A 109,805-nucleotide genomic window follows, 5' to 3' on the forward strand; every position below is an offset into this window, starting at 1 on the left:
AATTCACCTGTGAAGCTATTTGGTCCTGAACTTTTGCTTGTTGGAAGATTTTTAATCACAGTTGCAATTTCATTACTTGTGATCGGTCTGTTCATGTTTTCTATTTCTTCCTGGTTCAGTCCTGGAAGATTATACCTTTCTAAGAATTTGTCCATTTCTTCATGGTTGCCCATTTTATTGGCATATAGTTTTTTTGTAGTAGTCTCTTATAATCCTTTGTATTTCTGCAGTGTCTGTTGTGATTTCTCCTTTTTCATTTCTAATTTTATTGATTTGCGTCCTCTCCCTTTTTTTCTTGATGGGTCTGGCTAATGGTTTATCAGTTTTTTTTTTATCTTCTCAAAGAACCAGCTTTTAGTTTTACTGATCTTTGCTATTGTTTTCTTTGTTTCTATTTCATTTATTTCTGCTCTGATCTTTATGATTTCTTTCCTTCTACTAACTTCGGGTTTTTTTTTTTGTTGTTGTTCTTCTTTCTCTAGTTCTTATAGCTGTTTAAAGATGTGGTTACACTATATATTGGCATCCGTGGATTGTGTTGTATTGAGGGGTATGTTGTTAATATTATTTTCACTTCTTTGAAGACAACTTGCCTTTTCCATCCTCTGGCTGCTTTTAGGTTTTTCCCTTTATCCTTGATTCAGAGGTTGGACTATGATGTGCCTAGGTATGGTTTTGTTGTGTTTAAACTGCTTGGGGTTCACTGAGATTCTTGGATCTATGAGTTGATGCCTGTAATAATTTTGGGGAAATTATCAGACATTACCTTTTCAAATATTCTTTTTCTGCTTCATTCTCTTGCTCTTCTCCTTCTGGGATTCTACTTACATATATATTAAACTGACCAATAATCTCCCACATATTTATTATGCTTTTTTCTCTTCTTTCCATTATGTTTTCTTTATGCTTCAGTTTGGGTTGTTTCTATTGAACTGTTTTTAAGTTCACTATTCCTCTCATCTGCTATGTTCAGTCTGCTAGTACAGGGGTCCCCAACCCTCGGGCCATGGACTGGTACCAGTATGCAGCCTGTTAGGAACCGGGCTTCACAACAGGAGGTGAGTGGCAGGCTAGTGAGTGACACTTCATCTGCCACTCCCAATTGCTCCCCATTGCTCGCATTACCACCTGAACCATTGCTTGCCTTACCGCCTGAACCCTCACCCCCATCACTCGCATTACTGCCTGAACCATCCCCTCCCCAGGCCGTGGAAAAATTGTCTTCCACGAAACCAATCCCTGGTGCCAAAAAGGTTGGAGACTGCTGTGCTAGTAAACCCATTCAAGGAATTGTTTTAATTGACAGGATATACACAAACATAAAATTAGTAATTTTAAGGTGTATAGTTTAGTGGCATTTAGTACACTAACAATGTTGAAACTACTAACTTTAGTTTCAAAACTTTTTCATCACCCCCAAATAAAACCCCATGAATTAGTGTCTCTCCATTCCCCCCTCCTCCTAGACCCTAGCAACCACCAATATGCCTTCTGTCTCTATGTATTATCTATTCTGGGTACTTCACATACGTATAATCAAACACTATGTGACCTTTTGTGTCAGGCTTCTTTCACTGAGCATAATGTTTTGAGGCACAACCATGTTGTAGTATGTATGAGTGTATCCAACATGTGGATTACCAGTGGGTCTACTTCTATTGACTGTTCTTCCTCTTGATATGGGTCACATTTTCCTGTTTCTTCGTATGCCTCATAATTTTTTGTATGGTCAACATTGTGCCTAAAGTGACCATAGAGTCTGATGCCAATGTTTTTTTCCTCCCAGAGAGGGTAAGTTCTTTTCTTTGTCAGGAAAATGAGTAAGGAGCTAATCATCTCAAACCAGTTAGGAACTGAGCTAGGTTGGCATTGAGTTGTGGCTATAATACTGCTTAGTTCTAACTACAAGTCTCAAGGGCAAAATTTGAAAATAGAGCCTTCCCTTTTGGTAGAGGACATTTTTTCTACCTAGACTTTTCTACCTCTCTTCATTTTCCTCCATTCTTTCTGTATCTCAGACTATATATTTTCAACCATTATGTTTTGTTTTGTTTTGTTTTGTTTTGTTTTGCTGCATTGGGTCTTTGTTGCTGCACATGGGCTCTCTCTAGTTGTGGTGAGTTGGGGCTACTCTTTGTTGTGGTGCATGGGCTTCTCATTGCAGTGTCTCCTCTTGTTGCAGAACATGGGCTCTAGGCACGTAGACTTCAGTAGTTGCAGCACATGGGCTCAGTAATTGTGGCATACGGGCCTAGGGTGCACAGTCTTTAGTAGTTGTGGCACGTGGGCTTAGTAGTTGTGGCACACAGGCACTAGGGTGTGTGGGCTTCAGTAGTTGTGGTGTGTGGGCCCACCAGTTGTGACTCATGGGCTCTAGAGTGCAGGCTCAGTAGTTGTGGCACATGGGCTTAGTTGCTCCGTGGTATGTGAGATCTTCCCAGACCAGGGATTGAACCCATGTACCCTGCACTGGCAGGTGATTTCTTAACCACTATACCACCATGGAAGTCCCTCAACCATTATGCCTTAAAGATTACTGATTCTTTCTTCTGCCTGCTCATATGTGTTGTTGAACCCCTTTAGTGATTGTACTTTTCAGCTCCAGAATTTGTTTGGTTTCTCTTTATAATTTCTCTTTATTGATATTCTCTATTTGGTGAGACATTTTTCTACTTGTTTCCTTTGTTTCTTTGTGCATGGTTTTTCTTAGCTTTTTGAGCATATTTAAGACTGGTATTTTAAAGGCTTTGACTAGTAAGTCCAATTTCTGGGCTTCCTCAGGGGAAGTTTGCATTATTTTTTTCCTGTGGACCACACTTTCTTGTTTCTTTGCATATTTCATAATTTTTGTGGAAAACTGGATAATTTGAAAAGTATAACATTACAGCCCTGAAGAACAAATTCTCCTCCCTCCCCATAGTTTGTTGTTGTCATTTGTTGTGTGTTAGTTGTTTACTTAGTGATTTTCTAAGCTATTTTTATAATGACTGTGTTCTTTGTTGTGTGTGGTCACTGAAGTCTCTGTTCTGTTAGCTTAGTGATTTCCTTAAATATCTGAAACAAAACAAAGCAAAACAAAGCAAATAAAAATAGTGTCTTTGTCTTTGTAGATTTACTCTAAGTTGAGGCACTCCTTCAATGCTTAGCCAGGGCATTTACAACTCTGCCTTAGTTTTTATTTCCCCTTTGCACAGAGGCTAAAGATCGGCCAAAGGTGACAAATTAGGGTCTCTGTAGTATTTTCTGAGCATGTGTTTATTCCTGAGCATGCATGGTCTTCTAGATCCCTCAATATATGTAGGAGCTTTCAAAGTTCTTATGCCCCCCCAACTCCTACCTTCTTCCCAACCTTGCCTCAAGCAGCTGCAGCTGCTATATGCTTTTAAATGTTTTTTAAAATTGCTACTCAAAATAAAAACCACAATGAGATGCCACCTTACACCAGTTGACAAATATTTTTTAAAAGAAAAAAAAAGTTTTGGCAAGGAAGTGGAGAAACTGGAACACTAGTACCCTGTTGATGGCAATGTAAAATGGTACAGCCACTGTGGAAAACGGTTTATTGGTTCCTCAAAAAGTTAGAAATGAATTACCATATGATTTAGCAATTCTTCTTCTGGGAATATAACCCCCAAATTTAAAGCTGTGCCTTGAAGAGGTATTTGTACACTCATGTTCATAGCAGCCTTATTCACAATAGCTAAAAGGTGGAAGTGATGCAAATGTCCATTGATGGAAGAATGCATAAGCATTATGTGGTATACACATACAGTGGAATATTATTCAGCCTTAAAAAAGGAAGGGAATTCTGATGTATGTCAGAACATGGACGAAGCTTGAGGACATTATGCTAAATGGAATAAGCCAGTCACAAAAAGGCAAATACTGTGTTATTCCACTTATATGAAGTACTTAGTCATCAAATTCATAGAAATATAAAATAGAATGGTGGGTGCCAGGGGTTGGTTGGAGGGAGGAATGGGGAATTATCATTTATAGAGCTTCAGTTTTGCAAGATGAAAAGTGTTCTGGAGATGGATGGTGATGGTCTCAAAAATATGAATGTGCTTAATACCACTGAACTGTACACTTAAAAATGGTTAAGATGGCATATCTTATGTTATGTATGTTTTACTATAATTTTTTTTTAATTGGGGAAAAAATTGCTGCCCAAGTGGAGACTCCAGTCCTGAGAGTTTGGAGACAGGGGATGGCAAAACAAAGGCAAGTCCCTTAGCTGATCCCTTAGTGAGCAATCAGGCAGGTCAAAACACAAACCCACAACTCTTTGAGAACAAGTTCTGCATTTCCCACTTTGGTACCAGTAAGCTGGCCATTCCTTGGTTGTCACTGAGTTGTTGATTGGAGGATGGTAATCAGGTAGGTAAAAGTGTCATAACACTATCTTACTAAAACTCTTTGTTCATCAAGCACCACCCTGGTAGTTCAAAGTTTTTATTAGATTTTAGAGTTCAAAAAAGTTGATTTTGACAGTTTTTGCCAGCTTAATCATTGCATTAGTGGAAAGATAGACCCCTGGCTTTCCCGGCTCCTCCATTTCCAGTGACATCACTCACAAGAGTTTAATTTTCTTCCTAACTAATGTGAAATGTTATTAAAGGGTTTTAAGCCAATTAGTTACAGGATAAAATTTATATTTTAAAAGATTCCTCTCTTTGGTCTTTGGAGACTGAATTGTAAAGAGGCAACAGTGGAAGAAAGGACACCAGTTAGGAGGCTTATGTCATAATCTATCCAATTATGAATTGGACTAGGGTGAATTGGATTAGTAGTAAAGTTGGAGAAAAATGGGTGATTCTTGGTATGTTTTTGAAATTAACTTTTGGAAGTAATCTCCAGGATTACTTATGGATATATGTGGAAAGTGAGAGGAAGGGAGGAATGAAGAATGTACTTAGAATTCGGCTGGCAATCCCATTTACTAATGAGGGAAAGACTAGAAAAATGATGGGTTGGGAGAAATAAATATTCAAGACTTTTATTTTGGACACGTTACATTTGAGATAGCTTTGGACATTCAAGTGGCCTTGTCAGGGAGTCAGTTGGATTATAAGAATCTGGAGTTCAATAGAAAGGTCTAAGCTGGAAATAAACAGTAGATTTGTGAGTCATAAGCCTATAGATAGCAATATAAGTCATGAAACTAGTTGAAAACTTTCAGGGAGAAAAAAAACTCAGAAAAGAACAGGCTAGGGAAGGAGACCTGGGGCAGTATAACACTTAGAGAAGCATAGAAGAAGCCATAAAGGAGACTGAGAATTTATAAAGGAAGTAGGAAGTAAAGCAGGATTGTGGTGTTATAGAAGTCAAGAGAATAGAATGTTTCAGAGGTGAGAGTTCAAGATCATGTCATAGAAAGATTCTGAACTCACCTCATCTCATGGACACAACAAATCTACAACTTCATATAGAATAATTCCTCCATAAAGGGACCTGAAAACTGGGTTAACAGAGCCTTCACAACAAAGGATAAAAGGACAGCATTGAGATGGGTAGAAGAGACAAAGATATGTTCTTGCCAAGGAAAAAAGCACACCCCAGCCATAGTGATCCACAATTAGGAGTGATCACAAAAGTACAGATTGTTTCCCTAGGGAGTGAGGGAATTGAGCTCCACATCAGGCACCCCAACCCCTAGATCCTGCCCAAGACAGATGAGCCCCCCAAACACCTGGTTTTGAAAACCAATGAGGAATATGTCCAGGAAAAACATAAAACTACAGGGAATGGAAAACCCTGTCTTAAAGGGTCCATGCACATACAGAGTGAAGTAAGTCAGAAAGAGAAAAACAAATACCATATGCTAACACATATACATGGAATCTAAAAAAAAAAGGGTTCTGGAGAACCTAGGGGCAGACAGGAATAAAGACACAGAAGTAGAGAATGGACTTGAGGACACAGGGAGGGGGAAGGGTAAGCTGGGACAAAGTGAGAGAGTGGCATGGACATACATACACTACCAAATGTAAAATAGACAGCTAGTGGGAAGCAGCTGCATAGCACAGGGAGATCAGCTCAGTGCTTTGTGTCCACCTAGAGGGGTGGAATAGGGAGGGTGGGAGGAAGATGCAAGAGGGAGGAGATATGGGGATATATGTATGTGTATAGCTGATTCACTTTGTTATACAGCAGAAACTAACACACCATTGTAAAGCAATTATACTCCAATAAAGATGATTTTTTTAAAAAAAGGGCCCATACACAGGCTCACTCAACCAAAACCAGCACCCACCCCCAAAACCAACCCCTCCAAAAAAAAAAACAGATTTAAGAAGTGCATGGATCATAAGTGAAGGGGACCCACTTACAAATACTGAAGCATCTGCCAGAGAGACATAAATCAGTTGGGATGCTACATGGGAAATGGGACATTGGCAGAAGCAATTGATGTGATCTCAGGCTACCTTGCTAATGCTAGTGCTGGTGGGCACCATTTTGAAATTCTCCTTCTACACTGTGAGCACCAGTGGGCACATCCAATTAAAGGCTCCACCCACCCCTGCATCTTAGGCCTCACAGCCAGCCAAGTCACAGCCATGTCAACCAGTGCATGCACTAGCCACAGCTGAGTCCTGTAGCCAATCTGGGGGCAACCATGGCCACCAGTGTACTGTAGCAGCTGCAACCAGGCTTCACAGTAAGTCCAGGGGCCAGCCCCACCCACCAACAGACTGCAACAGTAGCTGCAGCCTTGCCACAAAAGGAGAGTATATTCAGCCCACATAGGAGACACTACTTCAGTGCCTGGCTCTGGATTGTGCCTCTAAGCCCTATAGGACATCCTCTAAATAAGGCCAGTCCTTCAAGACTGGAAAAGATAGCTGATTTACATAATACATAGAAACAAATAAAGAGAATTAGGCCAAATAAGGAGACAGAGGAATATATTTCAATAGAAAGAGCAAGATGAATCTCAGAAAAATAGTTAAATTAAATGGAGAAAAGCCATCTACCTGAGAGAATTCAAAGTAATGGTCATAAAGATGCTCACCAAACTTGGGAGAAGAATGGATAAACAGAGTAAGAACTTCAACAAAGAGATAGAAAATACAAGAAAGTACCAAACAGAAATTATAACTGAAATGAAAAATACACTAGAGGGGTTCAATAGCAGATTGGATGAGGCAGAAGAACAAATCAGTGAGCTGGAAGACAAAACAATGGAACTCACCCAGACAGAGAAGCAAAATGAAAAAAGAATTTTAAAAAGTAAAGATACCTAAAGGGACCTTAGGGTCAACATCAAGAATAACATTCACATTGTAGAAGTCCCAGAAGGAGAAAAGAGAGATAAAGGGACAAAAAAACTATTTGAAGAAACAGTGGCTGATAAATTCCCAAATCTGGGGAGGGAAACAGACAACCAGATCCAGGAAGCCCAGAGAACTCAAAATAAGATGAACCTAAAGAAACATACCAAGATACACTGGTAAAAGTTAAGGATAAAGAAGGAATCGTAAAATTAGTAAGAGAAAAATAACTTGTCATGTATAAGGGAAACCCCATAAGGCTATCTGCAGGTTTTTCAGCAGAAACTTTACATGCTAGAAGGGACTGGCATGACATATTCAAAGTGCTGAAAGGAAAAAAACTTCCAACCAAGAATTCTCTACCTGGAAGAATTATCATTCAGAACTGAAGAAGAGATCAAGAGTTCCCCAAATAAGCAAAAGTTAAAGGAGTTCATCACCGCTAAACCAGCCCTTCATGAAATGTTAAAGGGACTTCTTTAAGCTGAAAAAGAAATGGCACTAATTAATAAGGAAACATATGAATGTAAAAATCTCACTGGAAATGGTAAATATATAATAAAGGTAGTGGATCAATCATTTATAAAGCAAGCATAAAGGTTAAAAGACAAAAGCAGTAAAATTAACTAAAATTACAATAATTACTTAAGGTATGCATAAAATAAAATATGCAAAACGTGTCATTGAAAGTATAAAATGTGGTGGGGGAAGAAAAAAAGATAAAGCCTTGGAATGTATTTCAAATTTAAGTTGCTCCCAGCTTAAAACAGGCTACTATTTACATAGGATGATATATGTGAACCTCACAGTGACAACAAGGACAAAAACCTTATAGTAAATACACAAGAAAAAATGAGAAAGGAATCTAAATGTAACACTAGAGAAAATGACCAAATCACAAGGGAAGAAAGAACGAGAAAAAGAAAGAAACAGGAACTACAAAAACAACCAGAAAACAGTTAACTAAATGGCAATAAGTATACACCTATCAATAATTACTTTAAATGTATGTCGACTAAATTTTCCAATCAAAAGACATAAAGTGGCTGAATGGATTAAAAAAAAAAAAAAACAAGTCCAGTGGTCGAAGCGGCACTCAAGCTCCAGGTTCTCCGAGGCGACAGCATGTAGGACTGAACACTGCACAGACTCGGGTATGAGTCCCAGCCAGCATGTACTGGCTGCGGCACTGACTTCACCTCCCACACCCGTGTCCTCATCCTTCAAGAAGACAGAAGTAGTTCGTAGTCAGGTTTGTTATGAGGATGAAATGAAACAATGCCGCTGCCTGAGCTGCTGGAGTGTCTAACAGGGCCTGGCTCACAGCCGACACTAAATGATGAGTTGGATGAACTCCGTGCTGAAATGGAAGAGATGAGAGACAGTTACTGAGAGGAAGATGTTTACCAGCTGCAGGAGCTTCGGCAGGAACTGGACCACGCCAATAAAAACTGCTGAATCCTGCAGTACTGCCTCAGGAAGGCTGAGCAGAAGAGCCTGAAGGTGGCAGAGACCAGGCAGGTGGACGGCGAGCTCATCTGAAGTCTAGAGCAGGACTTAAAGGTGGCCAAATATGTGTCGGTCAGGTTGCACCATGAACTTGAAACTGTGGAGGAAAAGAGCGCTAAAGCTGAAGATGAGAATGAGACTCTAGGACAGCAGATGACTGAAGTGGAAATATCCAAACAGGCCCGTCAAAACGAGCTGGAGAGACTGAAGGAGGTAAATCAGACATGGACGGGGATTTGCCCCTTGGGTTGAATTGTGAGGGACTTGGGACTCCAAGTGTCCTATTATTTCTTACCATGGTCTAAGGCAGGGGTCAGCCAGCAATGGTTTGTATGGCCTGGGAACTAAGAATGGTTTTTACATTTTTCATAGCATTGTTGGGGGGAAAAAAACACACAGAAAATAAACCTAAAAAAGCAAAGATGATGATGTGACAGAGGCTGTCTTGCTTGCAAAGCCTGAAATATTTGCTCTCTGGCCCTTTACGGAAAAGGCTTGTTGAACCCTGCTTTAAAGCTATTTTTTATAATTTCCATTCCGATGAGCTGGCCGTTAATTCCCTTTATGGGTCCAAGCGAGGTATATTATTACTAGAATACAAAATAAGGCGGTAGCATTTTTCTCGAGAACCTTCTCTTCCAGTGAGCTGGAGAATACATTACGCTTGTTCATTACCCTGTGTCAGCAGATGATGGGTGTGTGCCACCTGTGTCTCTTATTCAGCCAATATGATTTATTTATTTAACATCTTTGTTGGAGTACAATTGCTTTACAAAAAAAAAAAAACCCCAAAAACATAAAAAACAAAACAAGACCCATCTACACAAAAGACTCACTTCAGAAGAAAGGACACACAAAGACTGAAAGTGAAGGGATGGGAAAACATATTCTATGCAAATGGAAATAAAAAGAAAACTGGAATAGTTGTAGTTGTATCAGACAAAACAGACTTTAAAACAAAGGCTGTAACAAAAGACAAAGGAGGGTGTTATGTAATGTAAATGGGTCAGTCCAGCAAGAAGATATAACATTTATAAATGCACCCAACAGAGGAGCACCAAGATATATAAAGCAAATATTAACTGACTTAAAGGGAGAATTGAAGAGTAGGGGACTTTACCACCCTACTTACATCAATGGGTAGATCATCCAGACAGAAAATCAATAAGGAAACATCAGACTTAAATGACACATCAGAGCAAATGGTCATAATAGATATATAAAGAACATTCCATCCAAAAGCAGCAGAATACACATTCTTCTCAAGTACACATGAAACATTTTCCAGGGTAGATAACACGTTAGGTCACAAAACAAGTCTCAATATAGTCAAGAAGACTGAAATCATATCAAACATTTTTTCCAACCAGAATGGTATGAAACTAGAAATCAATCACAAGAAAAAAAACAGGAAAAATTACAAAAAATGTGGAGATTAAACAACATGCTACTGAACAACCAATGGGTAATTGAAGAAATCAAAGGGTACATTTAAAAAATATCTGGAGACAAATGAAAATGAAAATACAACATACCCAAATCTATGAGAATGCAGCAAAAGTAGGGCTAAGAGGGAAGTGATAGCAATGCAGGCCTACCTCAAGCAACAATAAAAATCCCAAATAGATAATGTAACTTTATAGCTAAAGGAACTAGAAGAGGAAGAACAAAAGAAGCCCAAAATTAGTAGAAGGAAGGAAATAATAAAGATCAGAATGGAAATAAATGAAATAGAGACTTAAAAAAATCAGAAAAGATCAATGAAACTAAGCACTGGTTCTTTGAAAAGATTAACAAAACCAGCAAACCTTTAGCTAGACTAACCAAGGAAAAAAAGAGAGGACTCTAATACAATCAGGAAAGAAAGAGAAGTTATAGTTGATACCACAGAAATACAAAACATCATAAGAGACTACTATGAACAATTATATGCCAACATATTGGATAGCCTAGAAAAAATGGATAAATTCCTAGAAAAATACAGTCTTTGAAGACTGAATCATGAAGAAATAGAAAATCCGAATAGACTGATTACTAGTAAGGAGATTGAAACAGTAATCAGAAAGCTTCCAACAAACAAAAACCCAGGACCAGATGGCTTCACTGATGACTTCTATAAAACATTCAAAGAATGTTTTCATTCATTTTTTCTCAAACTCTTCTAAAAGATTGAAGGGGAGAGAAACCTTCTAAACACATTTCACAAAGCCAGCACTACCCTGATACCAAAACCAGATAAGGACACCACAAAAAAAGAAAATTACAGGCTGACATCACTGATAAACATACATGCAAAAATCCTCAACAAAATATTAGCAAACCAAATCCAACAGTGCTTTAAAAGGATCATACACAACAATCATGTGGGATTTATTCCAGGGATGCAAGGATGGTTCAACATCTGTGAACCAATCAACACGATACATCACATTAACAAAATGAAGCATAAAAATCATATGATCATCTCAATAGATGTAGAAAAAGCATCTGACAAAATTAAACATCCATTTATGATAAAAACTCTCAACAAAGTGGTGGGTATAGATGGACTGTAACTCAACATAATAAACACCATATATAATGAACCCGCAGCTAATATCATACTCAATGGTGCAAAGCTGGAAGCTTTTCCTCTAAGGTCAGAAACAAGACAAGGATGCCCACTCTTACTACTTTTATTCAACATAGTATTGGAAGTTTTAGCCAGAGCAACTAGGTAATAAAAAGAAATAAAAGGCATCCAAATTGGGAAGGAAAAAATAAAGCTGTCACTATTTGCAGATGACATAATACTATATAGAGAGAATCCTAAAGACTCCACCAAAACACTGTTTGAACTAATCAGTGAATTCGGTAAAGTCACAGGATACAAAATCAATATACAAAAATTTGTGGCATTTCTATATACTAATAATGAACTATCAGAAAGAAAACAACCCTATTTACAATTGTTTCAAAAAGAATAAAATACCTAGGAAAAAACTAAACCAAGGAGGTGAAAGTCCTATACACTGAAAAGTATAAGACACTGATGAAAGAAGTTGAAGAAGTCACAAATAAAGGGAAAAGATATTCCATGATCACAAACTGAAAGACTTAATATTGTTAAAATGTCCAGACTACCCAAAGCAACCTACAGATTCAATGATATCACTTTCAAAATTCTAATGCCATGTTTCACAGAACTAGAACAAAAAAGTTCTAAAAATTTATATGGAATCACAAAATATCCCGAATAGCCAAAACAGTCTTGAGAAAGAAGAATGAAACTGGAGCTATCATGCTCCCTGATTTCAAACTAACCTACAAAACTACAGTAATCAACACAGTATAGTATTGGCACAAAAACGGAGACAAAGACCAATGGAACAGAAGTGAAAGGTCAGAAATGAACCCACAGATGTGTGGACAATTAATCTGCAACAAAGGATCAAGGAACATGCACTGGAGAAAGGATAGTCGCTTCCATAAATGGTGTTGGGAAAACAGGACAGTCACATGCAAAAGAATTAAACTGAACCACTATCTTACATCATACACAAAAATTAACTCAAAATGGATTAAAGACTTGAATGTAAGACCTGAAACCATAAAAATCCTAGAAGAAAACACAGGTGGTAACTCATTGACATTGGTCTTAGTAATGTTTTTGTGGATCTGACTCCAAAGACAAAGGAAACAAGCAAAAATAAACAAGGGACTACATCAAACTAAAAAGCTTCTGCACAGTGATGCAAACCATCATCGAAACGAAAATGCAACCTAATAAATGGGAGTAGATATTTGCAAATCACATATGCAATAAGGAGTTAATATCCAAAAAGAATTCATGTAACTCAACAACAACAAAACAAACAATCCAATTAAAATATGGGCAGATGATCTAAGCAGACATTTTTCCAAAGACATACAAATTGTCAACAGGCACATTAAAAGATGTTCAACATCACTAATTATTTGGGAAATCCAAATCAAAACCAAAATGTGATATCACCTCACACCTGTTAGAATGGCTATTATTGAAAAGACAAGAAATAACAAATGTTGGAGAGGATGTGGAGAAAAGGGAACCTTCATATACTGTTTGTGGGACTGTAAATTGGTGCAGCCACTATGGAAAACTGTATGGAGGATCCTCAAATACTTATGAATAGAAGTACCATATGACACAGCTATTCCACTTCTGAGTGTTTATCTGAAGAACATGAAAACAGTAATTCAAAAAGATAACTGCACTTCTATGTTCATTGAAGCATTATTTACAATAGCCAAGATATGGTAACAATCTAATTGTACATCAATGGATGAATGGATAAAGCAGATGTGGTATATACCTACAATGGAATATTAGCCAGCTACAAAAAAGAATGAAATCCTGCCACTTGTGACAACACAGGTGGATCTTGAAGGTCTTATGCCAAGTGAAGTAAGTCAGATGGAGAAACACAAATACTGTATGATTTCATTCATATGTGGAATCTAAAAAAAACACACACACAAATGAACAAACAAAATAAAACAAAAACAAACTCATAGATACAGAGATCAGATTAGTGGTTACCAGAGGGGAAAGGGGTTGGAGGGGTGAGTGAAACAGGTGAAGGAGGTCAACTGTATGGTGATGGATGATAATTACACTTGTGGTGGTGATCACTTTGTAGTATATACAGATATCAAATTATAATGCTGTACACCTGAAATACAGTTTTTAAAAAGAGAAGAGTGTTTCAAGAAAGAGGAAGTGGTAAACTGCATTGAATGCAGCTGAACGTTTGAGATGAGGACAGAGAAGTTACCATTGATTTTGCAAGATGGATGGGAGAGGTGTTACCAAAGACGTAGTAAAGAACAGCGTCTTATTGAAACAGATTTAGGAGAAAATGGAAGTGGAGACCATGACTATAGGGAACTTCAAGAAATTGTGCTGAGTGGAATAGAGAAATGGAGCTATAGTTTGGGAATGTGAAGTATTGTAAGTTTTTTTTTTAATAAATGGGACATACGATAACATATTTATATGCTGATGGGAATAATAGATTGGTGACACAGACAGTATAATTACTTGTGTTAAGCCTTGAGAAATCAGGGGACTGGAATCCAAAGTATAAATAAAGGGGATGGCCTTTGATAGGAGCAGGGGTACTTCACTGTAATGATAATCTTACATTTATTGAGCTCTTAGTATGTACCAGATACTATTCAAAACCTTACAGGTATTCATTTAATCCTCAAAACAACCCTATGTTGTTATATACTATTACTACCCTCATTAATTTTAAAAATGAAAAAACTAGGGCATAGCAAGTTTAAATAACTTAAAGTCACACAGCTAGTAAATTATAGTCAGTATTTGAACATGGCATTAGATCCCACACTCTTAACCACAATGGAAGAAGCTAGAATGTAGGCACAAATGTAAGTAGACAGTAGATTTGGTGATAAAAAGATGAAGTCCTCATGACATTGCTTTTATTATCTCAATGAAATGTGAAGCAGGGACTTCCCTGATGGTCCAGTGGTTAAGACTCCACACTCCCAATGCAGGGGGCCTGGGTTTGATCCCTGATCAGGGAACTAGATCCCGCATGCTGCAACTAAGAGCCCGCATGCCACAACTAAAGATCCCGTATGCCGCAACTAAGATCTGGCACAGCCAAATAAATAATTTTAAAAACTATATGAAGCAAAGGTCCATATCAATATGCATAGATCAGTCTCTTTCCTTTTAATGCCAACATGATATTTTATCATATGGTTGTGCTACAATTTGATTACTTAATAAGTCCCCTATTGAGGAACTTCTAAGTTGTTTCAAGGTTTTTCTTATTACAATACTGCAAACAATATTCTTGTGCATATATATATATATATATATATTTGAGCATATTTATAAGTATTTCTGTATAACGGACTTCTAGAAGTAGATTTTCTAGATCTTCATAATTCAATTTTTAAAAGATACTGACATATATTAATGTATGTATGTGGAACCTAGAATAATGGTACGGATGAACCGGTTTACAGGGCAGAAGTTGAGACACAGATGTAGAGAACAAGCGTATGGACACCAAGGGGGGAAAACCATGATGGGGTGGGGATGGTGGTGTGCTGAATTGGGCGATTGGGATTGACATGTATACACTGATGTGTATAAAATTGATGACTGATAAGAACCTGCAGTATAAAAAAACAAACAAAAAAACCCCCAACTAATACTAAACTGTCTTTGGGTTATTTGTATGGAAATATGTTAATATAAATGTTTCAGAAATTACATGAAATTCCTAAAAATCTTATATGTTCTGGTATAATGTTATAAGTCATAATTCTAGTTATTACTTTAAAATGTGTATCAGAAATAACTAAATTTCCTTGTCAATTGCATTATTATGAACTTTCATCAAATCTTTAACCGTGGTCATTTTTAAGTCTTTGGTCATTTACAGACAGTTCTGGGTGTACTTTGATGCTTTTGCAAAAATGTTCCTATAAAAGGGTTTCATCTTCAAGGAACTCATGGAAAAGACTCTGACAAGTACAGGTTTCTGGTAACTGACTATACTGCTGAACTGAATGAATAAGCATTTTCAGAACTCTAATGGAAAACTGATGAATTCATAAAAGGGCTAACAAAAGATCAAGATGAAAAAAATTAATTACATGGTACTGAGTGAACTGATGAGGATGATTATAATTTTTGTGACTTTCTGTTTGAATAAAAAAAAATCCCACAAGGATTCAGAGGCAAGAAATATACAAATCAATTTTCACTGCAAAGTAAAGGAGCTGTTACAGTGGAGGATTACTGGACTGAATGTCAATATTATGACATAGTATGAGTGTGTTTCGTGTTTGATTATTGCAATCATTGCTTTTGTTGTGGTCATCCATTTACAATGCTTGGTGTCAGTTTATTTATCTCTTGTAAAAATAAAATACAGTGTGTGTGTGTGTGTGAGAGAGAGAGAAAAAAAATCGGGGGTTGCCTACATTTAGTGCTAAAATCTTTCCTTTTTCCTGTATTCTGGTTGTTTTTTTTTTTTCTGGGTAGACAAACTATTCTTCATTTACACTAAAAGTTTCTTATGAAAGATTATTTCTTTGCTGAAATTGTTTAGTTTAGAGGCCATGTAGACTTATTTTGTTTATACATCCATGCTTTGTGAATAAATCTGCCATGTTTTAGTACCTAAAAAAAAAAAAAGATACTGCCAAATTGTCCTCCTATAAGGGTTATACTTATTTATACTCTCATCCAATGTGTATGAGAGTGTCTATTTTCCATACCCTTGGAAACATTTGATGTTATCAATCTTTGTAATATTAACCTTCGGACAGGTTATACAAACATGACATCTAGTGCCCAGATCTTGGTTTCTAAATACTGTTTTTTCCAATAAACAGAACTAGGGCACCATGTAGAAATGGTTGATTCTATCACTGGGGTAGGGAATACATAAGATGAGCCTGGAACATCTTGTAGTGCCAGAAAATAAGGAAGTAATCAAAAAATGGGGACATGTCAAAATGACATAGAAGCTCCCAATGGTCAAAGCTGGAACAATTTGAACAACAAAACAATGATAGTATTAGGTTATAAGTCACAGAATAAAATAAACATCCATTAGTCTATGCTGTTATAAGTCAATGTGTAAATAAATGGGAGAGAAGGGACATCTTCCTCAGAGAATTTCAATGAATACATATAGATAAAATGGAAGAAACAGAAAATCACCATTAGGTAAACACCACAGTAGTAATTGTCACCATAAGAACCACTAATGAATGCTAAATTTGGTGGGCAAAAGTATGATGAGAAACAGAATATTTGAATGGTCTCAATGTATCTTCCTACAAGATATTCATTAATTATAAAGAGGAAAATAGTAACTTTATAGTGAAGCATAGCAGACAGTATCTTAACCAAATGATCAAAGTTAACATCACCAGTATTAAGACATGTCAGCATCAGGTATCTCCTGATATGATGCACTAAAAAAGACAATACCATTTCGGTGGTATTCTCACCAACAATGCATAACCTCAATCTAATCCTGAGAAGATGTCAGACAAACCCCAGTTAGGGGCATTCTATAAAATAACTGACCAGTGAGAACTGTCACAATTAGGGACAGATTAAGGATATATGATAATAAAATGCAATGTGGAATCCTGGATCATAAAAGAACATTAGTGGGACAAACAGAAAAAATCAAATAAGGTCTGCACACTAGTTCATAGTACTGCATCAGTATTATTTTCTGGGACTTCCCTGGTGCTGCAGTGGTTAAGAATCCGCCTGCCAATGCAGGGGACACGGGTTCGAGCCCTGGTCCAGGAAGATCTCACATGCTACAGAGCAACTAAGTCCATGTGCCACAACTACTGAGCCTGCGTGCCACAACTACTGAGCCCATGTGCCACAACTACTGAAGCCTGTGCACCCTAGAGTCCGTGAGCCACAACTACTGAGCCCATGTGCCACAACTACTGAAGCCTGTGCGCTCTAGGGTCCACCTGCCACAACTACTGAGCCCGTGTGCTGCAACTACTGAAGCCCACACGCCTACAGCCTGTGCCCTGCAACAAGAGAAGCTACCATAATGAGAAGCCTGTGCACTGCGACGAAGAGTAGCCCCTGCTTGCTGCAACCAGAGAAAGCCCTTGTGCGGCAACGAAGACCCAACACAGCCAAAAAAAAAATTATTTTCCTAGTTTTGATAACTGTACTATAGTTATGTAAGATGTTAACATTGGGGAAGCTAGGTGAAGGATATATAGGAACTCTTTTACTATTTTTGTGACTGTTCTATAAATCTAAAAAAGTTTTTTAAAAAAGATGCAGCAAAAAAAGAGAGCTAATTTTCCTAATTTGTATTACTACTCTGAACATTTTTCTTAGTTTATCAGGCATTTATATTTCAGTTTCTCTATAAATTTTCATTTACCCACTTTTTAGTTGGATTCTTGACTTTTGTATATTAAGAAAACTATATGCATTCTATGTTAAGGAAATTAGCTCCTGTGTGTGGCAAATTATTTTCCAGTTTGTCTTTTGATTTTTTTTATGGTGGGTTAGTGTGTATATGTGTATATAGATTTTTTAAACTGATGATTTCTGCTGACCTGTGGACAGAAAATAAGGAATAGTAGCCAAGTGACTTTAAGTCTTCAATAGTGATCAAAAGACCACAGAATAGGAACAATACTTTATGGAAATGACTTTGAGAAACTTCTTTCTTCCATTATAAGTTACATTTATTTAAACATTTACATACAGTAAAATTCATCCTTTTTGGTGTACAATTCTAGTAGTTTTGACAAATGCATACACTCATGTAATTATAATCAAGATACAGATAATTTCCATTATAAAACAAATTCCTATGCTACCTTTTTGTAATCAGTCTCTCATTTTTAACCCGTCACCCACTGATTTGTTCTGTTCCCATAGTTTCATCCTTTCCAGAATGTTATATAAATGGAATCTATCAGTAAGTAGCCTTTTGAGTTTGGCCTCTTTTACTTAGCAAAATGCATTTGAGATTCATCCAAGTTGTTGCATGTATCATAGTTCATAATAGTTTTTATTGCTGAGTAGTATTCCATTGTATGGATATATATCACAGTTTATCTATGCACCAGTTGAGGGACATCCTCCATTTTTATTTTCCTCTATTGTTAATGGTCTGCAGGTCTAGTAAAGGGCAGAGGTGAGATTTTATACCCAACAGGAAGAAGTTTCTTCTGAAAAGTCCAGCTTAGAAGTATGCTCCTGGGTAACATGTGCAAGAGGTTATACCAGTATAACTTACTTCTTGTCCTTTAAACTATATTTAAAATTGGAGTTAATCCTAAGTGAGCAGTATATCAAAGGAATAGATGTTTGTCCTGAGTATAGTTAGATGATATCCTCAGAGCAGGCCTGACAAATATTCTGGAAGCCAAGTCACTGGTAGAATATTAAAATTTTCTTTATTTAAAAAAATACTGAAAAAAGTAAAAATCAGCCCAAATCACACTTGAAAAATTTTATAAAGCAAGTCCCCTTTCAGCCTATCCAATCCCACCTCTAAAAGGTTTACAGTTTGGTATGTGTATTTCCCAGCTTTTTCCTAAGTTTATTCAGAAATATCTATATATACATATACCATACATACACAAATGCTTTTGTTTATAAAAAAGTATTTTATATATATATATATATACATATATATATGTGTGTGTGTGTACATATATGTATACACACACACACACACACACATATATATATAACTTTTTAACTTATTACAAAATCCTGGACATCATACAGGTCAGAATGCATTAATAGATATATCCCATTATTTTAATGCCTGTATAGTATTCCACTAAACGGATGTGCCATAATTTATCCATTCTCATACTGATGGACATTTAGGTTATAACCAGTATTTGTATGTGTGTGTGACTTTATTAAAATATAATTCAGGTAAGATAAAATTCACCCATTTAAAGTCTACAATTCATGATTTGTAGTATATTCAGAGTTGTACAATCATCACCACAATTTTAGAACATTTTCATCAAGTTCTAAAGAAACTCCATACACTTCAGCTATTACCTGAAGCCCTAAGCAACCACTAATCTACTTTCTGTCACTGTATATTTAGAATCATATAATATATAGCCTTTTGGAGTGGCTTCTTTCATTTAGCATGTTTTCAGGGTTCTTCCACGTTGTGGCATATATCAGAAGTGTTCCCTCCTCTTCTACTTTTTGGAAGAGTTTGTGAAGAACTTGTATTAATTCTTCTTTAATGTTTGTGAGAATTAATCTAAGAATCCATTTGAGCCTATGCTTTTCTTTATGGGTATTTTAAAAAATTACTAATTAACCACTTTACTTGTTACAGGTTATCTTCAGATTTTCTTTGTCCCCCCCCACCAACAATTGGTTTCAGTAGTTCGTGTATTTTTAGGAATTTTTGTATTTCAAGTAAGTTACCTAATTTATTGGCATAAAATTGTTCATGGTGTTCCTTCCTAATTTTTGTTTTAAATTTTTATAAGGTTGGTAGCAATGTTCCCGCCTTCATTTCTGATCCTAGTAAGTTGAGTCTCCTTTATTTCCTGGTCAACCTACTGAAAGGTTTATCACTTTTGTTGGTCTTTATACAGAACCAACTTTTGGTTTTGTTGACTTTTTATTCTCTATATATTTATCTAATCTCTTATTTCCTTCCTTCTGCTTTTTCTAGTTAGTCTCTTTTTCCAGTGTCTTAAGGTGTAAAGTGAGGTTATTGATATGTTATCTTTCTTCTTTTAAATTATAGGCATTTGTACTTATACATTTCTCTCTAAGCACTGCTTTAGGTGTATCCCAAAAGTTTTGGCATTTTGTGTGTTCATTTTCACTCATCTCAAATTAATCTTGTAATTCCTTCCTTAACCCACTGGTCATTTAAAAGTGTGTCTAATTCATATTTGTGTTTCCCAACTTTCTGTTACTGATTTCTAACTTCATTCCATGTGGTCAGAGAACATACTTTGCATAGTTTTAATCCACTTTAATTTACTGCGGTTTGTTTTATGGTATGTGATATGGTCTATCCTGGAGATGTTTCATGTGCACTTGAGAAGAATGTGTATTCTGCTCGTTAGGTGAAGTGTTCCATAAGTCTCTTTAAGGTCTAGTTGATTCATAGCATTGTTCAAGTCTTTTATTCCCTTGTTCATCTTCTGTCTAGATCTTATTGAAAATGGGGTACTTAATTCCCCAACTCTTATTGTATACTTTTATATTTCTCCATTCATTTCAGGTTTTTTTTGTGTGTGTGTGGTACGCGGGCCCCTCACTGCTGTGGCCTCTCCCGTTTCGGAGCACAGGCTCTGGATGCGCAGGCTCAGCGGCCATGGTTCACGGGCCCAGCTGCTCCGTGGCATGTGGGATCCTTCTGGACCAGGGCACAAACCTGTGTCCCCTGCATCGGCAGGTGGACTCTCAACCACTGCGCCACCAGGGAAGCCACATTTCAGTTTTTGATTCATGTATTTTGGTACTCTGTTGTTAGGTTAATATGTGTTTCTAATTGTTATATCTTTCTGATGGATTGACTTTTATCAATATAAGATGTCACTCTTTATCTATAGTGACATTTTTTGTTTTAAAGTCCATTTTAAATAGACTTCAGATAATAGTATAGCCACTCTGGCTTTCTTATAGTTGCCATTTGCCTGATATTTCTCTCTATCCTTTAACCTTCAGTCTGTATCCTTGAATCTAAAGTGTGAATCCAATAAAAAGCACAGAGGTAAGTCTTTTTTTTTTCCAGTTTGATGATCGCTGCCTTTTGATTGGATTGTTTAATCCATTCATATTTATTATTAACATAGGTGGACTTAACGACTGCCATTTTATGGTTTCTTTTCTATATGTCTCAAGCTTTTGTTTCTCCATTCTTTTTTGTTTGTTTGTTTGTTTTTTGTGGTACGTGGGCCTCTCACTGTTGTGGCCTCTCCTGCTGCGGAGCACAGGCTCCGGACGCGCAGGCTCAGCAGCCATGGCTCATGGGCCCAGCTGCTCCGTGGCATGTGGGATCTTCCCAGACCGGAGCACGAACCCGTGTCCCCTGCATCGGCAGGCAGACTCTCAACCACTGCACCACCAGGGAAGCCCTCCATTCCTCTTTTTGCTTTCTTTTGCTTTGAATGTTTTCTAATAAAACATTTAAACGTCTTTAATATTTTCACTATATACTTTTAGTTATTTCTTTAGTGGTTGCTCTAGGGTTTACCATACACATCTTAACTTAATTGGCTTCAGCTATATACTAACTAAATTCCAATGAGATATAAAAACCTTATTGCTATATAAACCTACTCCTTTTCTCACTTTTTGTGGTATTATTGTTATTATTATTTCTATATTACAAACCCAACAATACATCATTATAATTATTACTTAATATAATTTTATGTCTTTTAAAGAAGCTGAGAGAAGAAAGAACAAGTATATATTTACAACTTTTTAATATTAACCTTATTTCCCATTTCTTATTTTCTTCATTTGTTCCTATGGATTTGAGTTACCATTTTAGAGTCATTTCTTTAATCCAATACAGCTTTGTTTCCACCCACTTCCTTTGTCTTGTTTTTGGTAAATATATTACAGTTTTATATGTTATAGATCCAACAATGCAACTATATACATATTGTCTTATAAAATAGCTTTTTAAATCAATTAAGGAAGGAAAAATGTATTTTGACTGTCTTTTATAATTACATAATTACCTTTACCCATGCTAATTTTTTGGATGTGTAGATTCAAATTACTGTCTGAGGTCACTTGCTTTCCACCTGAAGAACTTCCTTTAACATTTCCTGTAAGTCAGGCCTGACAGCAACATAGTCTCTCAGTTTTTGACTATGTGGGAATGTCTTTATTTCATCTTCATTTTTGAAAAACAGCTTTATTGAATATAGGATTCTATATTGACAGTCTTTTTCTTTCAGCACTTTGAATATGTTTTCCCACTGCCACCTCCATTGTTTCTGATGAGAAGTCATCTATTACTCTTATTGAGGTTCCCTTGTAAGTTGCTTCAGTTGTCTCATGTTGCTTTCAAAAGTTTCTCTTTGTCTTTGGGTTTTAGCATTCTTATTATGGTATGTTTGTTGATTTCTTCTTATTTATCCTAATTGGGGTTCATTGAGATTTCTCAGATGTGTAGATAATGTTTCTCATCAAATTTGGGATTTTACAGCCATTATTTTTTGGAATATTTTTTCTGCTCCTTTCTTTCTCTGATATTGCCATTACAAGTATGTTGGAGTGCTTAATGGTTCTTTACCCCATTAAATTTTCATTATTTTTTCTTTCTGATCTTCAACCTGGATACAATTATCCCATTAAACATCACAACCCAATGAGGTAAGTAGTATTATTATCGTCATTTTTATAGATGAGAAAACTGAGGCTCAGATTAAGTGACTTGCCAAGGTCACAGAGTGGTAAGTATGGCTGTGAAGTTCAAACAAGTCTGACTCCAAAGTTGGTACTACTTCCTCTATATCATATCATCTTTCTATTCTCCAGCAACTACAAACAAACAACTGAGGGATTTGGGGTAGGCTGCCTCTCTTCTAGAGAGCTCTTTATTTCTACCCCTCTTTAGTTATTCTTTGCTAGTATGTTCCTCTTCTAAAATTAATATATCTAATCTCTAACATGTAATAGACAATGATTCAATGTTTATTGCTTTTAATTCAATCATTACTCAATGGTAGCTAGCTTAAATGACTATGAGAACATTAATGTTTTGATCTAAATTCTTTCATTAGAAAAAATATAAAGCTATTTGAAGACAGTGATAACTTAATAGGGAAATGTCCATTAAATATGTTGACTAACTTATGAAAACTACCTACTGTTACTGCTGATAGGTCTCATTCAAGAGCATTTGCTGATGTTTAGGCCTGGAGTCTTGGTCATTTATTTACTAGGAAAATAAATTTAGGGACAAATGGGCTCTATAAATAAATATTTCAACACTTAATTCATTTTTTAGTTTTGTATATATAGGAGCCAGTCTTGAAAGAATGTTATCTCAAGGGACAAATATTTAAGACCTCATATAAATTATAATGATTAAAAAAAAACCCTTGGAAGTAATCTACTGTAATTTATCCTGAGAAAATGATACCCTTTATTCCCTATCCTCCATACTCATTATATTGTCTATCCCAGAGAGTGTTTGATTATAGAAAATGTTTTCTACCAATTCTTTCCAAAAGCTGAAAGGGATTTTAATTCAGTTTTCTCTCCCTCAGTTAGCTTCTCTTCTTCAATTCCAAATAAATTGCTATCTATATACAAATCCTAGATCTTAGATTCTGATGCAAGAAAGACCTCCTGGGACTCACAATCTTTATGTCTTCTAGCTGCCACTGATTTCTGTAGTATTATCTGTAGTAGATGATATTAGAGAAGCAGCCTGGAGATCTGACTGCTGCTTTTTGTTCTTTCCAAATTCTATCACCAATATTTTCCCACGTAGTTTATATCCATTTACTAGACGCAATGCTTGCCATGCTATTTCTGTATCTAAAAGAGAAAGAAAAAACATCAGTTTATATGTGGCTTAATCGATTTTATTCCAAGTCTAGTTTATGTTGTTTTGCCTTGGAGTTCAGTGTAGGCTATAAGGCCACGTAATTATTTGATTTTATTGGGTTTTCTACAATCTCAAATTTGTAATAACTCAGCAAGATTAAACTAATGGCTAAGAATAACAACAATAAAATCTTAAAATGGATGTTTGAGAGCTTCTCCTAATTCAATGATATAGGTAAAGAAACAAGGATACAGACAGTGTGTTAAAGAGGGTTAAGCTATAACTAATAATACACAAACCTCTATCTTAGATAACAGATTATAGGTACTGTAAGAATGAAATCATTTTCAAAATGGGGAAGACAAATAAAAGAAGTTATCATGGTATTGAGGACATTTTGCTACTTTTTCCTCTTGATCAGAGAGTGGTTGTAGGAGCCCTCATTAGGATAAGTAAGTTTAAGAATGCTTGCAGGCATATGGAAGCTTGAGGTGTAAGAGTATATAGCATATAGCAGGAGGATTTGATTTATGGGTCTCAGAGCCTGGATGTGGGAAATTAGGAAGGAATGGAATTACTGCCTAGAGTCTGTGAAATCATAAGTGGACAAGCAATGTTTTTAGATTGAACCAATTTATGTCTCATATATGTATGCACTACAAATTTTCAAATGCATGTATAATTACTAAAATGGTTATTTATTTAGAAGTACTTAGTGTATAAAGCCTTTTTATTACATATCTTTTCAATTAATAGATCATATTAGGTGGGGGTGCATGAAGTAATTTTATAAGTTTAAAAAGGGTTCTCACACTTGAAAAGACTAAAAATCACTAGCGTTGAGGATCCACAAACCTTCAATGAGATAGGAAAGATGGTACAATGCTGTATGAAAAGAATGCAGGGGAGTTTGGCACTGCTCATGTATAAAAGCACTTCCCTTTAAATAGATTACTAGGCTGTATATAAATGATGATACTTTAGGGATAATAAAAGGCACAGCTCCTACCCAGCCTCCACCAAAAAAAGAAAGTCTGGTCTGTCATCGGAACTGAAATTCCTATACAGGTATAACTTTTTAACTGCACTTTGCTTTATTATGCTTTGCAGATATTGCAGTTTTTTCCCTCAAATTTAAGGTTTCTAGCAACCTTGCACTGTCAGATGATAGCTAGCATTTTTTACCAAGAAAGTATTTTTAAGTTAAGGTATGTACATTGTTTTTTTAGACAAAATGCTACTGCACACTTAATAGACTACAGTATAGTACAAAAATAACTTTTACATATGCTAGGAAACCAAAATATTCATGTGACTTGCTTCACTGGGATATTCACTTTATTGCAGTGGTCTGGAACCGAATCTGTAATATCTCTGAGATATGCCTGTATTATTTCTCCCTTTGGCTTAGGATACTGAAATCATGTATTAAGATGCAAACAATAGTTAAAAGAATATATCACCTACTAGTTAATTATGAATTAGTAATGAATTAGCATAATATAGCATAATAGCATAATATCTTGCAGTCTCTCAGTCCTAAAGGAATAGGGCATAATGCAAGTACGAGTGTTCTGATCAGAATACGAATATATTAATAATTAACATAATTATAACTTGGACTAGAAATACTATTTTCAGCAAAGGGAAAGTAAATTTTGATGGCGTGAGTAGGAAGTGCCAAGACTGAGGAAAAGTGAGGACAAAGGTATAAAGTGGTCGTGCACTGTCAAAGGAGGAGAGGAAGCACAGAAGGGAAAGTAGAGAAAAATTAAAAACATGTTTTCCTTAGTTCTCTTCCCTTCCTCCCATGTGCTTGGCCAAGCACATACTTCTCATGTGCTGTAGAGAAATCAAAGTGCTATACCTAAACAAGAGAGGGGATAAGTAGTCACTAATGAACTTATGCTACAACTGAGTAATTATCCAGATGAAACTACTTACTGGGAAAAGTGATAAAAGCTTGCCCCCTCATTCGTCCAGTCATCAGTCGGAATTGAATTGGAGGTCCTTTCTTCTCCTGGAACCGAGCGAATAATGAGACAAGATCTCTTTCGGTCACCCGAGGGCTAAGGTTCTTCAGGTATAACACCTAATATAAACCAAGGATCACCAGAAATAACACATTAGGGAGGTAAGGCAACTATTTAATTGTGGTAGGAATTAGTTAGTTTCAGATAAAGATGGTGGATTGAACACATGCATCTAATTTCAATCCCTCCAGAAAACTCTCCAAAAACTATAGAGACTTTTTTTTTAATACAAACTGACAAGGTAAGGAAGAACAAGGAAAGGAAGCAATAGCAACAATATTCTGGAAGCTGGAAAATAACTGAACGAGTGTACTCAAGAAAGCTGAATCTTAAACCAGCAGTGGGGAAAGCCAGGAACTAACCCAATCTACACCTAAGAATCCTCAAACATTTTAGAAACTGATATATTCAGGTGTCTCTGGAAATGGATGTAAAGAGCTGGGGTTAAGATAAGGTGGGTAGGTTGAAAACTCTTTAAAAATAGATTAGATCTTTAAACACCTCCCCTATAATATGCTACTGGGTAAAGACCACTCCCAATCTTGGTGAATACTGGAGGTTCATTCTCTGAACACAGGGAGAGCTAGATACAGTTGAGGATGAGAATACTGTTCCTAAAAACTAGGAGATTAAGAGAAATAATGCATTCTGAATGATGAGGATACCCCAAACACTTCCTCCCATTAGGCTCCCACAATGCTGGTGGTACCCTCCCATGCAAGAGTTCTGAAGTCTTCTCTGGGGAATCTGATTACCCCAAGAAGAAAGATCTAAAAATGCTGATTTTGGATGTGGAATTTCTCCAAGAAATGGACAAGCCAGATGACTTTAAGTGAAGCTCAAAGTCAATAAGGATCACTCATTTGCTCAGAGCTTCCAATCTGTTTTTGGCCCCTACTCATAAATATGAGCACAGATTATCACGCATCTGAGAAAAGCCTCTAATGTGAAGGAGAACAGAGCAAACAAAGAAATGAAAGCAAATGGGAGAAAACAGAAACTATGCAAGGACGAAAAAAAAAAACACTTCAAAAAGCCATCACTAATACCCTCAGAGAAATAAGAGAAAATATTCCATCTATTATGAATGGGATGCTATTAAAAAAAGAAATATTCAAGACAACAAAAAAAGAGCTCTTAAGTGTGATTGAACTTAGTTCTTATCGGCTTAAAATAGATTGTTATAAGATGTTTTGGGTAAGTTCCATTGTAATTATAAAGAAAATACCTATAGAGGATACACAAAAGAAAATGAGAAAGGAAAAAAGCACTTCACTACCAAAAATTCACTGAAATACAAAGGAGGACCTCAAGAAAGAAAAAGAGCAACAAAAGAGCTACAATACAGAAAACAACTAATAAATGGCAATAGTAAGTCCTCCCTATCAATAATTACTTTACCTATAAATGGATTAAACTCCCTAATCAAAGACATAGAGTGGCTGAACAAAGAAAAACCAAGATCTGACTATGTGCTGTCTGCAAGAAACTCACTTTAGATTTAAGGCCATACATAGGCTGAAAATGAAAGGATAGAAAAATAAATTCCATGCAAGTTGTAACCAAAAAAGAGCAGGGTTGGCCATGCTTATATAAGATAAAATAGACTTTAAGTAAAAAACTTTCAAAGGAAACAAAAAAGGATATTATATAACGATAAAAAGGTCAATTTCACCAGGAAGATATAACTACTATAAATATATATACATCCAACATCAGAGCACCTAAATATATGAAGCAAACATTGAGAAAACTGAAGGAAGAAACAGAAAGCAACACAATATTACTAGGAGATCTCAATACCTCACTTTCAATAGCAGAAGAAAAACTAGAAAATTCACAAATTTGTGGAAACTAAACAAAAATACTCTAGAACAACTAATGGGTCAAAGAAGAAATCAAAAGGGAAATTAGAAAATACCTTGAGACAAATGAATATGAAACCATAATATACCAAAATTTATTGGACGCAGCAAGATCAATGCTAAGAGGGAATTTTATAGCATTAAGTGCCTAAATTAAAAGAGGAGAAACTCTCAAACAACTTAACTCTATACTTCAAGGAACTAGAAAAAACAGAATAAACTAAGCTCAAAGTTATCAGAGGGAAATAATAAAGATTAGAACAGAAATAAATGAAATAGAGATTAGAAAAATCATAGAAAAAAATCCACCAAACTAAGAGCTGTTTTTTAAAAAGATCAACAAAATTGACTACCTTTAGTTAGGCTAAGAAAAAAAAGAAGACTCAAATAAAATTAGCTGTGAAAGAGGAGTCACTACAATGGATGCCACAGAAATAAAAAAGAATTATGAGAGACTACTCTGATAATTATATGCCAACAAATTGGATAACCTAGAAAAAAGGATAAATTCCTAGAAACATAAAACCTACCAAGACAAAATCATGAAGAAATAGAAAATCTGAATAGATATATAACTAGCAATAAAATTGATTCAGTAATCAACAAAGAAAAGCTCAGGACCAGATGGCTTCACAGGTGAATTCTACCTAACATTTAAAGAAGAATTAATACCAATCCTCCTCAAACACTTTCAAAAAACTGAAGAGGAAGAAACACTCCCAAACTAATTTTATGAGGCTATCATTACCCTGACCAAAAGCAGAAAAAGACATTACAAGAAAAGAAAACTACAGGCCAATATCCCTGATGAATACAGATGCAAAAATCCTTAACAGAAAACTAGTAAACTGAATTCAAAAGCACATTTAAAGGATCACACATCATGACCAAATGGGATTTATCCCTGTGATGCAAGGATGGTTCAACATATGAAAATCAGTCAATAAGATACAACACATTAACAGAATGAAGGATAAAAATCACAAATCATCTCAAAAGACATCAATGGACAGATATTCCAGACAGAAAATCAATAAGGCAACAAAATGACACAACAGGACAGACTTAATTGATATTTTCAGGACATTGCATCCAAAAAAAACAAAAACAAAAACCACCAAATCAAACAAAACAACAACAACCAGAATACACATTCTTTTCAAGTGCACACTGGAACATTCTCTAGGACAGACCACATACTAGGACACAAAACAAGCCTCAACAAATTTAAGAGGCCAGGGATTATTTCAAGCATCTTTTCTGACCACAACAGCATGAAACTAGAAATCAACCACAGAAAGAGAAACGAGAAAAAAAATGATTACATGGAGATGAAACATGCTACTAAAAAAGCAATAGGTCAAAAACAATGAAATCGAAGAGGAAGTTAAAAAATACCTTGAGACAAAAGACAATGAAAACACAACCATACAAAATCTATGGAATGCAGCAAAAGCAGTCCAAAGAGGGAACTTCGTAGTGATAAATCCCTTCCTCAAAAACAAGAAAAATCTCAAATAAACAACCTAACCTACCACCTAAAAGAATTAGAAAAAGAAGAACAAACACAACCTAAAGTCAGCAGAAGGAAGGAAATAATAAAGATCAGGGAGGAAATAAATAAAATAGATATCAAAAAACAAGAGAAAAAATCAATAAGCCAAGAGCTGTTTTTTTTAAAAATGTAAACAAAACTGACAAACCTCTGGTCAGGCTCAATGAGAAAAGAGAGAGAACCCAAATAAATGAGGAGAAATCACAACTGATACTGCAGAAATACAAAAAAACCATAAGAGAATACTATAAACAATTATATGCCAACAGATTGGACAACCTAGAAGAAACGGACAAGTTTCTAGAAACTTGCCCACCAAACCTGAATCAAAAATAAATAGATAGTTTGAACAGACAAATCACTAGAAGTGAAATAGAATCTGTAATTTAAAAAAACTCCCTGCAAAAAAAAGTCCAGGACTGGTTGTCTTCACTGGGGAATTCTACCAAACATACAAAGAAGAACTTATATCAATCCTTCTCAAACTCTTCCAAAAGACTGAAGAGTAGGGAACACTACCAAAGTCATTCTATGAAGACACCATCATCCTGATACCAAATCCAGACAAAGACACTACCATAAAAGAAAATTACAGGCCAGTATCTTTGATGAACATAGATGCAAAAAATTCTCAACAAAATATTAGCAAACCAAATCCAACAACACATAAAAAGGATCATACACCATGATCAAGTTGGATTCATCTCAGGGTCACAAGGATGGTTCAACATATGCAAATTAATCAATGTGATACACCACATCAACAAAAGAAAAGACAAAAAACACACGATCATCTCAACAGATGCAGAAAAAGCATTTGATAAAATTCAACATCCATTCATGACAAAAACTCTTATCAAAGTGGGTACAGAGCGAACATATCTCAACATAAGAAAAGCTATTTATGACAAACCCACAGTCAACATAATACTTAACAGTGAAAAGCCTTCCTACTAAAATCTGGAACAAGACAATGATGACCACTTTCACCACTTCTATTCAACATAGGACTGGAAGTCCTAGCCACAGAAATCAGACAGTAAAAAGAAACAAAAGGTATCAAAATTGGAAGGGAAGAGGTAAAATTGTCATTATATGCAGATGACATTATACTATATATAGAAAACCCTACAGACTCCATACAAAAACTACTAGAACTGATAAGCAAATTCAGCAAGGTAGCAGGATACAAGATTAACATATAGAAATCTGTTGAATTTCTTTATACTAACAATGAAATATCAGAAAGGGAAAGTTTAAAAAAATCCCTTTAAAAATTACATCATCAACATCACTAATCATTAGAGAAATGCAAATCAAAACTACAATGACGTATCACCTCACACCAGTCAGAATGGCCATCATCAAAAAATCTACAAACAATAAATGCTGCATAGGGGGTGGAGAAAAGGGAACACTCTTGCACTGTTGGTGGGAATGTAAACTGATACAGCCACTAGGGAGAACAGTATGGAGGTTCCTTAAAAAAGTAAAAACAGAACTGCTGTATGACCCAGCAATCCCATTACTGAGCATATACCCTGAGAAAACCATAATTCAAAAAGAGTCATGTACTACAATGTTCACTGCAGCACTATTTACAATAGCCAGGACATGGAAGCAACCTAAGTGTCCATCAACAGATGAATGGATAAAGAAGATGTGGCACATATACACAATGGAATATTAGCCATAAAAAAGAAACTAAATTGAGCTATTTGTAGTGAGGTGGATGGACCTAGAGTCTGTCATACAGAGTGAAGTAAGTCAGAAAGAGAAAAACAAATACCGTATGCTAACACATATATATGGAATCTAAAAAAAAAAGGTTCTGATGAATCTAGGGGCAGGACAGGAATAAAGACACAGATGTAGAGAATGGACTTGAGGACACAGGGAGGGGGATGGGTAAGCTGGGATGAAGTGAAAGAGTGGCATGGACATAAATACACTACCAAATGTAAAACAGATAGCTAGTGGGAAGCAGCTGCATAGCACAGGGAGATCAGCTTGGTGCTTTGTGACCACCAGAGGGGTAGGATAGGGAGGGTGGGAGGGAGACGCAAGAGGGAGGGGATATGGGGATATATGTATACACATAGCTGATTCACTTTGTTATACAGCAGAAACTAACACAACATTGTAAAGCAATTATACTCCAATAAAGATGTTTTAAAGAAAAAAAAAGACGAGTCAGCAGTTTCTTCTTATGGATCTCATAAAGGGGACACAGTGGCCTTAACAACATCCTGACAGTGGTTATGACCATGAGACATAGAAAGTTAGTAGAATTACATGTTAGTTAATAAACAGTTCCTTTGTAAAAAAAAAAAAAAAGGATAAAGCTACAGATAAACAAGGTCCTACTGTATAGCAAATATCCTATCCCACTGTATTTGATATCCTGTGATAAACCATAATGGAAAAGAGTATGAAAAAGGATATGTGTGTGTATGTGTGTGTGTGTGTGTATATATATATATATATATATATATATATATATATATGTCACTTTGCTGTACAGCAGTATTTAACACAACATTGTAACTCACTTCAATAAAAAATAAATAAATAAAAATTGCATCAAAAAAATCAAATACTTAGGAATAAACCTGACCAAGGAGATGAAACACTTATATGCTGAGATCTATAAAACACTGATAAAGGAAACAGAAGATGATTTCAAGAAATGTAAAGATATACCACGCTCTTGGATTGGAAGAATTAATATTGTTAAAATGGCCATACTACCTCAAGCAATCTACAGATTTAATGTGATCCCTATCAAATTACCCATGCCATTTTCCACAGACTAGAACAAATAATTCTAAAATTTATAAGAAACTATAAAAGACCCAGAATTGACAAAGCAATCCTGAGGAAAAAGAACAAAGCAGGAGGCATAACCCTCCCGGACTTCAGACAATTACAAAGCTACAGTAATCAAAACTGCGTGGTACTGGCACAAAAACAGACATATAGATTAATGTAACAGAACAGAGAGCCCAGAAATAAACACACACATCTACAATCAATTAATCTTTGACAAAGGAGGCAAGAATATACCATGGAGAAAAGACAGTCTCTTCAGCAAGTGGTGTTGGGAAAGCTGGACAACTGCATGTAAATCAATAAAGTTAGAAAACTGCCTCATGCCATACACAAAAATAAACTCAAAATGGCTTAAAGACTTACATATAAGACAGGATACCATAAAACACCTAAAAGAGAACACAGGCAAAAGATTCTCTGACATAAATCATACCAATGTTTTCTTAGGTCAGTCTCCCAAGGCAATAGAAATAAAAGCAAAAATAAACAAATGGGACCTAATCAAACTTATCAGCTTTCACACAGCAAAGGAAACCATGAACAAAACTAAAAGACAACCTACGTACTGGGAGAAAATATTTGCAAATGATGCAATTGACAAGGGCTTCTTTTCAAAATATACACACAGCTCATAAAACTCAATAACAAAAAAACAAACAACCTAATCAAAAATAGGCAGAAGACCTAAATAGACATTTCACCAAAGAAGACATACAGATGACCAATAGGCACATGAAAAGATGCTCAACATCGCTAATTATTGGAGAAATGCAAATCAAAACTAAAATGATGTATCACTTCACACCAGTTGGGATGGCCATCATCAAAAAGTCTACAAATAATAAATGCTGGAGAGGGTGTGGAGAAAAGGAAACCCTCTTACTCTGTTGGTGGGAATGTATGTTGGTGTAACCACTATGGAGAACAGTATGGAGGTTCCTTAAAAAACTAAAAACAGAGTTGCCATATGATCCAGCAATCCCATTCCAGGGCATATATCTGGAGAAAACTCTAATTTAAAAAGATACACGCACCTCAGTGTTCATAACAGCACTATTTACAATAGCCAAGAAATGGAAGCAACCTAAATATACGTCAACAGATTAATGGAAAAAGATGTGGTATATATATACAATGGAATACTACCTAGCCACAAAACAGAATGAAATAATGACATTTGCTGCAACATGGACGGACCTAGAGATTGTCATACTAAGTGAAGAAAGTCAGACAAAGACAAATATCATATGACATCACTTATATGTGGAATCTAAAATATGATAAAAATGAATTTATTTACAGAACAGAAATAGACTCACAGACATAGAAAACAAACTTATGGTTACCAAAGAGGAAAGGCAGGGAGGAGGGATAAACTAGGAGTTTGGGATTAGCAGATAGAAGCTACTATATATAAAACAGATAAACAACAAGATCCTACTGTATAGCACAGGGAACTATATTCAGTAACTTGTAATAAACTATAATGAAAATAATCTGAAAAATTATATACAGTAAGTCCCCTACATATGAACGAGTTCCATTTCAAGAGTGTGTTCTAAGTCCAATTTGTTCATAAGTCTGACAAAGTTAGCCTAGGTACCCAACTAACACAATTGGCTATTTAGTACTGTACTGTAATAGGTTTCTAATACTTTTCACACAAATAATACATAAAAAACAAACACAAAAAATTAAGAAAACATTTTATACCTTACAGTACAGTACCTTGAAAAGTACAGTAGTACAGTACAACAGCTGGCATACAGAGGCTGGCATCCAGTGAACAGGCAAGAAGAGTTACTGACTGGAGGAGGGAGACGAGGTGGGAGATGGTAGAGCTGAAGGACCATCAGCAACAGGAGATGGAGGGCAAGCTGCAATTTCACTCACGCCTGACGTTGATGGCACAGGTTCTGGTTCCTTGCTGGACTCAATTCTATCTACCCTCTTAAAAAAAATGATCTAGTGATGTCTGGGTAGTAGCTCTTTTCTTCTCACCATAAGATGACACGGTAGCACTGGATTGCATTCTGAACGGCTGCAGCAACCTTTGTGTACCTTTCTACGTTTGGGTCCTATGCCTCAAAAACTAACAATGCCTCCTTAAATAAAGAAAATCCCCTTGCCATTTCCTGCATCGTGAATCTTTTCGGTTCTTCAGTTACTTCTTCCTCTTGTCTCTCTTCGTCCTTTCTCTGGGCCTCCAATTCCACCAGGTCTTCATTAGTAAGCTCCTCATGCTGCACAGCAAGGAGTTCAATGAAGTCGTCCTCTTGCAGATCTAGCTCCATCCAGCTGCTCGTTGAGGGTCACTACATTGCTGAAGGCCTCTTTGGACTCCTCATCCACCTTCTCAAATCCACGAAAACCGTGAACAAACTGTGGGCCAAGGTTCTTCCAAACCCCATTCATGGTGACGGCCATAACCTCACGCCAAGCAGAGTCAATGTTTTTTTATGGCCTTGTAGATGTCATAGTCCTTCCAAAATTGTCACCAAGTTGTTCCTGATTTGTCACTCACCTTTACTGCCTGATGAAAAGTGTGATGTAAATAATATTTCTTGTACGTTGCTATAACTCCCTGGTTCATAGGTTCGATGAGCGATGTAGTATTCAGTGGCATATGCACTACTGTACTTTGATGTTGGGATGAAAGTCGTCCATGAATGGGGGTTGGCTTGGAGCATTGTTGAGCAGCAAAAGAATGTTGAATGGAACATCCTCCTCCAAGCAATATTTCTCTACCTCCGGGATAAATTGGTGGAAAAACCAGTCCTGGAAAATGGCTGTGTAACCCAGGCTTTGGGGTTACTCTTCCACACAATAGGAAGAGAGCCCTTGGCTATGTTTTAAGGGCTCTTGGGTTCTCTGAATGATAAACTAAGCGAGGCTTCGGCTTCATATTGCTGGAAGCACTGCCACCAAACAACAGAGATAGCCTATCCTTTGCTGCTTTATAGCCTGGCATCAACTTTTCCTCCTTACTGATGTAACTTCGGTCTGGCTTCCTCTTCCAGTACAGTCCTGACTCATCCACATTAAAAACCTGCTCGGGTAAATACATACCTTTATCGATAATTTCTCGAAACATTTCAGGAAATTCCCGGGCAGCTACTGTTATCTGCACTCATTGCCTCGCCACTTACTTTTATGTTGTGAAGGTTGGCTCTAGCCTTGAACTGATGAAACCAGCCATGGCTGGCATTAAAAGATGCGCCCTTGGATTCTTCGCCGTGTTTCTTCTTCAAGTCTTCATAAAGGCTTTTAGCTTTCTCTTAAATCAGCATTAAGTTGAGTGGGACTCGACGCAGATGCTGATCCTGCATCCACACACTGAGAAGTTTCTCCATCTCCTCCATCACTTTTCCACACTTCTTTGATACTATTGTTGACATCATTGGCACAGGAGACTTCACATGTTACATGATCTTGTCCGTGTTCTCCAAAATCATGCTGATGGTTGAAAGATTCATGTTATAAGAACGAGTGACATCTACCATTGTTTTGCCTCACTCCACTCTCTCAGTTATTTTCACTTTTGTTTCCATTGTTATCACTTGGCACTTCTTAGCAGTACCAGCTACATCACCACTGCTTTTATGCTTGCTTCCGGACATCCTGGGCTTAAAATAAAGATACTGTACTACTGTATGTACTCTATACACTACTGTAAAGTACACAAAAGCATAATCACTTGTAGAGGATGCATGCATGTGACAATGTACGCCAGACATGTGAACTAACTTACATGACTGGACATGTGAACACACGTTTGCATCTCTGAAAGTTCACAACTTGAAGGTTTGTATGTAGGAGACTAACTGTATACGTGTGTGTGTGTGTGTGTGTGTGTGTGTATAAAAAACTGAATCACTTTGCTGTACACCAGAAACTAACACAACATTGTAAATTATACTTCAGTAAAAAAAAACAAACATTTAAAAAAAATTGAAAGACACAAATAAATGGAAAGACATTGCATATTCATGGATTAGAAATATTAATATTGTTGAAATGTACATACTATTCATAGTGATCTACAGATTCAATGCAATTGTTATCAAAATCCCAGTGACAGGGACTTCTCTGGTGGTGCAGTGGCTAAGAATCCGCCCGCCAATGCAAGGGACACGGGTTCGATCACTGGTCTGGGAAGATCCCACATGTTGTGGAGCGACAAGCCTGTGTGCCTCAACTACTGAGCCTGCACTCTAGAGCCCTTGCACCACAACTACTGAAGCCCGAGCACCTAGAGCCCATGCTCTGCAACAAGAGAAGCCACCACAATGAGAAGCCTGCACACCACAACAAAGAGTAGCCCCTGCTCGCCACGACTAGAGAAAGCCCGTGCGCAGCAGAGAAGACCCAACACAGCCAAAAAAAAAAAAAAAAAAAACAATTACAAATTTTATGGAAATAAAAGAAGTCCTAAAATTCATATGGAACCACAAGAGACCCCAAATCAACAGAGCAATCTTGAGGAAGAAGAACAAAGTAGGATGTGTCACATATCCTGATTTCAAACTACAGTAATCAAAACAGTAAGGTACTAGCATAAAAATAAACAGACATATTGACCAATGGAATAGAATAGAGGGCCTAGAAATAAACCACACATTTATCATAAACTGATCTTAGACAAGGAGGGCAAGAATACACAATGGGGAAAAGATAGCCTTTTTAATAAATGGTGTTTGGAAAACTGGATATCCAGTACAAAAGAATGAAATTAGATGCTTCTCTTATACCCTATACAAAACCCAACTCAAAAGGAAGTAAAGACTTAAAAATAAGACATGAAACTCTAAAACTCCTAGAAGAAAACAGAAAAATCTTGACCCTGGCCTTGGCAATAATTTCTTAGATATGCTGTGAAAAAGCACAAGCAACAAAAGCAAAAACAGACAAGTGTCATTACATCAATTCAAACCAATATGCACAGCAAAAGAAACAATCAGCAAAGTTAAAAAGCAACCTACAGAATGGGAGAAAGTATTTTCAAATCATATATCTAATGAAGGGTTAATATCTAAAATATATAAGGGATTCCTGAAACTCAAAAGCAAAAAAAAAAAAAAAAAAAAAAAAGATGTGTTGGTAAGGATGTGGAAAAATTTTAACCCTTGTACACTGTTGGTGGAAATGTAAATTTGTACAACCACAATGGAAAACAGTTGGAAGATCATCTAAAAATCAAAAATAGAACCCACATAATCCAGCAATCCCAATTCTGGCTATATATCTAAAAGAACTGGAATCAGAATCTGGAAGAAATATCTGCATTCCCATGTTCACTGCACCATTGTTCACAATAGCAAAGACATGGAAACAACCTAAATGTCTATTGACAGATGAATGGATAAAAAGAAAATGTGGTGTATAAATACAACAAGGTATTACCCAGCCTTAAAAACGAATAAAATCTTGTCATTTGCTACAACGTAGGTGAACTTGGAAGACATGCTAAATGAAATAAACCAGAAACAGAAGAACAAATACTACATGACCCACATATATCATGAATCTAAAATAGTCAAACTCATAGAAGCAGAGAATAGAATCGTGTTTACCAGGGGCTAGGAGGAAGGGTAATTGAGGAGGTGTTCATCAAAGGGTATATAGTTTCACTTACACAAGATGAGTAAGTCCTACAGATCTATTGTACAGCAGAGTATATATAGTTAACAATACTGTATTGGATACTTAAAAATTTGTTAAAAGGATAGATCTTATGTTAAATATTCTTATCAAAAGAAAAAATGGAGGGAGGAAATTCCTGGAGGTGATGGTTAAGTTTAGGGCATTGTACTGGTGATGGTTTCATGTTGTATATTTATCTTCAAACCCACCAAGATGCATACATTAAATATGTACAGCTTTTTTTGTATGTCAAACATACTTCAATTGAAGAAAAACTTAACCAAGGAAGTGAAGGACTTGTACATTGAAAATCACAAAACATTGCTCAAAGAAATTAAAGACAACACAAATAAACTCAAAGATGTCCCATGTTCATGTACTAGAAGACAGTATTATTAAAATATCCACACTATCCAAAGTGGTCTACAGATTTAATGCAATTCGTATCAAAATCCCAATGTTATTTTTTGTAGAAATAGAAAAACAATCCTAAAATTCATAAGGAACCAGAAGAGACCCCCAAATAGCCAGAGCAATCTTGAGAAGTAAGAACAAAACTGGGGAGGCCTCACACTTCTTAATTTCAAAATATATTACAAATCTACAATAATCAAAACAGTATGATACTGGCATAAAGACAGACATGTAGACTAATGGAACAGAATAGAGAGCCCAGAAATAAACCCACACATATACAGTCAACTGATTAATAAGCGGGGCAAGAATACACAATGGGGAAAGGATAGTCCCTTCAACCAATGGCGTTGGGAAAGTTGATATCCACATGCAAAAGTATAAAATTGGCCTCTTATTTATATCATACACGAAAATCAACTCAAAGTGGATTAAAGATTTAAACATAAGACCTGAAACTCTAAAACTTCCAGAAGACAATATAGGGGAAAATCCTCATGACACTGGCCTTGGCAATGATTTCTTAGGTATTACAGCAGAAACACAGGCAACAAAAGCAAAAATAAAGTGGGACTACATCACTAAAACACTTCTGCACAGCAAAGGAAACAGTCAGTAAAGTGAAAAGGCAACCTACGGAATGGGAGAAATATTTGGAAACCATATATCTGATTAGAGGTTAATATCTAAAATATATAAGGAATTACCACAACTCACAGCAAAAGACAACTTGAAAAAAATGGGCAAAAGACCTAAATAGGCATTTCTTCAAAGAACACATTCAGAAAATAAATGTTGAGAATGTGGATAAATTGGAACCCTTGTGCACTTTTGGTATGAATGGAAAATGGTGCAGTTCCTACAGAGAACAGTATGGAGGTTCCTCAAAAAATTAAAAATAGAACTACCATATGATCCAAGAATCCCAGTTCTGGTTACTTATCCAAATAATTAAAATCAGAATCTTGAAGAGATATCAGAACTCACATGTTTACTGCAGCACTATTCACAACAGCCAAGAGGTGGAAGCAACCTAAATGTCCACCACAGATGAATGAATAAAAAAGTGTGGTATATACATACAGTGGAATATGATTTAGCTAGAAAAAAGGAAGGAAATCTTGTCATATGCTACAACATGGATGAAATTCGAGGGCACTATGCTAAGTGAAATAAGCCAGTCACAGAAGAACAAATACTGCAAAATTTCACTTATATATGGTATCTACAGTAGTCAAAGTCATTGAAGCAGAAAGTAGAATGGTAGTTTCCAGGGCCTGGGAGGATCAGGAAATAGGGAGTTGCTGTTCAGTGGGTATAAATTTCATGCAAGATGAAAAGTTCTAGAGATCTGTACAACACTGTGCCTACAGTTTACAATACTGTAATGTACACTTGAAATTTTGTTAAAGGTAGATCTCAGGTTATGTGCATTTTATTGCACTGGAGGAGAAAAAAAGAGACACATTGGCTAGCATAAGTTATATGCTCTATAGCTTAAAAAAAACTTGAGAAAAATTCAGACAGGAGCAGCAAAAGCAAAGAGCTAGAAAACAGAGCCTGCTTAAATGACTTACCATTGAAACATATGAGTAAATATATTAAACATTGCAATAAGCAGTAGACTCTTTATGTCTCAAAGCCTTTGAAGCTGGATGTTCACATATTTAGCATTTAACCACACTCATATCTTAAAGGCAAGGGCATAGAATAACTGACTTGTGATTCACTTAAGTAATTTCAGGTGATGCAGAGTTTTGGCTCTGAAATACTCATTATGAAAGCATCACCAAATTAAATAACCAGAGAAAGGGAGAGGTATGTGAAACATACTGCAAGTTTCTCACCAAGTAGGAAAGATCCATACTAAGATTATTCCCTTTGATATGAACATTTTTTAAAAAATCAAGAGGACTTCTGGTCAAGGTGGCTCGGTCACTTCTTGCTTGGATGCATCTTCTCTGTTCCAAAAATATACACACATACATGCATACATACATACATACACATGGGTATGTATGTATGTATATGTCCACAACATATATATATATATATATATATATATATATATATATATATATATATATGTATATATTCATATATACAAAGATACACACAAAGATACAGCTAGGCCCAAAAACAAGATAAATATTTCTGTGAAAGAGAAAAACAGAAACTCCAAGTGATAACAGGAGATGAAGCTCTTCCTGGTATCCCTCTGCAACAGTGTTGTTTTGTATTTTTTGAACTTTATATATATGGTATTATACTGTATGCATTTTCTGCAGCTGTTTAAATTTTTAAAAAATACTTCATTTTTTAGAACAGTTTTAGAATTATAGAAAAACTGAGTAGTACAAAGAGTTCCCATACACCCCACACCCAATATCTCCTATAATTAACATCTTACATTACTATGGTACGTTTCTTTAAATAAATTAATATTGATACATTATTATTAACTAAATCCCATAGTTTATTTAGATTTCCTTAGTTTTTCCCTAATGTCCTTTTTCTGTTCCAGGATCCCATCCTGGATATCATAGTACATTTAGTTTTCATATGTCTTTAGTCTCCTCTTGGCTGTGGCAGTTTCTCAGGCTTTTCTTGTTTTTAAAGATCTTGACATTTTTGAGGAGTACTGGTTGGGTATTTTGTAGGATGCTCCACTACTAGAATTTTTTTTTAATTTATTTTTTGGCTATGCTGTGTCTTCATTGCTGCACGTGGGCTTTCTCTAGTTGTGGTGAGGGGGAGGCTATTCTTCGTTGTGGTGCATGGGCTTCTCATTGTGGCGGCTTCTCTCGTTGCAAAGCAGAGGCTCTAGGCATGCGGGCTTCAGTAGTTGCAGCACTTGGGCTCAGTAGTTGTGGCACGCAGGCCCTAGAGCATGCAGGCTTCAGTAGTTGCAGCACATGGGCTCAGTAGTTGTGGCACATGAGCTCTACAGAGCGCAGGCTTCAGTAGTTGTGGCATGTGGGCTCAGTGGTTGCAGCTTGCGGGCTCTAGAGCGCGGGCTCAGTAGTTGTGGTGCATGGGCTTAGTTGCTCCGCGGTACGTGGGATCTTCCTGGACCAGGGATCAAACCAGTGTTCCCTGTATTGGCAGGTGGATTCTTAACTGCTGGACCGACAGGGAAGTCCCCACTACTAGAATTTTTCTGACGTTTTCCTATGGTTATATTGTGGTTATGGATTACTAGGAGGAAGACTACAGAGAAAAAGTACAATTTTTATCACATCATATCAAACACACATACTATCAACATGATTTATGATTGATCTTCGCTTCAATCACCTGAGGCAGTGTTTGCTGGGTTTCTACACTGCAACATTACTTTTTTTTTTCTTCTGTATTTCCATACTGTACTCTTTGGAAAGAAGTCACTAAGAGTAGCTCAAAACTAAGAAGTCAGGAGTTATGCTTCCCTTCCTTGAGGTGGAGCATCTACATAAACTATTTAGAATTCTTCTTCATGGGATATTTGTCTCCTCTCCCCCATTTATTGATTCATTCAGTCATTTTATTATCAGTATTGACTCATAGATATTCTATACTTTGGGTTATAATCCAATATTAATTTAGTTTGTTGTACATTCCCTGTTTTTGTTTGTTTGATAAACTATTTTTCTTCCAATTTTAAATGATTGTTCTTCCTGGATACAGAATTCTAGGTGGGTGTTTTTCCTTTCATCACTTTAAATATTTTACTCTACTCTCTTCTTGCTTGCATGGTTTCTGATGAGAAATCCAGTATAATTATTATCTTTGTTCTTCTATAGGTAGAGAGTTTTTCTCTGGCCATTTTCAAGATTTTCTCTTGGTCTTCACAGTTTTCTGTGTTTGAACATGATATGCTTAGGTGTATTTGTTTGGTATTTATCCTACTTTGTGTTCTTTGCTTGGATTCTGAATCTGTGGTCTGGTGTCTGTCATTAATTTTGGGAAATTCTCAGCCATTCTTACTTCAAATATTTCTTCTGCTCCTTTCTTTTTTTCTTTTTCTTCTGCTCCTTTCTTCTTCTGCTATTCCAATAATGTGTATGTTACACCTTTTGAAATTGTCCTTGGATATTCTGTTACTTTTTTTTTTTTTGTGGTACGTGGGCCTCTCACTGTTGTGGCCTCTCCCGTTGCAGAGCACAGGCTCCAGACTCACAGGCTCAGCAGCCATGGCTCACGGGCCCAGCCGCTCCACGGCATGTGGGATCTTCCCGGACCGGGGCACGAACCCGTGTCCCCTGCATTGGCAGGCAGACTCTCAACCACTGTGCCAGCAGGGTAGCCCCTGTTACATTTTTAAAGTCTTTTTGTAATCTCTTCATTTCAGTTTGGGAGGATTCTATTGACGTAACTTCAAGCTTACTAATTCTTTCCTTGGCTGTATGCAGTCTGCTCATGAGCCTATCAAAGGCATTATTTCTTTTTCTTTTTTTTGGCCATGCCGCATGGCTTGCGGGAATCTCAGTTCACTGACCAGGGATTGAACCTGGGCCATGGCAATGAAAGCCCAGAATCCCAACCACTAGGCCACCAGGGAACTCCCAAAGGCATCATTTCTGTTATAGTGTTTTTGATTTCTTGCATCTTTCTAGAGTTTCTATCTCTCTGCTTACATTATCCATTTGTTCTTACATGTTGTATACTATTTCTAACAGACTCTTTATCATATTAATTATAGTTATTTTAAATTCCATATATATGATCATTCAAAAACCTACGTTGTATCTCAGTTTGGTTCTGATGCTTGTTTCGTCTCTTGAGACTGTGGTTTTTCTTTTAGCATGCCTTATCATTTCTTTTTTGCTGAAAACCAGACACAATGCATAACATAATAGAAACTGAGATAAACAAGTCATTAATGTGAGGTTTTATGTTAATCTGGCTAGAAGCTGGGCTGTGTTTAATGTTTACTCTAGCTGTAGGTGTCAGAGGTTTTTCAATTTCCTCTAACGTCCTTGTTTTTGTCTCCCTTGTTTTCTTTGGGTTTCCCTAAAAACGTCTTAGAGTCTGAGTCTTGCAGGTCTTTCGACTGTAATCCACAGTTAACGTCCTGAAGCCCTGCTGATGTGGTAGTAAGGTGTGGGGTATGGGAAAACATTCTGCAATCCTATAATTAAGTTTCAGTCTTTTATTTTGCCCATGTACCCAGCCTGTAACCTTCACAAGTATTTCACAGCTTTTATTCTCTTTCTCTTAGATGAGACAGTAAGGCTAGAGGAGCCTGGAGTTGGATAATTTCCCTTCTCCCACACTAGAGAAGGCTTTGGTAAAGTTGTTTTACTTGCTGGATAGTTCTTTGTTAAGTAGAAGATCTGGATGTATTTCAAGTTGATTACTTTTCCTGTCACCATGCCAGGGGCAGGAGACTTTTTCTTGGCTCTTCACACTGAGAACCCAGTGGAGTTCCTGAAGGTAAAAGTCATGAAAATGTGGGGACCCCCATACACTGTGGCCCCCAGGTGTTTGTTACTCAAACACTAATCTACACTCTGCTTCCTGCAATTTGTCAAAGTTACCACTTAAGTGTTCCTACCAGTTTATGGCTCTAGTGCTTTCTGCTCCTGATAAGCAGATCTGGGCTGTCACTCTTTGTAATTGCCTGTCTCTCCAGATTTCAGGATTGCAGTTTGCTCTCTGATGTCAAATCCCCGATGGGTCCAAGAAAAGTCATTGATTTTTAGTTCGTTCAGCTGTTCTTCCTGTTCTAAGAGAGCAGTGATGACTTCTAAGCACTTTACATGTTGGCACTGAAACCCAAAGTCTGCAACAAACTTTTTTGATTCAATATTGTTTGAGTTTCATCCATGTTGATACCTGTAGTTCTATTTCATTCATTTTTTCTTCTGTATAGTATTCTATTTTATGAATATACCATGCTTTATCCATTCTCCTGCTTATGAACATGTATGTTGTTCATAAACAATGCTACTATGAGCATCCTTATAACATCTAATGTGCGTGTGTAAGAGTTCCCCTAGGATAGATACCAAGAAGTGGGATTACTGACTTACAGTGTATGAGCATCTTTCATTTTACTAGATATTGCCACAATGTTCTTGAAAGTGGCTGTACTCATTTATATTCACCCAGCGGTATATTAAGAGTTCTTACTGTTCCATACGTTCACCAATACTTGGCACAGTCAGGCCTTTAAATGTATGCCAACATCCTGGGTGTTAAATGGTATCTCATTGTAGTTTATTTTGCATTTCTTTGATTACTAATGAGACTTTATAAGTTAATTGTCCATTCATGTTTTCTCCCCTGTGAATTGCCTGTTCATATCTTCTGGCCATTTTTATTGGGTTGTTTCTCTTTTTCTTATTGATTTGTAGGGAAAGATTTCCTTAAAATGTCTCAAAAAGCACAAACCATCAAATAAAATACTGATGATTTAATTACGTTACAATGAAAGACTTCTGCTTAACAAAAGAAATCAGAAACAATGTTAAAAATATAAGCTACTCACCAGGTGCAGCAAGGGTTTGTATCCAGAATTTTAAAATAAAATCTATAAATAATATCAAAAACTAAATAATCAAAATCTATAAATAATATTAAAAACTAAATAATCAAATAATGGGCAAAGAAACAGAACAGGCAATTCATAGAAGGTTCCTGAAAGACTAATGAATGTATAAATACATGCATAACTTCATTGGAAATCAGGAACATGCAAATTAAAACCATGAGATACCTTTCAAACACATTAGACTGGCAAAAATAAAAAGTCAAAAACTTTAAAGTCTTAGCAAAGATGTAAAAGAGATTTCTTAAACCCTGCTCATGGAGGTGAAGATACACATACCCTATATCACAGGAATTCCACTCCTAGATATGTAATACAGAACAGTGATTCTTAAAATGTCACTCTCAGACCAGCAACATCATCAGTATCTCCTGGGAAACTGGAAATGCAAATTCTCAGGCCCTACTCCAGATGTATAGAACAAAAAATTCTGAGGGCGGAACCCAGCAATCTGTGTTTTAACAAGTCTTCCAGGTGATTCCTCTGCACACTAACATTTGAGAATCACTGCAATAGAGCAATATTTTTCTGGCCTTTTTGACTGAGATGTATAGGAAGAAATGCATTTTATATTCTGGCCCACATACATATCACACACACACATATTAAACAAAAGCTTCAAGAAACAATAATCATCCTTACTACTCTATGGAATGCACTTTGATGTTTTCTATTCTATTTCATTTCTTTAAAAAATTGCTGGTTGTGACCTACTAATAGTAAATTAAAATTTGAAAACCTGTCCTAGAGAAACTCCTGTACATATGCAACAGGAGATATGTACAATAATGTTTGCTGCAGAACTGTCTATAACAGAAAAAAATGAAAAGAAAAAATCTTCAGGAGAATGGATAAATGAATTATAGTATCTTTCTACAACGGAACGCTACATAGTTCCTTATATCTTTAGAAATAAATTTCAAAAACATGTATATTGAGTCAAAAAAGCAAGTTGTAGAAGGGTATGTAGAGTATGATATCATCTATATATTTAAAAAATATGTAAAACTATATGTTGTTTATGAATATATAGATATATAGTAAAAATATAAAAACACGGATGGGAACAATAAATAGCAAATACAGGATCATGGTTACCACTGGAAAGGAAAAAGAGGAATGGGATTGGGGAGGGATACACGAAAGTCTTCAGGCGTCTCCATAAGGCCTTATTTTTTTTTAATTAGGCATATATGGAAACTGTTAAGAATTGATAGAGAATTCCCTGGCGATCCAGTGGTTAGGACTCTGCGCTCTCATTGCCAAGGGCCTGGGTTCAATCCCTGGTCAGGGGAACTAAAATCCCACAAGCTGCGTGGCATGGCCAAGAAAAAAAAAGGCAAGAATTGATAAAGATGGCTGGCTTGGTACAAAGGTTTTTGCTATATTATTCTCTGTAACTTTTTATAATGAGTAATATTTCATAATAAAAAATAAATAAAAATCAAGCTACCCTTGAACATCAAGAATATATTAGAAATGCAATCATTCAAAGGAAACTGCTTTAATATTCCTTACTTACGATGCCTTTGTAAAAATTCAGGGACAGCCAGAAGCTAACATTATTTTTTTAGTTTTGTTTTTTAAATTAGACACAATCAAGTATATACTCCAGGGGCTTGTGTTGCTTCTTTGAGTGACATGATAATGAAATTTTCAATTCTGTATATAACACATACCATGAATGTGAAATAATGATATGATCAACAAAACAAGGATTATTTACAACTTTTCTTAGATATTTGCCAATTCCTCAAGGCTTAGAGGCCCTGTGCTTTCACTTTGCTGCTTAGCTATCAGCAACTTAAGTCATATGTCATATAAAAGCCAGGTGGAGCATTCTGAAGAGAAAACTCATGTGGTAATAGTAAACCCTACTCACAACCAGGCACCATGGCTACCAGATATGGTGGTACTATGAATACTACTTGATTTATTAGTAGCCTAGGAAATTAGAGGTCACTTTTTTTCAGTTGAGGGTTTCTAGTGGGTATGGACTAGAGTCCATCAAGAGTCTGATCAAGATTTCTTTAAAATTCTAAGAGTAGCTTAAGACCTTAGAAAACCACAAAGAACATCATAAGGAAATATGTTACTTATACAGTCAGAGCTACTTATATAGCAGAGAATGAATAGTCAAGGTCAAGGAAAAACACAATCACTGTGCCTATGTCATGATTCTTTGGTATAATCAAAGCTAATATAAAAGTATTACTTTAGGTAGAAGTAAATAAAAAAAAACCCATTTTTTTTTCTTGGTTTGGCCTATACCTTGTTTGGCTCCCCTGGATTATATGAAGAAAACATAGGAATTTTTCGGATCTCTTCCTCTGACAAACGATTTCTCTGGATCTCATCTTCTGGGACAAATTCTATTGGCTGCGTCAGCTTCTTAGGCCCCGTCCAACACTGCTCAGGTGAATTATCAATAACTTTTGCCACATGGAGACTGGGACCTTTACCCTGTGCTGCCTGTTTTCCCTTGTCCTGGAGTAATGACGGGTTCTCAGCTGTGCCACTATCTCCCACTGATGTAGCTGAGACCAGTGAGTGGGAAGCAAAGGGTTCACCTCTCATTAGTTGGAACTCTTCAAGACGTTTTTTCATTATCATCTCTTGGTAAAAATTTTCCAGGTTGTTCATGGGATCACCTTTGTTCTTCTTTTGGGATTCATCTGGATCAAGACAAAGAGATAGGGAAGTTCTACAAAGCCTACCAATACAACCTTTGACAAATTAATAAAAATTAAAATTTGAATCTCAGATAATGAAACTCTGCTGGGGCAGGTGTTTACAACCTGTGAAAAATGACAATAATATATAGCTATGTTATTACAGTGCATCTTGGGCAAGGCTGGGCTTATGGTAAGGCAAGTGAGGCACCTGGGGTACAAAATTTGAGGTGCTCACTCTCAGGGTCATGCAAGTACATGCATCTAACTGATAAAGACATTTGAAAAATGTTAGTATGGCATTATCACACTTCACAAAATTAATAATAATTCCTTAGCATTATCTACTACTGAGTTCATATTCAAATGGCCCTGATTTTCTCAAAGATATCTTTTTACACTTGGTTTAGGATCTAAACCAGCCATTGGCTGTTATATCTTTTAAGCCTCATTAAAAAAACAAACAAACAGTGCCCCTTCTTTCCCACCCCTCCAACCTGTTTCTTCCCCATCCCATTGATTTATAAAGAAACCACATCATTTGTTCATAGAACAAATGAATTTGACTGGCTGCTCCTCATATTATTTAACTTGTTCCTCAATCCCCTCTATTTCTTACAAACTGGCAGTTAAAACTAGAGCTATGCTTTCAATGTGGCCACTAGCCACATGAGTCTATTTAAATTAATTTTTAAAATGTCAGTTCCTCTGTTAAATTAGGAATATCAAATGCTCAACAAGCACATGTGGCTAGTGGATACCATAATGGGCAGAATAAAGACCATTTACATCATTGTAGAAAGGTGAATTGGATAGTGCTGATTTAGATTTGGTTCAATATTTTTAGGCAAGAATCCTCCTTATATTATATAGATGTGTATTTCCTATTACATCATGTCATAAGGCACATAATGTTTAGTGGTCCCCTTTCTAGTGATGCTAAAATTGATCAGTGGATTCAGGTGGTATTAGTCTGATCTTTCCATTATGAAGTTTTCCCATTCACATTTCACCTAAGGGGTTTTGCATCTATTGATGACCACTGCCTAAATCCATTAATTTATTAAGAGTTGTAAAATGGGGCTCCCCTAATTCTATTATTTATTTTGTACTTATTATTTCTATTATTTCTTCTGTATTTATTATCTGGAATTCTATAATGGACTTACCGTCATCAACTATGTGGTTTCCCTACATACAGTTCATACAGCAAAAGCAGGATAAATGCTTGATTTGCTTCCCATTATTTACCAACTATAAAAGTAATGAGTTGGTACTTTTTTTTTTTTTTTTGGCGGTATGTGGGCCTCTCATTGCTGTGGCCTCTCTCGCCGCAGAGCACAGGCTCCGGATGCGCAGGCCCAGCGGCCACGGCTCACGGGCCCAGCCGCTCCGCAGCACCCAGGATCCTCCCGGACCGGGGCACGAACCCGCGTGCGCCCCCTGCATCGGCAGGCGGACTCCCAACCACTGCGCCACCAGGGAAGCCCAAGTTGGTACTTTAAAAGTGTTAAAAATGATTATTTTTAGTATAATTGTGAGACCTGTATTTTCATATATTTGATGTGTTTCAATTAAATTCTTTTTAGTGGTCAAATTATCCCACTCAGGACTAGTGAAAGTCCCTTAAAATTGGCTCCTGTATTGCTTTCCAGTTTTCTGGCACAGCAAGATGTCTTAAGCTCATCTTGCATATTTCTTGACTCAAAGCTGGAATATTTCTCTAAGGACCGCTGGCTCCTGTTAGTGGGAAATAGTGTTTAGAAACCACAATACGTTGCTAGTTCTGTTCATAAATGTTGAGTTGTTGTTGCTTCTAGGCCTTTTCAGTGAACAAAGGTAGGAAAATTTTTACGAAAAATAAATCATAAATTCATACTGGTATTTCCACTTCAAATTTAAGATTACAAGGTTTTAACTCAAACTCCTTGATTTTTGACTTGTATCTCTTTTCACATGTGCTTAAGATATTGGCTCCTAATGATATTAACAAAATTATTTATTAGCTTTTTCCTACAATACATAGAACTTTTAAGTGTCAGTAACAATACTAATATGGTTATCAACAATACTAATATGACTATCAACAACAAAACTACTTAATACAGTTTTATAATTCTTTGCAGTTACTTTTGACCTTAAAATATATCCCATTTGGAATATACAAATACTGTTTTGAAATTATTTTAAATAATTATTTTCTCTATATGGTTATGCTACCAACTTTATTCATAGTTAGGCTCATTTGCTTCAGGCTGTTTACAAATGTTAAGGATTGATCTTTTTTCCCTTTTGATTAAATTTTTAAACTACACAAAACATTTACATGGGTCTAAAGTGAAAACTGTGTTATACAGTACCTTCACAGAAGTCTCACTTCCACCTCTGTCCCCTTCATCCCACTCCTTTCCTTCTCCATAAGTTATAATTTTATTAGGTTTTGGATTTATGGTTCCATTGTTTATTTTTTGAAATATAAGCAAATAGGCACAAACACACCACACATATTTATGTGTGTGTGTGTATGTGTGTGTGTGTGTGTGTATATATATATATATATATATATATATATATAATTCATTACACCCCCTGTCCTACGTAAAAGGTAACTTACTTCACTTTCTACAATTTACTTTTTTGCACTTAGCAATATATCCTGGTGATAATTCCATATTAATGTATAGAGCTCTTCCCTTTCCTTCTTATAGCTGCATAGTACTTCATTGTGTGGATGTACAATAGTTTATTCAACTACTCCCTTACTGATGCACCTTGGTGTTGTTTCCAGTCTTTTCTGCTATTGTGAATAATGCCCTGACAAACAGCCTTCTGCATACAGGATTTTGTATTTTCTCAGTATATATTTGAAATAGATTCCAAGAAGTGGCACTGCTGAGATAAAAGGCAAATGTGTATGTAATTTTTCTATACATTGCTAAATTCCACTCTGTAGGAATTGTACTATTCTGCATTTCCACCAGCAAGGTATAAGAATATTTATGGAAGGATTTCTTAAGACTCAAAAAGCATTAACCATTAAGGAATATATCGACAAATTCAACTACATTAAAATTAAAAGCTTCTGTTCATCAAAATATCCTAAACAGAAAACTCACGGAATGGAAAAAGATATTTGCTATACAAATAACTGATAAAGAACACAATCATTAGGAAAATGGGCAAAAGACAGAAAAAGGTGCCTCACAAAAGAGGAAATACACTGGCTAATAAATATATGCAAAAGTGCTCAATATTAGAATTCAGGAAAATACTAATTAAGAAGGGAATACCATATTGGCAAAAAATAAAAAAGAATACCAATACCACATGTCAGTGAGGCTGTAGAGCAAATGGAGCCCCCATACATTGCTGGTAGGAATGTGCAGCCACAGTGCAAATCACCATGACATTACCTACTAATGCTGAATATATGCTCATAATATGACCCATCAATTCCACTCCTACATATATACCCTAGAATAATTTGGGCATAGTGCACCAGAATACAATAATAAGAATATTTAGATCAGTACTATTTATAACAGGCCTGAAACTAGCAAAAATATAAGTATCCACCTAAGAAGAATCAATTATAAAATTGTAGTAAGTTTATATAATGAAATCCTATATTACAACAAAAGTGAACAAATTTTGGTTACATATGACCAAGTGGATGAATATACTAATGTATATACTCAAAAATATTTATTCGGTGACTATTATGATCCAGGTAGTATTCTAGGTTCTTGGGACACATTAATAAAACAAAGATCCCTATCTTCAAAGAACTAAGTAAATTATATGGTATGCTAGAAGGTTATAAGTACTATGAAAAAGAAAAAGTACAGCAGCATAAGGGATAACTGGAAGGGCTAGAAGGTGGTGGTAGTGTTGGTTGCAATTTTACTGTTGGTCTGAGTAGGTCTCATTGAGAAGGTGACATTTGAGAGAAGCCTTACAGGAAGTGAAGTAATCTATCATCCTGATATTGGAGTGAGGGTTCCAAGGTGGGAGTATGCTTCAAAAAAATTTTAAAGTCTGAAATCAAAGTATTTCTCTGACCATAATGGAATCACATTAGAGATATACTGCTAGAAGAAATCTGGGAAAATATAAATATCTGGAAATTAAACAACACACTTCTAAATAATCCATAGGTCAAAGAACTTCCATAGAAGATTTTAAAATACTCTGAACTAAATGAAAATGAAAACACAACATAATACTTATGGATACAGATAAAACAATGTACAGAGGAGCTTCCGGGAAGATGGCAGAAGAGTAAGATGCAGAGATCACTTTCCTCCCCACAGATACACCAGAAATACATCTACACGTGGAACAACTCCTACAGAACACCTACTGAACGCTGGCAGAAGACCTCAGGCCTCCCAAAAGGCAAGAAACCCCCCACATACCTGGGTAGGGTAAAAGAGAAAAGAAAAAACAGACAAAAGGATAGGGATGGGACCTGCACCAGTGGGAGGGAGCTGTGAAGGAGGAAAGGTTTCCACACACTAGGAAGCCCCTTCGCGGGCAGAAACTGCGGGTGGCGGAGCGGGGAAGCTTCGGAGACACGGAGGAGAGTGCAGCAACAGGGGTGCGGAGGGCAAAGCGGAGAGATTCCCACACAGAGGATAGGTGCCGACCGGCACTCACCAGCCCGAGAGGCTTGTCTACTCACCCGCTGGGGCAGGTGGGGCTGGGAGCTGAGGCTCGGGAGAGGACTGGGGTTGGCGGAATGAACACAGCCTGAAGGGGCTGGTGCACCACGGCTAGCCGGGAGGGAGTCCAGGGAAAAGTCTGGACCTGCGAAGAGGCAAGAGACTTTTTCCTCCCTCTTTGTTTTCTGGTGCGCGAGGAGAAGGGATTAAGAGCGCTGCTTAAAGGAGTTCCAGAGACGGGCATGAGCCGTGGCTAAAAGCGCGGACCCCAGAGACGGGCATGAGACGCTAAGGCTGCTGGTGCCGCCACCAAGAAGCCTGTGTGCGAACACAGGTCACTATCCACACCCCCCTTGTGGGGAGCCTGTACAGCCCGCCACTGCCAGGGTCCCGGGATCCAGGGACAACTCTCCCGGGAGAACGCACGGCGCGCCTCAGGCTGGTGCAACGTCATGCCGGCCTCTGCCACCGCAGGCCCGCCCCGCACTCCGTGCCCCTCCCTCCCCCTGGCCTGAGTGAGCCAGAGTCCCTGAATCAGCGGCTCCTTAAACCCTGTCCTGTCTGAGCGAAGAACAGTCGCCCTCCAGCGACCTACACGCAGAGGCGGGGCCAAATCCAAAGCTGAGCCCCTGGGAGCTGTGAGAACAAAGAAGAGAAAGGGAAATCTCTCCCAGCAGCCTCAGAAGCAGCGGATTAAAGCTCCACAAACAACTTGATGTACCCTGCATCGGTGGAATACATGAATAGACAACGAATCATCCCAAACTGAGGAGGTGGACGTTCAGAGCAAGATTTATGATTTTTTCCCCTTTTCCTCTTTTTGTGAGTGTGTATGTGTATGCTTCTGTGTGAGATTTTGTCTTGTATAGCTTTGCTTCCACCATTTGTCCTAGGGTTCTGTCTGTCCGTTTTTGGGTTTTTTTTAAATTCTTTTCTTAATAATTATTTTTTATTTTAATAACTTTATTTTATTTTACTTTATCTTCTTTCTTTCTTTCTTTCCTTCCTTCCCTCCTTTAGACAACGAACCATCCCAAATTGAGGAGGTGGACTTTGAGAGCAAGATTTATGATTTTTTCCCCTTTTCCTCTTTTTGTGAATGTGTATGTGTATGCTTCTGTGTGAGATTTTGTCTGTATAGCTTTGCTTCCACCATTTGTCCTAGGGTTCTATCCGTCCGTTTTTTTCCTTAATAATTACTTTTTTATTTTAATAACTTTATTATATTTTATATTACTTCATTTTATTTTATTTTCTTTCTTTCTTCTTTTCCTTCCTTCCATTCCTTCCTCCCTCCCTCCTTTCTTTTTCTTTCTTTCTCTTTCTTTTTTTCTTCTTCTACTAATTCTTTCTTTCTACTTTTTTTCCCTTTTATTCTGAGCCGTGTGGATGAAAGGCTCTTGGTGCTGCAGCCAGGAGTCAGTGCTGTGCCTCTGAGGTGGGAGAGCCAAATTCAGAACCCTGGTCCACAAGAGACCTCCCAGCTCCACATAATATCAAACGGCGAAAACCTCCCAGAGATCTCCATCTCAACACCAGCACCCAGCTTCACTCAACGACCAGCAAGCTACAGGGCTGGACACCCTATCCCAAACGACTAGCAAGACAGGAACACAACCTCACCCATTAGCAGAGAGGCTGCCTAAAATCATAATAAGGCCACAGACACCCCAAAACACACCACCAGGCGTGGACCTGCCCACCAGAAAGACAAGATCCAGCCTCATCTACCAGAACACAGGCACTAGTCCCCTCCACCAGGAAGACTATACAACCCACTGAACCAACCTTAGCCACTGGGGACAGACACCAAAAACAACGGGAACTACGAACCTGCAGCCTGCAAAAAGGAGACCCCACACACAGTAAGATAAGCAAAATGAGAAGACAGAAAAACACGCAGCAGATGAAGGAGCAAGATAAAAACCCACCAGACCTAACAAATGAAGAGGAAATAGGCAGTCTACCTGAAAAAGAATTCAGAATAATGATAGTAAGGATGATCCAAAATCTTGGAAACAGAATAGACAAAATGCAGGCAACATTTAACAAGGACCTAGAAGAACTAAAGATGAAACAAACAACGATGAACAACACAATAAATGAAATTAAAAGTACTCTAGATGGGATCAATAGCAGAATAACTGAGGCAGAAGAACAGATAAGTGACCTGGAAGATAAAATAGTGGAAATAACTACTGCAGAGCAGAATAAAGAAAACAGAATGAAAAGAACTGAGGACAGTCTCAGAGACCTCTGGGACAACATTAAACGCATCAACATTCGAATTATAGGGGTTCCAGAAGAAGAAGAGAAAAAGAAAGGGACTGAGAAAATATTTGAAGAGATTATAGTTGAAAACTTCCCTAATATGGGAAAGGAAATAGTTAATCAAGTCCAGGAAGCACAGAGTCCCATACAGGATAAATCCAAGGAGAAATACACCAAGACACATATTAATCAAACTGTCAAAAATTAAATACAAAGAAAACATATTAAAAGCAGCAAGAGAAAAATAACACACAAGGGAATCCCCATAAGGTTAACAGCTGATCCTTCAGCAGAAACTCTGTAAGCCAGAAGGGACTGGCAGGACATATTTAAAGTGATGAAAGAGAAAAACCTGCAACCAAGATTACTCTACCCAGCAAGGATCTCATTCAGATTTGATGGAGAAATTAAAACCTTTACAGATAAGCAAAAGCTGAGAGAGTTCAGCACCACCAAACCAGCTTTACAACAAATGCTAAAGGAACTTCTCTAGGCAAGAAACACAAGAGAAGGAAAAGACCTACAATAATGAACCCAAAACAATTAAGAAAATGGGAATAGGAACATACATATCAATAATTACCTTAAATGTAAATGGACTAAATGCTCTCACCAAAAGACACAGAATGGCGGAATGGATACAAAAACAAGACCCATATATTTGCTGTCTACAAGAGACCCACTTCAGACCTAGAGACACATACAGACTGAAAGTAAGGGGATGGAAAAAGATATTTCATGCAAATGGAAACCAAAAGAAAGCTGGAGTAGCAATTCTCGTATCAGACAAAATAGACTTTAAAATAAAGACTATAAGAAGAGACAAAGAAGGACAATACATAATGATCAAGGAATTGATCCAAGAAGAAGATAGAACAATTGTAAACATTTATGCACCCAACATAGGAGCACCTCAATACATAAGGCAAATACTAACAGCCATAAAAGGGGAAATCGACAGTAACACATTCATAGTAGGGGACTTTAACACCCCACTTTCACCAATGGACAGATCATCCAAAATGAAAATAAATAAGGAAACACAAGCTTTAAATGATACATTAAACAGGATGGACTTAATTGATATTTATAGGACTTTCCATCCAAAAACAACAGAATACACATTTATCTCAAGTGCTCATGGAATATTCCCCAGGATAAATCGTATCTTGGGTCACAAATCAAGCCTTGGTAAATTTAAGAAAATTGAAATTGTATCAAGTATCTTTTCTGACCATAACGCTATGAGACTAGACATCAATTACAGGAAATGATCTGTAAAAAATACAAACACATGGAGGCTAAACAATACACTACTTAATAACGAAGTGATCACTGAACAAATCAAAGAGGAAATCAAAAAATACCTAGAAACAAATGACAATGGAGACAGGACGGCCCAAAAATCTATGGGATGCAGCAAAAGCAGTTGTAATAGGGAAGTTTATAGCAATACCATCCTACCTTAAGAAACAGGAAACATCTTGAATAAACAACCTAACCTTGCACCTCAAGCAATTAGAGAGAGAAGGACAAAAAAACCCCTAAGTTAGCAGAAGGAAAGAAATCATAAAAATCAGATCAGAAATAAATGAAAAAGAAATGAAGGAAACAATAGCAAAGATCAATAAAACTAAAAGCTGGTTCTTTGAGAAGATAAACAAAATTGATAAACAATTAGCCAGACTCATCAAGAAAAAAAGGGAGAAGACTCAAATCAATAGAATTAGAAATGAAAAAGGAGAGGTAACAACTGACACTGCAGAAATAAAAGAGATCATGAGAGATTACTACAAGCAACTCTATGCCAATAAAATGGACAATCTGGAAGAAATGGACAAATTCTTAGAAATGCACAACCTGCCAAGACTGAATCAGGAAGAAATAGAAAATATGAACAGACCAATCACAAGTACTGAAATTGAAACTGTGACTAAAAATCTTCCAACAAAGAAAAGCCCAGGACCAGATGGCTTCACAGGCGAATTCTGTCAAACATTTACAGAAGAGCTAACACCTATCCTTCTCAAACTCTTCCAAAATATAGCAGAGGGAGGAACACTCCCAAACTCATTCTACGAGGCCACCATCATGTTGATACCAAAACCAGACAAGGATGTCACAAAGAAAGAAAACTACAGGCCAATATCACTGATGAACACAGATGCAAAAATCCTCACCAAAATACTAGCAAACAGAATCCAACAGCACATTAAAAGGATCACACACCATGATCAAGTGGGGTTTATTCCAGGAATGCAAGGATTCTTTAATATACGCAAATCAATCAATGTAATAAATATTAAGAAACTGAAGGAGAAAAACCATATGATCATCTCAATAGATGCAGAGAAAGCTTTCAACAAAATTCAACACCCATTTATGATAAAAACCCTGCAAAAAGTAGGCATAGAGGGAACTTTCCTCAACATAATAAAGGCCATGTATGAGAAACCCACAGCCAACATCATCCTCAATGGTGAAAATCTGAAAGCATTTCCACTAAGATCAGGAACAAGACAAGGTGGTCCACTCTCACCACTCTTATTCAACATAGATTTGGAAGTTTTAGCCACAGCAATCAGAGAAGAAAAGGAAATAAAAGGAATCCAAGTCGGAAAAGAAGAAGTAAAGCTGTCACTGTTTGCAGATGACATGATACTATACATAGAGAATCCTAAAGATGCTACCAGAAAACTACTAGAGCTAATCAATGAATTTGGTAAAGTTCAGGATACAAAATTAATGCACAGAAATCTCTGGCATTCCTATACACTAATGATGAAATATCTGAAAGTGAAATCAAGAAAACACTCCCATTTACCACTGCAACAAAAAGAATAAAATATCTAGGGATAAACCTACCTAAAGAGACAAAAGACCTGTATGCAGAAAATTATAAGACACTGATGAAAAAAATTAAAGATAATACAAATGGATGGAGAGATATACCATGTTCTTGGATTGGAAGAATCAACATTGTGAAAATGACTCTACTACCCAAAGCAATCTACAGATCCAATGCAATCCCTATCAAACTATCACTGGCATTTTTCACAGAACTAGAACAAAAATTTCACAATTTGTATGGAAACACAAAAGACCCTGAATAGCCAAAGCAATCTTGAGAACAAAAAACGGAGCTGGAGGAATCAGGCTCCCTGACTTCAGACTATACTACAAAGCTGCAGTAATCAAGACCGTATGGTACTGGCACAAAAACAGAAAGATAGCTCAATGGAATAGGATAGAAAGCCCGGAGATAAACCCACGCACATATGGTCACCTTATCTTTGATAAAGGAGGCAGGAATGTACAGTGGAAAAGGACAGCCTCTTCAGTAAGTAGTGCTGGGAAAACTAGACCAGTACATGTAAAAGTATGAGATTAGATCACTCCCTAACACCATACACAAAAATGAGTTCAAAATGGATTAAAGACCGAAATGTAAGGCCAGAAACTATCAAACTCTTAGAGGAAAACATAGGCAGAACACTCTATGACATAAATCACAGCAAGATCTTTTTTGACCCACCTCCTAGAGAAATGGAAATAAAAACAAAAATAAACAAATGGGACCTAATGAAACTTCAAAGCTTTTGCACAGCAAAGGAAACCATAAACAAGACCAAAAGACAACCCTCAGAATGGGAGAAAATAGTTGCAAATGAAGCAACTGACAAAGGATTAATCTCCAAAATTTTTAAGCAGCTCATGCAGCTCAATAACAAAAAAACAAACAACCCAATCCAAAAGTGGGCAGAAGACCTAAATAGACATTTCTCCAAAGAAGATATACAGACTGCCAACAAACACATGAAAGAATGCTCAACATCATTAACCATTAGAGAAATGCAAATCAAAACTACAATGAGATATCATCTCACACCGGTCAGAATGGCCATCATCAAAAACTCTAGAAACAATAAATGCTGGAGAGGGTGTGGAGAAAAGGGAACCCTCTTGCACTGTTGGTGGGAATGTAAATTGATATAGCCATTGTGGAGAACAGTATGGAGGTTCCTTAAAAAACTAAAAATAGAACTACCATATGACCCAGCAATCCCACTACTGGGCATATATCCTGAGAAAACCATAATTCAAAAGAGTCATGCACCAAAATGTTCATTGCAGCTCTATTTACAATAGCCCGGAGATGGAAACAACCTAAGTGTCCATCATCGGATGAATGGATAAAGAAGATGTGGCACATATATACAATGGAATATTACTCAGCCATAAAAAGAAACAAAATTGAGCTATTTGTAATGAGGTGGATAGACCTAGAGTCTGTCATACAGAGTGAAGTAAGTCAGAAAGAGAGACAAATACCATATGCTAACACATATATATGGAATTTAAAAAAATGTCATGAAGAACCTAGGGGTAAGACAGGAATAAAGGCACAGACCTACTAGAGAATGGACTTGAGGATACACAGAGGGGGAAGGGTATGCTGTGACAAGGCGAGAGAGAGGCATGGATATATATACACTACCAAACGTAAGGTAGATAGCTAGTGGGAAGCAGCCGCATAGCATAGGGAGATCAGCTCGGTGCTTTGGTGACCGCCTGGAGGGGTGGATAGGGAGGGTGGGAGGGAGGGAGATGCAAGAGGGAAGAGATATGGGAACATATGTATATGTATAACTGATTCACTTTTTTATAAAGCAGAAACTAACACACCATTGTAAAGCAATTATACTCCAATAAAGATGTAAACAAATAGAAATTAAAAAAATAAAATGCATCATGCACTCTGCGTGAATTTGTCACTGGCCAAAAACAAAAAACAAAAAGAAACAAACAAAAAACAATGTACAAATCTTTAAACACCTATATCAGTAAAGAATGTTTTCAAATCTATAATCTGAGCTTCCAACTTAGGAAAGTAGAAAAAGAGCGAACTAAATACAAAGGAGTAGGAAGGAAATAATAAAGATTAGGGAATCAGTGCAACACAAAACATTAAAAGTAGAGAAAAATCAATGAAACCAAAAGCTGGTTCTTTGAAAAGATTAACAAAATGGCAAACCCTTAGCTAGACCAACCAAGAAAGTAAGAGAGAAGACAAAAATGACTAAAGTCAATAATTAAAAGGGAGGCATCATTACTGACCCTATAGAAATGGAAATGATTAAAAGGGAACATTAATTATAACTTTAGGCCAACAAATGAGAAAGCTTAGATGAATGAACAAATTCAAAGGAAGATATAAATTAACAAAGCAGTCTCAAGAAGAACAGCTGAAAAACCTGTAAGATATAGAGGCTGAATTAGTAATCAACAAACTGCTCACAAAGAAAAGTCCAGGTCCAGATGGTTTCATTTGTGAATTCTATCAAATATTTAAGAAATAATATCGACCCTGCACAAACACTTTCAGAAAATAAAGGAGGAGGGAATATTTTCCAACTTATTCTACTATGTCATTATTACACCAAAACCAAAGCTAAGGAAAGACATCGCAAGAAAAGAAAACCACAGACCAATATCCCTCATGAAAACAGACACAAAAATCCTTAACAAAATATTAGCAAGCTTAATCCAGCAACATATAAAAATGATTATCATGATACACTTATAAGTGTATTTATCCCAGGAATGAAAGATTGTTTTCACATCTAAAAATCAATTAGTAAAATATGTCATGTTAACAGATTAAAACTTTAAACCACATGCTCACTACAGTAGGTGCAGAAAAAGTAGTACAAAAAATCCAACACCCATTCATGATTTTCAAAAAATCCTCAAATAATTAGGAATAGAAGGGAACCTCCTCAACGTGCACGTGGTAGGCACCAAAGATGCCTGCATCCTACACCCTAGGATCTGTGAAAATGTCTCATGGTAAAAGGAACTCTGCAGATGTGATTAAGTCACTGATTATGCAGGTGATCCCAATGTAATTTACAAGGGTCCTTATAAGAAGGAGGAAGAAGAGTCCGAAACAGTAGGAGAGGTAGGATGGAAGTAGATGTTGGAGTAATGTGAGGAAGGGGCCATTAACCAAGCAATGCAGGTGGATTCCAGAAGCTGGAAAAGGCTCTCCTAGAGAACCCCAGAAGAAATGCAGCCCTGTGGACATCTTGATTTTAGGACTTTTGACCTCTAGAACTGTAAGAGAAAAATTCTGTGTTGCTTTAAGCCATTAACTTTATGGTAATTACAGTACCCATAAGACAGTAATATACTGCTTAAGAGCATGCACAAAAACCCTAGAGGTAAGATCATAGTTAATGGTTAAAAACTGAATGTTTTCCCCCTTAGACTGGGAACCAGATAGGAAAGGAAAAAATAACCGTCTTTATTCATAGGCAACATGATTGTCTATGTAGAAAATCCTAAAGTATGCACTGAACTACTATAGCTAATAAAAGAGTTTAGTCACAGAATACAAGATGGATATACAACTGTATTCCTATATATTTACATGTAACAATCAGAAAATGAAATAAGAAAAATTCCATTCATAATATCCTCAAAATGAATAAAATATTTAGAACTTAGTAAAAGAAGTATATATAATCTGAAAAATTCAAAACATTGCTGAAATAAATTATAGAAAATCAAAATAAAGGAAGAGGCATTCCATATTCATGGATTAGAATATTCAATATTATTAAAACAGCAATTTCCCCAAATTGAATTACAGATTCAACACAATCTGTATAAAATTCCAGCAGGCTTTTTTTGTAAAAACGTTGACAAGCTGCTTCTAAAATTTACATGGAAATACAAAGGAACTAGAATAACCAAAGCAATTTTGAGAAAAAGGAACAAAATTGGAGGAGTTACACTATCTGATTTTGAAACTTACTATAAAGGTAAAGAGATTCAGAGCATAAGGATAGGCATATATACAGTGTACGCATATAGATCAATGGAATCAACATGAGTGTCCAGAAACAAACACTAACATTTGTGATCAACTGATTTTTCTACAAAAGTGCCAAGAAAATTCAATGGGGAAATAATAATCTTTACAATTAACAATGCTGGGACAATTGGACATCCACATACAAAAATATGAATTTTGATTCCTTATCTCACACAGAAAAATTAACTCAAAATTAATAATAAATGTAATTGTAAAGGCTAAAACTATTCTAGAAGAAAACATAGGAGAATATCTTTCTGACCTTGAATTAAGCAAAGATTTCTTAGATATGATACCAAAAGCACAAGTCATAAAAGAACAAATTAATAAATTGAACTTCATTAAAATTAAGAACTTTTGTGCTTCAAAAAACACCATTAAGAAAACAAAAAGAAACAGACTGGAAGAAAATAATTGCAAAGCATATATCTTGTAAAGGACTTGTATTCAGAATACATAAAGAACACTTACCACTCAATACTAAGAAAACAAACAACCCAGTCAAAAACTGGGTAAAAGATTTGAATAGACATTTCATCAAAAAAAGACATATGAATGGCTCATAAACACTTGAAAAAGTGTCAAGATTATTTGTTACTACAGAAATTTAAATTAAAACTACAGTCAGATAACAGTACACACCCACAAGAATAGCTGAATAAAAAAATATGCAATAGTAAGTGTTAGCAAGGATGTAGAGAAGTAGGAACGCTCATACATCACTGATGAGAAAGTAAAATGGTGCCTCCATTTTACTTGGAAAACAGTTGGAAACATTGGAAAACAGTTTGGCAGTTCCTCAAAAGTTTATACATAGAGTTACTGTATGACCCAGAAATTCTATTCACTCAAGAGAAATGAAAACATATCCACACAAAAACCTGGACATGAATGTTTACAGCATTGCTCATAATAGCCCCAAAGTGGAAACAACCCAGTGTCATCAAGTGGTAAAGGGATAAACAAAATGTGGTATATCTATACAACGGAAAACTATTTAGCAACAAAAAGGAATGAATTGCTGATACATGCTACAACATGAGCAAACTTCAAAAACATCATGCTACCTGAAAGAAGCAAAATTTCAAAGATCATATATTATAAGATTCTATTTATATGAAATATCTAGAAATGACAAATTCGTAGAGACAAAGGTTTAGGGTAGACATGGGAGTAATTTACCACAAATGGGTTCAAGGGAATTTGCAGTCATGGAAAAGTCCTAAAATTGGATGTAGTAATGATTGATAATGCAAAAAATTTAGTAAAATGCACCTAATTGAACACAATAGGTGAATTTCATTATATGTAAATTATATACCTAATAAAGCTGTTTAAAAATTAAGAAAAAAACCTATTCAGTTTCACAAAATGTTAGAATAGAAAACAGAAAATATACATTAAAGAACAATTAAATGAATGAAAATATATACCATATTTACATTCCAAGATTTGAAGACTCATACTATAAACAAGTCAATTGTCCTTAACTGATTTTCTTGATGGAATCTCAATCAAAATCACATGAGAGGGCTTCCCTGGTGGCGCAGTGGTTGAGAGTCCGCCTGCCAATGCAGGGGACACGTGTTCATGCCCCGGTCCGGAAAGATCCCACGTGCCGTGGAGCGGCTGGGCCCGTGAGCCATGGCCGCTGAGCCTGCGCATCCAGAGCCTATGCTCCGCAACGGGAGAGGCCACAACAGTGAGAGGCCTGCGTATAGCAAAAAAAAATATGATATATATATATATATATCATATGAGAGAGAGAGTATATTTGTGTGTGTGTGTGTGTGTGTGTGTGTGTGTGTGTGTGTGTGTGTGTGTATGTATACGTAGAACTTGACAAGCTGATTCTAAAATTTGGAAAAGCAAAGTGCCAAAAGTAGATAAAACTCTTTTGAAGAACAAGGTGGAAGGAATTGTTCTTCTGCTGTACCAGGTATCAAGACATTAATACTGATATTGTAGTGATATTGATTTTGTAATAGCTAAAAAGATCAAAGGCATGAAAGTACCCAGAAGAACATCCATGCATATATGAATACCTGATATACGACAGAGCTAGACATACAATAACAGTGCGTGGACAACATTTTCAATGTATGGTATTGGGATAGATGGTTATCTATATGAAAAAAAAGAAACTGGAATCCTTACTTCATATTATACACATAAATCATCAATTTAATGACTTAAATGTAAAAGGAAAAAAATCATAAAGCTTTTAGAATAAAGGACAATATTTTCCTGAGTTCATGTAGGGGAGGATTTATTAATCAAAGTACAAAATGCACTAAGGAGAAAGGAAAAATTAATAAACTTTATTACATAAAAATGAAGAACTTTTGGGCTTCCCTGGTGGCGCAGTGGTTGAGAGTCCGCCTGCCGATGCAGGGGACGCGGGTTCGTGCCCCGGTCTGGGAGGATCCCACGTGCCGCGGAGCGGCTGGGCCTGTGAGCCATGGCCGCTGAGCCTGCACGTCTGGAGCCTGTGCTCCGCAACGGGAGAGGCCACAACAGTGAGAGGCCCGCGTACCGGGAGAAAAAGAAAAAAAAAAAAAAGAAGAACTTTTATTCATGAAAAGAAACCATAAAGGCAGTGAAATGATAAGCCAAAGAATGGGAATAGACAATTTCAACACATATAACCAACAAAGAGCAAGTATCCACAATGATAAAGAACTTTTTTAAATTTATAAGAAATGCATGTAAGATTAGAGATGAAGTTTGGAGATAAGACTATTCATGACATATAATCACAACACTTTTCTACCTCCCTCTTCTCTGTAGCAGTACTGAAGGTAAGTAGTTATCATTGAGATCTGCCATATCTACCATAGGGCTTTGGGGCTGAACTACTGCTTTGATGCATACCTAGAGTGACCTCTGAAACAAGACTGCATCTGGACACAGATAAAAACAGATGGAAAGACATTCATGCAGGAAACAGACATTTCTACATTTGCTAAAAGGGCAAAAGAATTGAACGGCCATTTCACAAAGGAGGCTATCCAAATGGTCAATAAATGTCTGAGAAGGTTTCCAACCTCATCAAGAAAATGAAATTAAAATCACAATGAAACAAACAACATAGACCTGGACTCCTGAAAAATATCAATGTTCTGAAAATCAGACACACAGACAGATATGTGCAGGTGCATGCACACACGCATGCACACACACACACATGCAGAGTCAACAGAACTATTCTAAAGCAAAGTAAATGCAATGTGTGATGCCTGATTGCATCCTGGATTTAAAATTGAGAAATCTAATTACAAACTCTATGTTAGATAATATTAGTGTGATAATATTAAATATCTTAAGATCATAATACTGTGATAATATAGGAGACATTTTGTATTCTTAGGAGATACATAATCAAGTATTTAGGAGTAAAACTTCTTAATGTCTCTTACTTTCAAACAGTTTAGTGATAAACCACGCACACACACAAACACACACACACACACCATTCTCATGTAGATGAAAAGAGATGTAAAGCAAATGTTGCAAAATGTCAACAGTTGTTGAATGTCGGTGAGGGGTATGGATGTACTATTCTTTCAATTTTTCTCCATGTTTGAAATTTTAAAAATAGAAGGCATGGAAAATAACACTTTACTAAAGACTAAGAAAATAAAAAGCAATATAAATGAATGCTAATTATTAAGAAAGGGAAGAAAGAATACAATGAAATATAAGCAAATACCCATCAGATTAGAGTCTGACAATACGCAGCATGGACAAGGATATGGAGCAACCTGAACCTTCACACATGGTTGGTGGAATTTTAACTTGGGACAATCCCTTTAATAGATGTAAAGAGAGTTTACATCTATTAAAGCTGAAGATGTGTGAACTCTTCACCCCTCAATTCCACTCCTAGACCCTGAGAAACTCTTGCACATGTGTCCCAGGATACATGTACAAGAATGATCACAGTAGCAGCACTGATACTTATACCCACACAAATGGAAACAACTCACGTGTCCAACCACAGTAGAATGGATAAAGGTTGGTATGTTCAGATAAAGGAATACTATACTGCAATGAAGAGGAATGAACTATGGCTACACATTTCAATATGAATAAATCTCAAAAATATAATGTTAAGTAGAAAGAAAGACCCAATAGAATACATATTGTAAAATTCATTGGTATAGTGCTTAAAAACTGGTAAAACTGAACACGGTTTAGTGCTGTACGTATGGGTGGTAAAAATACAAAGAAATACATAGAAATTACTATCACAAGTCTGGACACTGGTTATATCTGATGGGCAGGGGGTTGTGATATCATTTTTTTTTCATAGTTACAATTTTTTTATTTATAGTTGATTTACAATATTGTGTTAGTTTCAGGTATATAGCTTCAGATTCTTTTTCATTATTGGTTATTACAAGATATTGAATATAGCTCCCTGTGCTATATAGTAAATCCTTGTTGTTATACATAGTGGTGTGTAGAAGTCAATATCCAGCAAAAATTATCCCTCAAAAGCGTAGGAGAAATAAAGATTTTCTCAGACAAACAAAAACAACTTACTCTGCAAGAAATGTTAAAAGAAGTTCTTTGGGGAGGAGGAATATAATATAGGGGCAAAACTTAGATCTACATAAAGAAAGGAAGAGTATTAAATAAGCAATAATATAAGGTAAAATCAAATATTATTTTTCATTTTCTTAGTTGATCTAAACAATAAGTGTTCAAAATAATAATAGTAACAATGCGTTGTGTGATTATAGCATAGGGGTAAGTAAAATTAACAGGGATTGTGATTTCTGAAGGGCATATGGCGACTCTTGGAGTATTAGCAAGGTTTTATTTATTGATCTGACTGAACATATGTTTTAAGTACTCTTTGTTATGATCCTTTTCATTATCCCTTCCAAATTTATGTCCACCCAGGACGTCAGAATGTAATCTTATTTAGAAATAGAGTATTTGCATATATAATTAGGTAAGACGAGGTCATACTGGATTAGAGTGGGCCCTAAATCCAATGACTGGTGTCCTTTTAAGAAGACCATGTGAAGACTCAGAGACACAGACACACAGGGAGAATATCATATGATGATAGGAGCAGAGACTGGAGTGAAACATCTATAAGCCAAGGACTGCCAGCAACCACTAGAAGCTAGGAGAGAGGCATGGAACAGATTCATCCTCACAGCCTTGCCAACACCTTGATTTGAACTAGCCTCCAGAACTGTGAAAGAATAAATTTCTGTTGCTTTAAGCCATCCAGTTTGTGGTTTTTTGTTACAGCAGCCCTGGCAAACTAACACCTAAAACTGTAGAAGTGGTTTTGGAATTGGGTAATGGATAGAGGCTAGAAGAATTTGAGGTGCTTGATAGCAAAAGACTAGTTACCTTGAAGAGACCATTCGTAGAAATATGAATTTTTTTTCTTGAGATTTTTTTTAACATCTTTATTGGAGTATAATTGCTTTACAGTGCTGTGTTAGTTTCTGCTGTATAACAAAGTGAATCAGCTATATGTATACATTTATCCTCATATCTCCTCCCTCTTGAGTCTCCCTCCCACCCTCCCTATCCCACCCCTCTAGGTGGTCACAAAGCACCGAGCTGATCTCCCTGTGGTATGTGACTGCTTCCCATTAGCTATCTATTTTACATTTGGTAGTGTATATATGTCCATGCCACTCTCTTACTTCGTCCCAGCTTACCTTTCCCCCTCCCAGAAATATGAATGTTAATAGTAGTTCTGGTGACTGCTCAGAAGGAAGTAAAGAGGACAGTAGAGAAAGCTTCTATCATCTCAGAGAATACATATATCATCATGAACAAAATGCTGGTAGAGATATGAACATTAAAAGTGCTTCTGGTGAGGCCTTAGAAGGAAATGATGAACATGTTATTAGACACTGTAAGAAAGGCAATCTTTATCATAAAGTGGCAGAAACTTGGCTGAATTGAGTTCTGCTGTTGGGTCGAAAGTGTAACTTATAAATGATGAACTTGGATATTTAGCTGAGGAGATTTCCAAGCAAAGTGTGAAAGATGTAGCTGGGTTTCTCACTGATGCTTATAATAAAATGAGAGAGGAGAGAGTTAAATTGAGTAAATATCTGCTTAAAAAGGAATCAGCACTTGATGATCTGGAGAATTCTCAGCCTACCTAGACAGCATGCTCTGGAAAAAGGGCCAATGGTGTGGCTGGACAAACTTTCACTGAAGAGATTAGGTGTGTGACGCATGGATCAAATCAACCACCTCAGAAGCCAGGAATAGACAAGGGGTTATCCAGAAAGGATCTGTGAAGAACCCTCATATCTAACCGTGTGGATCTCTTGACATACACAAGAGACTGACAAGGTTTTTAAGGATTTTATACCAGCAGAAACAGTGCCAGCCTGATGTAAAAGTGACAGAGACAGAGTAAAATGAAGGAAGGTAAAATGAAGTCACAAGTGCAAAAGCCAGAGAGGGTGGGGCTGCAGCTGCCCTGGTAGGCTAAGATGGTAGGGCTGTCCCAGAGGACCCAGAGAGCAAGGCTATCCCTGGCGTCAGAAGACAGAGCGTTGAAGCCAGAGCATTACTCTTAGGTCTTGAAATCTAATGGAATTTGCCCTGCTGGGCTGCTAACTCGCTTTAGAACAGTAACCCCTTTATTCCTTCCTTTTTGCCCTTTCAGAATGGGAATGCCTACCCTATGCTTGTCTCATCATTGTATTTTGGAAGCAGACAACTTGTCTAGTTTCATAGGTCTCTGGACAGAAAGGAATTTTGCCGTAGGATGGAACATACTCAAGAGTCTCACTTACACCTCATTTAGATGATTTAGATAATGAGATTTTGGACTTTTTGAGTTGATATTTAGATGAGATTTGGGACTTAGACTTGATGCTGAAATAGGTTAAGACTTTGGGGGATGTTGTGATGAGGTGAATGTATTTTGCACGTGAGACAGATATGAATTTGTGGAGGCCACAGGGCTGACTATACTGGGTTGAATAGTGTACGCTCAAAATTCATGTCCATCCAGCACCTGAATATGTGACTTTATTTGGAAATAGGGGGTTGGCAGACGTAATTAGTTAAGATGAGGTCATACTGCATTAGGATGGATCCTAAATTCAAAGACTAGTGTCCTTAATAAGAAGGCTATGTGAAGACATAGAAACATAGACACACAAGGAGACTGTCATGCAATGACAGAGGCAAGAACTGGAATGATGCATCTGCAACACCAAGGAATGCTGGCAATCACCAGAAGCTAGAAGAGACAAGGAACTATCCTCCTCTAGAACTTCGGAAAGAACATGGCCTTGCCAAAAACTTGATTTCAGACTTCTAGCTACCGTGAAAGGATCAATTTCTGTTGTTCTAAGCCACTAGATTTGTAGTTATTTGTTATGGCAGCACTAGAAAAATAATACAGTGATTTTAGAAAAGTCTTCCAAGAAATTTTATTTTATATAGAGAAGGAAAAATTATTGATACACACAATATCAATGAATCTCAAAAATATTATGCTGAGTTAAAGAAGCCTTACACAAAGAATATATAGTGTATGGTTTTGGTTATCTGAAGTTCTAGAACAGGCAAAACTAATCTATAGCATAAAAAAATCAAAACACTAGTTGCCTCTAGGAGAGTGGGATGGGAATTACTGAGAAGTATGGTGGAACTTTCTGGGGTGAGGGTAATCTTCTATGTGTTAATAAGGGTTAGGTTACACAAATGCAGTGGTGTGTTGAACATGGCCCAATGATTGTGTGCATCACTTCCCGACTCCATGTTCAGTGATAACACATTGGTAGCTTGAAACTGGCCATGGTGGGAATGTGTACATCACGAAAACTGGCAAATGATACATATAAGAGTCTCTTTTTCTGGAGAGCTGGCTGTTAAACATTTACCAACACATCACTACAAAGATGTATACATTGGTTAAAAGTCAGCAAATGAATACTTAAGATGTGTGCATTTCATTGCATGGAAATTTTATATCAAAAGAAAAAAATGTAAATATGTAATTCTAGTCAACAATATGTATACTGACATATTTAGGGGGACATATATTTACACTGGCAATCTATTCAAAATACATCAATAAAGTAAGATGGTTTGATAGATGGATAAAGGGATAGACAGATGTGATAAATAAGTAAAATATTAATGTTATAATCTAGTCAGTTATCACTGGGTGTTTGTGATAAAATTCTTTCAAATTTTCTGTGTTTAAAATTTTTCATTAAATATTGGAAAAATATTTTCCCATTTGGATATCAAAAATATTAACATATGTAGTTTAATCCTATCTTTTTTAGGGCTTCAATTTTTATACTTCATTTTTAAACCAATTGCTACTCGTTATGGTATATAGTGAAGGCAGAGAATCTAAACGTACTGTTTGCTCAAGTAGCAAAACAACTGAAGGGCATTTTTTGTTTTTATCATTTTTTAAAGATAGTTCATGGTAGGAGTACATACACCATGGACACTGGCAAATGGTACAAATCATGTTAAAATCTTGAAAGGAAAGAATACTGGGGATAGCTGACTAAGGTCCCTGGGGAGATAAGAGGGGTAGGATCCAGCACAAAGGAATAAAGATTAACCTTAGGCAGAAAGGATGTCCCTAGCACTGAGTTGAGACTGAAGAAAATGATAGCTAAGATATGGAAGTTATCAGAAAGTCAGGCAGAAAGTGGATGAAGGTTCTTACTGATGGCATTGTTTTCTTTGAAATAGGAAAGAAGACTATCTGCTAAAAATAATGAAACAGTAGAATAGGAAAGAGTAATGAAGATCTAAAATAGCATTTATAAGGAATGAAATAGCTGACCAGGGACTAGGAGGTAGATTGCTGAAGAAAGAAGAAGGTTCTAGACAATACCAGCAATGAGGAATTTGTAGAGGCACTAATCAACAAAGTTATACTATTTTTCTCTAGTAGTGCTCAAAAGCCATGAATAAATAAATATATAAAGAAGGCAATTAGTTGGATTGATTCTGGGTAGAGGATTTGCTGGGTGGGTATGATACGCAGACAAGGAAGCAAGGAGAATGATTCAGTGGCAAGAACTTGGGTAAATAATGGATGATGGAGTCTAAGTGAGATGTGGAAGGAAGAGGAGACAGGAAGGGGATGACAGATTGGGAAAAAATTAAAAGGTCAAGGAACTGGAGATTTCAACAGGGTTGAAGAAATGGTAAAATGAGTGTAAGAGAGTTGTGAGAGTCAGAAGGATAAGAGAAAGGTTGTGGTTAAGAGTAGTATACTGCAGTTTAAGATTTCAGAGGAAGTATATTTCCAGAGATAATATATGTTGTTTTCCCACTGATTTAAGTTTAGAAAATGGGATATGTATTACACACACACACACACACACACAGAGTTATCTCAAGATATAGTAAAATCACACTTAAAAAGGCAAAAAATCTTTTCAAATCACATATATAAATGCCATGATCAAGAGCACAGACTTTTATGTAAGAACAGACCTAGATTTAAGTCCTAGCATGGTTATTTAACAACTGACCTTGAGAAAGTCACTTATCCCCTCAGAAGCTCAATTTCATTAATTGTAATACAGCCACTACCTTATAGGGCTAAGGCTGAAATGAGTTAATGTGCAAAATGCTTAGCATAAGGAGTAGCACAAATAAGCCCTCTATTAGGAATTGTTTCCAGGTAAGATTAAGTAAGTACACTTTTGCCTCTCCCACTGAATACAGCTATAAAACCTAGAGAGACTGCATGGAGTACATGAAGACAATGAAAACTACAAAGCAGCAGTTGGAATAGGTAAGAAACTTAGAATTTGAAATAACAAAGAACTCATGCCCAGACACAGCATAATCAAATTGCTGAAAAGTAAACAGGGTAAAAAACAAGTAGAAGAATAAAGAGAAAACGTTTAAAAACACATACATTTATGGTTAATTGATTTTCTAAAAAAGTACCAAGACAGTTTAATTGGGAAAGGATCATCTTTTCAATGAAAAGTGGCAGGACTATTGGATATCCATGTGCAAAGAGATGAATGTAACCCTAACCTTACACCATATGTGTAATTCAGAAATTAATTCAAAATGGTTCATAGACCTAAATGTATGAGGAGCTAAAACTATAAATCTTCTAGAAGAACACATATGAGGAAAATCTTTGTGATCTTGGGTTAGAAAGAAATCTTAGTTACAAGACCAAAAGCAGAAGTCATAAAAAAAATTAGACTTCACCAAAATCACAAACTCTCAAGCTTCAGAAAATGCTGTTAAAAAAGGGGACGTCAGTGAAAATGACAGAGTTAAGAACCTCTTGGGGTTTCCCTGGTGGCACAGTGGTTAAGAATCCGCCTGCCAATGCAGGGGACACGGGTTCAAGCCCTGGTCCGGGAAGATCCCACATGCCGCAGAGCAACTAAGCCCGTGTGCCACAACTGCTGAGCCTGTGCTCTAAAGCCCACGATCCACAACTACTGAGCCCACGTGTCACAACTACTGAAGCCCACACACCTAGAGCCCATGCTCCACAATAAGAGAAGTCACCAAAATAAGAAGCCCGCACACTGCAACGAAGAGTAGCCCCCCTTGCTGCAACTAGAGAAAGCCCGCACGCAGCAACAAAGACCCAGCACAGCCAAAAAAAAAAAAAAAAAAAGAACCTCTTAAATTTCTCTTGCCATAAAAGCAATGAGAACACTGGCAGAAATGTCAGAATCAACTTTTTCAGAACTCTGAAAACCAACCAATCTTGGAAACATTTATTGAAAAAACATAGCTGGATATCAGTAAGAATAATAAGTTTTGTGGCATTTTAACTTGCCTTTTTCTCATCCCTTTCTCTCATGTCGGTAGTAACCTTGAAGACCAACAACCCCAAATCACAGTGAAACCGGCAGCCTGGCAACCGCTGAAGAAGAAAGAACAGAGTTGGAGTTCCTTTAAAGCCCCATTCCCAGAGAACTGTCATTACTTGATCTGTCTAGTGGTTCCCTGGAAGATCACACAAGCAACATTCTCTTTATCTGACTCAGCTCAAAATTCATCCAGTGCTAACAGCCTTTTTCCCGAGACCTTCTGTCAAAAACAATCAGAGGCAGTTGTTGAATTTTCTGGCTAGCTGAGGTGGTGTAGCTGAGACAAACAATAGGTTAACCAAAAAGCTTAGAAGGAAATCCTAGGGAATAAAATGTCCTTAGGGGGCTCTGAAAAGCTCCGACATATTTCTAGGAATCTAGAAGGCCATGCATGTGCACAGGACTGTCCACATGGCCAGAGCTTTGTGTGTGCTCAGGAAAGACCTGAAAAATCTGTAAGCTCTCACCACTGACTAATATTGAGTTTCTGCGCAAGCAGGGAGTAAAGGCTACAATGGAGTTATCAACTGCTTAGCTGACTGTTGAAGATGTCTTCAGCTTACACACAAAGTCCATTGGTACTGGGAAATCCCTCAGCACTGGGAAAAGTACTAGTTCTAGACATAATTAAAACATTGTGTTAAGTTAAAGAAGGCCATATATTATACAATTCCATTTATATGCAATGTCCAGAATAGGCAAATCCATAGGGACAGACAGTAGACCAGTGGCTGCCTGGGCTGGAAGTAGAAACAGTGACTGAGAACAATCTCTGGGGTGATGAAAATGTTCTAAAATTAGACTGTGGTAATGGTTGAACAACTCTGTTAAATTTACTACAAACCACTGAATTGTACATTTAAAATGAGTTTTATGGTATGTAAAATACATCTCAATAAAGAAGTGAAAAAAAAGGACCCACCTACATTCTTTAAGAAACTCGCTTTTTTCAAAATATGAAACTCACTTTCAAATATAACAATATAGATAGGATAAAAGTAAAATGGAGAGAAAGCAATTCTGGAATGTTGGAGTAAGGACCTCTGAAAATCTGCTGCTCCATAAAAGCAAAAAGAACACCAGCAAAAGTTGTCAAAATCAAACTTTTGATAAGTCTGGAAATTAAGTAAAGGCTTGCAACAATATGAGGAACAGTTATTCAAGAAAAAGAGCTGAGTAGCAGTCAGAATAGTAAGATTTGTGGCACTTTAACTTCCATAATCCCATTTCCCTCTCTCCAGTTTTTCAGTAGCCACTATGATAGTTGTGAAAAACAGCAGCCTAACTGACACTAGAGGAAGCAGAGCAGTTCTGGTGCTCCCCAAAAGCACCATCCTCAGAGAACTGTCACTGTTTGACTTTCCTAGCACCTCAATGAAAAGCTACACTCCAAGGGTTTGTCTTTGACTTGGTTCATATCTCACTCTGTGGAACAGCCCATCCCTAGATCATGTCAAAACCAATCAGTGGGGCTTGTTTAACACTGCAGCTGCTTGAGATGGCATTATCAGTTGGAGCTAACAAGAGGCTGACAAAAAAAAAAACTTAAAAGGAAACATAAGGAATACGAAACGTAGGGAAATCACACTTCCTGCTTTCAAAATATACTACAAAGCTATGGCAACTAAAACAGTATGGCAGTGGCTTAAAGACAGATGTATGAACCAGTAGAAAAGAATAGACACCCCAGAAATAAACTACACATGTATGGTCAATTGATCTTTGACAAGGGTGCCAGGAATACACAATGGGGAAAGGATAGTCCCTTCAACAAATGGTGAAAAGTGGATATCCTTGTGAAAAAAGGGAAACTGGACCCTTATCTTATGCCATTCACAAAACTCAATTCAAAATGGATTGGGCTTCCCCGGTGGTGCAGTGGTTAAGAGTCCGCCTGATGATGCAGGGGACACGGGTTCGTGCCCTGGTCCGGGAAGATCCCACATGCCGCGGAGTGGCTGGGCCCGTGAGCCATGGCCGCTGAGCCTGCGCGTCCGGAGCCTGTGCTCCGCAACGGGAGAGGCCACAACAGTGAGAGGCCCGCGTACCACAAAAACAAAACAAAACAAAACAAAATGGATTAAAGACTTAAAAATAAGACCTGAAACTCTAAAACTCCTAGATGAAAACACAGGGGAAAAGCCTCTTGACATTGGTATTGGCAATGATTTATTGGATATAACCTCCAAAACATACGTAACGAAAGCAAAAACAGAGAAGTGGGACTACGTCAAACTAAAAAGCTTTAGCATAGCAAAAGAAAAAATTAACAGAGTAAAAAGGCAACTTATAGAATGGGAGAAAATACAGTTGTCTCTTTAACAACACCAGTTTGAACTGCACAGGTTCACTTAATGCAGATTTTTTTTTTCACTAAATACATACTATAGTACTACAAGACCTGTGGTTGGATGAATCTGTAGATGTGGAACCATGGATATGGAGGGCTGAATATAAAGTTATACATGGATTTTTGACTGCTCGAAGGGTCAGTGCCCCTAAGCCCTGTGTTATTCAAGCGTCAACTGTATTTGCAAACCACATATCTGATAAGAGGTTAATATCCAAAACATATAGGAGACACCTACAACTCAATGGCATAAAAATAAAACCTGATTAAAAAATGGGCAAAGTATTTGAATAGACACTTCTTCACAGAAGATATATGAATGGCCGATAGGTATATGAAAAGGTGCTCAACATCACTAATCATCAGGGAAATGCAAATCAAAACCACAATGAGATATCATCTCACACCTGTAAGGATGGCTATTATCAAAAAGATAAGAGATAACAAGCGTTGGTGAGGATATGGAAAAATGGAATCTTTGTACACTTTGGGTGGGAATGTAAAATAGTATGACTGCTATGGAAAACAGTATGAAGGTTCCACAAAAGATTAAAAATAGAAATACCATATGATAAAGCAATCCCACTTTTGAGTATTTATCCAAAAGAATTGAAATCACAAATATCAAAGCCAAGAGTGTAATGGTCGTTGCCAGGGGAAAGGGGAAAATGGGGAGTTACTATTCAATGGTTATAAAGTTTCAATAATATGAGATGACTTAAGTTCCAAAGATCTGCTGTACAACATTATGCCTATAGTTAACAATACTGTATTGTACACTTAAAAGTTTGTTAAGAGGGTAGATCTCATGTTGTATTCTTACCACAATTTAAAAAAAAAAGAAAGAAAAATAGGGAATGAGATATCCATAGGGGGCTTTGAAATGTTCAGACATATTCCTGGGACTCTAGAAGGTAAGGTACACGTGCAGGGCTATCATATGCCAAGGAAAGTGAGGGCCTGAGAAGTCACTAATCTCTCACTTATGACTGATCTTGAGGCTCTGCATAAGCAGGAAGTGAAGTTGAAGACCGAGTTGCAAACTGGCCGCCTGAGCACTGAAGGAGTGACCCAATACACACAGACATACACACACACAGATACACACAGACACACACACACAGACACAGACACACACAGCGCCTTGGTAAAGGCTGGTAGAGTTCTTGATTCAAGACATTTAAGAAAAACTCTCCAATCATTAGTGGGCCACTATGCTAACTGGACAGAGACTTCAGTGGCTTTACATGACAAAGAATTCAAAATTGACAGAATTGGTCCAGGAACATCACTAAACAAACAAATAGCAACAACAACAAACACTGGGTGGGGAGGGGTTGACTGATTTTCAGAGTTGTCACATAATATCATTTTAAATGTCTAATTTTCAACAAAAAAATTATAAGACTGTAATGGACTGAATATTTGTGTCCCCCCAAAATTCGTATCTTGAATCCCTACACCTCAGTGTGATGATAAAAGGAGATGGGGATGTCTGAGTAGTAATTAGGATTAGATGAGGTCCTGAGAGTGAAACCCTCAGGAATGGGATTAGTGCCTTTATAAGAGTCATCAGAGCTTGGTTCCTCTCTCTGCTCTCTACCATGTGAGGATCCAACAAGAATTCAGCAGTCTGCAACCCAGAAGAGGGCTCTCATCGGAACCTGTTCATGCTGGAACCCTGATCTTAGATTTCCAGCCTCTAGAACTGTGAGAAATAAATATCTGTTGTTTATAAGTCACCCAGTTTATGGTACTTTGTTATAGCAGCCTGAGATGACTAAGACAAAGACACTGAGAAAAACAAAACGAAACCCCCCAAAACCAAGAAAGTATGGTCCATACACAGGAAAAAAGAAAGAGCTGATAGAAACTCCCCTGAGGAAGCACATTGGGCTTCTCAGGAAAAATCTTTAAATCAGTTATCATAAGTTATTCAAACAGTTACAGGAAATCATTTTATAAAGAAATAAAAGAATATTTCAGAATATCTTACCAAACAGAGAATAAAAATAAAGATAGAAGTTATAATAAAGAATCAAATAGAAATTTTCGAGTTGAACGGTACTATAACTGAAATGGAAAATACACTTAAGGAGCTCAACAGGAGATCTGAGTTGACAGAAGAAAGAATCATCAAACCTGAAGATATGTCAACTACCTCATCTGACGAAGATTACTAAATTTGAGGAGCAGAAAGAAAAAAGAATGAAGAAAAAATAATAGAGCCTTGGGGACGTATGGGAGACCAGCAAGCATACCAACACATGCATAATGGAATCTCAGAAGAAGAAGGGGTAAAAAGAATATTTGAAGAGTTAATGGCTGAAAGCTTCCCCAAATTGATGAAAAACATTAATCCATACATCATAGAACCTCAACAGACTCCAAGTAGGATAAACATGAAGATACCTACGTGGAGTATGTCCAAAGAGACACTAAGACAAGTAGTCAAACTGTCAAAAGCAAAAGATGAAAAACGGATCTTGAAAGCAGTGAGAAAAAAGAGGTTCACCATGGACAAGGGGTCCTGAGATTATTAGTTGACTTCTCAATAGAAATTACAAGGGGCCAAAAGGCAGTGAGATGACATATTTTATCTGCTAAAAGAAAAAGATTGCCAACCAAAAATTCAATGTCCAGCAAAAAACTATAGTTTAAAACTAAAGGAGAAATTAAAACATCCCAAGATAAACATAAACTGACAGAGTTCACCAGTAGAAGATCTGCCCTATGAGAAAAACTATAGGGAGTCCTTCAGACGGAAATAAATGGACACTAAACAGTAACTCAAATTCACACAAAGACACTAGTAAATTTGACTACATAGGTAAACATTAAAGACACTATAAACATTTTTGTCCTTGTAACTCTTGTTCCATCTGACTTAAAAGATAACTGTGTAAAGCAATAACTATAAAACTCTGTTGGTGGGCTTAAAATCTAGAAAGATGTCATTTGTATGACAATAATAATACAAAGGAAGAAGGAGAGAACAGAGCTAAAAAGGAACAAAGTTTTTTAATATTATTGAAATTAAGTTGGCACTTTAATACAAATTTGTTTAAGCTAAGGTGTTAATTATAATTCCCAGGGCAATTACTAAAAGAGTAACAGAAAGTAACAGAAGCAACAAGTTAATTAAAATGACATACTGTAAAAACTTATTTAACATGAAGGAATAAACTGAATAATAGAGGAACAAAAGATACAAGACATACGGAAAATAAATCGCAAAATGGCAGATGTAAATCCTACCTTAACAACAGACTCCACTTAAATGCATTAAATATAAATTAACACTCTACATAATTGGAAGAATGGATTAAAAAATGATTTAAAAAAGAAAACATGATCTAACTATTTGCTGTCTACAGGAGACACACTTTTTTTTGGTTTGTTTTGTTTAAAAAAAAAAGGTTGAAAGTAAAAGGATGGAAAAAGATATTCCATGCAAAAAAGAATCAAAGTAGAACAGGGTACAAGAAATTTGAGTCTCCCTTTTTTCCTTGGTAAGTCTAGCTAAAGGACTGTGAATTCTGTTGATCTTTCCACAGAACCAACTTTTGGTTTTCTTGATTTTCTCTATTTTTTAATTATTTTTTTCATTTATTTTTGCTCTAATCTTTATTATTTCCTTCCTTAAGCTTGATGTGGGTTTAGTTTGCTCTTCTTTTTGTAGTTTTGTTTTCATTAAACTTTATTTTTTTAGAGAAGCTGTAGGTTCACAGCAAAATTGAGGGGAAGTTACAGGGATTTCCCACATGCTCCCCTGCCCCCACACATGCTCAGCCTCCCTCATTATCAGTATCTCTCACCTGAGTGGGACATTTGTTATAAATGATGAACCTACACTGACACATCATAATCACCCCAAGTCTATAGTTTACATTACCATTTACTCTTGGTATTGTATATTCTGTGGGTTTGGACAAAGATTTGTAGTTTCTTAAGGTGGAAGTTTTGATTATAAATTTGAGACTTTTCTCCTTTATTAATATGGGCATTTACAGCTTTAGGTAGCCCCTTAAGTACTGCTTCTACTGCATTCCTTAAGTTTTGTTATTTTTTTTTCATTCATCTCAAAGTATTTTCTAATGTCCCTTTTAACTTCTTTTTGATCCCTTGGTTATTCAGTAGAGTGTTGTCTAATTTCCACATATTTGTAAATTTCCTAAACGTCCTTCTATTATTGATTTCTAATTTCATTCCACTGTAAATAGAAGTGGTGAGAGTAGACATCTTTGTCTTATTCCTGGTATTGGAAGGAAGATTTCAGTCTTTCACCATTAACTATGATGTTAATTATTAACACAAATATATGGTCAACTGACTTCTGACAAAAATGTAAAGGCAAGTAAATGAAGAAAGAATATTCTTTTCAACAATTGGTACTGGAATAATTGGACGTTCATAAGCAAAAAAGTGAACTTTAACATAAACCTCACACCTTATGTAAAAAGTAAGTCAAAGTGGATCATAGATCTAAATGTAAAATATACAACCATAAAACTGTTAGAAGAAAATAAAGGAATAGGGCTTCCCTGGTGGCGCCGTGGTTAAGAATCTGCCTGCCAATGCAGGGGACACGGGTTCAAGCCCTGGTCCGGGAAGATCCCACATGCTGCAGAGCAACTAAGCCCGTGTACCACAACTACTGAGCCCATGCTCTAGAGCCCATGAGCCACAACTACCACGTGCTGCAACTACTGAAGCCTGCATGCCTAGAGCCTGTGCTCTGCAACAAGAGAAGCCACCACAATGAGAAGCCCGCGCACTGCAACGAAGAATAGCCACTGCTCGCCGCAACTAGAGAAAGCCCATGTGCAGCAACGAAGACCCAATGCAGCCAAAAATTTAAAATAAAAATAAAAAATAAGGTTTAAAAAAAAGAGAAAGTAAAGGAATAAATCCTTTTTCATAATCTGGTATTAGACAGAGTTCTTAGACATAAAAAAAGCACAATCCATGAAAGAAAAAATGCGTAAACTGGACTGTATCAAAATTTAAAATATTTGCATTAATGCAAAAAAATTTGTACACTGAAAACTACAATATGTTGCTGAAAGAAATTAAAGATACAAATAAATGAAATAAATGCAAAGACATTCCATGTTCATGGATTGAAGACTTAATATTGTTAAGATGTCAGTACTGCCCAAAGTGATCTACAAATTCAAAGCAATCCTATCAAAATGCCAATGACGTTTTTTGCAGAAATAGAAAAATCCAGGAATTCCCTGGTGGTCCAGTGGTTAAGACTTAGTGCTTTCACTGCCGTGGGCCTGGCTTGGATCCTTGGTTGGGGAACTAAGATCCCACAAGCTGCCCGGCATGGCCGAAAAAAAAAAGAAAAAAGAAAAAGAAAAATCCATCCTAAAATTCATATGGAATCTCAAGGGACCCAAAGAGTTAAAACAATCTTGAAAAAGAAGAGCAAAGTTGGAGGTCTTACACTTCCTGATTTCAAAGCTTACTACAAATCTACAGTAGTTAAAACAGTGTGGTACTGGCATAAAGACAGACATACATACCAATGGAATAGAATGGAGAGCCTAGAAATACACTCTTTCATTTACAGTCAAATGATTTTCAGAGAGTATGCTAGGACCATTCAATGGGGAAAGGCAGTCGTTTCAACAAGTAGTACTGGAAAAACGGGATATCAAACATGCAAGAATGAATTTGGACCCTTTATATCATAAACAAAGTTAACTCAAAATGGATCAAAGACCTAAACATAAGAGCTAAAACTATAAAACTCTCTGAAGATAATATAGGAAAAAAGGTTTATGACATTAGATTTGACAGTGATTTATTGGATATAACACCAGAAGCACAGGGAACAAAAAAAAAATTGACAAATTGGACTTCATCAAAAATAAAAACTTTTGTGCATCAAAGGACACTATCAACAGACTAAGAAGGCAACCCACAGAATCGGAGAAAATATTTGCAAATCATATATCTGATAAGGGAGTAATATCCAGAATATATAAAGAACTGCAACTCAACAACAAATAAACAACTCATCTAAAAAATGGGCAAAAGACACCCTTGTACATTGCTGGTATGAATTTAAAATGGTATAGCCTCTATAAACAGTATGGTGGTTCCTCAAAGGATTAAACATAGAATTACCATATGATCCAGCAATTTCACTTCTGTGTATATATTCAAAAGAATTGAAGGTAGGGACTGGAACAGATAGTTGTATATCCAGGTTCACAGCAACATTATTCACAATAGCCAAAAGGTAGAAGCAACACAAGGGTCTATTGACAGATGAATGGATAAACAAAATGTGGTAGATACATACAATGAAATAGTATTTAGCCTTACAAAGGAAGGAAATTCTGATACATGCTACAACATAGATGACCTTGAAGACATTATGCTAAGTGAAATAAGCCAGACACAAAAAGACACTGTTATGATTCCACTTACATGAGGTACCTAGAGGATTCAAATTCATAGAGACAGAAAGCAGAATGGGGGTTGGCAGGAGATGAGGGAAAGGGAGAATGGGGAGTTAGTGTTTAATGGGTAAAAAGTTTCCATTTGGGAAGATGAAAAAGTTCTGGAGATGGATGGTTACAATTGTTGCAGAACAATGTGAATATACTTAATACACTTAAAAAATAGTTAAAATGGTCAGTTTTATGTTAGGTATATTTTACCACAATAAAAGAAAGTTTGCTCTGCAAAAGACACTGTTAAGAGAATGAAAAGGCAAGCTACACACTGGGATAAAATATTTGCAAATCATATATCCAACAGAGAATTGTGTTTAGAATACATAAACAACTCTCAAGAGTCATCAGGAAAAAATTAACAACTCAGTTAAAAAACAGCAAAAGATTTGAACTGACACTTTAGCAACAGGATATAAGGATGGCAAATAAGCATATGAAAAGATGTTCAACATCATTAGCCATTAAGGAAATGCAAATTAAAACTACAATGAGATAAGACTTCACAGCTATTAGAATAACTAAAATAAATACCAACAATACCAAATGCTGACAAAGATGTAGAGCAACTGGAACTCTCATACATTGCTGGTGAAAATGCAAAATGGTTCAGCCACTCTGGAAAATGGTTTGGCAGTTTCTTATAAAGTTAAACAAACACTTACCATATGACCCAGTAATCCCACTCCTAGATATTTACCTTAGAGAAATAAAAATTTTATGTTCACACAAAAGCCTGTACAAGAATATTCATATCAGTATTATTCATAATCACCACAACCTGGAAACAGCCCAAATGCACTTGAATGGGTGAATGGATAGACAAACTTTGGAACATTCATACAATGGAATGCTACTCGGCAAAATGAATGATACACACAACAACTTGGATGAATCTCAAAGGCACTATGCTGAGTGAAAGAAGTCACTCTCAAAAGATTATATATTGTATGATTCCATTCATATGACGTTCTCTAAAAGACAAAATCACAGTGATGGAGAATAGATCAGTGATTGCCAGGGATTATGGGTGGAGTTGGGAGTGACTATCAATGGATAGTATGAGGAAGTTTGAGGGCCATAGAGCTGTTCTCTATCCTGATTGTGGTGGTGGTTACATGAATCTATGTGATTTACACGATTTACAATTCACAGAATTGTACACATAGCCCCCCCCAAATAAACAGGCAATTTTATTTTAAGTTCATTTCAAAAGTAAAATATTAGCTATTATATCATCATCAATAGTTATACGTTACTGATTAATAAAAGTATTCAGAATTAGTTACAAAATAGGATCTAAAATTCATTAAGGTCATTTTATGTCTGGTATAATAACTTAAAGGTATAGAGAAAAATATCAACAACACTAAATGTAAAAGCTTTATTACAACTTCTACTAACTCCTCTCTTTAATATTCTGTATCAGGATAATATGCTCCCTGTGGATCATGTCCTATAAACATTGTCATATACTGAATATGGAATTAAATAAGAACTCAACTTAGAAGTCTGGGACCCTAGGTTACATTCCTAAATCTAACACTGTAAGAAAACTCTCGACTTGCCTTTTGTGCCTAATTTTATCTTCCTCTTCATTGAGGTCATGTACTTGTCTGCACTTGTCTTTTTGTGGTATGCTGTGAAGGTGTAAAGCAAGGAGTTTCAAAGATAGGAAACAGAACAGATTCATATACCACCCACCCACCCCAAATACCAGGTACTGCTTTAAGTGATTCACATGTATTACCTCTCTTAATTCTCCTAACAACCCTAAAACATAGCTACTATTAATATTCTCATTAATACTCTCATGAAGAAAATGAAGCATAGAGGGGTAACTTGCCAACATCTTATAGCTAGTAAGCGGGGGGAGCCAGGATGTTCCCAGCAGTCTGCCTCCAGAGCCCATGTTCTTAATCAGTATGCTATAAATGTCTCTCCACCAAAGGCTGTTTGTTCATTCTTTCTTTCCTTCCTTCACCACTGCTCTTCCATGTCTACGGTCTCTCTGTCTCTAACAAATCATTCATTCATTCTGTTGGCTTTACCTATGGTCTAAGCATAGATGAGCCCCAATTCTATGGATCTAGTTGTGCCCTCTCCCCTGAGCTTCACTGCTGCCATTTCCAACAGCCTCCTCGATATCTGCATTTGATGATCCTGCGGTCTCACAAATTTAACATGTTTAAAATCAAACTCATCATCTTTCCTCAAAATTTCCCCATAAAGGCTTCCTTAATTTTGCCGACTGTTAAATTACACAGCGTTGAAGCACCTGGGCTATCTTTGACACATTTCTCTCCACTGACCTTCATTCTCAGTCAACAAGTTTTACCAATTCTTCTTTTGTAATGTCTCTTATAATCATACCTACTTCTCTTTCCAATTCCATTGCCATCATCCTAGTCAGCTCTTCCTGCTGAAATGACTGTAATGCCTCCTAAATTGTTCTCCCTGCTTCCAGTTCTCCCTTTCGTGCATCCTACTTACTGGCCACTAGATTAATCACTTTCAAATACTGCTTTTATCATGTTACCCCTGGCTCAAAGACCTTTAACCATATCCAAAATGACTAACTGAATAACGAACTCTGTATAGGTCTATACTACCTGCCAAATAAAGTTCAAAAATTTTAGCTTCCTTTCTAACCTTGTCTCTCACGACAACTCCAAACATGCCATAGTGCTTGCGACAACTGCTGCTAGTGAAATGCCTTTCCCTCTCCTGAAGACTTGGTGGTATTATAAGAACATTTAAATTTTACCTCCTCTGAGAGGCCATGTTCAGTAATGCCAGTCAATGCACAGTGGCCTTTCCCTCCTCTGAACTCCTACAGCCCTTAACAACTGTATCTAGCATTGTTACTAAATGTTGTATGTTTCTCTCTCCAACCAGCAATTGGCACAAAGTCAGGAACCATTTCTTAAACTTCTGCATACCTTCCACAGTGCCTAGCAAAACTTACCTGTTAAACCCATTCTTTCTGGTTAAGACACACACCATTTATCTATATATTTTGTGCTAGTTTATAGTTCTACCTAAAGACCCTTCACAATCTAGCCTCACCTACCTTTCCAGCGTCATCTCCTGTCAGTCCTCACTGTGTCCTATAATTCCTGCCACACTGAACTTTTCACTGTTCCCTAGACACACCAGGTTCTTTCACAATCCTATTCCTACTCACCCACTATCTGTAATGCCCTCTCCCCACTATTTACCTGACAAGTGCCTGTTGATCAGTCAAGACTTGGTACAAATGTCAACTCCTGACTCCCCCAGTTAGACTTAGATGTTCTATCCCTGTGTCCCCTCAGCATTTTATTCACGTCTCTACAATAGCAATTTTCATGTTGTACTGCAACTAACTAGGTACATATTTGTCTTTCTCAAGGGACTATACATTCCTCAAGAGTAGCAATAGTTCATCTTTCCCCTACTCCCTTCACTAACTCTTCATAGTTAATGCCCTGATGTTAAATCTTCCTGTCAGTGAAAGAACATATCAAGTCAGTGGCGATCACATACCTTGGTAATAAAGAGCCTTGAGGAAGGAGTGACGATCAGCTCCCTGAAATAAAGAATTTTCTATTTCCATTTCTCGCCGGGTCAGCTGTTTGCTCTTTGCAAATCTCTGTGGCAGGCAAAGGATGCGCTGACGCTCTGAGATTCTTTCCTCAATATCTTGAAGACGGTTCTGTATCGCTTCAGGGGTTGCCCTAAGTCTCGCCCTCTGAAGTAAGAGAAATGAGATGGCATATATCACAGAGAACACACCCTAAAAGTGACAATCTGATGCCTTAAACAAGAAAGAAAATGATCAGGGCCCAGAAATGGTCATTTACAGACATGTTAGCTAAGAAGTCAAGGAGCAGGAATATCCTGTGCTCCAGTGGTTGGGACTCTGCACTTTCACTGCCGAGGGCACGGGTTCAACATCTGGTCAGGGAAATGAGATCTCACAAGCCACGTGGCACAGCCAAAAATAAATAAATAAAACTAAAAAAAAATAAAATAAAATCCCATTTGTTTAGGGGAAAAAAAGTCAAGAAGCAGGGGCTTCCCTGGTGGCGCAGTGATTGAGAGTCCGCCTGCCGATGCAGGGGACACAGGTTTGTGCCCCGGTCTGGGAAGATCCCACATGCCACGGAGCGGCTGGGCCCATGAGCCATGGCCGCTGAGCCTGCACGTCTGGAGCCTGTGCTCCGCAACGGGAGAGGCCACAACAGTGAGAGGCCCGCGTACTGCAAAAAAAAAAAAAAAAAAAAGTCAAGGAGCAGCTTCTCTTTTACCAAGGTCCCTATCCTAAAAACCAAAGAAGATTCAGACACAAAGCTCAGTGTTGTGAGAACTAAAAATGAAAAGGTTCTCAGTACCAAAATGAAAAGATCTTACTTTTTGTTCTCCAGAAAAAATTTGCCCCACTCACCTTTTCACCTGAAACATGGCTCTTCCAAATCAAGATTTCTGTCTCACTAAGCCCTAGTTCCCTGAGAGAAGCAGTCTCCTGGTCCTTCTCATGCAGTGTCTGGAACTGGGACAAAGTCATAGTCCCAGCTGCTTCCTTCCCAAAGGGCTTGTACATAGTACCAGGAGCAAAGCTCTCTTTCTTAGATACACATCTGCAAAACAAGCAGGAAGAGAGTAAGAACATCTTCAGGTTACCACAATTCACAGAAATGGGGCTCGCCATTAAGAGGCACAATGAAACTCAGTGGCAATTTCTCTCTCACATACTATTTCTAGGCTGAAGCACCACTGTAATGATATGGAACTCCACCAATAATCCAGGACTAATGACTGAATCAAATATTTATTTATTGGGTACCTACTACGCATCAGAGACTGTGCCAGGTACTGAGGATTAAACAGTAAAAAAGATAAAAACAGTTTCTGCTTTTGTGGAAGAACTGTAGAAGAGAGGCAAGTAAACAGGCAATGATAATACTGGATTATAAGTGCTATGTATGTTAAAGGAAGATACAGGAAAGGTACTTAGCCCAGACGGAGTGGGATATGGGAGGCTTCCTAGAGGAAGAGACACAGAAGTAAAACCCTGCCTAATAAGTAGAAGTTTGCCAAGGAAAGCGGGCTGGGAGAGGAGTGTTACATCCAGACTTTAAGAGGCGTCTGTCACCTGGAGGTGAGGGTCTATGATAGTCTGTTTGCAAAACCAATACCTACTCCTCAATGGAGACACTGGTATCAAGCTGATGCTGAAGGAGGCTTTTCAGTTGCCTCTCCCCTTCTGTTTCCAGCTCCTCCAGGACATGCTCATCACTCTTCACACAGCTATTTACCCTGGAATAGATACAAGAATATATGTGGAAAGTAGAAGAGACAGTTAATCTCAAAATATATTCTTTATCTATATTATCTACCATTAGTGATCCCATTTGTTCAAAGACACTTCTCTATTTGTTGTCCTTTATCATTCATTCCACAAACATTAACTAAATACCTGTTTACACACAATGAATGCACTATGCTAGGTACTAATGGAGTCAAAGATATTCAAGACAGAGTCTTTATCATCAAAAAACTTGCAATTTATTTAGGGGAAGGTAACAGATACGTATGTGTTGAGTGCATGTGTGGGGCAGAGGGGAAGAGGGGGGGAGAGAGAGAGAGAGAGAGAGAGAGGGAGGGAGGGAGGGAGGGAGAGAGAGGGAGAGGGAAAAGGACAGGGAGAGAGAGAGGGACAGAGGGAGAGAGAGAGGAAGAAAGATTTTATATCTTTTATATCTTCTTTATGAAGCATATGCCAAATCAGTAGTTCACAGAAGAAAGATAATTGGGAGGCAAGGTAGTAAATGAAGACTTGGGAAAGGTAATTCTTACACTGGCATTTGAAGGATTGAGTATGATGAAGGAAAGAACAGGGAGAACGAGTATGAAGAGACAGAAATATGTTCTGGGGGATAATAAGAAGTTTAATTTAGCTGGCATTCATGTATGGGAGCCTTGGGAGATCATGTCGGAAGGGTAATTAGACTCAGACTGTGAATGGCCTTAAATACACCAACTAAGAGGTCTGGACCTTAATGTACACGTAGTAGAAAGCAATTTATTAGGTAGTTAAGTGACATGGTACAAGCGATGGTTTAGGAAAATGAATGTGGTTATAATAAGCCTTATGGAATAGTATGGAATAGTAAGAAAGAAACCAGAAGAACTAGTTAGGAAGCTATAATTTATCAAGCATAAGGTGATGAAAGTACAAACTGGAGTGGTAATAGAAATTGAAAGGAAGGGTTAGATGAGAAAGGCCTTTTGAAGGTAGGGGTAAGGGAGAAGTGAAAGATAACCCTGAATTTCAAGCTGTGTAACTGAGAGATGGGACCAATGAACTAAAGAGGAAGTTCCAGATGGACTAAATGGTTTGGGAAAGGGAAGTCATTATTGTGTTAGCCGTGTTGAGTCAACTACCTATTACAATTGAAATACCAAAATGAAGTATCAGGAATGCTCCAAAGACATACTGAGTCTGAGGTGACAATGTGATACTGGCTAAAAGGAAAGTGATAGCAGAACTGTTGCATAGATAAGAGTCTGAGGCTGCATATGGAAATCTTTAGTCATCTGTGTTGTCAGGATCTGGAGCTGTGAGAGAGGAGAAGATTGCCAAAGAAGGGAGTATAGAAACAAAGATCAAGGGGGTCATAACATTTTACAGCTTAAGCACTACTGTGTAGAAATCTAGGTAATGCTAATATGAGCTAACTAACCCTAAATAATTAAAAACTCTGAGTGTAAAGAAATAGCAGGACCATTTAAGTGTGCAACAAATGATTATAAAAGACAAAAACAAAGTGAGTTAATTCCATGAGGAAAATAAATATCAAATACCTTTCTTAAAAAACAGCCCTTTACTACTGGGGTTATGATGAGACGTAAAAGATGTATCTCCCATAATTATAAGCAAGATTCCCATACTTTAGATAGACTTATACCAACTTTGGGAAATTTTAAAGTATCCATAGGCCCAGGGTTTTCAAAAATTCATTTTCAGTATCTTAATCGTTACTTATTGTTTAGAATTCTGAAAGTTCCTGCTAAGTTTAAAGTGGCTTTGAAATGAATAAACCATAGCTAAATACATCAGTACACATGAATTTCAAAAAGAAATGTGGAGTGAAAAAAAGCAAGTCACAGAAAAATTCATGTAATATGTGTCTGCGTAGAGCTGAAAATTGGATAACACTAGTAACACTTTGTTTAGATATAAATTCGTATGTGATAAAACTATTTAAAAAGAAAAAAGCAAGGGAATGATTAACGCAAAATGCTGGCTAGTGATCCCCTCAGGGAGGGAAGAGAAGCACTCAGGGAAGGGCACACAAGGTACTTCTGATACTGGTAATGTTCTATGAATACTGTATCGATGATACTGCTGTTATCAAATGATACAGCATCCATGCTACTGATACTGGTAATGTTCTGTTTCTAAAGCTTGTAGTGAGTACGAGTCTATTATTATTCCTTAACCTGTATATATACATTATTTTGCATGTATGAAAGATATCATAAACATTTTTTAAAAGTCATTTTGAGACAAGGAAAATCAGAAACTTTTTTTGAAAAAGATGCAGAAACTGACAGTGCAGGAGAGCATTATACCAGTAAGAATTTAAATGCACCGCTCTATTCCAGAGTGATTATTCTACTTGCAGAATGAATACAAAACTAATTTAATGAGGATCCTTTAAAAAGGCTTTGTGTACCGTCAATAATTGTAAGCTCAGGCTTTCAACAAAGACCAGCCACGTTAAAGCTGCCATTTCCTGCAGAACCAGTAGGGGGAACCGCTCGCAGCGGTGCCTTTCTTTTCTTACAGTACGTGGAACCGGTTTGGCACCCTGCTTCTAAATTTGTAACAACAAAGTATCACTTGCTTACTTTAAGACCTGAAAATACTACATGGTCTCTGAGCCCGAGAAAGTCCTCTTTAACACACAAACACTGCGAATAAACGCGCCCACCCTGGACCCCTTTCTGAGAATGGGGTGGAGGTAGGGCGGGACAGGGAGGAGCTGGCCCGCGTTTCTCCGGCGCAGGCCGGTTTCATCAAGCGGCCAAGACCCTTTTACCTGGGTAGGTCCGTCTGAAATAGGAAGGAGTCACAGCATCCGTCCCGGGGCCGGCGCCGTTGCCTAGGTGCCTGTGCCGGGAGGACATGCCTACGGGGACCGGCAGCAGCGGCGGCCCTTCCTGAACTTCGCCCTACAGGCCTGTCCAGCCCGTCTCCCCTTTTCCCTCCTCCTTTGTCTTCCCGCTCACACGAAACCGCGTCCCCAGAACGTGACATAACCCCAAACCCAAAGTAACAAAAGCCACTTGAAGAGTTAAAAGATAGAACAGACCTCCCTTCGCCGTCTGCTCTCAGACAAGCCCTTACCTCTTCATGTTTCCACAGGCCCCTAGCTCTAACTTGGGTAAATAGGCCGCGGACTTCGAGTCCCAGAACTCTGCGCGGCCGACTCTAAGGGGATTGTGGTGGAGCGCAGGGCTCTGGGAATTGTAGTCTCGCATAGCTAGGAACCCAGAGTACGTACTGAGCAACCGGTATATTGTGAATTGTTCAAGTATTTCTCTTGGATTTCTTGTATAGGTTAAAGGTAACATCCAAAATATCCAGCTCATAAGCCTAGGAGTCGCCTTTGACTTCTTGACTCTCTCATCCAGTATCACCAAATCCTGGCCCCTCTAATTTCCCTCGAATGTGTCCCTATCAACCCTGCTTCTGCTTTCAAGGACTTCTTATCCTGCATCCCACCTACCTGCTGTTTCCAGTCGAGCCTCTGGTTCATCCTCTGCAGTGTTACCAGAGTGATCAGACTCAAGTTTGACCACATCACTAGCACAAATGGTTCTCCTCTGTCTCTAACAGAGGCTAAGACATTGTACTTCCTATCCTGAGAATCAGAAACCCACGTGTATTCAGGCCCGTGAATGTTTTTATTGATAATTACAATGAATCAAGAGAGTGGTAGAACACAGTGGTTAAGAGAATGGGCTCCTAGTTCCCGGAAATGGAAATACAAATGTCCTTAAGTACATGAAAAGAAAGATGTTTAATCTCACAAGTGACATGTAAATTTCAAAGTACACTGACTATAAAATACCTGATGTGTACTCCTCAAAACTGTCAAGGTCATCAAAAACATGGAAAGTCTGAGCATCTGTCACAAAAGAATCAAAGGAGACATGATGACCAAATGTAATGTGGGATCCTGGGACAGAAAAGGGCCCTAGGTAAGAAAATATGGAAATATCAATAAATTATGCACTTTAGTTAATAATCTATCTATCATTATCATTATCACATCTATCATTAGCTGTGACAAATATACCAGAGTTATTTAAGATGTTAACACTAAATAAAACTGAGTGGAGGAATACAGAACTCTGTACTATGCAACTTTTCTGTGAATCTAAAACTTCTCTTAAAAAATAAAGTTTATTTTCTAAAAGTACATTAAAATAACATTTTTCACCCACCAGATTAGTAAAGATCCACAAGTTTGAGAACACACTTGTTTTGTTGAGATTGAGGGAAAACAGGCATTCTCAGTACACTGCTGGTAGAAACATAAATTGGTACCTCTGTGGAAGGCAACTTGAGGATACAATTTAAATCATAAATGCACAATTTAAAGTAAGAATTCAACTTATCCTCAATACTATGTATCCTCAAGAAATTAATTTTATGTGTACATATCTAATTATAGGCTATACAATTTTATAAACTATATATATTATAAAATTTTGTATATATATAAAATTAGTCATGCAACCTTGTTTATAATAACAAAATATTGGAAACAACTTAAATATCCATGAATGTTATACATCCATTCAATGGAAAACTATGCAGCAGTACCAAAGATGACAAAGTTCTCTATGGACTGCTACTGAACAATCTCTAAAATATATTTAGTGCAAAAGCAAGGTACAGCACGATGTGTATAGTATTCTTCCATTTTAGTTTTTTAAAAAGAAGGAATATATGTATGTGTTTGCTTGTATAGGCAATAAAATACCTCTGGGAAAACATAAGACAGTGATAAGTAAATGATTCCTGGTTAAGGGAACTGGATGGTGAGGGATAAAACTTTTCACTTTATCTTCTTGAATTTTGAACCACATGATTATATTACCTAGTCAATATATTTTTTAATTAAAGAGAACCCTTCTTATATAACAAAGAGCCAAAGAAGAAAAGGATCATGGGTTTGGGGGGGTCACACTGCTTGGATTCTCAGTTCCCACAGTTATTGACAATATAACATAGTAGGCAACCTGGACTTGAACTTTTGTTTGGCAAGTTACAAGACTATGTAAGTTTCACTAAGATTCTTTAACTGCTCTAGGCCAGTTTCCTCATCTGTAAAATGAGAATAATTCTTCAGAATAGGGTGACTATAAAGTACTATACAAAAGAATGTGGTTTTTTTTTTTTTTTTTTTTGTGGTACGCGGGCCTCTCGCTGCTGTGGCCTCTCCCGTTGCGGAAGCACGGGCTCCGGACGCGCAGGCTCAGCGGCCATGGCTCACGGGCCCAGCCTCTCCGCGGCATGTGGGATCCTCCTGGACCAGGGCACGAACCCATGTCCCCTACATCGGCAGGCGGACTCTCAACCACTGCGCCACCAGGGAAGCCCAAAAGAATGGTTTTAAAATCACTTGCAGCGTGGTCATCTATGAGCAAATATTCCAAGTTTATCCAGTAGGTTCAGACTTATTCAAACTGTCTGTATTGCCACACTCAAGTTAGAGGATAAGACCAAACAGCAGCTACTGGAAGACATCATACTTCCTATCCTGAGAATTTCTAACAGATGAGAATGTCATGGAAAGTACTAGAGTTACCCAAGACCTAGCATATGCAAATGACTGTGCTCTTGAAGCACCCAGGTGAATGAATGCAGCTCTAACTTGCACCATTTTGTGGTTTTGGCACAGAACAGGGATGGAATCTAAGCAAAAACAAAGTGTGGGTCATAACGTAACCTGCATTAAGTAAATCCTATATGGTGGTGGGCTGAATTCTGCTGCTCAACCAAACTGTCCAATTGACACATTGATCAACAAGGAAATGGAAGAATACACCAAAGTTGCTAGTGTGTCTGTCCCCTGGGAAGGCGGCAAAGGGTGGAACAGATTACTATACTGACCACAACACCAGACTTGTATACAGCTTCCTATAAAACATACATTCTATTGGTACTGAAGTGATACACACTACATTACAAATCCACTAGGTGGGATGAGTGGAGAATGAATGGCTAAAAAGACATACATGGAGTGGAATTACAACTACAAAGCAAGGTCATAAGGAAGTACTCTATGTACCTGTGTATAACTGTAGCCAGTCCGAGTGGTAGGTACCAAGGGACAAATATTCAGAAAATTGCGCTAGAAGGAAAACCAGGCTATTTCTAGCTCTGCCAAATTTATTACCTGTGGAATAACAGCTATTCCATTTCCCCACAGCATCCTCTCCCCACTTCAAAAGGATATCAGACAGTATATTAAAAGCTTTGAGATTTCTAGATGTTATTCATGGGCACAGAGATCTTAGCACGAGGTAATTTCACAATTTCGCCCCCAGAAGAGTTTATGACAAACTGAAAAATATGCCTCATGTGTCTTTCTGACAATTTAACAAGGTTAGTTTAATTAAGCCAGAAGTTCCTCCTTAACATAGACATATTTTCAGGCTTTGTCCTTTTTAGGTGCTTTGTTCACAGCACACTTCTGATGAATACATTATGAAGCAATTATAATTTCCAGATATGAAAGAAGATGCTAAAACCAAAAATCTTCTCTTGAAGAGGGATAGCATCACTCATCTAATATTAAGAGTAAACAACTGTGCATGTCTTTCAAATCCTCCAAATGAGATAGCATAAATGCTGTCTTTTTCAGAGGACAAAAAAAGTAGATAAGCACCGGGAAAGTGTCAGCATGACAAATTTAAGAATTCTCCTTCAGCTAATATCTTAGCTGGTCTTTAACAATGGCTGTGGGGGAGAGGGGTCTCAAGATTCCAGTACCTAACATAAATGTAGCCTTAAAATTACTTGCAAGAATAGGTTATTTCTGATCTTTTAATTAATATCTGTTCAACAATGCCATGTCTTTTAGACACGTTAGAACTAGAGTCAGAAGGAACCTTAAAAACGATTTAGTACAAGGCTCCAAACAGTACACTGAGATCTACCAGTAAACCCACAGTATTACTGCATTGACCTGGAAGTCACTTGCCATTCACATGCCTCTTTTTTTTTAAACATCTTTATTGGAGTATAATTGCTTTACAATGGCGTGTTAGTTTCTGCTTTATAACAAAGTGAATCAGTTATACATATACATATGTCCCCATATCTCTTCCCTCTTGCATCTCTCTCCCTCCCACCCTCCCTATCCCACCCCTCTAGGTGGTCACAAAGCACCGAGCTGATCTCCCTGTGCTATGCGGCTGCTTCCCACTAGCTATCTATTTTATGTTTGGTAGTGTATATATGTCCATGCCGCTCTCTCACTTTGTCCCAGTTTACCCTTCCCCCTCCCCATATCTTCAAGTCCATTCTCTAGTAGGTCTGCGTCTTTATTCCCATCCTGCCCCTAGGTTCTTCATAACCATTTTTTTTTTAGATTCCATATATATGTGTTAGCATACGGTATTTGTTGTTCTCTTTTTGACTTACTTTACTCTGTATCACATGCCTCTTTTATGTCCTGGAAAGAAAATATTAGAACTCCCAATGCAAAGTCAATAGGAGTGCTGTAGCCTCCTCTTTCTTTATTTTACTGAGGAAGTTTACAGTAAGCAAGTACTGGTAGTGAAAAGACATAAAGGAATCAAAAAACTTGTGAGAAATGAAAACTAGTTTCTTCCAGTTGGGAAAATCTTCATATGGTCCAACTCTTTCATGTTATAGACAAAAGATAATGCTCCAAATGAAATTATCTGTGCAGTTAATTAAGCAGGGACAAGAATAAATCCAGTATTTCCTTCTATATACTATGTTCTCTTTACTGAATGTGGAACTTAACGTATTCACAGACTACAAGAGTTGAATTGCCAAAAACAATAGGGGAAATGTCTTTATCTAGGATAATAATATTGTATTCAAATATTAAAGATTACTCAAGATAATACTCAAAAGCTGTTTACCTACAGAAATCATCCATAAAATTAAATGGTCTCTGTAATTTTGAGAGGTAATGAAAACTTACCTGATTAGAAGCTGCTACTTTGAGAAGTGTGGGTAGGAAAGAAAGAGGCCATGTAAGTTCTGATATTTGGTTTACTCATAAGGTGATGTAAATCACTAATACTCATTTCAAAAATATATTCTTTCCATAATATGTACCCTTCAGGATGTTCATGTTCAGTCACTACAACAGAAATTCAGCTCAGGAATTACAGGCAATTAAGCTTTAGTCACTCAAAAACTTTTAAGTAGTTTATTTTAGTGTTATACTTTTATTTTTCAGAGCTTTGCCTTTATTTATGACTTAGGTAAAACATGAAACACAAGAAATCAGACTGTTTCCAAGCTAAGAACAATGCTTTTTCTTGAAAAACAGATAAACAAATACACAAAACCCACAACTATAAATCATATGCTAAAACCAAGTAAAACACCAGATTATCTGGACATCAAAAATAAACCAATTGCCTGAACCATACCCTTTTTTAAATAACCTAAATCAAGTCCCAAATCCATCCTAACTCTTCCTCCCTTCTCTGAATTTCTATAGCATACTTTCTGTACTTCATAACATACTTCCTTGTATTGTCTATACTGTTTTTTTATACAGACAGGCATTAAGTATATCTCAAAGTAGACAGTAAGTTCTTTTGACGAGAGAAACTTTACAGTAGCTAACACTATACGTTGAATGTTAACAGGCACATAGTCAAGACTGGTTGGCATCTATTTTTTGGCAAACATTTCTTTATGATCTGGCTGGAGTGAAAAGGACAATGCGTGCTGCCGGTAAGATATGGAATCTAGCAGAGTAAGCCATGAATTGCACACACAGAGTCAACATCAAATAGGCTGCTGTCTAGACAGAAGAGCTGATATAGTTTTGAGTTGCTAATACTAAAAGAAGCCAAACTACAGTATCATTGCCAACAGCACAATATTTAAGTGGGGGAAAAATACATGCAGCCTTTATTGCCACCAAAGATTAAATATTAACTGTAAATACCACTCTAACAAACACCATCAAAATTTGTAGGTAATGTATAATCCAAAAACAGCATGCTGAAGATAGGGTCATTCAATCAAAAGCAATCCTGACATTGCATTCCTGCTCCCTGTAATGACGATGCTCGAAAACTTCTATCTCTTCTACATTCCTTTGCAGCATGCCTATAAGGGGAAAAGGCACACATCATTACTCAGAGGACAAAATATCCCAGGAACATAACTTACATTCTCCCTTCAACCTATGATTGACAAAACTTTACATGTCAATTTTTTTTTTTCCATGCCATGCGCCTTGCAGGATCTTAGTTCCCCGACCAGGGATTGAACCCGTGCCCCCTGCAGTGGAAGTGCGGAGTCTTAACCACTGGATAGCCAGGGGAGTCCCATACATGTCAATTTTAATAGCTTTAAGTATTAGAAAATACAGAGGAAGAGAAAAACATGCCTCTGTCTGGTTGGAAACTATTGCACAAGACTGTTCTTGATTGGCTCTCCCTAGCTTTCAGGGAAGTAACAGTCTACCTGACATTTATATTTTGTTGAAGAGAAGTGTTAACTGCTTTTTACTCATTACAGCCTAAAGGTGTCATACAGGATAGTCATGAAATTGAATGTGTGGATTTTGGTAGGTCTTTGCTGCCTATAAGCAAAGTAGTACACTGAATATTTTCACATTTCAGTTCCTTTCTAATGATTTATTTAACTTGGTGGTCCTTAATTTGCTCAGGGGCAGAACAACACAAAATACCATTAGTTTCACCATATAGAACAGTAACTTTCTGCAGTAAAAATAAGCTGTTGAAGTAAGTGTGATAATCTGAGTTTTTCTGTTAATGTGCACAAATAAATTTGGTCATTTGTTTTAGTATTCATTAATGCTCACTGGTTGATAAGCAATAACTGGTGCCAAAAATTTACGGAAAACTTCACAAGAGAAAAACTAAAAAATGTGGAACAATATACTTTAATTTTCTTCAGCCAATTGGAAAAGAACCAATGTTTTGCAGTTTTTGAAGTATAATGCCTCATTCTATCTTATGACATATAGGCATTCCGTAAGATCACACCTTTTAAGAACAAGTGATTTAAATGATGGTTGTCTACTGAAAGGCTAGGAGAACAGTCTGGGAAAACACAACTCCTTTCTGTTGTAATAACTAACTGCAGGGACCAATTTTTTACCCCTGAATAACATTTTTCAATGTGACAGAAACACAAATGAGCACTACAACAAACCATTAACTTGAGGCCAAAAGTGTCAACATAAGCACAAACTACTTAATTTGCTGATTGATACATATTAAATGCAAAAGAGTACTTTTATAAACATTTTTAAAAATCAATGAAATGTCGAAAAACACAAGTCAGCATTATTAAGAGAGGCTTACCATAAATATTTTGTCATGGTTTCAAATTGAATTCTCAAGACTATCTCTGTATTAACATACTTTACATTTTTCAGGAGTTTCATTCCTTAAGGGCAGAAACTGCACCTAGGCACTTAACTGCCCAGAGTTCTGGTCCCATGATATGCGTCAGTGATTGTCCCTGCAGGCCTATTAAATTATACATCATACTAGAAGTAAAATGCTAGTAATAGTCAAAATTTGATGGGAACTATGCCATATACATTTGACATTATTAAAAAAGTAATTGTACTGAACAATATGAAAGTGAAATTAATAAAACAACTCCATTCACAGTAGCATAAAAAAGAATTAAAACACTCAGGAATAAACTTAGCAAATGAACTATAAGACTTGTACACTGGAAACTATAAATCATTGCTAAGAGAAACTTAAGAAGATCTAAAAAAATGAAGAGATATTCCATGTTCATGGATTGAAAGACTCAATACTGTTAAGATGTCAATTCTCCACAAATTGATCTACAAATTCAATGCAATGCCTATGAAAATTCCAGAAGGCTACTTTTGTAGATATAGGCAAGCTTTAAAATTTACATGGAAAGACAAAGAACCCAGAATAGTCAAAGCAATCTGAAAAAGAATAATAAATTGCAGGAATTACACCACCCAATTTTAAAACATACTACAGAGCTACAGTAATCAAGACAGCATGGTATTAGCATAGGATAGCCATAGAGATCAATGGAACAGAAATGAAGTCCACAAATAAAACCTTATATTTATGGTCAATTCATTTTTAACAAAGGTGCCAAGACAATACAATGGGAGGAAGCATAGTCTTTTTCAGCCAATAATACAGGGACAACTGCATATCTACATGTAACTGAAGTTGACCCCCTACCTCTAACTATGAACAAAAATCAACTCAAACCTCTGTAATAACCTATATGGGAAAGAATCTGAAAAAGAATAGATATATGTATATGTATAACTAAATCACTTTGCTGTACACCTGAAACTAACACAACATTGTAAATAAAGTATACTCCAATATAAAATAACAATTAAAAAAAATCTCTCAAACACTTAAAAATCCTCAAGAAAATTCTAGCAAACCAAATCCAATAACATATAAAAGGAACTAGAAACCAGGACCAAGTAGAATTTATTCCATAAATATAAGGTTGAATCAATGTTTAAAAATGTGTCAATGTAATCCACCATATCAACAAGTTAAAGAAGAAAAGTCATATGATTATATCAGTTGATGTAGAGAAAGCATTTGACAAAATCCAGTACTCATTAATAATAAAAATTAATGATAAAAAAGTCAGGAAAAGAGTGGAATTACCTCAATTTGATAAAAAGCATCTACAAAAAAACCTATACCTAAAATCATACTTCCAGTGAAAGACTAAACTCAGAAGCAAGGCAAAGATGTTTGTTCTCACCACTCTTATTCAACATGGTTCTGAAGTTCTAACCAGTGTGATGTGAGAAAAAGACATAAATAGCATACAGATGGGGAAGGAAAAAACAAAATCGTCCCTTTTTGCAGATGATGTAACTACTTATGTAGAAAATCCCAAGGAATCAAAAACAAAACAAAACCCCAAAATACCAAACTCCTAGAAGTGAGTTCAGCAGGCATACAAGATCAACATATAAAATTGTGTTTTTATGTACTAAAAATGAACATGTGGAAACCAGAATTTAAAACGCAATATCATTTACAATCACTACAAATAAAATGAAATACTTAGGTATAAGTCTGACAAAACCAAAACATATACATGATGTGGGTGCTGAAAATTACAAAATGCTGATGAAAGAACTCAAAGAAGACCTAAATAAATATTGAGACATACTATGTTCATGGATGAGAAGAATCAACACAGTAAAGATGTCAATTTTCCCCAAAATTGATCTATAAATTTAATGTAATTCCTATCAAATCCCAGCAAATTTTCATGGAAATGCAAAGGAATTAAAATAGCTAAAACAACCTTGATGGAGAAAAATAAAGTGGGAGAAATTACTCTCCAAGATATTAAGGCTTACTATACAGCTACATTGATTAAGAAAGTGTGGTATTGGTGGAGTGAAAGAAATATAGATCTACGGAATAGAGATCCCAGAAAACAATTTGATATCCATAGAGGAAAAAAAAGTTCATCTAAACCTCACATCTTATACAAAAATTAACTCAAAATGGATCACAGCCTTAAATATAAAATATAAAACAATAAAACTTGTAGGAAAAAACAGAGGAGAAAATTGGGGGTATATAGGACTACACAAAAAGTTCTTAGACTTCACACCAAAAGCATGATCCATAAAAGGAAAAATTGATAAACTGGACTTAATTTTAAAAACTTTTGTCCTGTGAACAACTCTGTTAAGAAGAGACAAGGTACAGAGTAGTAGAAAATATATGCAAACCACCTAGCTAGCAAAGGACTAGTATCTAGAATATATAATGAACTCTCAAAACAACAGTAAAAAAAAAATCTAATTAGAAAATGGACAAAAGGCAAGAACTGACATTTCATCAAAGAGGATATACTCATGACAAATAAGCACATGAAAAGATGTTCCACATCATTAGCCACTAGGAAAATGCAAATTAAAACTTCAGTGATCTCACTACACATCTAGCAGAATGGTTAAAATGAAAAAAAAAGTGAAAATACTAAATGTTGAGGATGCAGACAAATTAGATTACTCATACATTGCTGGTGGGTATGTAAAATGGTACAGTCTCTCTGGAAAACAGTGTAACCATTTTTAAAATAAAACTAAAGACGCAACTACCATATGACCTAGGAATTGCACTCTTGGGCATCTATCCAAGAGAAATGAAAACTTATGTTCACACAAGACTCTGTACATAAACATTCATAGAAGCTTTACTCATAAGTAGCCAAAAGCTGGAAACATCTAAGATGCACTACAACAGGTAAATGTGTAAACAGACTGTAGTACATCTAAACCATGGAAAACTACTCAGCAACAAAAAGGATCAAACCAATGATACACATAGCAATTTAGATGAATCTCTGGAGAATTATGCTGAGTGAAAAAAAGCCAACCCCTAAAGGTTACATGCTATATGATTTCATCTTATATAGTATTTTGAAATGACAAAATTTTAGAAAGGGAGAATAGATTAGTAGTTGCCAAGAATTAGGAGGCAGGGAGTAGGGGGGATATGGTGGGAGGGAGGTGGGTGTGGCAATAAAAGGGGAATATGAGGAATTCTTGTAGTAATGGAACTATTCTGTATTTTTACAATGGTTGTGGATATACAAACCTACACATGTGATAAAATTGTATATGACTAAACACACACACACACACACACACACACAAGTAAAACTGTAGAAATCTGAACAAGACAAATTTTATCAATGTTAATACCCCAGTTGCAATACAGTACTACAGCTTTGTAAGATGCTGTCTATCACTGGGGAGAACTAGGTAAATTATAAATAGGAACTCTATATTATTTCTTCAGGACCTATATTATTCCTTACACTAAATGTGAATCCACAATTACCTCAATAAAAATTTCAATTAGTATAAAAAACTAACCCACACAAATAAGGTTTTGATTCTCAATTTCTTCTAGAAGTGCCTGCTGAGTATGCACATAATATGACCCCCAATTTATGTGAGGCAAGAGTTTTAACATTTATTCTCACTGCTTAATATGGTTGGCCATCGTTTCAGCTTCCAATATGGGTTTCCTCATTGTTGCATGCCTGCTAAGCCAAAGACAGATTTTAAGGTTTTAGTTACTGTAGAATATACTTCAGTATTAGGTTAGGCTGCTGTTTAAAAGCAGCCCTGGGGCTTCCCTGGTGGCGCAGTGGTTGAGAGTCCACCTGCCGATGCAGGGGACACGGGTTCGTGCCCTGGTCCGGGAAGATCCCACATGCCGTGGAGCGGCTGGGCCCGTGAGCCATGGCTGCTGAGCCTGCGCATCCAGAGCCTGTGCTCCGCAACGGGAGAGGCCACAACAGTGAGAGGCCCATGTACCCCCCCCAAAAAAAAAGCAACCCTGAAATCTCAGAAGTTTAACCTAATTAAGGTTTATTTCTCATTCAAAAAGTGGAATAAGGAGGTAAGAAGGGGGAGAGAGGGGAAGGGAGGGAGGAAGAAAGGAAGAGAGGGAAGGAGGGGGAAAAAGAGAGAGAGAGAGAACACTGTCCTCCCACTTATCATAGGTACTTTTAAGAAGATTCCCAGGTTATTGAAACTAAAGTAACACTCAGAATAAATATACTTGAATTCTTACTGTTAACTGTGATCTGATGGGAAGAACAGTGTTTCTAGAAACATACGAAGCTCTCCACTCTGCCATGAGAATTCTCATCCTGATCTCACCACTGATACATTAAGGTGGTGTTGGGGGAGACCTTCAAGATGGTGGAAGAGTAAGACGTGGAGATCACCTCCACAATGGGAGAGGCCACAGCAGTGACAGGCACACGTACCACAAAAAAAAAAAAAATCTAGAAACAATAAATGCTGGATAGGGTGTGGAGAAAAGGGAACACTCTTGCACTGTTGCTGGGAATGTAAATTGATACAGCCACTTTGGAGAACATTATGGAGGTTCCTTAAAAAACTAAAAATAGAACTACCATATGACCCAGCAATCCCACTACTGGGCATATACCTTGAGAAAACCATAATTTAAAGAGTCATGCACTCCAATGTTCACTGCAGCACTATTTACAATAGCCAGGACATGGAAGCAACCTAAATGTCCATCAACAGATGAATGGTAAAGAAGATGTGGCACATATATACAATGGAATATTACTCAGCCATAAAAAGAAATGAAATTGAGTTATTTGTAGTGAGGTGGATGGACCTAGAGTCTGTCATACAGAGTGAACTAAGTCAGAAAGAGAAAAACAAATACCGTATGCCAACACATATATATGGAATCTAAAAACAAAATGGTTCTGATGAACCTAGGGGCAGGACAGGAATAAAGACCCAGACGTAGAGAATGGACTTGAGGACATGTGGAGGGGGAAGGGTAAGCTGGGACAAAGTGAGAGAGTGGCATGGACATATATACACTGCCAAATGTAAAATAGGTAGCTAGTGGGAAGCAGCTGCACAGCACAGGGAGATCAGCTCGTTGCTTTGTGGCCACCTAGAGGGGTGGGATGGGAAGGGTCGGAGGGAGATGCAAGAGGGAGGAGATATGGGGATATATGTATACATATAGCTGATTCACTTTGTTATACAGCAGAAACTAACACAACTTTGTAAAGCAATTTTACTCCAATAAAGATGTTTAAAAAAAAAGTTGGTGATGACAAGACACTCTTCTTGTATATAGCACTACCCTTCACACAAAATTAATAAAAAATACATTTAAAGGAAAGGAATAAAAATAAAAGATGGTGAAGGTATTGTGAGTTCTTGGAGGCATGGGCAGGAGGGGGACAAGATAGTAGAATTATTGCATTTGAAGTCGTTCTCAGGCAGTCATCCTGTTGAAATGTTACTTACTGTTCAAGTCTCATTTCAAATTCTAGCTCTTCTAGGGAACCAACTAAAGATAGTTTACTGCTCCTTTCTTTACTGCTCCCTACACATGCACTTTGAACCTTTTCGAGGCAGAGGTGCATGCCACTGATGTTTACACCTCCTACGCTGATTAACACAGCACCTTGGCACATAGTAGGTGCTTTGTATCGAGAGTCACTACTCTCTGGTTTTGACCTGTATCTAAAATAACACTTTCCATTAGACGGCACTTGAGTTTTCAAAATGTCTATGCATATTACCTTATTTGATTCCCACAATATCCTAGGATGAAGAGAATAACTAAAAACTCAAGAAGGTTCAGTGGCTTTCCAAAGGCCAAAACTAATGAAAATTGACACTAGGACTCATATCTTCAGACTCCCATCTAAGAGCGCTTTTTCTGTTACAGTGCATCTGTTTGTCAAATGCTGGGAAATTTTTAAATAAAAAGTACTATCTGGCACCACATCATAACACTGTTTGTTGTCCCTTCAAACACTGAAGTGCTCAAAATAAGACAGGCCTATCTGAATCCCAACTGGGGAGATTTCATTGGTGAAATACTATCAGGCCACTTTATCTATGAGGTAGCCACAGAGCGTGGGCCCCAAAACTGCGTTATAGCAAGGCTTCAGTATATTTATAGTTTTTAGTCACTAACAGGAAGAAAATTGCTTTGGAGAAAAATCTGTATACCTCACAAACAATATAAATTCTGCTATTTGGGAGTGATTTAAATCATGTTACATATAATTCATCTGGGGAGACTCTCCAGCTTGAGGAAATTCACTTGGGCACAAAATGTACATAAGGAGGATTAGTGAGAAATCTAATTTTGCAGATGTATTGAGTGTATTTCAAATCTGGATTTACATATAGAAAGGAAGTTTGGGAAGAGGAGCTCTGAGAATGTTAACCATCACGCACTCTTTCCTAACAGAAGCCGAAGTCTTGATCATTTTTAATCTCAGTATCCTAATCTAACCTACAAGAAATTCTTTAGAATTAAGGAACAATGGTGTGATAATAAATCTATTTTGTCTGTAAAGAGGAGCAGAGATGAGCAGGTAGCTCATTAAACAAGGGAAAGAAATAAAATACCTTTCAGTTAACTGCAATGGGAAGAAGCAAGTAAGTACCTGTCTTTGTTGAGCTTAACAGACCTTTAAAGTGAGTCTTTGTGTTGTTACCACATCTCTGACAGATCAAGAGCCTCTCAAGTATCTAAAGTGGAACATTATACTCCAGAACATAAGAGATGACCTCATCGATCAACCAATGTCACCAAGATTTCCCAAAGAACTTCAGAAAAAGAAGAGGTAAAAGAAACCAGCTCAATCAGTAAATCAGATTCTATTATAGAAGATGAACTAGGAAGAAGACACTTTGATTGGAATCCAAAGGCATCTTTTGGCATGTCGGCATTAGATACTCTTCAGATATGAGAGGGCTGAAAGTAATTAATAAAAAAATTTTTTAAAGCATTTCTTATCTGGACCAAAGCTTCTTAAAAAATACAGCATGGTAACTATAGTTAATAATACTGTATTGCATACTTGAAGGTTGCTAAGAGAGTAGATCTTAAAAGTTCTCACTGCAAGAAAAACAATTTTTTTTTTCTATCTATGTAAGGTGATGGATGTTGACTAGACTTATTGTGGTGACGGTTTGGCAATGTATACAAATATTGAATCATGCTGTGCACCTGAAACTAATATAATGCTATATGTCAAATATACCTCAATTTTTTAAAAAAAGATAACAACATGCCCGGCCCTGAAAAATCTAATTTAAAATAATCCCGCAAACAATAAATATTAACATTGGGTGAAAATGAAGTATGACTATGACGTATCACAAAAAGCTGCTTCTCTAAAATGATTCTGAAGGCGTTTTATGCAAGGTAGTAGAGTCACGCTAGACGACCAAGTATGTTTTATGCCAAAAGTAAATAAGGTGTTCACAGACCACTGCTAATAGAACTATATTGTAGAAATACCACAAAATTCCTTATGGCATTTTTAGTTACTCTGAAGATTCTTCTCCTTCTGCCATAAATAGCAGTCTAAATGTTGTGAGCAGCTATTAAATAATTATGGGGCTCTAACCCATAGGAGACTGCAATGATTATGGATGAAATACATTTTAGTCATGAAGCTTTGGGACACTTCATGAAAGAAACAAATGCCATGAAAATACTCAAGGAACTTTCAAATAATGACTTGCATAAGATTTTCCACTGCCCACCCCTTTATTATGGTGTTTGATAAATATTAACAGACATGACAAGGTTTGGTATATGAAGAAACAAAAAACGCCTACCCTTCAGTCCCACCTCCCTCCTCTAAAAGAAGTAGCTCCATATATTTAAAATGAATAACAAATTGGCTCAGATTGACTTTCAACTCTGTCATAAGTGGTCCCAGCAGAGCTGGAGTTGCTGCAGTTTCAATGACTGCCAACTGAGAAGACAGATGTGTGACTGCAGCGTTGCCATCAAGCCAACCTCGAAATAATGCCGTAAATTTGTATAAAGAGAAAGACAAGAGAGGGAACTAGTATTTGACTATAGTTACTATTAACTCTCAATTAGCTATATTAATCATGAGGAAAAGAAGCAAAGAAAATGTTAAAAAATGGATAAGTATCAAATTTTAAAACTGGTCAACAGCAGTACATGTTCAGACACTCCCTTAATTCAATACCCTTAAACTTATCTCTTCCTAGTTTGGTTCCATCAGTCAGTTCTATATGGGTTAGAGGAAGAAAGGGGCCTGGTTCTCTGCTTACTCATAGATATTGAAAAGTTGATTGGACAGTGTAATATTTTAACATATAAACTGTAGTGTATGATTTTCACATCACTTTTAAAGATAAGCTGATTTTTAAGTTAAGTACATAGCATAACAGTTATGTTTTATAGCAGAAAAAAATTTGTACTGTCATTAAAGATATCAAATCATAAAAATATTTCCCAGAAACCTTCCAAGATAGAGATTTTGGCTTTGAAACCATTTTTATTTAAAACAAACCTTACTGTTAGAGATTTCTCTTTAATTAAAAAAATTACATTATTTCTATTGTTAAAATAACACATGTATTAGTTTTTTTATAACTATTATTGGGATGTGAATAAAGAGACTCATTAAGAAGTTTAACCTTAAAACTTCTCAGTCCACAGACCATTTCAGCAGACATGACCCCTTAATTATTAAAAAGTAAAATAAACCAACAACAAAAAAACCCTTCTCTTAGCATGATTAAATCCTGCCACTCTCCATTCCTTGATCATGTCTTTTCCTGATATGAAAAGGAAAGGTTCCTTGTGGGAACAGCAAAAAAGGAGCCCACAGTATCAAGAATCACCAGGCTTTTTTCCATTATCATGGCTTCCCCATCTAATTTGGGAACCTGTATGAGCTCTCATTGCCCCTCCATCTCAACTCAAATTTTAGCAGAAAAGTACCTCCAAGTAATCATTACTCTCCATTGTCTTACCCTTTTTACCCTGTGTTGACTGAAACTTTACTCAGACACCTAGAACTTACATCCTACTCAAGTACTACCATTATCATACTTTGAAAACCCATGTCCTCTACTGTTAGGTAAATGATTAAGATTTGTTTTTATATCCAGTGATGCCTACATTAGAATTGTTTTAAGAGCATACCAGTAGAAAGAATACTGTTCTGATAATTAGGAAATTTAGATTCTGGTCCTAGCTCTGCCACTAATTAACTGTGTGTTCTTAGGGAAGTCATTCTGCTCTGAACCACAGTTTCTTCATTTACATAATAAAGTAAGTTCTTTGTAGCACTAACAATCTTAATTTTATCAGTAGGAAAACACTGGCTGAGAGCCTTGAGATTTCATTTATGACAAAGAGGATCTCAGCCAAGAGAAAAAAAAATCACTATAATCTTTCTTTACCTAATTACATTTTGACATCCCCCCCAACTCTATCCAAGAAGCATCGCTCATTGTAGGAAAATATGCAACAGAGAGGAATACAACTGAGTCAAACTTTGTATGATCTCATTCCTCAGTGTTTTCTAGCCACTGACATTCTCCCACATCTCAGCTGTTCTTAACAACTTCTCTAGGTAAGTGGTTTTCAATGATAATCTATGCGGAACTGCTTTCTCTAGACTCATTTAATAGCTACCTTTTGAACCATATGACCATTCTTGTCCTTCTCCCTACCCCGCCCCTCCTATATACAGTAAACTCTGACAACCAGTTCTGCTTCTGTCATTTACTGAGCACCAACCATGAGCCAGGCACTGCTCAAGGAAAGGTCAATTTTGCTTCCTTTAATCCTTACAAAAGCCCTAAAAGGTAAATATTGGCCCTCATTTTTAAAATAAGGATACAGACTCAGAGAGATTAAGTAACAGTTGAGCTCACACAACTATTAAGTAGTAATACCTTGACTTGAATCCATATCTGTCTGACTCAGAAACCTCTCCCTCTCAGGTAATTAATACTAAAGCAATATAGAATTTAACTTCCCTCTGATGATTCAAAACACAGTTTAGAAAGCAATAGAACACAGGAAAGAAAGAAGTAAAGATGGATGATGATGATATAGGTATGTTTGGAAGGGAAAGAAGCAAAGGAAGTTCATGGTTGATGACCTCTATTAATGTAGAGAATGAGGAATCTATAAAGCCAAACAAGATTTGTATTATTTTCATACTACATCTTTAAAAGTAGTAACTCTGATTGGCTAACTAGCCCCCATTTGTCTCAATTACTGAGGTCTCAATATATTCCATATTTAGGCAAAAGTCTATAAAAATCACTTTCTACCAATTTTTATTTTAAATCTATTAAAAAGTTGAGAGAATAGTAAAAGTCACAAACTTATATACCCTTTCCCTGGATTAACCCACTGTTACCATTTTGCCACAAATCACTCCATCTTTTTCTCTCCACAAATGATTTTGGTTGAACCACTTGAAACAGAACTAGAGATATGACACTTCTCTAAATAACGTAGCATGCAGCTTCTAAGAATAAAAATATTTTCCTACATAACCACAGTAAGACATATAAGAAAATAAAAAATTCCTTAATATTTTATGTGTAGTCCAAATTCAATTTCCCCAATTGTTCTAAATAATGTCTTCTTGGCTTTAATCCAGTATCTAATCAAAGTTAATATGGTAGACTTGATTGTTATATTTCTTTTAATCTACAAAATCCTCTCAATTTTTTCGTTTTGAATTTTTTGGTTTCCCATGACTGATTTTTCAGGAGTCCAAGCCAATTATCTTTCAGAATGTCTCATGCATAGACTGATTATTTTCTTGTGACTTGATTCAGTTAAACATTTTTGGTAAGAACACTACATTTTCTTCCAGAATGTCTCACACATAGAATGTCTGATTATTTTCTTATTATTAGACTCAGGTCAAACATTTTTAAAAAGAATACTACATATGGGATATTGTGCACTTCTCATGTCAGATCAAGAGGCAAACAATGTCATTATCCCACTATTGGTGATATTAGATTTGATCACTTGATTGAAGTGGTACTTGTCAGCACTGTTGCAAAGGTACATTTGCTCCTTTGTAATTTTTAAGTAATGTGTAGAGTAATATTTTTGAGACTATGCAAATATCCTGCTCCCCAACAATTTTAAATTCAATGGTTTTAGCATCCCTTGATGACCCTTGCCTGAATCATTCAATCATTGAGCTGGGGCTACAACATGGTGGCTTTCTCATTAAATTGTACAATTAAAATGAGTGTATATAAATTAAATTAAAATGAGGTATATAAATTATACCTAAATAAAATTTTAAAAATAATTCAGTAACTTGCAATTTATATTTGGTTCATTTCCTGCTAGTATATTTTTTCTGCCAAGAAATGACTGACAGTTGAAACATTTTATAAATGAGGCCGAGTACTCAAGATCAGGGAAAGCTTAATAAATGTATTCTGTTGAAAGTGTTTTTAATGGTGGTTCTCTAATCCTATCATTCCTTCTATAATTATTAGCTGCCATGGGTCTATAAAGACTTTTCCCTGTACCTTCCATTTCTCTCTCTCTCTCTCTCTCTCTCTCTTTTTTTTTTTTTGGAGTATCAATGTGGACTCATGAGTTTTTCTCCCTCCATGTGTTATAATCCATCACTGTCATTATTCTTTTTGATGCTGAAACCTGATTTGGCCAGTAGAAGCCCATTAAAGCACAATCTTGTATCCTGATATAATCTCATAAGTCGTTGAACAATCTTTGTTTTCTGGCATGAAAAGTGCCAAACTCACCCTGTACTTTCCCTGCCTGAGACCTGAGATCAGATATTTCTCCAAGGTTCCTTTTAATCGTAATGGTATTTATAAACCAAGATCTAGGTGTTAGATGTGCTCACTGCTATCAGGATGTGTCATTGCTTCTTGGCCCCTTCCATGTACAGAAAAAGGAAATAGGAATTCATACTGATGTTTGCAATTCAAATTTATAATAAAAATATGAAAGGAAGAAAAATATATCTCTTTTATCTTTCAATGAAAATCTTGGTTTCTATTATCAATATACTTGTGCATTTGCTTTCTACTATAATATATATAATGGTAGTAATATTATACCACATGCATATATAATACATAGTATAATTCTGAAACTAATGATAAGCTTACTAAGATAGCTTAAGATTTCTTTGCAGTTCTTTTTATCATTAAGATTACATCCTACCAAGGATGCATCATCAAGAACACTATGTACAAAAGTTATCTGAGCTGCACGTTTATGTTATAGATTAGTTACACAGATTTATTTGTTTTCATTTTGTATTCAATTTTAGCATTTGTCTTTCTTCCCATTATTTTTGGCTTAATTTAAATTTTTGAGTATTTAAACTTTTATATGGTCCAGAAGTCAAAATTGTATAAATAACAGAAGCACTGTTTCTATCCCTATCTCCTCCACCTCATTCCTAAACATCCCCTATTTTCATCAGTTTCTAGTTTATCCTTCCTGTGTTTCATTTTATAAAAATAAGCAATTACGGTTCTTCAGAATTAATATAGACATACCATGTGTTAATACCCCTACAACTGAGCTCTTATTTGAGTGTGGTCATGGTGCACAAAACCTGACTTGTATCACATTTTCTACTTACAGATAACTTGGGGTACAAATAAACTCCCACCTGAAGTCTGATGAATCCATTGTAGAAAGTCCATATGAGCATTCAGAATTTTGCAGATCTGCTGGAGCTAAAAACACACACAGGATTTTTAGATTATGATTTTTCTGATATGGTAAATTAAAAAAACATAAAAAATTGAAATTAGGAAGTTATTTTCATTTCTTCTGGTAAGAAATTGACTGAGAATGTGCTAAATATTAATTGCATGGGGTTTTTTTGCTATTTTATATTTGTAATGTTCATTACATCTATATATTAGTTCAATCTATTTTGTAACTGTCAAGAATTCAACTTCTATAATTCAATAAAACACTGACTTCTATAGTACAAAAATAAGTAAAGAACATTAAGAGACATTTGACAGGACAAGAACTTCATATAATATTTTTTAAAATATTACCTTTTTAAAAAAGGTAATCAACTTTTTTATTGAGGTATAACTGACATATGTAACATTATATTAGTTTCAGGTGTATACAGTAATGATTTGATATTCATATATATTGTGAAATGATCACCACATTAAGTCTAGTTAACATCCACCATACAGTTACAAAAAAAGTTTTTTTTTGTGATGAGGAATTTTCCAATCT

The 109,805-nt window shown here is 36.7% G+C and overlaps 1 protein-coding gene across 2 annotated transcripts; it reads right to left on the reverse strand.

The window, feature by feature from the left end:
• Nucleotides 1–19,702: 19,702 nt before the first annotated feature.
• On the reverse strand, nucleotides 19,703–89,329 carry RBM41 (RNA binding motif protein 41; the record flags this gene model as incomplete). 2 transcript variants are annotated; one of them, XM_082864634.1, is made up of 8 exons in its annotated part: nucleotides 19,703–23,865; nucleotides 25,820–25,967; nucleotides 47,021–47,424; nucleotides 82,463–82,534; nucleotides 84,423–84,627; nucleotides 85,324–85,516; nucleotides 86,079–86,195; nucleotides 88,985–89,202. In XM_082864634.1, 8 exons carry the CDS (start codon nucleotides 89,200–89,202, stop codon nucleotides 23,699–23,701), a joined length of 1,524 nt encoding a protein of 507 aa, XP_082720760.1. In that variant the 3' UTR covers nucleotides 19,703–23,698. The 2 variants fall into 2 exon arrangements, with proteins under 2 accessions (XP_082720760.1, XP_082720759.1); XM_082864633.1 differs by lacking the exons at nucleotides 82,463–82,534; nucleotides 88,985–89,202 and adding an exon at nucleotides 89,293–89,329.
• Nucleotides 89,330–109,805: the final 20,476 nt, after the last annotated feature.

This window comes from Leucopleurus acutus (genome assembly GCF_964270905.1).
Source record: "Leucopleurus acutus genome assembly, chromosome: X".
Taxonomy (NCBI): Eukaryota; Metazoa; Chordata; class Mammalia; order Artiodactyla; family Delphinidae; genus Leucopleurus; species Leucopleurus acutus.